General features: G+C 38.9%; 1 protein-coding gene across 4 annotated transcripts; it reads right to left on the minus strand.

Moving 5' to 3' along the window:
* Positions 1-3,296: 3,296 nt before the first annotated feature.
* Positions 3,297-118,156, minus strand: znf516 (zinc finger protein 516). Of its 4 annotated transcripts, none has more exons than XM_067361458.1 (6): positions 117,618-118,156; positions 84,437-86,379; positions 80,797-82,032; positions 78,108-78,212; positions 75,294-75,357; positions 3,297-3,338 (listed from the first exon to the last, which is right to left on the minus strand). In XM_067361458.1, the coding sequence occupies exons 2-6, from the start codon at positions 86,151-86,153 to the stop codon at positions 3,332-3,334; spliced, it is 3,129 nt and encodes a 1,042-aa protein (XP_067217559.1). In that variant the 5' UTR covers positions 86,154-86,379; positions 117,618-118,156; the 3' UTR covers positions 3,297-3,331. The 4 variants fall into 4 exon arrangements, with proteins under 4 accessions (XP_067217559.1, XP_067217557.1, XP_067217558.1 ...); XM_067361459.1 differs by lacking the exon at positions 3,297-3,338 and adding an exon at positions 73,914-74,053; XM_067361456.1 differs by lacking the exons at positions 3,297-3,338; positions 75,294-75,357 and adding an exon at positions 69,963-74,053.
* Between the last annotated feature and the right edge of the window lie 26,023 nt (positions 118,157-144,179).

A 144,179-nucleotide genomic window follows, 5' to 3' on the forward strand; every position in this document is an offset into this window, starting at 1 on the left:
AGCACTCTACACAAAAGTGCGCATTAGCATTTGAAATTGAAAACAGTCTTCTGAGTTTAATATTTTAACTATATAAGTCCACTGCATTCCAAATGACATAAATGTTGACTTTGTAGAGCAGTAAGGTAAATACCTGCGGTTGAGACCGCGCACTGCATGTGTAAGCGCGTCTTTCACAAGCCATCCTGTGCAATGAAGCCCGCGAATGTCTTTTGTAATTCGCTTCAACCTTCAGAACTTTATGAAAGATTATTTTGCGGAAGGTATGTGTGTGAGGAATTGGAAGCAAGCTGAATACGGGTGTTTCTAAAGCACACTCAGCCTCATCGCGCATCTGGTTAAAACTATAAGCTCAGAATCGATTCAGAATCGTTGGATAGAGAATCGCGATGTATCTTTTTTTTTTTTCTCTCCCACCCCTAGTGCTGTCAGTCACGGAAAAACCGCTTAACTGTTAAAAGGACAAGATAATACATCAGACATTTAAACAGAATTTTTATTATGAACATATGATTGACCTGAAGGAAAATGCTTATTCTGAATGCAGGTAATAAACTTGCACACTCGATCTCTTTCTCATAATACTCTTGTACATAATACAGTAAGCTTCAATGAACAATATCAATTGAGAACAAACAGATTATGTTGCTAAGAGTGTTTGCTAAGGGTGTTGTGTAGTGATACACAGAACCGTTGGGTGAAGCGGTCATGGCCATGTTTTATCATGAATAAAACACAGCGATTGACCAATCAGAGTCAAGGACAGGAACTAACCGTTTTATAATGTGTGATTGTGCACATTTTCTTATATGTTCACTACTTTTATGATGCTTTTTGTTTTTTGTTTTTTTTTTCCATTTTGGTGCTTGATATTTCACCATCCACTTTCATTGGAACGGCCATTTAGACATTCTGCAAAATTTCTCCTTTTTTTGCTCCACACACACACAAAAAAAAGTCCTACAGGTTTGGAATGACACAAAGGTGTGTAAATAATGACAGAATTTAATTTTTTGAGTGAACTATCCCTTTAAGGTTTCTGAAGATTTAATGTGATGTTTTGTAAGAGTTAGAAAGTCTGAAAGAAAGTAGTATAGATGTTGTTTGTGTGGTTTTTTACGTGGAATAATGTGTGATTGTGCACATTTTCTTACAGGTTCACACAAACGCACCAGGAGGGATCTGAAGCCCACGCGACACAGACACCTCAACCGAATGTAAAACAAACACACTCGATTTCACTCTTCAAAAAGATGTTCTCCACCTTCAAAGCCTTACGACGAAAGCGGAGCGGAACGCTCCAAAACACAGGCAACAAACAACTCGTTTATACATTCTCCTAATTCCTCTCAGACGGGCCTCAATGTCTTTCTTCCGCAACAGACTGTTGGGGATCACGGCTTCAATGTTGCGGTTTTAAGACTCCTCCGTCTCCCCTCCCCGCTCCTCCGCTATCTCTGTGATAAACGCCGGAGCAAATTCAAAGCCAAACAAACACGGATTCAAAGAAAGATTTTCGTGGCAACTTAAGGAAAGCGTGCGTTCCTGACAACGTGTCGCCGGGGAGTTTGTTCAGTCGGTGCTCGCTCAGATAGACCCTGGCTGCTCATCCTGAGCAGGGAAGTGCATTTGCTTGATTATCATTAAAAAAAAGAGAGATGATGTCTTCAGAAGTCAGCAGGGATATTTATCAGACTCGCAGTTGGAGACATGATGGCGTGTCTCTTCTAATAGAACAGCCTCAAGGCTCTGGGCCTGTGTGTGCAGGTTATGATCCCATGAGAAGTGAATAAGTAAAGCGCTGACTGATCACATGTATTTACTTCATGCTTGCCTTTTGTCCTGTAATGAATATCAATGAATGAAAAGGCAAATGTGGATGAATAACGTAGATGGCGTACTTATTCAAATGCATATTACTGCAGCTTAAAGTACTGTAGACTATGTGACACAACAGATAAGTCTTTTAACATCTACCATTATAAACCAGGGCCGTAACCACCATAGACATTGAGGGGGACAATAAATAGAAATGGCCAAATTGCCCCCCCCCCCCCCCCAATATTTGATATTATTGATGCTGCTCTGCTGTACTCCATTACGCTCTGTTTGTTGTTAGGATGATAAAAAAAAGATTTCAGAGTTCATCACTTTCAGAATGAGTGAGCTGGCCAATCAAATCAAAGAAGGCGGGGCTTAATGTTTACAGAAGACGAGTGTGAATTCCACGCTTTCATTTTAGCAGTGAAAGAGTACGTGGCGAGTAAATAGCTAAACATTTAATATTTGACAACTGTTTTATAAAATACTGTATATTCAGCGACCGTTAGCCTAATATAAATATATATAAAAATATATATTATTTTCAAATACATTGATTACTTAATAACTACAATAGACCTGGAAGTTATTATTTTTTATTAGTTATTCCTTAAATCCCTTTTAATATTTTTTTCCTTGTGAATTATTTTTACAAAAAATATTTGCTTTTGAATTCTGCAATTTTGAATAACGTGTACCAATAAATAGGGTTCTTTTCTGGATGATGATGGTCGTGGCTGACATCAACTTACCCAGTGTGTATACCGTGGTATTTTTCTTTAACATAGTAAAGGGTTTGTTTGGGGCTAAATTTAAGATCGCACTTTTGTGAACGAGAAATGAATTTATAATGATGTAATCAAACTTAGCAAGATTTACAACGATTCCCTTTTTATTACGATGTGCGTTCTCTTGCAGACCAGACTGTGAAAGCGCCATAAATCACTCTATTTTTATAGGTGTATATATATTTATTTTATTTCCACAACATACTTTTACTGCTGCTTGCTCAAACTTCATACAAAACAAAAGGAAAAACAACATGACCTGTTATCAGTTTTTATTCAAAATCCCATACCTGTCTGAAAGCAAATGTTCAGACAAGAAAGAGAAGCTCACAAAGACAGAGAGGAGGGAGCGCCGCAGGAAAGTTCCACATGCAATCTTTTTTGTTTGTTTGCGAGTGTAAACGCAGTTGTGATGAAATATTGATGCTCCCTTCCAAACTGTCTTGTAAGTCGTCTCCGTTCTTTCAGGCTTTCCATCTGTAGCACCTGAGGAAGAGGACGGGAACGGCGGGCTGTCAGGAGAGATGAGCTCAAGCTCTCTGCGGCAGGCTGTCAAATGCGACACATCCTCTTCAAGAGCAGACACAAGAGCAAACTTCCGCTACTCCTCTATCGTTGTCTCTTTCTCTATCTGTGTCGCTGTTCCTCAATCTCTATCTTTCTTTCTCTCTTTGTTTTTTCTCCCCTAATCACATTGCAGGACAGTAGGTAAGACTTGTGTTTCATGACCTATGGAAACAGAAGCATCCATCATTTGTAGGTAATCAACATTTTTGAAGGAAGTGACTCACCAAAAACAGCAATATGCATATATAGCGATATGAATACAGATTCAAATATCAATTAATTACAAACAGACATGGAACAGAAACGAAAAAAGACAGTGTTCACATACTTCAGCTCTCCTGACATCTCTCTATTTTCTTTGTTTGTGCTCTCCGCTATATTACTGCAGACTATCATTTGCAAAGTGTTGTTTGGCATTTGTGTTTTCTCTATTGGCTTTGCATGCTTGGCTAGCTGCGCTCGAACCTCTCAGCAGAAGAGACCTAGGCCTTTTTTAATAAGGTCCCTCATGAGAAATCTTCCTCATCTGAGCAGGAGCATGTCTAGAGGGCAGTTAAAGAAGAGAAATAGAAGAGGTAACAAATAAAAAGATGAGGAGATATAGACAGAAAAGAGGAGAGACTGATGAGGGAAGGGGAAGAACGTGATGCGTGATTGAGTTTGTGCATTCTGCCTCTCTTAGAGGTGAGAGCTGCTCTATCAGGGGACAGGAAAAGGCATTCAGAGTGTGACATGTTTGTCACGGTGGGCGACATTGGCATCTGTCACGCAACCTTTGGCAACGCTTGCAATAACCCTCTCCGTTCCAGAGAGTATGAGACAAAAAGAGACTGAAAACGAGAGAGGTGTGTCCTAGTTGGAGTGCACAAGCTTGAGGGCTGCAGTGCTCACAGCAACCTGTCCTGTCTGAATAAATCCAAGGATAAAGGCCTGAAGTTTTAAAATTAATAAAAGATAAAAAAAAAAAAAACATAAGAGTAAAAAGAGATTCCCTTGTTTTTGCATTAGCAATTCTATGGTACTCACATTTGGCATTTTGTCTTTCTGAATAGGACAAAAGAATCAAAATGATCTTCCCTTCCGAATTCATGGAAATGGAGAGGGGGAGGAGGGCTCCTGTCAGGAGGGAGGCATGGAGCGCTGGTCAGTATATCAGGGAGTTTTAATTAACAGCTCAGTGATGAGGATTGAAACAGCCCTCATGCCGTTTACCACTCTACGGGACCGGATCAAACCAAACTGTAGCGCAGAGGGGTTGGTCTGGTGAGTCTGATTATTGTGTTCAGGAAGTACCATTATGTAACTGAATATATTGGATATTTATCATAAGACATTGTCAAGGTCTGTTAGTATCCATATATCATTATTATGATGATTATTATTATTACTCACAATCCGTATAAACAACTACAACTATAGTGTAACCATTAATAAGTAATGATATTTATAAATCTTATTATTAAAAATCAGTATAAAAACAACTAAAACTTCAACTATAGTGTAACCATAAATAAGTAATGATTTTAACAAATATTATAACTCTTAATCGGTATAAACATCTAAAACTACAACTATAGTGTAACCATTAATATGTAAGATTAATAAATATTATTCAAAAACAGTATAAAAACAAATAAAACTACAACTATAGTGTAACCATTAAGTAATGATATCTATAAATCTTATTATTCAAAATTAGTATAAAAACAAATAAAACTACAACTATAGCGTAACCATAAATAAATAATGATTTTAATAAATATTATAACTCATAATCAGTGTAAACAACTAAAACTACTACTATAGGGTAACAATTAATAAGTAATAATATTAATAAATATTATTACTATGACTCTAGTTGTAGTTTTAGTTGTTTATATTTTTGTTGTTGTTCACAAAAATCAAACTATAAATAACTAAAACTACAAGTAATGTAACCATAAATAAACAATTATATCAATATGACTAGTTGTAGTTTTATTGTAACTAAGAAATTATGATATTAATATTAATAATATCACTGTAGTTGTAATTTAATTTGTTTAAATTGTTATTATTATTTAAAAGTATAAACCCCTAAAACTACAACTTGTGTAACCATAAATAAGGATATTACTATTAATAAATATAATAAGACGACTTTAGTCATAGTTTTATTGGTTTATATTATTATTAGTAGTAGTAGTAGCAGTAGTGGTAGTAGTAGTAGTAATAATATTATTATTAATAATAATAATAACAATCATAATCATAATATAAACAATTACTACTACAATTAGTGTAACCAGACATAATAATATTAATATTAAAAAATATGAATAATATGACTAGTTGTAGTTTTATTATTATTATTATTATTTTGTTGTTGTTGTTCTTGTTGTTATAAAGGAAAGATAAAAATGTAAAATTAATTTTAAGTCTCATACCAGACTGATCAAGAAGATTGAAGCATGTTTGTTCTAAATCTTCCTTGAAGTATTAGTAATTCACATTGTAGTACACTGTTCTGTGTCCAGTCATCCTAAATGGTTTAAAAAGTAAATAACGCCACCTCCCTTGACATCTCTCTCTCTCTCTCTCTCTCTCTCTCTCTCTCTCTCCCTCTCTCTATCTCTCTATCTCACTCTCTGATGAACAGCTCCACTCAGCCATCTATAAAAGACTGGCACTGAAATCAGGGGCATTTGCATACGGTAATTATTCTGCGAATCAGGCTACCTTTATTACTACCACAGAAATCTACTGTCAGCAGACACACATACATCATTGCACCGGGGACATACAATACGTGTATATCTACATTACTGCACAGTGCACAAGAGAAGGATGGAGGAGACACATACTTGCAGTACATTATATTGTAAAACACCTGTTTTTTTTTTTTTTTTATTGGGATATTTGTAGTGCCCTTGGAATTATTGAATTCCTAAGTACAATCTTCAAATAGCTAGTTAGCTGTCATTAAGAAGATGTTTTCTTATCCAGAGCTGTACTTGTGTGTTTGCTGTACACTTATTAAGCAATACGATTCGAGAGGCTGTGCTATGTTGTAAATACAGTCGATGCAAATGGCCTGCAACCCATTCAGCCATTAAATATATTCACAGCCGGGTGTCGTATTGCTTTTATAAAATTTTTACTAGAATTTAAAAATAATAAGGACACAAATTTGATTACAAATTTGAATTCTTTACATAATTTACACCAGTGTAATGATGTAGTACACATGCATTCAAACTCACAACAGTGCAATTTTGTGGATTGTTCATTGTGCATATATCACACACATACACATGTATACAAAAGGATGTAGTTTGCAGACATTGTCACTAATGGTGTTTGCTGTGTGTGCCCTGGAGACGGTCTGATCATTTACTGACAACATCATTATCCTGAGCTTATTGATCCCGTCATACTGCTGGGAACAATAGCACACACACACACTCTCTCTCTCTCTCACACACACACACACACACACACACACACACACACACACACACACACACACACACACACACACACACACACACACACACACACACACACACACACACACACACACACACACACACACACACACACACACACACACACACAGTTAAGCCTTGCTTTAATTAATAATTAAAGTGACACTTTTCATTTCAGAAATGGTCAGTAAACATCTTGCTCATGTTTTTATTGTCGTCAGTGTTAAACACAATCATTACAGACAGTCGAACCAAGACACAATATTGTATATATGTTCTGCTGTGACTTTGTCAGATATTGTGAGATCTGTCAATATCAGGGAAAGTCTGATTGGCTGCACTGTTGTGTGACCATCAAATCATTGGCCTGCGGTGACTATACATTCAAGCTTCATGCAATGAAACCGTTTGTCAGGAAACATCATTTGGACAAAGCCGTTTCATAGATTTTTTTGTCATGTCGGTGTCATTTGAGGATTCAATAATAATTTAATATAATGAAAGTTCAATTTACGTAAGGCATAATGTACAGTCATTCGGTTATTATTACAAAACACACCCAGACAGGGTGATTAGAGCCATGCAATACTCCCTGAGATGTTATTATTGTGGCAGATGAGTTAAGGCATTGAATAGAAAAAAAGTGTTAAAAGTCAATATATTGTTGCTACCCTAAGACTCCCCAAAAAAGTTGTGTCTGATTTGGCAAGGTGTGTTGTCTGTAGCTCAGGGGGATTCAATTAAATAATTTTTTTATATAACAAATTTTACAAAATTAAAACATTACTTGTAGTTCTAATGGTTAACATGCAACAATTATAACATTTTGAAGTTAATCTATTACTCTCTTAAAGGAATAGTTCACCCAAAAATGAAAATTCTGTCAAGTAGTTCCAAACCTGTTTGAATTTCTTTCTTCTGCTGAACACAGGAAGGAAGATATTTTATATTTTATATTAATTTTATATTATATTAATATTATTTGGAAGAATGTCAGTAACAAAACAGATCTGGCCCCCTATTGATTACCATAGTATTTATTTTTCCTACTATGGTAGTAAATGGGGGGCAAGATCTGTTTGACATTCTTTCAAATATCTTCCTTTGTGTTTATCAGAACAAAGAAATTCATACAGGTTTGGAACTACTTGAAGGTGAATATATAATGACAGATTTTTTTATTTTTGGGTGAACGATCCCTTTAAGACGAGCCCCTGTTTGATTTTCAACATGTAAAGGAGGAACACAATTCACTCATCACCATGCATAGTATTGCCTCACTGGACTTATTATGGGATTGTGTTACTTTATAGTCTGCCCTGAGTCCTATATTGCCTCAGCGTTGACGCTTGAAACCTGCGCTCATGGGACTCCAGTCTTACTATTAATACACACTGGAGAGTTTTACTAACATTCATTTACTTTCTCTCTCTGTCTCTGTCTCATTCTATCTATTCCACGTAGACTAGTGTCTCTCCTTTTTTTCTCTCTCTTGCTACTATGAATATATTCTATTATATATCTGCTTCGTCTGCTATCACTGTAACACATTTTTAGTAATTTTATTGTTAAGGTAATGTAAAAAAAAACCTGTTAATTTGTTAACTGTAAATCTATTTTATATTTAGCAAGAAAATAATAAGTGAATACATATGCGAACTTGTAAATTGTTAGGCACCAAATTAAATGTGATGCATAACACTTTTCTTGGTTATGTTTATTACTTCAGTTATCAGTTATTATCGGGGTAGGTAAGATTTTTTTTTTTTAATGCTTTTGAAAAAAGTCTCTCACGCTCACCAATGTACAGGTCCAGTAAAAACTGCAATATTGTGAAATATTTTTACAATTTAAAAGAACTGTTTTCTATTTCCATTTGATTTAAAATGTAATTTTTTTCTGCGATTGCAAAGCTGAATTTTCAGCATCATTACTCCAGTCTTCAGTGTCACATGATCCTTCAGAAATCATTCTAAATGGCTGATTTGGTACTCAAGAAGCATTTATTATAATCAATGTTGAAAACAGTTGTGCTGCTTAATATTTTAGTGGAAACCGTGGAAACTTTGATGAATAAAAAGTTCAAAAGAACAGCATTTATTTGAAATATAAATCTTTTAGATAGAAAGTTAGAAACACTGTAGTTACTGAAGTATTTACTGTCACTTTTAAATGAATTTAAAGCACACTTGCTGAATATAAGTATTAATGTCTTACTTTTGAACGGTAGTGTACATTTTTACATTTAGTAATTGCATGATTTGTATCATTTTATTAACACAATGCTGTCCAAATGTTTATTAAAGGAAAGGCCAGTTTTGATCAACTTAAATTCATAATGCTGCCTTTTAGTGTGCCTTTTAATGACTGAAACATTGTTGTCATATGTGTGTGTGTGTATATATATATATATATATATATATATATATATATATATATATATATATATATATATTTTTTTTTTTTTTTTATTATTATTTTTTTTTACTGTAAATTTAACAGGATTTTTAGTATACTCTCTCTTCTTCCTCTCTCTTCTCTCTCTGAATCATGTTTTTTTTTCCATCTGTGCTCTTGTTCATTTGCACTCTCTTGTTCATGCTCTCTCTATCCTCTTTTCTTGCACTCTGTTTGTTCTTGGATCTCTCTCTCGTTCTTTTTCTCTCTCTTCTAAATGGGAGAGAGGAGAGCTCATGGCCTATATAGAAATCCCAGTGGGAGTGTATGAATTGCGGATCCTCTCTGAGTAGCTGTTTTGTCATGTTTTATATCATTCAACTAATAAAAGGCAACTCCGTTTACTAACGACTCGGAGTCCCATAAGAGCATTGTTCTAAATGTACTGCAAACACAGTTGTTTGCTTCAGAACATGTTCTCTCTTTTTCTTTCTCCCGATTTCCCCTTCTTTGCACAATTTGCAGTCACGCTCTCTTTCTCTGTCTCGCTCTCTGATTTTCTCTCTCTTTAAAGTGCAATACTGAGATAAAGTGTAATTGAAGAGTACTGAGCTACCATCCTGCCAGATGAGGAGATTTGACTCTGGAGAAAGAGATCTTAAGAAACATGCTCGCTTTTGCAGTGGAATTATCTTGTCCTTTTGTATGTACAACTGTTGTGTGAGTTTTGTGTCATTTCCTGATTGGCCGGCCTTTCAGTCCTCCAGGGCATGGTCAAGATCTGCTTTCTGAAATGGGCTATGATGTTGTTTGCCCTACGGACTACATTCATATGACGTGTCTGGTTATTTGCGAAGCAACAAACCGAAGTGAAACCTTTTCTGAAAGACGTTAAACAATATTCAGTCATTCCCAGAGGAAAATTGTTTTGCTCTTTCATGGCTGAGGAGATGTAATGGAGTTCTCAGTTATGTTTCCTTTAAGCTTCCACTTTGTTTCAGATGTTTCTATGCATTTTAATATACGTACACTACTATTCAAATGTCTGGGGGTGATTTTGTTGGAAGAAATTAATACTTTTATTAAGCAAGGATGCATTAAAGGGTTAGTTCACCCAAAAATGAAAATTCTGTCATTAATTACTCACCCTCATGGCGTTCCACACCCGTAAGACCAAATTATACACACAAAGATATTTTTGATAAAATCCGATGGCCAAGTGAGGAATGCATTGCCAGCAAGGTTATTTCCTTTTTCAATGCCAAGAAAGCTGCTAAAAACATTTAAAACATATTTTAAATAGTTCAAGATTCAGAATTTTCATTTTTGGGTGAACTAACTCTTTAAATTGTTCAAAAATGACAGTAAAGGCATTTATAATGTTACAAAGGAATTCTATTTCAAATAAATGCTGTTCTTTTAAACATATTCATCAACAAATCCTGAAAAAAATCATAGTTTTCACAAAATTATTAAAGAGCACAATTGTTTTCAACATTGATAACAGAAGTGTTTCTTGAGCAACAATTCAGATTGATTTCAGAACGATCACGTGACACTGAAGACTAGAGTTATTTTTTGCACTTACGCCTCTTAAAAATATATATATTCTATGTTGTCTTTGCTGTGGATATCCTGTGCAGGTTTTTGGAGTCTATGAGATTTCATTGCAGTTTATGAGAAACTATTGAGAGATTGTGAGAAAAGGAGTGTGATTTTGTTGATCTGGTCTGTCTCAGCAAATCGGCATTGAATTGTGTGAACTAACACCTCTGTCCTCCTCAGAATTCAAAGGAATTTACTTAAGGACACACAGAGATAGACAAAAAGCAAGAGATCAGAGGAGAAAGAGGGAGAGTTTAGATGCAACCCGATCAATACGTCAGTCAAAGGCAGCTTTGATTGATTCTTGTGTGTGTGTGTGCACTAAAGTGTGAGGGAATGCATACAAGAACACAAAAACAAGACAGAATTTCTCAGAACCTCAAGTGCCCTCCTAATCCAATTAACCCAAAACCGACTTAGCAGAGAAAATCTCACATGACTATTAGACGAAGAGTCTCGACAAACGCTTTCCACACCTGTCCCCGTTTCCATTTGAACCAGGTGTGGGATAAAGTCAGTGCTTCTCTGTCCAAGTGACCCTGAGCCTCCCTCCTGTCTCAGCAGCGGTTTTAAAGAGAGCTCCGAGAGCTTTATTGCTAAGTGGGCCTAGGCACACTAAAGTGGCTGGTGACTGTGTTTAACAGGACCATTAAGAACAGACAGACCGATCAATACTTTGAGGGAACAGGAGAGAAAGGAGATGTGTAGTTAGTGCATGACTGTCTTGAGGTGTCGGCAAATCTTAAACACACCGATCCTTCTCTCATCCTATTATTCTTTAATATACCTGACTCTGCTACAATTAAACCGAACCCTTGCAGGGCATAATGCGCACCGACCGTAAAACTGAACGTGTCAACATTTCTTTACGATTGATTTGCAATCAGACATATCTTATATCACCTTATAAATGCAGACAATTCCTCCCTAATTAGGTTTAGTGTGCTTTAGTGATTAAACAATCTGAGGTGAGTTGGATTCATCGCCTAGCTGTTTGCTTCTTAGTTTTTATGTGTCTGTGCATTTAACTCTATTTATTAAATAAAACCATTGATCAATTCATGCATATATAGCTAAAATCAAATATGGTGACACATCAATAGCATCAACGCTTGTGTTATAATGTCATGGTGTTAATTCACGTGACATGCAAGAACCAATGAGGTTTGATGTTGCTGGCGTGCCATATTTGATTTGGGCTCTGTATAGGTACATGAGCTGATCAGTGATTTGATTTGAGAGTGAAATGACCACTTACACTTTAATATGTATTGATTACTTTTATGCTAAATTTATTTTTGGACAATTTGGAACTTGGACTTTTATATGGACATGCTCAAATTGTGTTCCACAGAAGAAAGAAAGTCAATATCAATTGGAACAATATGAGGGTGAGCAAATGATGACAGATTTTTAGGTGAATTGTTCCTTTAAAGAATCTTAAAAAACTCCTTTTTGAAGGTCTAAAATAAGGAAAAGAGAAAAATCTGGGTTGGTAACTAAAGGATTGTTGGTTTGAACCGCAGAAGCGACAATTTGTGAGAGGCCACCATTGTGCCCTTGAGCAAAGTACTTAACCCCAACTTGCTCCATAGAGACCGTCCTCATCTTAAAAAATTATGTAATTTGCTTTTAGATAAAAACATAAAACAAATATAGAAATTGATGTAATATTTTTTTTACCACTACAGGTACAGATGACTTTACATCATGATACTGATCCTTGAAGTCCGTGGAGTAATGGAGGTCACCAGAGAGCTGCTGAGTAACTGTGCTGAAGTACGAATTACAGATCCTGGATCTACGGAAATGGTGCTAATGTTGGAGTGGGGTATCATTCTAGTTTTGTTTTACATTTTATTTTAAGAAGATACTTTCTTTGTTTGGTAAAGACATCAGCCTTTTTGAGACCTGCAAGACCCCAAGAAAGTGCGGTTTTCTGTTCTCACATTTCTTATTCAAACAGGATGTTTACATATTTACCCCTGGTTTCACAGACATGGCTTAAGCTAGTCCTAGACTAAAATACATGTTTGAGCTGTTTTACCTCAAAGTAACTTGCACTGACATATCTTAAAATATGTCAGTGCCACTGTTTTGTCTCAAGATGCGCACCAGTAATGTTTTTTTCTTGTGAATGTTTATAAAAGCTACTTATATGCCCTAATTGAACCTGATCCAGGCTTAGGCTAAGCTCTGTCTGTGAAACCGGGCCTTAAAGTCACAATAAAATTGAAGTAGTGACATATCTTTGCTTCCCTATCGTGCACATCTGAGTGAAATGGATTATAAGAAAACAAATGTAGGACGACTGTCATAACTGTGAGTTAGGATATTTTGATTAAAAACGACCAACTCAAAACTAAATTTAAAAAATGAAACATGTACGCTTGAATAATTTAAAGTGAGATAAATAACATACATTTAGAAAGTCAAAAAAAGTGAATTTCCATTTCATCCCAACTTTGAGAGCCAATAGCCTTAGCTTTACATCACAGCCATGAACATTATCTGCCATTTGCTATTGCTAATCATAAAGTAAAAATAAACATTTTGGATAAACCCATCAGATGTGTTTCAGTACAATTTTCCCAGAAGGGAAATACTAAAAAACTTAAATCAGTATGTCTTCTAATCTGAATGATTAGACTAAATAAGATTTTGTAGGGAGATTTTATGCAGAGCTGTTTTTTTACTGCCTTTTCTTCAGTGGAAACATAAGAAACTCTCTACATAGTGTTTTAGATGCTACAGACTTCACCGGCACTACAGTGAGCGTTTGAGTGTGTGCGAAGGAGACCAGGGAAGTGCGAGCCTGCCTGTTTGACTGTTTACGTGGAGCTGATATATTTATTTCTATCTCTCTCGCTTCCTCAGAGGGTGGTGTATGAAGCTGTGTTTGCCTGCGGCAGATCCCCCTGGCAGTCTCTGAGAGCTGCCATCTTCTTCTGCCAGCCCTCCATTAGGCCTGTAAGGTGTGTCAGTCAGCGCTCGTACACAGGGGCTTATGGGAAGACTGCGGGGAAGTGAGGAGTGAACGGTAACTTGTAGCACGCACACACACACTACTCACCCACACATGCCAGCGTGTGTCAAATTAGGACAAGCAGGGGACAATTAAAGTCTCTGTCTCTTACACACACTCTCACACAAACACATATACACAAAGTTGGCTGTGGATGCAGTTGTCTCAGACCTCTTGTCTTCTCGTCTCTTCCTCCAGGTGATTATATGTACTGACTACTGCAACTCTACAGTAACACAGTGTCCTAACCAGGCACGATCAGCCGCGGTTCTAGACTGTTTACAGTGGGTGGCCGCAGTGAAGTTTGCGTGATGTGTCATGATATGTCGACTATAAAACTAGGTCTATAAAATATTTCGCTGAAAGCATATGACAACAATAAAGTGTAGTGTAGATGCTCATAGGCAGAATATGCATTCTGCAGTTTTTTTAAATGAAAAAAGCAACTTATATTGTAGTCTAGGCATACATTTTAGCAGCTTGTAAGTTCTCTGGTAAGAGTGCTATTTTAGAATTGTATTATTTATACAATAACATTTTTTTTATTACAGTATTTACTAATATTTTTTAATTATTTTTAAATACAAGATCATTTTAATTTTATGTTTTATTAATTTTGTTACATACTGTACTTTTGTCATTTTTATTAGTTTTTTTGTTTCTTTTTAGCTTAAATTTTTAGTTTAGTTTTAGTTTCAGTAATTTAGGTACTTCAACTAAATTTTATTTTTATTTCAGCTAATTGTGCATTCAAAAAAAAGTTACACATAGGTGCAAAATGGACAAAAATGTCCATGCCAAAATACTGTCATAGAATATTTTTTTCCACTTTCACTGATGTCAATTTTTTAACCAGCATCTGTTCTTTCCATAGATACCAAACATTCATTAATTTTAAGAACTTTAACCCTTTAAATGCTGGATTGTTTACATAATGCCATAGGTGTTTTTTTTTTTATGAAAAAATTAAAAATAGTAGTTTATTTTCATAAACTAAATGCTAACCAGAATTTTTTTTTCTTTGTTTATTAGATTCTTGGGTGGGTCAATGAAGAACAATAACATTAATTTTGAGGCATTTATATTTTTTATGCACTTAGGTCCATGATGGACAAAAATGTCCATGCCAAAAAACTGTCATAGAAATATTATATATTCATATTTTTTTCCACTTTCACTGATGTCAATTTTTTAACCAGCATCTGTTCTTTCCATAGATACCAAACATTCATTCATTTTCAGAATTGTAACGCTTTACAAATCGGTTTCTTTACATCTTCGGCTTCTAATGCACCTGTATGCTCACTGTCAGTGGGCAACACTAGCTTCAGAGCTTCCTCTGCTGAGTAACGTCTCTTCAAACAATGAAATGATCAACCCCTCAAGCCCCACATATTTATAGGTTTGGCTGTGAGGACACCTGTGTGAACTCAAACTTTGTATAAAATCCAGACTAAAAAATTAGCATTTTCTTGTGGTGAAAACTAAAACAATGTGTTTAGGGGCTTCTGAACTTCTACTTCAAATTCAAGCGTACCTTTTATCTCTGTACAAAAACAATAACAAGAGAAAAAGTGTAATCAAGGGTTAAGATGTGTGTTTGGGTGAAAAAGAAAAACCTCAAAGCTCAATAACCTTCATTGACTTTTTTCACATGGTCCTACACCTGACCCTATGACCCTGCCAGGATTTTTTTCCCAATTGACTCTATAATATGCATAAGTAGAAAACACAAAAAAGCGAGTATTTCTTTTATATGCCAAATTTGAAAATATGGCACAATCTAGTAAAAAATGGTAAAAATGTAACATTTGAAGCCTTGCCGATAGAATGAATGCCTATTTGCAAATATTGTATTATTTTATAGTCAAATGGTCCTTGGTTAAAAAATTGCAGTTTTAATGGGTTTCAATGTGGACATTTTTGTCCTTAAGGTCCTGAGTGTGAGTATTTTTTGTATGGAGGGTAAAATTGATTTTTTTGAAGGAAATTAGGGTAAAATATTAAAATTCCAATAAAAATAAACACCTGAGCCAAAATTCATGTAGTTGGCATTAACAAAGGCACACTTATAACAAAAAACAAAACTGAAATGGACAAAAAGGTCCATAAGGATGCACAAGGGTTAAGTTAAGTTTTTCACATAATTGTTATATTTTATTTCCCCGTATTTCAATGAGCGAAAACATTTTTTAAAGATTTTTTTTAACTTAAAAATAACAATGCTGTCTATGACTTTGGTGTTGCTAGCTCCATGCTCTAGAGTAGTGCTAAATAATAAGAGTAATAAACTCTGCAGTTATAGAGCCAGCATTTGAAGTGAACTGCACAACTTCACCTGAGTTTGAGAACAATAACATTATTCAGCCAAATTCTGCCAAAGTCTGCTTACTCTACTTAAAAACACTTGCCGCCTTACAGACAGGGAAAAAGAGACAGAACGCTGCCTCAGAAAAGTGGCTTACACCTGTGAGTTTGCTGAAAAGAAAAATCTCTGTGTCATCTCTCAGCAAGATATGTGCAGTTCAGCTGATCATATTAGCTTGACAAAAAACAAGCAATGCTTTTGTTGAAGTTCGTTTTAAAGGTCTTATACTGTACCAAGTGGCCTACACTTCTTTTTATTAATTAAATGACTTTCTTTCTTTAATAGAACTCAAAAGAAGATGTTTAGTGGAATGTTTGTGCTGCTCTTTTCAATACAGTGACCGAATGGTGACCTTTCAAGCTCCGAAAAGGTAAAAACAAACACCATAAAAGTAGTCCATATGACTTGGTAAACGATAGTATTGCGTGGGAGTTAACAAACTAAAATTTAAAAGTGCTGCATCTCATATAAATGTTTCAAATGTTTTTACACCCACATAAATGTATTTAGATTTATAAAATGGTTAGTTCCTGTCCTTGATTCTGATTGGTCAATAGCTGTGTTTTATTCACGGTTCTGTGTATCACTACACAACATCCTTAGCAACCACTCTAAACAGTTTGTTCTCTATTTATATTGTTCATTGAAGTATTAGGATTGTGAGAAAGAGATCGAGTGAGCGAGTTTATTACCTGCATTCAGATTTAGCATTTTCCTTCAGGTCAGTCCTATGTTCATAATAAAAATCCGCTGCAATATCTTGTCCTTTTAACAGTTAAGGGGTTTTCCCGTGACTAACAGCACTAGTCAAAGTATTTGTCAGTTGCGTCTTTTTCCATGTTCACAACAATTCAGTCTTTTCAATGTAAAAGTCTTAACTTCTGTTGCTGTTCACAGTGAGGGACTTTTTTTTCCGGCGGAAGGAAGGCTTTTAGTGATTTTACTTCATGAAAGTTTACTTCATTGATACATATTTTTTGGCTTTAATATTTGTATTGTGTGGTAACCATTTTATAAAAGCAATAAGTTACTTGAGGCTAGTGCTTTATCGTGAATAAGTCACGGCTAAAGGGGGTTTAGGCACTTTGCATCATGCCTAACAACACCCTTCAGCTGTGACTTATTCACCATACAGCACAGCCTCTCGTACCTTATTGCTTACATATGCACTACTGTTCAAATATTTGGTGTCAATAAGATTTTTTTGATGGAAGAAATTTATACCTTTATTCAGCAAGATTGCATTAAATTGATTAAAAGTGACAGTAAGGACATACAAAATGTTATAAAAGAATAAAATACTGTTCTTTTGTGCTTTTTATTAATCAAAGAACCCTCAAAAATGTTGTATCACGGTTTCCACAAAAGCATTACGCAGTACAAATGTTTTCAGCGGTAATAAGATAGTAATAAGAAATGTTTCTTGAGCACCAAATCAGCATATTATTAGAATAATTTCTGAAGGATCATGTGACACTGAAAACTGGTGTAATGACTGCTGGAAATTCAGCTTTGCCAACACTGTAATACAGTAATACATGTTTACTGTATTTTTGATAAATAATTGCAGCCTTTGTGAGCATAAGAGATTTCTTTCAAAAACATAACTGACACCCAAGATTTTGAACAAAAGTGTAGATATATAAATAAAAAATATAAAGTTACCTTTGAATATTGAGAAGTGCAAATGGGAGCAAGTCTTCCACCTTATATTTCAATCTGTTCCTCACACAAGTCATACAGGTTTGGAATGGCATGAAGGTGGGTAAATAATGACAGTATTTTCTTTTTTTGTGTAAGCTATTCTTTTAAAACTGTGGACACAAGCAGTAAAACTTAAAACTCCAACTATTTTGATTAGTTTTTCCCCCTGAAGTATGTGTGGGTGGTCTAAGTGTGTGCAGTACTTGTTTGCCATTACTATTTGAGAGCCAGTACATCAGGAGTCAAGCATAACAATACATACACGTTTCAAATCAAAAACTTTTGTATCCTCTTCACACATTTATAGCATTTCCACAGTCTCAACACTCAAACTCATGACAGATCTCACTCTGTCTCCATCTGTGTCTCTCTCAGTCTCTTTTTCTCCCCTTCCCTGCGGAGGAGGCCTGCCACATCTCTCTTCTCTCTTGTTCTTCACTGTTGTTCATGGATGTGGGGGCAGTACAGTATCAGATAACTTTATCCTGGGCCAGTGCCAGTATTTTGCGCATGCAAACGCGCACACATACACACCAGCTGTGTGGGTGACTCGGCTCCCAGGCAACGGCAGGAGGTCAGGTAGTCCTTTGCATTGCATGCTGGGAGTGTAGGAGTGTGGGGGTGTGTGACAAGTTATTTCAGCTTTTGTTTAAAAACATGTGCAACAGTTTTGCTAAATGTCCAAAACAAGTCGCGCAGGAGTAGCTGTGGACTGTCGTCAAGTTGAGCGCTTCAACTTTGTGTTGAGGCTCCTAACTGAAAGTTCTTTTTGTGTTGTCTTTTCACCAGGATGAAGAAAAGACAAGATGAAAGAGTGATTCTTGTCCAAGTGCATTCAGTTTGAATCGCCTACTCTGTCAGATGGCCTGAGTCCTTCATGAAGTCTGTAATAATCCATCACGCAGGACTATCAAGGTGATATATGACTTCCATTTCATTCACATGAGGTTCATATGGTGTCGTCAGCTTTGCTTTTAATTATCGAAACCTCGCCTGATCCCGCTGTTCACATCTCCCTAAATATTGATTGTCTGTGGAGCACAGCTAAATCAGTCAGCGCATTCAAAGCATTGATTGTGGGTGGTAAAAAAAATAGGACAAAAAAGGAAAAATTTGAAAGAATTGTTTCCATTACCATGACAACCATTCTCTACGAAAATTTCTTTGGCTCTCAGGTCAGATTTGGACGTCTTGTGGGGAACAGGTTGATTTCGCTCAGCCTTGCCCAAAGCGATGTCACATCTTTAAATGCAAGGATGCTGTAGCTTGATTTTAATTTCATTATATTTATAAAGAGCCTTTCATCTTTCATATGTGGCCTTAGCGACACATCTGCTTAAAAAAAAAAAAAAAAACACTTTTTTTTTTTTTTAAATTATGCTTTTAGCTTTTATGACCTTCTGTTAATGGAGAGACTACATGGAATGTTTGTCACACCACAGGACAATTAAAGTGCACTTTTAGGGGCACAAATTTGAATAAAAAAATTTGAATAACCGTCAACATGGAATTAAAAATTATTATTACACTTTATATAAAAGGGGACCTGTTGTGCCCCTTTTACAAGATGTAATATAAGTCTCTGTGTCCCCAGAATGTGTCTGTGAAGTTTAAGCTGAAAATACCCCACAGATAATTTATTACAGCTTGTCAAATTTGCCCCTATTTGGGTGTGAGCAAAAACACGCTGTTTTTGTGTGTCCCTTTAAATACAAATGAGCTGCTGCTCCCAGTCCCCTTTCCAGAAGAGGGCAGAGCTTTAACAGCTTGCGCTTCGGATGCTCAACAACAACAAAGCTGGAGAATCTCACGCAGCCAAAATGACGATTGTCAGTAGGGCAGGACGATTAATTAAAGTAATCGAAACCGAAATTTACAACTTTTAGATTTTTCTACTTTTGAAGTAACTATTTACAACCCACAGCTGCACAATTAATAGAGAGAAGGTATGACTAATTCACACACGCAATCGCTCTCATTACGTTCTGATACTGTGCTAATTTATATTTATCTGATTTACAATGAGCAAAAATCTGTAAGAAATGTTACAAACCATAGATAAAATAACTGCTGAAAGTGAGCTGATATGTCAGAGCACTTTTTCAGTAGGAAACAATATCCCACCTTTAATAGTCAAGCATATTTGCAGTACAAACCTTGTAAGTGAACTATGAGGAAAAAAAAAAAAAAAAAAAACAGAAACAAAATAATCGTTCATTAATCATAATCGAGGTAAAATGCTCAATTAATCGAGGTTTTGATTTTAGGCCATAATCGTCCAGCCCTAATTGTCAGTAATGGTGTTCAGCCTTACATTGTTTAAACCGGAGTCGGACATTGATGGAGAGACTCAGGAAGAAGTTACAACTTATAGAATGCAACCGGACACTTCTGAATGGTTAGTGGATACATTTATGTAGTTGCTGTGAAGTTCAACTCATTGACTAGCTTGTGCCGTCATGTTAATCTTTTGTGCAAATCCAGCATTGAATTGACCCTCTTTTTTGAAGCAGTCTGGTGTAAAATGATGGCATGGCAATAACTACAACAGCTCTTCCTCTTCTCTAAAGCAGCCCAACATGGCCTTGCCCCTTTGTTGTGTGTTCCCAGTGGTAGGGCTTATGTAAATTTTAGGGTTTGTGATGTCACCTACCTGGGAAGAAGCTCGTTGTAGTCCCTACCAGCCATTTGTTGTAGTCCTTAAAGGGGTGGTTACATGCGATTTCAGTTTTTTAACTTTAGTTAGTGTGTAATGTTGCTGCTGGAGCATAAACAGTATCTGCAAAGTTACAGCGCTGAAAATTCAATGCAAACGGAGATATTGTCTTTTAAAATTATGGCAGTTTAATGCCTACAAAAACGGCCGGTTTGGACTACAACGAGCTTCTTCCCGGGTTGGTGACATCATAAACCCTTGCTATTAACATAAACACACCCCCAGGAACACGCAACAAAGTGGGTGAGGCCATGTGGCACAGTATAATGGGAGCGGAAGAGCTGTTTACACCGAACGCGAGCTGCGCGACGCGACGCATCAAAAGATATAGAACCCATTATTATCTGTGATATTTTCTACACTGGATGCGGTGCTGAAGACAGCTTCCTGAATCTACACGAGTTTAATGCTGAATTTGCACAAAGGCTATTACTGAAAGATGAAGCAGTTCCTACTGCTGTTTATTGGCTTCAAACTGTAAGTACGTTTTATTGTTTGTACATGTCTTTTAAATGTATAGTTCTGTAGCTATTTTTGGTTGCATCAAGGACATATACAAAGAGCAACTCGTTTTTGCAAGCCAGTTAGCTAAGTTCTAGTGCAACAAACACCAACAAACGTCTATGTTCATAGACAAACAGTTGTTCATGCTATAAATTAAACGCTACCTTTACAAAAATGCGACTACTCAGTCATGTATTCGGCTACAGTAAAGTTTTAATCAGGATAAAACTGTATATTGAAAGCTAACAAACAGCAGTGACAGCATATCTAAACACTTTGACACAAATAATAAATGAAATACCATTCATAAACGTCCTTTAAAAGCCGCGATTGGAGAGGTTCTGCTTTTTCCTCTTCATCTGGGTCTAATTTGGTTCAATTTGATACAGCAATATAGACGCCATTATTTCCATTTCCTCTGAAGCGCTAACTACGAATGGTAAGGGGCGTGGCGTTTCCGGACGCTTCAGCGATTCATGATACACTGGGCCAGCTTCCAACCTGCTAACCAATCTGAGAACATTGCGTATTTCGGAGGGAGTGGATTCATAGAAGCAGGAAGTCAAACGAGCCGTTCATATGACATTGGAAACAGAGGTGTAGAATAAAGCTAAAATATATGAAAAATACAGCGTTTTCAAAAAAACTAAGCATTAAGACATGTTAAACTGTGTCCCAAAAACAGAATCAAGCCTAGAAAAAAAACACTGAACCACCCCTTTAAAAAAAAATTTCTGTAAAAGAAAATATCTCCCTTTGCATTGATCTTTGAACATTGTAACTTTGCAGATGTTGTTTATTCTCAAACAGCAACATTACACACATTAACTAAAGTTAAAAAAGTGAAATCATAATCAAGGACCCCTTTAAAAAAAGCATGTTTGTCTTCATAGTCATTCATCAAAATGTCCTTTTTAGATGATTTCACCTGTCATGCAGACTATTAAGTAATGTGACTAATGCCACTTTTTAGAAAAAGCTTAATGTTCCCTTTCAGTCAGTCACGTTCGACGTACGTCAGTAGTGACCGACGAATTGGGATATCGCTTAGAGAGCCCTATCATCTTCGTGTAAACTAAAACAAGCCAATGGAATTGGCGTGCGATATTTGCATAATGCGCACCGCCCCCAACAGGTGTATATAAATAGGAAGCAGATGCAATCGCACTCTGTCTTTCGCTTCGGAGCCATTCACTGGTGTCCTGTTTTAGAAGACTCCTTTCTTCGTTTGTTTTATTCTAAAACATTGCCTCAGAAGAGGATTTACAGCGAGCTTTCAGTGCTGGTGAAAGGGCACGTTCAGCGAGGGCGCGAGTCTCCGAGGAGCTGAGCTATAAGCTCGAAAACTGCTGTTTTCACAGCAACACAAAGAGTGTGTGCGTGTGTAGCGATTTGGGCCGGTTCCTCGGTGTGTCAGGGAGTGGTGTACCTGACACATCGCGTCGCTCCCTGGGTGCTTCAGCACGAGTGAGTTGACTTCCCCTTCTAAAAGAGCTTTACAGACGAACCCTGACAGTATGTCATTTCGTCTGTGCGTTAATGGGTGCGGTCGTTCCCTGGTCCCTGCTGATGGGCACAATCGTTGCATCTCGTGTTTGGGCATTCTGCACGCTGAAGCAGCTTTTGTGGATGGTTCATGTTCCCATTGCGGGAACATGACTATCGCGATGCTGAGGTCGAGACTCTCCTTCCTGAAGTCTCAGGAAGCGGGGGTCCCCTCTCCTATGCTGCGTACGACCGTTTTTTCCGGCCCCGGGAACCGGAATGACGGTACGGCGCTGTATAGGAAGGGTGACCGGAGGATTACGGTCAGGGCTTCCCCGCCGAGCGGAAACGCTCCTCGGGCCCCTGCCGCCTCATCAGCACCGCAACCCATCGTGCCACCGTTGGTTTCCGCTGGGCCCTCTACGGACTGTCCAGCCGTTACCTTTGGTGTGCTGGCGGCGGATCGGATGTCGATCGCTGCATCGGAAGGTGAGCCTGAGTCCTCGGGGGAGGATTCGGACGCGCTGCCGCCCGGGACGGTAGCGTTGCCCGAGTCGGATCCCGAGCTCACGGCTGTGCTCTCCCGGGCCGCCTTGTGCGTCGGGCTTGAGTGGAACCCTCCACCCTGTCCCGGCCCATCTCGGTTGGACGATTGGTACTTGGCGGGGGGTCGCGCTGGTCAAATCCAGCGTCCCGCCCCAATGCCTTTCTTCCCGGAAGTACACGATGAGGTGACCAGGTCTTGGCAAGCTCCGCATGGGGCTCGTACAGGGCCTGGTCACTCGTCCGCCTTCACCTCCCTGGACGGCAGGCTAGCCAGGGGGTACGCGAAGATCCCGTCAGTCGAGCGGTCTGTTGCGACGCAGTTGTGTCCAACGGCCGCTGGCTGGCGCGGTGAGCCGCGTCTCCCGTCCCAGGCCTGTGAATTCTCAGCCGGTCTGACTGAGAAAGCTTACAGTGCCTGTGGGCAGGCTGCCTCTGCCCTGCACGCGATGGCCCTTTTGCAAGTCTATCAGGCAAAAGCGCTGTCGCAGATGCCCCAGGAAGGTCCTGACCAACAGCTGCTTGGGGAGCTGCGCGCTGCCACTGACCTTGCCCTCCGGGCAACGAAGGTGACAGCGCGTTCTGTTGGCCAGGCGATGTCTACTTTGGTAGCCCAGCAACGCCACCTCTGGCTGACCTTGGCAGACATGAGGGAGACCGACAAACATCGGTTCCTGGATTCCCCCGTGTCTCCGGTCGGCCTTTTCGGCGACGCGGCGGAGAACTGTGCCCAACAGTCCTCCGCTGCACAGAAGCAGGCTGAGGCTATCAGACATGTCATGTCACGGCGGTCCGCTGCTGCCTCCACCCAGCCGCCCGTGGCTCAGCCTCAGCCCGCTCGTCGCCGAGGGCGCCCGCCTGCGTCTTCCTCCGCCCCTGCTAAGTTGGCAAAGCAGCAGCCTACACCAGCCAAACAGCAGGGTGCCGGGCGCGGACGTGAAAACTCGGCCCTGAGACGGGCGACCTGGAGCGGAAGGTTCCTGCCCTTTGGGAGAGTATTCCATCTGCTCTCCCACCCCCGGAGGAGGGCCGGGGGGGATTTTGTGGCGGCTGTCCATCTACCGCCGCTGGCTCTCCGGAGTCCAGCGGTACCCACTTTGCCACAAAAAGAGCGGTTTCCTCAAACTCCAGGTCACAACAAGGGGTGTCTGCCAGTGTGCCAGGCTCCGCCTCGCTGCTGTCAGCTCCCTCCCCATTCGCCAGCAGGTGGCAGTGTGTTGGTGCAGACCGCGTCCCGTGCGCCGTCTCCCATGCACACTGCTGCCTCGCAGAGTCCGACCCCACTCCGGGCCGCCCTCAAGCCGTCCGAGTCGGGTCCCTCTCTGCCTTGCTGCCCCACCCCCGGTGCGTCTGTGGTGCCTTTGGTCCCGCTGGCTCAGTGTCTGGAAGCGTGGAGCACGCTCCCCAGCCTGTCCAGTTGGCTCATTCGTACTATCAGACTCAGCTATGCGATTCAGTTCGCCCGGCGTCCCCCGGTCTTCAGGGCTGTCCACTTCACTCCGGTGTCGTTGGACAGTGCTCCTGTTCTCCGGGTGGAGATTGCTGTCCTCCTGGCGAAGGGTACAATCAAGCCGGTCCCTCCAGCCGATATGAAGTCGGGGTTTTACAGCCCCTACTTCATTGTACCGTAAAAGGGCGGTGGGCTACGGCCAATCCTGGACCGTCCCCAGGATTGGTTTGCAGCAATAGACCTGAAGGACGCATACTTTCATGTCTCGATTCTGCCTCGACGCAGACCCTTCCTAGGTCGGTCTGCGTTCGAGGGTCGGGCATGTCAGTACAAAGTCCTACCCGACATGGTTGTAGCTCCCAACCGGTTGGGTCTTCAGGTCAACTGGGACAAGAGCAAACTCGCCCCCGGGTAGAGGATCTCTTGTTTCGGTCTCGAGCTAGACTCGGTCGCACGGACTGCGCGTCTCACCGAGGTGCGCGTCCAGTCTGTGTTGAACTGCCTGAGCTCGCTCAAGTGCAGGACAGCGGCTCCACTGAAAGATTTTCAGAGGCTCCTGGGGCATATGGCATCTGCAGCCGCGGTAACGCCGCTCGGATTGCTTCATATGAGACCGCTTCAACACTGGCTCCGCGGCCGGGTCCCGAGATGGGCGTGGCAGTGCGGCACGCTCCGTGTCCCCGTGACACCGAGCTGCCGTCGCACCCTTGTCCGGTGGTTGGACCCTTCGTTCCTGTGGGCCGGAGTACCCCTCGAACGAGTGTCCAGGCACGCTGTGGTCTCCACAGATGTCTCTGCCACGGGATGGGGGGCCACGTACAACGGGCATGCAGTGACAGGTCTTTGGACGGGGCCTCAGCTGCATTGGCATACCAATTGCCTCGAGTTGCTAGCGGTTCGTCTTGCGCTGGCCCGCTTCAAGGAGCTGTTGTCAGGCAAGCACGTTCTAGTCCGCTCACTAAGCATTGCGGCCGTTGCGTACACCTACCGTCAAGGTGGTCTACGCTTCCGTCGCATGTTGCAACTCGCCCGCCATCTCTTGTTGTGGAGTCAGAAGGATCTGAGGTCCCTTCGGGCCACTCGTGTCTCAGGTGTGCTCAACCGTGCAGCCGACGAGCTGTCACGGCAGCATCTACTTGCGGGCGAGTGGCGGCTCCACCCCCAGGCGGTCCAGCTGATTTGGCAGCGATTCGGCGAGGCCCAGGTAGTCCTGCTCGCCTCCCCGGAAACTGCCCTCCGCCAGTGGTTTTATTCCCTGACCGGCGGCACGCTCGGCACGGATGCCCTGGCACACAGCTGGCCCCCGGGTCTGCGCAAACATGCGCTTCCCCCAGTGAGCCTTCTCGCACTATTCATGTGCAAGGTCAGGGAGGACGGGAGCAGGTTCTGTTAGTGGCTCCGTACTGGCCCACTCGGACCTGATTCTCAGACCTCATTCTCCTCGTGACAGCACCTCCCTGGCCGATTCCTCTGAGGAAGGACACCCTGACTCAGAGACGGGGCACCCTGTGGCACCCGCCTCCCGATCTGTGGAACCTCCACGTGTGGTCCCTGGACGGGATGCGGAGGTTCTGAGTGATCTCCCGCAAGCGGTCGTAGACACCATCACTTCCGCTAGAGCTCCTTCTACTAGGAATCTCTACGCGCTGAAGTGGAACCTGTTCGTCGAATGGTGCGCCTCTCGCCGAGAGGACCCCCGGTCATGTTCGGTCGGATCCGTGCTTTCCTTTCTGCAAGATGGGTTGGAGCGAAGGCTGTCTCCCTCCACCCTCAAGGTGTATGTTGCCGCCATTGCCGCACATCACCATGCAGTTGAGGGTAAGTCCCTGGGGAAACACGATCTGATCGTCAGATTCCTGAGGGGGGCCAGGAGACTGAATCCTCCTCGCCCTTCCTCCGTACCCTCTTGGGATTTGACCCTGGTTCTCACAGCTCTCCGGGGTCATCCCTTCGAACCTTTGCAATCAGTCGACCTGAAACTAATGTCTCTCTTAAGACGGTTCTTCTGGTTGCATTGGCTTCCCTGAAGAGGGTAGGGGATCTGCATGCATTTTCGGTCGACGAAACGTGCCTAGAATTCGGGCCCGGTGCTTCTCACGTCATCCTGAGACCCCGGCCTGGATACGTGCCCAAGGTTCCTACCACTCCCTTCAGAGATCAGGTAGTGAACCTGCAAGCGCTGCCCTCGGAGGAGGCAGACCCAGCCCTAGCTTTGCTCTGTCCCATCCGCGCTCTGCGCGTTTACGTGGACAGAACGCGAAGCTTTAGGACCTCAAATCAGCTCTTCATCTGTTACGGAGGCCAGCAGAAGGGAAAGGCTGTCTCCAAGCAGAGGATGGCCTACTGGATAGTGGATGCCATCGCCTTGGCGTACGAATCCCAGGGCGTGCCTTGCCCGCTCGGGTTGAGAGCCCACTCCACCAGAGGGGTGGCCTCTTCCTGGGCGCTGGCTCATGGCGCCTCGCTGACAGATATCTGTAGAGCTGCGGGCTGGGCGACACCTAACACGTTCGCTAGGTTTTATAGCCTACGTGTAGAGCCGGTATCCTCGCGTGTACTCGCATCCACTAGTCGGTAGACGTGTTGTACCCACTCTAAGTGTCGGCTTGCAATGCCATTCCCGCCACTGGCCGGATACGTGCATACTTTCACTCCAGTCGTGTTCCCCGCTTGGCGAACCCTGTCGAGTTCCTCCGCCTCCCCCTTCGGCTCGGACATTGCGGAGTGTCTGATGCCAGGCCTACATCCGTCGCTGACGCTGTCTGTTGGCTGGGGCCCATATGTCGTGACCCCTCTACGTGAGCGGTCCCATATGTGTATTTTCCACGGTTTAAAACTCCCTACGGGCCGAGTCCGTGTCTTTCCCTTAGCAGAGCCAGCTCTGCTGTCACCTGTCAGATGAGTCTCCCCCTAACCAGGTGGAGCCATCCCAGGGACTCCATATGCGTACTGCCCCCCCGAGCCAGTCCATGTGTGTATTCCCACGTAAACTCCTCCCCCATTGGGTAGGTAGTGGTTTCCGCAGCGTCCCTTACGGGTTCGCTTCCCCAGTGTGTCTAGTTTACTTAGTGGGTAGTGGTTAGACAGCAGTAGACTCTCTCGGTGTAAGCTCGCCCCCTTCACCGCCAGCCGGTGCCATGGGCGGCTGAGCTTGTGCTGGGCACTGGAAGGGGTTTCGTAACTGTGGCGCTTTAGTTGGGATCCCAATTCGTCGGTCACTACTGACGTACGTCGAACGTGACCGACTGAAAGGGGAACGTCTCGGTTACGTATGTAACCCTCGTTCCCTGAAGGAGGGAACGGAGACGTACGTCCCGTCGCCACAGTTTCTGTACCCTCGCTGTAGTGCGGACACCAGTTGTCTCCTCAGCGAAAAACAGAGTGCGATTGCATCTGCTTCCTATTTATATACACCTGTCGGGGGCGGTGCGCATTATGCAAATATCGCACGCCAATTCCATTGGCTTGTTTTAGTTTACACGAAGATGATAGGGCTCTCTAAGCGATATCCCAATTCGTCGGTCACTACTGACGTACGTCTCCGTTCCCTCCTTCAGGGAACGAGGGTTACATACGTAACCGAGACGTTTCAGATCCTATAGATGCTCTCGATAGTGAACTTGACCACCAACTATTATGTCCTGATCGGAAACTTTCCTCAAAAAAGGCTATGGACACAATCCACTGCAAGCTTGGATTCAGGTCTTCATGTCTAAATATGTCACATTACAGAAGTAAAATGGTTTGCAAATGTCTTTTGTTGTGAAGGGGGCAAAGGACGATTTAAAAGTATTACAACTAATAAATTATTACTAACACCCCCCACCACCTTCAGCAACTATTGTCTGTATTGAAGTACAGAATCATGAAGTTTAAATAAAATGTGGTTATTTTAATATATCAGCACTCCTACTTTGTTAATAAAAAAAGTTTAAAAACAAGCAGCATTTTCATAAATGAAGAAGAAATAGTACAAATATATGTCCTATATGTGGGACCTTTGAATAAGACCTTTAAGCCAAATAGGCTAAAAACTTTTTTTCTCCTTCATAAATATAATAATATATTTATATATATATATATATATATATATATATATATATATATATATATATATATTTGTTGTTAGAGCATTTCTTATCTGAAATGGCAGCTAGATGCTTAAAAAACCACTTCAGCTTACAGTAATGGCAACTGTAGCAGAGCTCAGTACAGCTGATTTTAAGTCCATAATATGGTCACTTGAGGCGTTGCTTCCTCAGCGCTTCTAGCGTCTGTCTGAGGGTTGCCATGGCAACCAGGGCCCAAGAATACCTCTAACTGCTCCTGACTGCCACCTGTTGGCTGGGCCAAACACCTTCGTTTACTAGATTAATCATTGTGTGTTTAACAAAGGGAGCACAGTGTTACAGCAGCGGCTGTAGTTCAAGAGCGAGACAGTTCTACAAAGTGGCCATTGTTAGAGGAGCCGCAGTTGGTTCAAGCATCCAAAAAAATAACAGATGGATTCAACTCTTTGAGCCTTGGGCAACGAACACGTCCTATTAAGTTCTGTCCCTCTATCACAAACACACACACATACACACACACACACACACACAAAAAGCCTGCAGCTGTCCTACTCTCCCAAACTCCATGTGTTGCTCTGGATTCATATACTCGTTCTCTCTCTCTTTAGGCCTTCTGGATATGTCTCTCTCTTCACTGAGGGACTGGAAGTAGCATGAAAGGAGAAGCTGTCTTGTGGTTCTTGATGGCTGTACACTAATTGCTGACCCTAACAGGTCCAATTAGAAGCTACACGCGCCCCGCGCGGGCCCAGGGGACTACACATCCCGGCATGCCGAGCACTGACACTCTCAGAGTGACAAGAACAAGACAGCAACCAGACGTTCCCTCTTTCTTCTTTTTCCCACCATGCTTTTCTCCATAGTAAGTAACGGGCTAATTTGTGAGGGCTGAGAGGCACATCCAAGTGACTTTTTATGGGCCACAGATACAGATGCATTTGCAGATGGAGTTTTTGGCACTTTATTATAAATAGAGATTATGAAATTTGTAAGTATCAATAGTTAAAAGTAAAATTGTCATATAGGATTCTATCTAAGGCCTGGGACACACTAGACGATTTTCAAATCTTAACCGATTTTAAAACAATGTGAGACCACAGTTTCAACCGATTTTTTTTTTTTTTTTTTGGTCGGAGGCAGCCCGATCAAGAGTGTAAATCAAACATATTTGATATTTACAATTTGGGATTGGGGAGGCTCTGACTCAATTAGGAGCAGTAAAATAATCATAATATCATCACACAATTGAGAATTTTTTTGGACAAAAAGTCAGTTTAACAAGCATTTAATTGGGCTTGAATCGAAACCTCCCCAGTTCGTTGGGGGATGCAAATCAGGCCAAATATAAATGTAAATATCGGGTTTAAAATTATAATATAATATAATATAATATATAACAAAAAATATCCTGCCACCCTATAATGTATTTGATATATTATGATTTTATATAGCATTATTCAAGTGTTTGTGCGGAGTGTGAAAACCGAATAGTAGCGCAATTACTACATGACAGCTATGGAGGAGCTGGTGTGATCACTTAAATTACTCCGACGCACTTAAATTACTCTGTCATTTTTGGTCATACTGATAAGAGTAGGCTAATACATCTTTTGAATCTGTGAAGAGTCTATTTTTATTTTTATATTTATTTTAATTTTAAAATGGGGTGCGCATTCTGCCCTCTCGCTCAGTGAAGTTGAGCGCGGCGAAAAAATAAACCGAAACAACTCCATGTAAACTTGCCTCACGGACATGAAAAATATATCTATAGAAAGCGAAATGTCTACTAAAAATCTTTAGTCAAGGGCAGCCCTAATATTTAGACACTTAATGGCAACGAAAATGATATAATATATAAAAATGTTGTAGATTTATAGTTTACTTGCAATTAAGTGCCTATATAAATATTAAATAATGTAATGTATTTATAATATATTATATTTAAGTACATAACATTGTTATTTATGTATTACTACTATTATGTAAATTTAACACTTGAGTTTTTTTTTCCATTATTGTAGCAGCCCGGTACCTTGTTAACACAACTTTTCCGGACTTATAAAACCTGTGCACGCTCACTCCAACCAATCACATTCAAGCTTGTCAGTTTGAGAAAGTGCTTTCTTTTTTGTGTGAAATATGCATCAGACAGTCCGTGCATATACTGGGGGTGGGCTGCAGGCATGACGCTGATACTAGTTTGATGGAGTCGTGCTGATGGACCTTCCCTGGTCCCGTCTATCTGTGATGCTGATCTAGCGGTCTCCAGCAGCCCCATATGGATCCTATTATGTCTCGGCTCTGTCAGAGAGGAATTACAGGGCATCAGGCATGAGAACATGATGACCGTATCAAAACGTTGTCATGTCCTCTCTGCAGAGCTCTGATGTGGTACGCACACATGCTCTGACATTGCCCCAGATTGCGGCATGGTCGCTGTCCACACGATTCGCAAGCAAATCAATAGCATTATGTCTCGTAACCCTTACAATCTTTACATCACAAACAAGTCCCCAGGGTCGGAAAATAAACAGCTGCAGTGGGAATGAAAAGCGGCCTAAAATTGGTTAAAGGAATTGTATTTGTTTGTCGAAGATAGATACAGAAACCATTTGTGTTCTGAACTAAAATCTGAAATCTGTAACTCTTTTATATCGGATTTTTTAAATTTGTACATCCATATCTCGCTTTTCATTCTTCACTTGAGCTCTAAGGCTCTTGAAAAATTCATTCAAAGAACATTGTTTGTTGATTGATTCTCAGTATGGAATATTAATCCCAAATCGTATAGATATTTTATTAGATGTGAGTATTTAATAGTTTAATCTTGAAATAACATAACTGATTGAGCTGTTGAAGCTCATGCGGTATTACATTATGTATAGATATTAAATCACGCCGGCTATGTATTTTCCTCAGCAGTTAGAAGGAAAGACGGCGATGTTAGCGCACAAAAGAGGAAGAGTTGAGAGATCAGCCCCATTTTCTGCCATTTACAAACACCTTGTTTAGTTTCCCGTGTTTACCGAACGCCTGCACGTTGATTCTCCTGACATTGACGCATTGCCCTGGAAAAAAAGAAAAGAAGCGGAATAGATAAATAACACAACAGCGACACTGCTCCGTAATCCCTTTTGTTTCGCTGGATTTGTTCTTCTCATACGCTAAAGCAAACAATCCCCCGTAAAAAAACTTGGCTTGGAACTTTCCCCCCCTCGACAAGCCCCCTCCCTTTACGCCCGTGTGTGAGAGAAAAAGATATTTAGTGACTTTGATATGTAAAGCTACAAAATCTTACCTGAGGCTACACAATCATCTCTCTTCCACAATCCAGTCAAATCAGGAGAGAGAGCGAGAACAAAAGAGATAGGATAGGACACCGAAGAGCAATGCAAATCTCGCTTTCTGATGAGAACAACAAAGAAGGGGGGAAAAAAGGAGTGAAAGGATGGATGAGGAGATTAAAGGGAAGACAAAACCCACAATTGGCCGGCGCTGGATTCGAAACGCCGCTCTCTCTCGCAGAAACCCAGTCCGTCATTTCGAGATGTAGATTTCCATTAGGAACACGTTATTAAATGCAAAGGGTTAAAGGCGAGGGCTGTGAGGTGAAAGTGGACAATAGACTAAATGCTACATGCGCTCAGGGCAACACATCAGACTAATTTAACAGAGCATGCCTCCGTGATGCAGAGGTCAGATCTGGAGAGTTGCACGTCCTGAAGCCCACAATGCTTTTTTTAATGAAACAGGCAATGGAAAGAATGCCCAGCCATTTAAAACGCCTGACCCCAGACTTTAACACAGCACTTGTAAATTAGCCACACAGACAGCCTTAGCCGAAAGGTCACGAGCGTGTTTTTCTGCTCCTCTTTCTTTGACATAATCTAAAACGGAGGGTCTGAAATTAGCTTTAACCTCCCGAATGACACGTTTATTTACATAACCGCTATGGACAGAGGGAACGGCTCCACGCTAGATCAAAATCAACACATTGTTTTTGCCACGTCGCGAGCAGTCGCCCAGTGACCATCTCCGAGTGGCCCGGGGATATTTGTTGTCAAGACGAGAGCTCAGCAAAGGGCTTCAAATAATCTAATCTGGTGCATCTAAGTGTGTTCTGTCCTAACGCGCCTCTGACCCCATTCTGTTCTCGCGGATCCTGGCAGTGGGGGCCGAGGGGGGCTCATGTGCGGCGCGCTAATCCGCCGAGTCAATAGCGGCAGCGAGCGCTCGCGAATAAACCGGTGCCGCGGTGGTGGCACTATCGCGACTTGGCTTGACTCTAATGCCAATGTCTCCTCAGGGGAAGGACTTTATTTCAGCGTCGTTAAGGGAGGGTTTCGGAAAAACATTAGCGTCAAAGCGCGTGAGCTTTTATGGAACAGCACAGAGGAAGAGTGCGAGGAGAAAACCTGTCACAGCAGTTCTAGTCTCTGCGATCGCATGAGGGCGACCTGCAGTTTTAACTCTGTCACGGCAAGAGTCTGGAGGTTTCTTGCTTCGCTCTGCCTTTTGATAGCACATTTGAAATGCAAGAATAAACGTGTCGGCTTGGCACACAATCTGTGTCCACTGGGCCTTTGTGAGATGACCTTTGGCTGGTGAATGTCGGACTGAGTTTTTTAAGTGTTATACGCATTAATTTGAGTGATTATTCATATTAGTGCGTGTGCACAAGGCTTTGACTGTTGTTTTTTTTTTTTCTGTTTCCTTGAGGATGCCAAAGACCTTTATGCTAGACATCATGTACCTTTTTTTGAGGGAGCACCAGTGACAGTCTTGGTTCACTGAATTGTAGGCCTATAAGAAATTCTTGTGGTACCCTTATAATGTTTTAAATTAATTAATTTTTAATTGAAAAGTTAATGTTTTAAAATTAAGCTTTACTGGTTAACAAATCAAATTGGTTGAGAGTTAAACAAAAAAAAAAATCATATAGACCATATATATGTTATGAATATATATGAATCACTATAGTTCATTAATGTAAGTAAAGATAGCTAAATAAAGTAAACTGTGACATATTATACTCAAAAAGTCTTCATACAGTGGACTACCAGTAAAATTGATAAAAAATTTGGAACCAAGAATTATTCAGACACTTTGACCTGACCATGTTTTGCTTAAGTGTTATCCGACATAATTAAGATTATTTTTCTCTGACACAGTTTATCTCTGAGATCTTGTCATATTTTATTACCATTTTTTTAAACTATAGTGAATAAACTGTATTAATGAATAAAACGTTCAAGGTGTCCAAATACATTTCGGTTCGGCGGTATGTGTGTGTGTGTGTATATATATATATCTATATTTATATATATATATATATATATATATATATATATATATATATATATATATATATATATATATATATATATATATATATATATAATCAGTAAGTACACCTCCTTTGAAAAGTACAATATCTCAATGAACACAAAAACAATTTCCAAAATGCTGACAAGACTAAGTTTAATATAACATCTGTTTAACTTATAACATGAAAGTAAGGTTAATAATATAACTTAGATTACACATTTTTCAGTTTTACTCATATTAGGGTGATGCAAAAATGAGTACACACCACAACAAGAACTACTACATCTAGTACTTTGTATGGCCTCCATGATTTTTAATGACAGCACCAAGTCTTCTAGGCATGGAATGAACAAGTTGGCAACATTTTGCAACATCTATCTTTTTCCATTCTTCAAGAATGACCTCTTTTAGAGACTGGATGCTGGATGGATAGTGATGCTCAACTTGTCTCTTCAGAATTCCCCATAGGTATTCGATTGGGTTCAGATCAGGAGTCACTGAATCACTTTCACCCTGTTCTTCTTCAGAAATCCAACAGTGGCCTTAGATGTGTATTTAGGATCATTGTCATGTTGGAAAAGTGCATGACGACCAAGGGCACGGAGTGATGGTAGCATCTTCTCTTTCAATATAGAGCAGTACATCTGTGAATTCATGATGCCATCAATCAAATGCAGCTCCCAGACACCAGCAGCACTCATGCAGCCCCACATAAGGACACTGCCAACACCATGTTTCACTGTAGGCACCATGCATTTTTCTTTGTATTCCTCACTTTTGCGACACCATACATTTTTGAAGCCATCAGTTCCAAAAACATTTATCTTGATCTCCTTACTCCAGAGTATAAAGTCCAAGTAGTCTTTATCTTTGTCAGCATGGGCCCTGGCAAACTCTAGGTGGGCTTTTTTGTGCTCGGGCTTTAGGAGAGGCTTCTTTTGTGGACAGCACCCATGCATGCCATTCCCCTGCAGTGTACACCGTATTGTGCCACGGCAAATAGTCACCCCAATTTGGGTTTCTACTTCTTTAGATAACTGCAGTGAACTTGGATGCTGATTGTAACGAGGTTAGTAGATATGGGAAGAAGGAGGCGGGAACCGGCGAACATTCAACGTAACTTTAATTAAAAAATAAACAAACAACAAAACGAAAGTAATGCCGGCAGACCCTCGCGGACGTCTGCCGGCCACACAAACATAAAATAAAGTCCAGGCCTGGTCCTCTCTCGTCCTCCACGGTCGTCGCTCCTCCTTTTATGCACCCGGAGCTCCTCCGTGAGACTCAAGGCCGGTGCGCCTCCCAGGTGATGCTTGTTATCACTTGCGTCACCGGCCTCGCGCCGTTCCCTCACGGCTCTCGCCCGCCCTGGTCGCCACACTGATTTTTCTTCAACCCTTCTCATCAGAAGACGCTCCTGTCGAGTTGTTAACTTCCGTGGACGACCTGGACGTCTTTGTGAGATGGTTGCAGTTCCATCTTTTTAAAATTTTTGTATCACTTTTGCTACAGTATTCTGACTGATAAGTAAAGCTTTGCTGATCTTCTTGTTGCCTTCACCTTTCTGGTGTAAAGAAATTATTTTCTTTCTTAGGTCTTGTGACATTTTTCTTCCATGTGGTGCCATTGCTGACAGCATGAAATGGGAAGAGGTTTTTAACACACTTTTATAGTCAACTGTCTGCTGGACACCTGTGTAATGAATAATTAGACTCACCTGTGGTTGAATTCTTGTTAAATTAGACATTTGTAGTCTAAAATTTAGATTTGCTCCAGAGACTTTCAGTGGGATGTACTCATTTTTGCATCACCCTAATTTGAGTAAAACTGACAATTTTGTTCTCTAAGTTATATTATTAACTTTACTTTCATGTTATAAGTTGTTATAAATGTTATAAACAGATGTTATATAAAACTTAGTCTTGTCAACATTTTGGAAATTGTTTTCGTGTTTATTGAGATTTTGTTTAAAATGTTACTTTTAAAAGGGGATAGTGCTCAATTACACTGAGCATTATATATATATATATATATATATATATATATATATATATATATATATATATATATATATATATATATATATATATATATATATATATATATATATATATATATATATATATATATATATATATATATATATATATATATATATATATATATATATATATATATATATATATATATATATATATATATAAAATAAAACACACACAGACACACATATATAAATATTATATATAATTTATTAGATATTCAAGATCCACTTGGCTCACTAATTTAAGGGGGCACATGACACAGTTCAGTGGGTAGACTGTGTGTGCGTTTTTTCATACATGCAAAATGCTCGTGTGTTCAAGTGATTGATTAGATGAGTGAGTAATGTGTGTGTGAGTGTGTGTTTAACAGTTAACGCAGCAGGGAGTGGACAGAAGGGCCAAGTGTGACAGGTGGACAGGCATGATAAGGAGAGAGCAGTGCAAACCAGCGCTCAGCAGAAGCAGAGCCCAGGAGAATATCCAGCCAAAAGCAGCTAATAGCTGATACTCATCAGAGATAGAGCCACTGAAGATTTCCTGTCTCTGTGGAATAGTCTGTTCATTCAGCTCCAGCCCAAATTCTCCTCCCTAAACATGTACTGTATTTTATACAGTCGTGACAACATGTTGTTGATCAAGTTTTATACAAAAGGACAATTAAAGTTGGGACTGATGGAACATGCCATGGTTAGTATAGTTTACAGCTTACACTATAACCCAGGTTAAATTGTATGTTGTTTTTTTTTGCAAATTTTTTTTGTTAAATTATGATATTCACATGTTCAGTATGAACGTTATGGTCTTTGTGACTGCTCATAAGAGGAAAAAAACATCACAAATGAAATCTCTTTAATTTCACTTTTTGTTCGTCCTAGATAAGAATGAAATCAGATGGAGACTAAATTGAGATTTTCTGTTTACGCCAAAGAAAACATTAATCTTGCACATTCTCTCTCACTTTCAGAAGAGATTGCAACAATATCTCGAACTGTTGATAGACATGATCAGTATAGTTTTAGCTTTTTCTGTGATCTGCCCATGTCTTTTCATTTTTATTTATTATTTTTCTCTTAGACAAGAATGAGATTATATTAGAGCAATAATTGGGCCTTTCTGCTTCTCAGATTTCTACAGATTTCACACCAGTGTCTTCTTGAGTTTCAGAGATGATCTCAGCAACTGTTGTAACTGCAAGAACCTAACATGGTCAGTAAAATTTTTTGCTTTCTCTGTGATCCAGAATTTTTTCTTTTTTTGTACATTTGTTTTTCACATATATAAACTTGATCATATTTGTGGCTGCTCATTTCTTTAATATCTAAACTGAAGTCTTTATCCTAGACAAGAATGAGTGTAAATAAGAAAGGAAATTGTACCTTTCTGCTTCTCAGCTTTTACAGATTTCAGGTTCAGAACAGATCTCCGTAATGTCATTTGGTAAAAGTTCAAAGGTGAGTGATTTCAATATGAACAAACATTTCTCATTAATTTCAGAACAAATGATCTGCGCTATGCCATTTACAAAAATGTTTATAGATCTATACTTTTACTGCGTGTCATCATTTGACTCATTTGTTTCTATTTTTATTGCTTAAAGGACGAGAGCGACCCTCTAAACGTGTCTTTACACCGCTGAGCCCACACTTGTAATTTTTGTAATGTTCCAGGTCCCATGAATTCAAGCGACGGCCCTCTCTGTGAGACACATACATGTACCTAAGAGATTTTCAGGTATGGAAAGATGATTTTGATTGATATGTATTTACTTAGGCATCAAACGTATTGAATGAAGGTTCAGATCGGAGCTTGTTTGTGTCGAGCCGAATGATGTTTACGGTACAGTATCGTTCGAGCTTAGTGATTTATCACAAACGTGGCAAACAGTGAGTCAGTCAGCAGTGTGGGTGGCAATGTGTCACCAACACACAGCGCCATCTGCTAGGAGTTTGTTCAACAAAGATCGATTGTGCTTCGAGACGCTCCCTCTCTCTGTCGGTTTCTCTCCTGTGTTCGTTCTCTCACCTCCTCTCCTCTCCTTTCCTCTACTCCGCACAGAGGAGGACGTGCGATGCCAAAATAAGAACGAGATGTTGGAAGGCACTGAAGAGGAAAAATGATCGGTTTGTCCTCTCGTTGGGAGCGGTCCAAATCTGTAGCTTCATCTGAAAAGTTTGTTTTAGCAGTTGGTCATTGCTTATGAAGCCAATAAAACTGTACAAATGCACCTATAACGCCAGCTCACGGCAGCCCCTAGGGGTCAGACATGGTAAGTCGACATGTGACTCTCAAAAAGCGCTGTTTAACATACAGAAAATATATCATGTTGCCCTGCAAAAGGGTCAAGTACAAATGGTTAGATCTCAGGAGACTAAGCTTCACTCTAAGCGCTTCCTGCAGAAATCAAGATCTACGATACGTGTCAGCCATTATGTGAGACGTACGAGGTAAAATTGCTAATGTAAAATTGGTAATGTGATTAGAACGGTCCCTGGCAGGCGAGGCCGGGGCAGCGGTAAACAAGCCACCGCTCCTTATGTGTAAGTGAAGATGGTGGAGGAGACACAGACTCGACATGAATAACTTCAACCCGGCCTGTTTGCCCCAGAGCTAGAGGTCAGGACCCGTTTGGAAACAGCGTGTTATGGCGTTTGGACATACTTGTGCGGGTGCTGGACCAGTCTTCTGCGTTTTATGCCCTTTAGCTTCTTACATGCCAGTTAAAGTCACCGAGGACAGCAGCCGACATCTCCTTTTGCGCTAAGACAGGGGATCCGTTTGTTGACAGAGCCGTCCATACATACGCCAGATTGGGATCTGTGGCCTTGGTAAAGCCAAGGGTCCTACCCCCATCAGACTCGCAGCGGTGACCCTCGTTTTGGTGTTTACGCCCAGGCAGGTGTGCCCATGATTGCGGGGTGCGTGAACTGGCATCCGTCAGGGCATCCGTTCCCTTAGCGTGAATGTAAAAGAGCCTACAGTCTGTGGGTGAGGCCCTTGTCTGTTTACCTGCCAAAGGAGGGCAGAGAGAGGGCTATAAGCACAGAAGGCCTCCTTTGACCTGGTGTTCCTGATGGCCCCCAGGGTCAAGGTCCCTCTTTTAGCTCTCTAAAAGGACTATGGGTATGTTTTTATACTTGTTTTATGTTATTTATACAGTCTATTGCCAAATGTAGCATTTGATTGCACGGATACCAGTCGTGAATGAGTCTTGCGTACCGGCAGCTCTCATTAATTGTTGGTTCTCTCTTTTGTCTTTGTTTGAAATGAAGAGGTTTCAGAGAAGCAACAGCAGTTAGAGTTAAAGAAGTGTGTTGCTGGACTGAAACTTTTTTGTTGTTGCAGATTCTCTATTTTAGATTTCAATTGATTTCATTCACTATTTCCAAGCCAAAAAACATCTTATCTTGAAAGCCATGTTTGAGTCATAAATATTTTAAGAATTGGGCCCTAAATTTGAGGGGGAAAAAGTGAAAAATATTTAGATGGAGGTTGTATTGGGGCCTTAATCAGCTTTGACCTTTGTCTATTTGTGATCAAAATGTGAGAGATGTCCTTATGGAAGTTGAATACGTAAGTTGAATAGGGAAGGCGTATAACATACAGCGTAAGCTTTTTGAAGAATACAGAAGGCGGAATGGCAGAACCACTTGCAAGGCGATCATTTGTGTTTCTAAAGCATATACAGTTGTATTTTTTTTAGAAAATGAACGATTGTTTTGCTAGATAAGACCCTTATTCCTCGCCTGGTATCATTTAAAGCCCTTTGAAACTGCACTGAAACTGTAATTTTGACCTTCAACGGTGGAGTCCATTGAGGTCCTGGAATGTTTTCATCAAAAAACTTAATTTCTTTTCAACTGAAGAAAAAAGGACATGGACATCTTGGATGACATGGGGGTGAGTAAATTATCAGGAAAATTTTATTTGAAAGTGGACTAATCCTTTAACAGTATAACAATATTTTGCTAATTTTGAGGCACACAATGCTGACTACCTAGGAGAATCTTGTATGTATCAGGATAGGTACTATGTCATATAGCTAACAATATTAGTTTTTTTATGTGTGTGTGTGTACAGATACCAATTTTTAAAATACATTAATACTTTAATTCAGCAAAAATGCATTAAAGGCACAATATGTAATTTTTGCCACTAGAGGTCACTTATTCAAAACAAAGCGTAGCTTGATGATGCCTCGAATGAGCATGGAACCATGGGAGTTGTCGTCTCCACCTCCACAACCGATGGAAAGCAATCAGACAGACTCGGGCAGAAATCATGTTAATGGATGAGCTAATGTATTAAAGTTTTATTAACGGTACTGTGGTATGAAGGGCAGGCCGAGAACCACGAGAGTCCAGCGGAGATTTTATGCTTATGCTGCAATAGGCTGCTTCCCCTCTTTTTGTTGCATATGTGAGGTAAAGCAGCATTGTTTTACATGGTTAAAACAATCATACTAAATAAATGAGTGTGTTAAAAGTTATAACGTTACTCTGTTCATTCGCTTGGTGGCTGGTATAAGCGACTTGTTGCACTTTGCAATAATCCAGATTGGTATTAGAATGTCATTTTAATAAAAACTGGATGACCTGTGTTGCTAAATGACATACAGTTACTTATATATACAGTTAAATACAGACATACAGTTAAAAATATATTGTATGATGGAAAAAGCTCTTTCTGATTATGCTATGTTAGCCACTTGACAAAATAGTGTCTCTGAGGCATGGTAAAAATAATGGTAAATCAAGAAAAAAAATTATTCAAACAATAAGACTAACTGTGTTGAGCTATATAACTATTAATATTTTTCTGTCGATAAATATATCCAAACAGTTGCTCACCTGTCTAATAAAACACATAATATATTAAAGCATCTTTGGTGTTTCCATGGTTTTATATGAAAGTATAACTGGAAATCAAGGGTAACACGGGTATGACATCATTGACAACGAAATGACACGGTCCATGTCCTTGTTAAAATAGCTGATTTCTCTGGATTTAAACATTGTTTGAAACATTTGGGATGATGTAAGTACAATATATATGTCAATAAAATATATAACATTGTTCTAGTGGTTTATGGATATTTTAATGTAAAAGTCGTACATATTGTGCCTTTAAATTGATCAAAAATGTCAGACAATTATAATTAATTATATTTCATATAAATGTAATTTTGAAATTTCTAAAATATATATGGTTTCCACAAAAATATCAGTTTTCAACATTGATGATAATATGAAATGTTTCTTGAGCACCAAATCAGCATTTAGAATGGTTGCTGAAGGATCATGTGACACTGAAGACTGGAGTAAATTCAGCGTTGCCATCAAAGGAATAAATTACATTTTAAACTACATTCAAATAGAAAACGGTTATTTCAAATTGTAATAATATTTCACAATGTTATTGTTTTTATGATACTTTCTGATCAAATAAATGCACCCTCTGTGATCCAAAAATATTGCCAATCCTACATTTTTGAACGGTAGTGCGCATAATGTGTAAGGGGGCAAGGGGCAACAACACCTAATTTTTTGCACTTCAAACACTGTCTGATACCCCACCCTCACTGCTGACAATGATGGGAATTTGATTTGTAAATTTACAAAAGAAAGTGTAATAGCCTGCATATTGTAGTCATTAGAACTGTTTTTCTGGTTATTTCCTCAGGGACGAAATGGAAAGATAGAGAGGGAACGAGAAAAATAAATGCAAATTATGAATCCGTTTACAAAACACGGGTAAGAGCATCTTTCTTTTTTTCTAACACCCAAAACCTCACAACTTCCTGCCTGTCCTTGGGGAAACGGCCACACTTCTCCAGTCCGCCTATGAACAAACATCTGCCGTGAAACACGGAAGCGTTCCCCTGATGATTTGTTTCCAACAGATCCCCTCATCCCATGTGCTGTTTAATCACGTGTTAAAACTGGCGACAATGGAGCAAGTCCCGGCAATCTGAAAATTAGACAAAAAGTCGGGGAACAAATTTACAGATTTTTAATGAAGTTTTTTTTTCTTCTTCTTCTCCTCCATCTTGATGTGTCTCGCTCTCTCCTGATGTGCTCTCAGCAGTGCCTCGGTTCCTCCTCCGTTAATTCAGTTCCTAAACACCTGCTTTTGCACCTTTGATAATTATGGCTGGAACGTTTGTTAATCCGCTCTAATAGTGCTCAAGCTGAGTCCGTTTGCAGCTAATAATTACGGCAGTCGGCATGGGGTTTGGCTCGTCTCTGGTGTAGCCTGTGTGATACAATACCGATCACAGCTCTAGCTAGCTAACATCTCGACTGGGATAACTCAACATCACGTCCCTGCCTCTTCCTACAGCTGTCTCTTAAAACTCAGCGTTCTCTAAATGCAATATTCATCCCTCTTTTGGGACATTTATTTTGGAGATATTAGTGCAAGCTTGACCTTAAAAAGAGATGAATTAATAGGATGGAAATATATCAGGAAAAATAAACGAATTCTTGAAGCCCTGAAGGAAGAGCAAACAAATCATTGGCACAGATCTCACCTTTGGGAGTTGTCATACTTTGCGTTTTTTTCTTCTTCTTCTTCTTCTTCCACTCTCTCTCTTCTTCCTCCCTGTGAAAAGTTAGCTAGCGCTTGCATATCATCATTAGTGTGGCTGCTGCTCCTTCAGAGATCAAATGCTGTTTTCTCAGCACTAGCAGAAAGTCTGTTGGTTTTAAACTCCAGAGGGTTTGCCCCGAGGCTTTAAAAACATAGGCATGTCAATCTGTGCATGTCGAAAGCACTCTCACAGGCTGCTAGATAAAAAACGGCGATCATTTAAATGGTAAATAGTCTAAATGTTTGGCGTTTGAAGAGTGGAGAAATGCCAAAATAGATGCTGCTATGGTTCATAGGGAAGCAACGAGGGGCAAAGAGGCTTCTGCCTACCGTTTCATATGCTATGGCTAATCGTGCGTGTATCGGAGTGTCTGATCGTTAGCATTGAATTAAAAGGAGAGTTCTAAGGCCGGGCTTCTAGTCTCAGATCTTTCTGTATTGACACGTTGCAGCGGTACAGACAAGAAAAAGCATGCAGCAAAACACATTAAAGAGGAGATTCTAGAGTAATTCTATACTGGCTGCAAATGCTTTAATATCGGGGGGAAAAAAATCCTGAGGTGCAATCAGTGAGTGTAGACTAGAGCAACAATGAAAAAGAGAGAAAAGGGATGTGTGATCTTCGTGTTTGTTGTACAGTGAAATAAAGAATCTCAAAGTACAGACAGAATCTTGAATGTATGTACAACTCGACAGAATAACATTCTGGTACTCTATTGATAAATGGTAAATAAACTTTGTCATAAAGTGATGAAGGCAGATTTGCTTTTAAAATTCCATATAAAATAATCATTTTAATGGTTAGCCTTGGTTAAAGTGAAAATAAAGTGAAAGTTGAACATGACACCAAAGTGAAATTTTGGTAGTGCAGGATAAAAGTCAAAATAGGAATGTTGTTTTGCAGTCCTGTTCCCCATGTATATACTATGTACTTATTATAGTAATTACAATAACTGGGTTTTAACTAGGTACTAACCCTGAACCTACCCCTAAACCTTACCTTAACCAATGTAGTTACCTTATATTACCCAGTACTTTCTTAGGTAAGTACACTGTAAGTACATGAAAGTGCATGTACTGTAAAATAAAATGCAACCGGAATGTTTTATTATGAGAGTGTTACTAAAATGGTTTAAATTTTATATCTTGCTGAATATGGTGATTTGTTTAAGTGTCTACCCAAACATATGAAAATGCTTTAATACTAATACTTTAACCCCTTTTTTTTAACGGGTGATTCTCCGGAGGTTTGACATTTAGCAGCTTCATGTCAAACATTCTTGCTCATTGTGACAACTAATCTATGCCACTCCTATACCATACATGCATCAAAGTAACTGGAGCAACTTTTCTCTATTTACAGATATTACGAGACCCGCACGGACGAGTGATGTAGATACACTATCTCCAGTGAAAACTATCCCAACAGGTATAAAATACAAACACTTATAATAGGCTTACCATAGTGAATTAGAGTAAGACAAAAACACATTTTGAGTATTGATGATGTATTGACTTCTATTGAATTATTTAAATTTTTTTATTCATTTTGAACAAAAAAGTTACATAGTGTACCTTTAAGTAGGTATGTACGTAGCAATATTAGGACGTGCTACACAAACACACACAAATAAACACACACACACACACATATATATGTAAGGAATAATTGACGACAGGCTGTTGAATTCTTAGAAAATAATGAACACCCGAGGTGGTAATGTGGCCACAATGCGAAGCGGAGTGCATTATTTTCTAAGAATTCAACGGGCTGGAGTCAATTATTCCACTTATACTACAGTTACCACACCTCAAGACACTGTTCTGATGTTGTATTTCAAGACATTTGTCAGGTTTTTGTGCCTCCGTTGCTAATTCCAAAACGTCATTTCAGAACTAGTAACAGAGGCTTAAGACTTGATAGCAGAGCCAGTTGAGAGAGAGAGAATAAGCATATGTGAATTAGCCTACCTGAGTCTGTGCGTCTCTCATGGCAGCAGTGTCTATATCAACTATATCTCCCACAAGAACCACACAGATATTACCTCGCTGGTGAGAAAGGTCATATAGCTTTTAAGTTGCTAAACTATTTTACTGATTAATTCATCAGAGCAGCGCTGACAAAATGTTTCTGTGCGAGTGTGTGTCCGTACTATACAGTACGTGTGTACGTTTGAAAGAGAGTGAGAGAGCTGGAGAGAGTATGCCCTTTCAGGACACAATAAAATGTATTTTGTGGCAAAAACCATGACAATAATTTGTCGTTTTCATCCTATTGTTTACTATATTTATTTGCTTGGTCAGTGTCATTGTGGGTTTTGTTTCTTTTGCTGCTGTAGGACCTATTGAAATAATCATTTGGCGAAGTGATATGGAACTGCAATGCGGTCAAGACCTGCCTAGAACTACTTCAGTCGTGTGTTTCCCTGAAAATAATTGCACACCTTAGATTCGGGTGTTCAACAGCCCCGTGGTATAAATATATATATGTAATTATGACTTTTCATTTTTGTTAAAATGAGGGTCAATGCAGTAAAAAAGAAGTATGTGCTTTTACGGCTGTTTAAAAATACATGAGAAAAAGAAGTAAAGGCCCGAGACGCAGCACCGTGGCTGTGGTACGACTCCGGCCTGCTGTCCTCCGTGTGTCCTCTCCCAGCGCCCTTAGAGTCACGCATCACTCATCGTGTCACAGTGAACTCCAGATGCTCTCACCCAGGAGAACCATCCCACCCCTCTCATCCCTCTTCATTCCCTCCAACAATTTAGTAATGAAATATTGATTTTTAGTTAGATTCATATTGATGCTATTAGCTTTGCATTGATAAATCACAGCTCTGTGCCCGTCGGTGGCAGAGCAAGTGTTTGCGGTGCAGTGCCGGGGAGATTACAATCAAGCCATTGATGTGTTAATTTGATGGATATCTTTGATTTCTGTGTCGTTTTTCCCCTCCCTTTTTTTTTCTACGCTGTCCTCTATTTCCACGAACCGAGTTTCATAACAATGCTTTAGCACAAATCACACACAGCTGGATTTATGAGACTCACTGTCCATTGGAGTGCCTGCAGCCTTCTACACACTCTCTTGCTCTGTCTCTTAGTGTGTGTTTGTGGGAAGGTGATATCATACTCTTCGCCTCAAATCACCCACGCAGCATTTGAGTGTCAGCCTGCACACATCCCAATTAAAGCCTTGAGAGAAAAAGAGGTGAAGCTAAAACTCAAAGCCCTTTTAGTCTCCACCCACAGAATGTTTCTATAAACACAGCTGAGCAATAGATGATCATCAACATTTCATGTAACATGATTAAATACACAATATTTTAATTAAAGCCAGTCTCCACAGATGTATTTCTTCTAAAACAAATAAGTGGGGTGACTGTTGCTTAACATATGCACAGTTAGTAAGATGCTTTGGTCAAAAAGCACCTGTTAAATGATAATCTGTAATTAAATTACATCTTTATAAACAAAACATTATTATAAAACTGATATTTTTCTTTATTCTTATTGGATTAGTTGTTAAACCGCTATAAAATGCAGATAAATGCATAACTGCGACCACAGATTACACTGTTTAAACGACTTCATTTAGCTAATGCAAGCAGCCACAGATACAAAAAAAAATTAAAATTACTTCAAAATCCTTAACAACAACAACAACAACAAAAACATCCCCCAAATGTTGTCCCAGCTAGTCAAACACATTTCTTAAACACATTTCTTATAGTTTGCTGTTTTATGTGCAAAAAAGTATTCATTGTGTAGCTTTGCTTCAAAGTAATGTATAATAAGTGTCATATAAAATGACATATATAAGAGTAGGATAGACTAAAATGTACTTATTAATTGAAGACTTTATGAACAAGAAATCTGTAATTGCCTTGAGGATTTTTTGTGCATTTAGTGATCATACAAAGTTTTTCTTACAATTTATCAATTATTTTTGAGAACTCAGTTTAAATTTTCTCAACAAGTCCTTTTTTTTAAATGCATAAAGTTGCATTGTTTGTCTAAAGTACTATATTAGTTGGCGGAATAAATATTTATTATTATTTATTATTTTTATAATTGTTAAAGGATTAGTTCGTTTTGAAATGAAAATTACCCCAAGCTTTACTCACCCTCAAGCCATCCTAGGTGTATATGACTTTCTTCTTTCTGATGAACACAATATGAGAAATATTAATTAATATCCTGACGCATCCACGCTTTATAATATTAGTGGGCAGAATCAATGAGTATGAGCTGAAGAAAGTGCTTTCATCCACATCCATCCATCATAAACATATTCCACACGGCTCCGGGGGGTTAATAAAGGCCTTCTCAAGTCATGTGTTTGTGAAAGAAAAATATCCATATTTAACAAGTTATGAAGTAAAATATCTAACTTCCGCCAGACCGCCTTCCATATTCATGTTTCGAAGAAAGTGTAAACTCGCGTCACGTCAGTTAAGCTTTTTCCACAAGTTGAAACACTTCAATTCAGCTCATACTCGTTGATCCCACTCACTGTCATTATAAAGCTTGGATTCGTCAGGATATGTATTAATATTTCTCTGATTGTGTTCATCAGAAAGAAGAAAGTCATATACACCTTGGATGGCATGAGGATGAGTAAAGCTTGGGGTAATTTTCATTTGAAAGTGAATTAACCCTTCAAGGGAGGTTTAAGCACTTACCTGTGGTAAAATTATTGTAATATGTTCTTTTATTGCTTATTGCTTTAATAACACATTATAAGAAAAAAAATAAAACTACATTTATCCAGTATCAGATCCTGTAGGTCCTACCTTTAAAACAACACAACCGGTTCTCACCAAATAACACATAAAACATTTCTAGTAGCCAATGCAAAAATGACTTTTCCTTCCTCATTTCCACAATAACATTCAGTTTGAACTGAGTTTAATTGGAAATTATGATGTCTGCACACAACGAAAGTTCCCTCATAAGTGTATGTAAAATGTATAGAGGGTAAATAAATGTAGGTTGTAAAATGTAATGTTTGTCTGTTTGTCCTCCCCTTTGACCCATACAGGCAAGAGGAAGTTCACAGTCTCCAAGGCACCAGATTACTCCATTGATCCGAACCCAAAATGGCTCCATGTCTGGCATTTTCAGAGGCCGTTTCCAAGTCAATGTCATCCTATCGGCCCCATACTAAAAGAGACAAATACGACTGGAATAAGGTATCTGCCTCATTATGAGGCACCACAGATCAGAGCTAAAATAGTTTAGACTGATTCACTGACCAACAGAATAGCGCCAGAGTTTCAGTTCAATAAAGCTCAGCCTTGCATACTGTCTTTCTGAGTGAAGTTGCAACATACTACTACCATAACTTGTGTAGTTTTGTTTGTAGAAAGCTCTGGAAATACAGCTTCATTTATGTTTTTATATTCATAGTGATTTATTCTTAGCCTACTTCTAGTGAAAAGATACATTGATTGATGTTTTTGGATTTTAGCATTAATTGGAGTTGTTAAAGGTACAATTTGTGATATTTTTTCCGCTAGAGGTCGCTAGAAGCCTATTCAAAACAAAGGCGTAGTTTGATGACGTAAAGTTTTAGAGTGGAAACTTGGGACATGTGGTCTCCATTTCAACGGACGGTGCAAAAGAATAGGGATTGGAGTCTGGAAGAACTCATGTTCGTGGATGCGATTATTAACGTTACTGTAGTATGAAGTAGTGCAGGACCGAGTGTTGCGGGAGCTGAACGAGGAGCTGGAGCGATTGATCAACACACGCCTCATGAGCAGCGGGACTTTTATTATGACACAGTCGCCGGCGCCGCTTCCGCTTTTCCGGTCATGAGTTTACGGGAGCTGTCCTTGTCGACAGAACCAGCGGCAGATGGTAAACAGTAATTATGTTCCATAAATAATTAACACAATCCACCATAAAACGTGCAAGAAGTAAATAAGGAACTGCTAGTGGTTTGCTGGACGCTAGACTCTACTTCCGCATTTGTCCACGGCACTGTTGTCATGTGGTTTCTACGTCAGTAAAGGCGGTAACAAAGGTAACTGTGTCATTGACAGGCGACTGCACTGCCCCGTGTCACTGTTTAGAATGGGAATTTTCTCATGATTTACAAGTAGTTGAAAACATTAGAGATATTGTTAGTAATCAGCTGGACAAAATATATAACACTAGCCTAGTGGTTTTTGGATATTTTACTGCAAAAATTTTACAAATTGTACCTTTAACACCTGCAATGTATTTATACAGTATGTTTGAAATGCTACCATAGAAAAGTGCTTTAGCAGGGCCATAACTGAAGCCTTCTCTCACAGGTAAAGATGGAGTGGTTGCCTTGCTGTTGTGCTGGTATCAGACATGGGCTCTTCATCAGATGACTAATGGAGTTGTGCAGCTAACCAGGAGGCCCAAGGCTGTTTGTTAGCTCCTAACAAGGTGAACCAGCTCCTATGGAACAGCACACTAGCGCTGAAGGATTTATTATAGATCTGCGTGTCCGCAGGCCATGAACGTTAGCGCCAGTCTCATTGTAGTGGGTCCACCACACTAGCAGAGGGCTTAGATCATTATTGCCTCATTGTTTTGATACAATTTTGGAGAGTGGATGATGGATGGATGGATAATCGGATGAGTAAAGGAGTTTCGGTAGCCTAGCACATGAGGGTAAAGGATTGACTTCAGAAATACATGGGGAAGATAGGGAAAAGTGAGTTTTGAACATATTTGGAGAAGGAATTTAAAAAAAGTTTGCACTCTTTACATAAATCAATATTTAGGTAGTTGACATTGTTGGATTGTTGACAGAATTTGTGATGTAACATGATTATATATTACTTTTTTATATACAGTACTGGCCAAAAGCGATATCTGGAGGGTATTTTTTATATATTTATTAAACCATCAAAAAATGAGGAAAATATTTTACATATTTTAAATATCCGTTAAGAACAAAACACTAAACTGGGTTAAGGTATTTTTCTGACAGAATTATTTATAATTATTTATATATAAATATATATATATATATATATATATTAGGGGTGTAACGGTACACGTATTTGTACCGAACCGTTTCGGTACAGGGCTTTCTGTACGGTGTACGTGTGTACCGAAGCATTACATTGCAACCAATATTCACCACCAATAACCGCAATAAGCTCTGCGTTTTGTTACTTTCGATAAGAAACAAAGTATCATCCTTCAAATTCTGTCCACGAAATCATGAAGTTTAAACAGAAAATGCCATTTTGACGTACTTTGATGTGGGGTGACAGATCACTGTACAGGCGCCTCAGTTCAACCGGCAGCGCGAGCGCGGAGGGCAAGTGAATGTGTTCATCTCTTCCTCCTTAATACTAGTTACAGAATAAACATGAAAGAACATCTGAAGGTATGTTGCAAGATTCAGTACAACTTACTGAAACGGTCATATCTCATGTAATCGCTCATTCAGTGTTTCAACGGTGGAAAGACATCAATGAAAGCTTCCGTATTCAACAATATGTCATGATGCATTTACCTCAGAAAAGCCATTCAGTGTTCACAGCTTGTTAGTTCGCTATAGAGAAATGAACTCTTTCGCTTAATATATGCACTGTATTAGCCAATATATTCATTATTTTACTTAATCTTTTAGATCCTGATTAGGCTATCTATTAGAAATGATTATATTTCAACAACTAATTGGAGTAAAAACTTTTAGAAGTTAATGCAAAAACTGCCTTAGGTGCAGCTTACAGGTTTGCATACAATTTGTTATTTGAGTGTTGATTATTTTATCTAAAAATAAAAAGCAATTGAATTTAGGCTAATAGTTTGGGCTTCTTTCAAGTTAGGGCTCCCTACATAGTTTATAGCATTAGCAGAGATCATTTTTTTTATCCTTAAGAAACTTTTAGTTTTAATTTAATTTAATATATTTAAAGACAAAAACACAATTTGTTCAGTAAACCTCTGTTTAATAATAAAAAAAAGCAATTTTATGTTTAGTTTTCTCTCCACCTGCTGTACCGAAAACTGTACCGAACCGTGACTTCAAAACCGAGGTACGTACCGAACCGTGAGTTTTGTGTACCGTTACACCCCTAAAATATATATATATATATATATATATATATATATATATATATATATATATATATATATAAATATATATATTATTTATATATATGTGTGTGTGTGTATATATGTATGTGTGTGTGTATATATATATTTATACACATATATATACACACACACATATATTTGTTGTTGTTGTTATTATTATTTATTAATAATTTAAAAAAAATTAAATACACTTTGTAATCCAAAAACTTGATTTTAAAAAAACTTTTACTTATACTTTTAGAGATTTAAAAAAAATAATTAAAAAAAAATGCACAAGAGTGCATGTAAACCAGTGCAAATTTTCCCAGAGAAAACTCCTAACCATTCTGCCCTTTTGTCCCTCAGTCAATACAATCAGCCGGTGTCATCCAGCGGTCAGTCTCCATTCAGGAGGGGCAGGTTTGTGCGAGGTAGCGGGGGCTTTAAGCGACGCTAATCACCGCGCTCGCTGTCAATCGCCTGCCAATATTAGCCGCCCCGTCCCCATCTGTCAGAAGCGGGCCTGATGGCTCCCTCGTTAGCGCCGATCACCTGCCCTCAGCTGGAGCGGCTGTGCTAACATCCATCACTCACCCGTGCCCATTTTTCCGCCGCCGCTGTCTAATGGCCTTCGTTCAATTGTCTCCTTTAGCTCGGGTGCTACAAAGTTAGTAGAGCGCAGGGGTGATGGGTTGGGGGGGGAATGTAGAGGGAGGGGTGCGACAGAAGCAGCTCAAACATTTCAGGCACGCTGCGGTGGTGTAATGAGCCATGGCAGCTGGATATACCTGTGCATGCTTTGATAAAGGTGAGCTGACACACCAGGGCCAGATAGGCACTTTGGTGTCGCAGACATATGTCTATCTATCACCGCAGAGTGCTGGAGGGGAGAGAGAGAAACGGGGAAGAGCAACGTGAGCGGGAAAAAGCCAATAGGGAGGAAATGGTGTGAGAACAGCTGCTAGTATTTTGTAGTCATCAGTACGTACAAGCAGCGGTCTCCAAATTGGACATTCATGGCTAGAAGGCTCCTGATCTCAGTTTCCCCTCTAACAATCCTCTGAAAGCAGAGCGAGATGATAAACTGCAAAGAGCCTCTCCAAGCTATTCCTCTTGTGTGGCCCTCTGCGTCTCTCGACCCCTGTATTCTTCGCTGTTTCTTTCCTTTTGTCCGAAAAAGGAAAGGAGGGAAGCAAACATTTAGGTGTGCAGTGTAGCATGCTGGACTGATGCAATACATTCTCTTTGTGGGACCGTAGTGGTAAAGCCGCTGGACTGTGGCTCTGCTCACCAGCCGTGAGATGATTAATTCAAACTTAACACCAGAGAAGACACTAATATTCATCACCTCTGCTGCATTCCTTTCCAACGCCAGCCTACAGCTCTCCTAATTCATCAGCGCAGACTACACCCCAGCAAAGCTGCACAACAACAGTGTATGCTGATAGAAAACAATGCAGGAGAAATCGGCGTACGTTTTGATTTTTACTAGGGGGGCTCACGCGATTGTGAAAATTTGGCCAGCGTTTAATTGTCGTACAAAAATTGTCTGTTATGTGTAAGCTTAATACACACACCGGAAGTAATCATTTAGTCACACTGGAAACATTAATAAAATGTATATATTATATACAAGGCTTCACATTAACACCCGCCAACTCACCAAATGCGGGTGGATTTCAGAAGTGGTGTGTAACGCAGTCACTCCTACTAGCCACTTTGGGTTGGGGTTGAATTTATATAATGTATACATTTTTCAATTGTAGTCTTTTAAAAAAGGCATCTGAAATAATGAAATAAACTAAGTGCAATGTAGTGTTGTCAAAAAAATATTGATTTTTCAATACATATCAAGATTGAAATATCTGAAATGCTTCCAATACTCATTTTCCGCATAATAGATAAACGATACCAGCTGCGCTTTCTTGCTCTTTCATCTCTTTGACAGCGAGTTTAAACACACAAACCCACCTCCCCTCATTTCATTTGCTTCAGGTGAATATTGTTGGTGTTTACAGGGCTTGAATTTCGGCGTGGGATTGTGCCTAATTTTACTCATTCCCGCAGAATTTGTGCTCACACCTTTATGTGCGTGCACATAAAGCCACCTCTCAGTAATAAATTGGGTTACACTTTATTTTAAGGTGTCTTTGTTACACTGTAATTATACATTTAAGTACTGAGTAATATTAAGCAACTACATATACTTACTATAGGGTTAGGATTAGGGTTTGGTTTGGTTTAGGGTTAGTTGCATGTAATTATGCATAATTTATAGCTATTACTATAGTAACTACATGTAACATATGTAACAATGACACTGTAAAATAAAGTGTTACCATAAATTGAGTTATTTTTCACTGCTTATTGCACTTACATGGTCAAATAAACACAAAATAATGTCAAAATGCCGGCCTTGTTATATTTTAAGTGAGCATAAACAGTTTAGAAAGAAAATGCATGTGTAACAGTTTAATGGATCCGTGTGTCAGGTCTTAAAGTGACAGCAGCCTAATATACCTGCTGCCAAATTATGAGATAATATTAAAAATATCTATATGGCAGTTTTTCCTATGGTATCGATTCTATTAAGTTGCCCTAACTACTATGTACTTACATCAAAAAATAAGTACAATGTACTTATTGGGTTCATATTGAATTGCAAAACACTTTTGCTGCTATTGAGGTGGGATACAGGTAAGGTTAGGGAAAGCTTTGGTGGTATGGGTAGGTTTAAGGGTTGGGGTAAGGGTCAAGGGATGGGTCAATAGTGTAATTATAAATGTAATAACAGAAATTAATTACAGATGTGATTACATACATGTGTTTTTAAAATATAAGTACAATGCAAAAACATGTATGTACACAATAAGTGCATTGTATCAAATGATTAATTGAAATGTAAGTACATAGTAGTTAAGGCCACTTAATATAAAGTGTGACCGCTTTTTTTTGTTTGCTGACCTGAATATTAAAGTAATATTTATGTTTTACATTTAGCCATTTCACAGTAAGTAATCAAATCATTTTTAAACAGATCAATTAAAATAAATGTATATAGTAATAAAGATAAATTATTCTATTGAAAGTGATGTTTACATTTTTAATCAATATTATGCATAAATGAGTAAATAAATAATTTATCTCTGTTCTAATATATTAACTTTCACACATTTTAAGTCAGTCCGGTTAGACCTTTGAGTCGTCATTGTGCTTTAAGGAAGAGTTGCCAATAATACTTTTTCTTCAAATCTTCAGATCTTTTGCTTTTTTTTGTGACATCCAAAGATATTTGGAGATATGTGAACGTAAAAAAAAAAAGTGAATCTGGAGCTGTTTACATTGACGTGTATAAAATGTGGGTCTAATTTTATGTTTGCTTAAAAAATCCCATATTTTGGATGGCAATATACAATTCGAATACAAAGGTCACAGTTATCTAAAATAATCACAATGTAAATAATCACTTCAGGCCTAATGCGATTTCATATTGTAGTCCGGCCCCTTTTCTTTATTTCCATATATGATGGTATGCTGAAACGAGTGGCCCTGTGCTTTTTGCTCTTTTGAAAATAAATCCCATTAGTCTATGCGACATCATACACTATTGTGTATCTCTTTTGTTTCATGCCATTCAGATGCCTAGCTCAAATGAGATATAGATCATCTGAATCGCGATTGTTGAATGGAAGGATTGTTAGCATGTAAATTCATCTCTTAAATTAGCACCTTTCATTGTGTAATCAAGTTCTGCTGTATGCTGGAAAATAAGACTTTAAGGTTCTGAATCCTGCGTTGCTATAGAAATCTTTTTTTTTTGCAGTACAATCCCTCTCCTCATCAGACGGAGAAAATACCTCACTTTGTTCTGTTGTGCTTTGCATTGTTGTTAGCCTTCCATTCAAACAAAGGAGACATTTTATGGTGCAAACGATCTATTCAGTGTTGCCTCCTCTCATAACTCCTCTCAGAAACAGCCTTTTATGCAAGAGAAACACCCTCATATGTTAAACAGACAAAAACCAAATCCCTTCTTCCAAGAGGGGAAAAAAGAAACGTGCATTTTGCCGAGAGCTATTTTTCTCGTTTTGTCACAGGGGAGCGAGGGTTTACACGTGCCTCAACATGGCGGCCTTGACCGTGTATGAAGTAGAACAAAAGTGCTGACTTCATCTCCACTTTCCTTTTCTCTCAGTAGCCAGACAATCTCATCAGCACTGCTTCTCTTCAGCATCTGTTTCGGTTATGATGGCCACCTGTCCTGTTGTCCCTCGAGACTAGGAGATAGGACAGACAATTCACACATGTAGAATGCCAAAATATGGTGTTGGTGTTCACACCAAAATCTTTTGCTTTTTTCTTCTCAAGACATGTATATTCACCTATGGTCTGCAGGCAGGGTGTTTTATTGTTCACAATATGCCTCGTTCACTTTTCACCCTTCATTTTAAGTGTTTATGTATTATATGGTGCATATCATGACTGAACGAGGCTCTTTTCTTTCTCTCGCAAACTGAGGAAAGTGAATCACATCTTTAGAATAATTTCAGGGTTTGATTTATTTATTTTTTTCAGATTTGAAATACTATACTTCAGTTGCAGACAGTAAATATAATGGGATCCAAAAGTCTGAGACCACATTGAAAATCCAGCATTAAAATAATAATTTTAAATGTGTCATTTTTTTTTTTTTTTTTTTTTTTTTTGCCATTACTGTCACCAAATGAAATAGGAAAAATAATGACATTTTCAGACAGGTTTCCTGAACGCTCCCTTCTGTCTTCCATTGGGTGGACAAACAGATGGCCTCGCCCCCAATTCACATCATTGGTTATGCTAATGTTGCTGTGATGGATTGGAGTGATTCTCAAACAAACAGTAGGTTGAGCCATTGTGTTTTTCAAATAATCAAAACATTACCTGGAAATTTAAAATTTGGAAATTGTTAGTATTTTATAAACCACAAAAAAATCTTATCTTGTGTTATTCTATTATTATGAGAGAAGTCTCTTTTTTTAAGTTTTAAAGCATTTTCACTAGTGGTCTCAGACTCTTGGACCCCACAGTACATCCATCTATTTGTGTTTGAATGTCTGTCTTCAAAAGCACATCTTGAGTGTGGTAAAATGTCTAAATCAAAATGTTCCTAGAGAGGAAATAAATTCCTGTCTGTCAGATTTCTCCCTTCCACATGGTTTGTTTAGTAATTTGTTTTAAGTTGGCAATCTTGACAAGCTCAAGAAGGTGAAAATGGCAAACTATGTGGGACCAGCTGAAATATTTCAAAACGAATCTCATACATTCCCTAAGTACATTTGAAATATTTCTTCTTGTTTTAGACCTATTGACATTTTCCAGCACTGGTAATTAAAAAATCATCAGATAATGACCCAGCAGTACAATGCTCTTCTTATTTATTCAGAATAAATGAATAAACACATTTATTATTAAATAGAGAAAGATACTCTCCATGACCTTTTTACAGTTTGAATGCAAATTATCATAAATATTAGTGCTGATGACTGACTTTTACCTCTGGAATACTTGATTCTGATTGGTCGATCGCAGCATTCTAGTCGTGTGTTTTGTATAATGATAGTTTAACTGTATATTTGAATTTGGGCCAGGCAACCAATTTCTTTCCTATAATTCGCACATAACAAAAAATGGTAATACTTTATAATAAGGTTTGTTAACATGAGTTAAATACATATTAGTTAACATGAACTAACAATTTATATTTCGGTTACACTTTATGGTAACACTTTATTTTAGTGTCATTGTTACATATTTTACATGTACTTACCATAGTAATAACAGTAAATTATGCATAATTACATGCAACTATATAACTATATCCTACCCTAACTCTATAGTAAGTTCATGTTGTTAGTTAATATTACTCAGTATTTAATTTTATAATTACACTGTAACAGTGACACCTTAAAATATAGTGTAACCCAATTTATATGAAGATGTCTTTGTTACACTGTAATTATACATTTAAGTACTGAGTAATATTAAGTAACTACGTGTACTTACTATAGGGCATCTAATTATGCATAATTTACTGTTATTACTATAGTAACTTCATGTAACATATGTAACAATGACACTAAAATAAAGTGATACCAATATTTCTATAGCATTTATCAATCTTATCTTCTTTCACTCTCAACATATAGTAACACATTTTAAAGTTCAAAACATTAGTTAATGCACTGTAAACTAACATGAATATGAACATTTTTATTATGTAACAAGTACTGTAAAAATATATCACTCATTGTTAGTTCATGTTATTCATAATGAGACCTTATTGTAAAGTGTTACTAAAAGTCCTTTTATTGATTGATTTTGTAATAATATTAGTCGTTATTGCAAAATAAGCCTCTCCATGGTCGTTTTAGCCCAAAGTTTCACTTGATAGCCTTGCATTTCACAACACAATTTAAATCCAGTAAATGAAACAATTATCTATTATTTCTTTAACTAGTTTTGTTAGTCTATCATAGCAAGGGCTCGTACACCTGCTTTTCTCCATTGTTACAGATGGGTCGTGCGCTATCATTCGGCACAATAGCTGCCTTTTAACTCACAGAAATAGCTTGGGAGTGACACATTAACACAGGTGTTCCTCTCACAGCTAAGTGCTCCACGAGGTGAAAGGACTTTAAGTACCTGTTGATAGGTGACAGGGAGGGACATGTTAATAAATACTGTTAGGCTGCGGAGAGGGGCCTGGTGTAATCGTGTGCAGTAAGTCAGATTGCTGTCTGGCTCTCCAGCAACAGTAAAGAGTTAATGACACGCTGTGCCAACCGCACGCCTCCTCTGCCTCGCCTCTCTATTGTAAAGGCCCTGCGCTACACAAAGCTGAGAAGAGGGATGAGCGGAGAGAGGCGGCGTGCCTGCCGATGAACAGGAAATGAAACAAAGAGAGAGAGGATGGCCTGATAGCAGTGATTATTACCCAAAATATCATATAAAGATGGCAGCGAGCGTGAGGGGGAGGACTAGCGTGCCGCCCACTTAGCCTCGCATAATGAAAACGTGCAAGGTGCGAACGCGGGCCAGAATCGTGCTTGTGAACGTGTGTGTGTGTGTGCGTGAAAGAGAGCGAGGGGGTGGGTGGGTGCGCTGAGGGATAAATGCTAGGAATGTAAGCGTATTTTTTCGTGAATCCGGCAGAATATCAAGGTTACTAGAATTCATTTGTCCTTTTGCCATTCTTCGAGTTTACCCTGGAGAGATGGACCGCGGTTCCACCTTTTAAAAAGGTAGTTAATCTGGAACTGAAACGTACACCGTCTCGACGTGCCCTTGTAATATGTTGCTCGAATGAAGGAGCCGATCAATCTGCTTTTGATTCATTGACATATTTCTCAGATTAACTCTCCACTGCCATTAGAGTCCCCGAAACAGTAGTGAAACGTGTTTACGACGTGTAGGGATAGGTAGCGTTTCCTGTTTATGGTGATATTACCATGCATTAACAGCTCTCGCTCTTCCAAACAAATGAAATCCACAGTAAGCTGACTTTAAATCGATAGTTTTCATCTGAAGCCTGCAGAAGTTGGACCGAGCTGAAACAACAGTCAATGAGCAGGGTGAATAAATCTTAGGATTACATGTCGGACGTGCGCGTTCTGTGACCTTACTAAAGCTGAAGTAAATGCGAGGTCTGCTATGGGGTCTGTTACATGTAACAAATAATTTTGGTTCCGATTGGACGAGTCGCACCTGTGACTCTGTGCCGCGCATTCTATATTAATGTGCCAAGTTGCTATGTTGCTTGGCAACCGTGAAGAGCCAATAGTTAATGAACTTGGCGAAATAATCATCATTATTTAAATTATTATTCATAATTTTAACTACGTATATTGCTGTTTTTTTCTTTGTATTATTAACTTTACAGTTTGGTCACTCAGTATTGATGAAATTTGATGAATTTTTGATTGAAATGCCATTATTGACATCATATTTAATTCATATTGAATCATTCAGGCTGATTTGTTTACCAGTTTGGTTGATTCATTGGGGAAAAACTGTCTCAGAAGAGTGATTTACTCACAAGTAAAACATTTCTGCAAGTTTTACACTCAATAGATCTAGCCAGTTAAATATTTTAGAGCATAATTAGAAGAAAAAAAAAAAAGAAAAAAAAAAAAATTATATATTTACTATGGATTTTTATACAGGCCTGTAAAAAGACAGTTGTTGATAATTTCCTGGCCTTTCCAGGTTTTCCATTAGTCATTTGTGATTATAGGAAAATATTTTTTTTGTAATGAATCATATATGAAGCGATTTAGTCGATTTGTTGAAAAGAGCCACCTCAGAATAATAATTCATTCTATTGCTTCTAGTCATGAAATAAAAATGAAAAACTTTTAACTAGAAAACTGTATATTAACTATAGAAATTTCCATGACTTTTCCAGGCCTGGAAAGCATAATTTCATAAAATTTACCTGACTTGTTCAGGTGTTCCATGACTGCAAGTTTGGGAATGACTGACAAAAAAGTTCCCTGGCTTCAATTTTAACTGTGACATTTCAAAAATTGAAACCTGAAAACGTCCATTTTAGCGTGAGCGTGAACTCCTTCTTTTACCTGCCGTCTGACCTCCTTGTATAAGGTGTTCTATTATCTTTTAAAACGATGGGCAGATTCTATTTCCTGTCCATCAATCAGCCACTTAAAATGTACTATGCTTGAGATTATGATGAGCAAATTACACATACAAGAGCTCTCAGCTTCAAAATGGTTATGAGAGTCGTTAAGAGTGTAATTAACCTTGTGTTAAGTGGCATTTACTAATGATTAATGTGCAGTATTATAAAGGCAGATTGTTTCCTAAAATGAATACCTCGAACATAGCCAGTTTAAGGCTAATTGATCCAGACATCAATAACCCAATGTGGGATCAATTACAGCGCCTATTATCAGAGCGACAGCAGAACGGGCCAGCTTTTAGTTGACACAAATGGCTTACTTACTTAGTGATATAAATTTATTGTGCCATATTTGCTGACAATACATTGCAGGACGTGTAGGTTTTGTTGTGAATTGAACTTTGCATCTGGAGAGTTTGCAATGTACCAAATACAGGAATTTCAGTGTCTTCAAGAGCCATCAAGTTGAATCTTGATGAGAAGGGGCTTTTGAGGACTTTGTCTCTCTCCTTGTTCTTTGTCCGCTCCGCTGACCCGCTGTTAAGCTCTGTATTTGTGTAGCTTCTGCTATGTGTTAGGCCTCTGCCCCTCTTTCCCTTTCTTTCTCTCATCCTCTCTGTCTCCCCCTTTTGCTCGCTCTAGTTTTATATGAGTCCATGCGTGTGTGTTTGTGTGCGTGTGAGGCCCTGGCCTCTCAGTCTGCCTTTCAGAGAGCGAGATGCCTGTCATTCTAATCAGCCGGCTGCCCATCTCTTCCACCACCAGCTGGCTGAGTCAACAAGAGAGAGGGCGAGTGTCTGAGTTGACTGGGCTGCCAAAGAACATATGCCCCTGTAACGGTATCTACTCCCCGAGCCCTGAGCGCTGGAACTCGCGGTCTTCTCTAGCTGGCAGGGCCGTCTATGATCCGTGTCTGTTAAACCCATGTCTGACTGACACTGCCAGTGAGCTGGGTCCTGACACGCTGACGCTGAGCCGATCTGACACGCCGGAGCTCGTGCTGGATTCCTCCGTTCGCCGTTGCGGAGAAATGTGGGTAGATGGGGAAATGGGGACGTGGCGAGCATGAGACCGCGAGATTTCAGGCAAATAAGAGGGATGAGATAGCAGTGGATGGGTAAAATGACATGGGAAAAAAAGCACCTTTAGGAGTGACGATAAACTGTTATCGCTATCCGACCATTGAATAATCAGCTAATTTCACGCAGTGCAATAAATGGAAACTGTAAAGGGATATTAAAAAAAAAAAACCCTGAAAACTGCACAGCGATTGCTGACCTCTCTGAAAAGAAATTTCTGGAGGCAGTGTTGTCTGAAACTACCTCCAGCTCTCAGAAAGAAGCCGCTCCAGGGCCTCTGCTTACCGTAGCGCGCCATCTGCTGGCTGCCTTAGTAACTGACTCGTTTGATGGAATGTCATGTCACTCATTACAAAAATAATATCCAGTGAAATGTTTCAATACAGGTTTACTTATTATAGATTAATTTGATCCCCTATGTGTAGAAAAACTTTAGCTGTATATTGTCGCCAGTTCCAGTATAAGCACTTAATGAGGAGGCTACCTTAAATTATAAAGTTTTGCGGTAGGCTAATAAGCAAATGTTTCTTTGACAGATTTTCTATTTATAGGCTACATTTCTTATCCCTTAACTCAGAACCTACCGGGAATGAGAAAAAATGTTTTAAGAAGTTAGACCGTCATGTTTGTTTTATAAACTTCAGCTTTGCAATTTAATGTACGTCATTTAGGGAGCATTTAATCCGCTGAAGACAAGCGTGTAAAAACTCTAGTGCAATGATGGTCGTTATATAGCCGTAGGTTCAGTTCACCTTCATAAAGTCACTCTTGGCTCATTAAAGGTTCTCCCATTAACAATAATCCTTCAGCATTTGGCTTAAGGTATTTGGGCAAAGGAGAAGCACGCAAATGCTCCGCTTTGTCGACTTTACGGCAACACTGGAATACATTAAACTCCTGCGCCCTTCTCCATAACTGTTTCCCGCTGTGAGTAATTAGCATTTCTGGGGTAAAAGATTCCAGCATGATTGTCAAGTGTATTACAAAAGACTCAAATTACTCAGTTTTTTTCTTTTTCCTTTTTTTGCGACCATTTATCTAAGGAGTGACAAAGTCTGCTTCTGTTCCTTGTAAAAGAGAAGGGGGGTGGGAATAAGTCTAGGACACATTGCCATGTTGAGAGAATGCATATGAGAAAAAGCACACGACAACCCTAAAATTAATGAAATTTTACACACCTTTGAATAAATAATCGTTTGAGGTAATATAATACTAAATTAAAACATACAATTATTTTATATAAATGGTAATGTTGAAGTATAAAATGCAAAACTTAATGGTGATCCGTGGCATTTTTTAAAAGTGAAAAATCAAAACATTATGTTTGTTTAAGAGCCCTGACATAGCAACACTGACCCAATGGCTTGGGTTTGGGGGGCGGGACTATCGGTTTGTTGACCAATGACTGACAGGGGTGGGGGTGTTCTGGAAACAAGTTTGAAAACAGTGTTTTGCAGTTCCATTTGGTACCACTAGTGGTGGACAACTTGCTTTTAAGACAGTCACCATGGCATGAACATACTTGGTTTTGTTGCCAGAGGCCATTCATCATTTGTCTACTAAACATCTAGTTAAATACATCAGCACTTCTACTTATGCTATTGTTAACATCACAGTTTGTTTAGAGCGCTTTCCTCCTTCTTCTAGCTCATTACCAGCTCAGTGCATGGGAAGAGACCTAATCAGAAATTCCACTCCACTTGGTCTGCGAGAGTCGAGTCTTCCTATCACAGTTGCCAATACTGCGGGCTGTGCCTATAAAGAAGTCCCTAAAGAAAATTACACAAGAGTTTAAACCTTCAGGCTAATAGCATTGGCACAGACACTTTGCCAATATACATTTATCACCTTCAGCTCTGGCTGGGCCAAAGGTAGTGGGCCAGAGTCATGTCCTTCTTAGATGTGTCTGGTTGGAAGATTGGACTGTCCGTCATCATTGGCTCTGCCCATTTCCCATGAGTGTACAGAAGGTTGAAGAGTTGTTTGTGTTGAAGGCGAAGTGATTGAACCATTGTCCTTACACCGCTCTGACTTTGAGAACATCAGTTCTAGGGCATTGTTAGAGATCTTTGCGCCACCAGCTTAGAGACCACCGTTGACAGAAGAGGACAAGAGAGTTATAAATGGTAGATGAGAATGTTTATAACCGCGCGAGTCCATTCATCTTAACTTCTACTGGTCTAGATGAACAAATGACACATGGATCCGTTGGGCACACTAGAAGAGCTGTAGAATTAGCTCTTTTGACTAATCCCATGCTAGTCGCTTTAGTCGAACACTGGACGGTTTGTGCCTGACTGATATCCCGGGCCCTGTATTACAGGATTTACTTTAAACTGCTTCTTTAAAATGTTCTGTTTCTCTTTGCTGTTTTGTCCTTTTGTCACAGAATAGACTATACTGGTGCTGTTGCTATACTTCTGAAGGATTTCTGCCAAAAGCGTAGCATTAGTTTAAGCTGTAGGATCCAGCTACATACATCAACTGTTAAGTATCAGTAAAAAAGAAAAAAAAAGAAAAAGAAAATTAATGGGGAAGGGGGATGTATGAAATGTCCTTAATGTTAATGCTAATCACTTTTTGCCTATTAAGCACAAATTAGTGAGGGCGATGTTAAATGTCACTGGATGTCCTGGGAACCATTTGCACTTTTGAGAGTGCAGACCTACTGAATAGCTTCTGATTAGCATACTTTAGATATGGTTTAATTCTCTCCTCTGCTGATATGAGTCACGAATCACACGGAGCCATAAAGCTTTGACAATGATGCTAAAAGACAAAGGCTGCTGGCTGTCAGAAAATATGCAGGACAGGTTAATATGTAAGATTGGGGTTGTTCTTCTTTAAGGTATATGTGCCTGACTCTAGTTTAAGTGTGTTAGGGAAAACAAAGTGATTTATACGTTCAGCTTTAGAAGTAGAGTAGGGCAGTTTAGAATGGGTTGTTACTGCTGATAATGGAGGGGGAAAGTACTGTGGCAATATGGTGGTACAGCAGTCAGACAATGATATATCCCATGGTACTGAATGATTATCATTAGTGATGCATTCATATTCTGGCTGATATTCTGTCTATACATATATGAGTCAATGATGTGACGCTTAAATTTTCTGTCCGATCGCATTTTTTTTCAGTTAAAATTTGGTTTAAATGTATAAGATACTATGTAGTACCTCTCCTGTGCATGTACTCACTTTAACTTTTCAAAAAACATTAGTTATTTGTAATTTTCTGTTATTTAAAGTCTCAGACTGTCATGAAGTGACCGTCTGGCCATAACTGTTTTAGAATAATTTCAAAGACATTTCCAAATTTATTCAAATTCATTTTCTGCACTAACATGTTTTGTAATCCTGTACAAAATTGCAAAGCATTCCTATTTATATTTCCATCATAATATACAAACAAACGTTATACAATCATGTCCATTTTATGAAATATCATGTGGTGCGACCATAAAAAAAACTACAACTTTGCGTGACATTACACCATATGACATTTTTTAAGGCTATTTTATCTAGAATCTAGATAAAAAAAAATACTAAAATCACTTAATGTAAAATTTTAATATGAATTTATGTGTACACAACATTCTTAATGTTTGAACAAGTGCAATAGATAGTTATTTTTTGTATTTTAAAAGTCACCTGTCGAAAACCCCTTTACGTCATTGTACTGTATGTATATTATATGTATATCGTTTTATATTTTTTCAATAATTATTTATGGCCGATAACTGATAAATGGCTAAAATTAAAATTCCATACTGTTTTATCAAAATCAATCACTAAATATAAAATAAATATAAAAATTGTTTTTAGGCCTTACAACATTATATAAAAATGGGTATTCATTTTTTGATTTTCTTAAAGATTACAATCAGAAGTGTAATTAAATTATTAGTGTTTTTAAATATTAACTTTAATTTAGTATTAGATGCTTTCAAAGATAATTTAAAGATAAAAATATAGTATGCACACAGTAAAATATCACCAAAAACTATTAAAAAAAATCTCTAATATTATTTAGCAATAATTGATTTGGTCATCACTGATAACCATTATGATGTCTTCAAGATAAGTTAAAGAATATGATGGTTACTACCATGGTATATGTCCAAAAAAAAATTTTGCAAGATAAAATAAAAAAAAAAAGTTAATCAGACTTTTATTTAAAATGTCATTCTTTTTGTCGTTTTAGCCAGCAAGTTTAATGTTTAGAGAATTTCAATCGATCCATAACAGAGCCTCGACATCAAGAGACTTCGTTTTCTTGGCCGCCAGCCTCCTGCATTTGACAATGGCGACGCGAGGCGAGCAGAAGAGAGTGTCTGCGTCCCTGATGACTAGCGTTCGCTCTCTCAGCTGTTTGGCTGTAAATAATCGTTGATATGCATAAACAGCTCTCTCCATTCATTACTGTCAGCATAGTGAGGGGCCTGCAGGCAGAGGTCGTCCGCCAGGGGTCCGCTCTCCGCTCTCAACCCCGCGGTACCCGTCACTCCAACCTGCTCCGCCGGTGCCCTAAACCCTCCATTAGCAAGGCTCCGGGTCGCGACCTCGCTGTGGCATTTGCAATTCCAGATCGTTTGATTAGCAGCGTATTTACATATTTCCCGCCGTAGACACTGTTGGGGTGTCGGAAACACTTGAAGTGTTGTAATTTTCTCTGGCCTTTTTGTCGCGTGGCGATCGGGGCCCACGCACACACAAATATGCACATGCACTTCTTTTCTACTCACCTCCGATGACAGTGACAGCGTCCTTCGCTTTCCTGCGACAACTCTTCAGTTCTGCTCTGACCCTCAGAGAAGTGCCCAGTGAAGTGGATCACAGTTCTGTCTGAATTCCCCAAAGATGGTGGCCTCTTGCCTTTTAAATCTAGTCTGATTAAAGGCATTGAGTTTTTAATACATGAATCAGATTTTACCAATGACTGCTCTTCATTCTGCGACTGAGAAGGGACTTTAACTGTACCGGTCAAAGCAGTTCATTTAATCCAGCTGCAGTTTAATTTCTTGATAAGAAAGAAAGATCACAAATGAGATCTTTTTAAAGAATTTTCTTGCTCAAACAGGAGGTTTGGGCAGACCTTATTGCTTGTTGCCTTTTTCCTTTTTATGAAAAAGTATAAGAACTCCATTAGTCTCCCAAGTTATGAACAAGAGAAGTAAATCTGTTACTGTAGTAGGAAACTGCATGTTCCAGTTTACAGTATACTGTAAAAAAAATAATACAGCAATTGGGTTGTTTGAACTCAGCGGTTATGTTTGCCCAACCTGCTGGTTAGTTTTATTTAACTCAACTATTGTTTAAAAATGACTGAATTGTAGGGCTGTAATGATTCCTCGATGTAAATTCGAATACTCGATTTTAAAAAAATCCTTGATTTCAATTGGCCCTTATTGAGAAACCGGTAAAATACCGGAAGTAGCGCTTTCCACGGACGAGAATCCATGAAACGCGTTATTAGACCGTTTTCTAAGGCTGCACGATATTAAACCCGTTTAAAAATCATAATAAAGCTTAATGCTATTGTGAATTTACAAAGGCTGTGAATTAATTAAATTAATGTATGTGCTGCAGGTTTAATATATATTAAGGTGACCAGATTTCTGAAATGGAAACAGGGGAGTGGGATTTGAGTGGTCAAAATATCACCGAAATCTCATTTGTTATTCTCTATTAATTAAAAAATGGGGACAATACTTTTTATTTTTTTTTATTATTGGGGGTTCCACTTTTTACATTAATAATCATTATGATTTAACTTTATTATTAAGGTTTGTGATCTGGTTTTAATACAGTTCTCAAAAAAAAAAAAAAAACAGTAGGCCTAATTACAAAAAAACTATTAAACTATTTTGAAGAATCACATTACAATATAAAACAACATAAATATGAGATAAATAAAATGACAATTAACAAATATTTTTAACATTTTTTATTGAATGTTTATATGCCTACTGTAGCCTACTGAAATTACAACTTTTTAAACTTTTAACTATTTTTAACTACTATTTTGCATTTTGGACTGATTTTAAGCACCATGTTGCAAGTGTATTATTATTTTATTCATATTTGAGTGTACCTTCACCACGTGGTATAATTAAGATGTGTTTGGAAATCGCTGTGTTGTGACTGGGGACATTTAAATTTGTCCAAAACAATCCCGAATCCTGTTGAGGCCCTGTTATAAAACACATAACCGTGTTACTACCTTGAAAGCTGAAAATGATTACGATGTTTCTTTTAAAAACTGATGATAATGGCGCTCTGCTCTCACTTTCTTTATGAAGTAGCGGCGCATGCGCGACCAAATGTAGTGTGGCTGCATGGCTCCCTCTGTTGGTGAAAATAATCACTAAACGATTGCTCTGATAACCAGCAGGCGGCTGTATGCTGGTCGGACTTTTTTGCAAAGTATTTGGGGGTCATTTTGAACCAGCTATAAAACGGGGGACAGCGCACCAAAAACTGGGACTGTCCCCGGAAAACGAGGACGTCTGGTCACCCTAAAGGCTGGAACACACCAAGTTTTTGTTCGTAGGTCGATTAAGTTTTCTCAGTGTGTTCCACACCGTCAGCTGACGTTGGTCCTCGGCGCCTTTTTTTGGCCGATTCGAAATGATGAATCGCTGTCGGAGCTCGTCGGGCCATCTAATCATTCTGATTGGCTGTTCAGCTACTGCCACCTGCTGGTTCGGAAAGGCATTTCACCTCACGCAGGCACAGAACTGATGTGCTACTTGGCCGTTGGCTGTCTAGCGTCGGTTTGGTGTGTCAGGGCAACTTAGGACACATACGCTGCCGACGTGAGCCAGTCCATCGCCGTCGGCTTGGTGTGTTCCGTCCTTAATATATATGCGCTGTAATTATTTACATAAACCTACATGTAGGTTATCTACGTGCGTCTCAGAGCGGCTCCATTCACAGTAAATGCAGCTTTACGTGAACTGTTATCACTGTTATCAGTGGTGGGTCTCAAACTCCATCTCTTTATCTCTGCAAATGTGCGACATTTAATCAGATTTGTAAAGTAAGTCATCCATAAACCTTAGCAAACGCAGGAGAATACATTTTACAGTATGCTTCTACTTAGTGCAATATGTTAACTGCTCTTAGTTCACGATTTCAAAATCAAAGTTTAAGCCCTCTTTTAAGTCCACATCTTGTTCAAGAAATTACAGTGGTTGCATCATTTCTGTCTTAAAGAAATGGCCAAATATTAAATATTAATTGGACATTTGAAATAAATATTGTAAGCCAATATTAAACAAGGATTAGAAAGTGTAAAAACAATTGTCAGGCCACTGGCGCCCTCTGCAGGCATTTGTTATAATACATAAAGAACATTAGTTGTACAATTCAATACATTATGTATTTTGAGAGTTTTGTTCAGTAAAACCATACGATTAATTGATTTTGATACTTTGAATCAATTAGTATTGTGTTACTGCTATATATTTATTTTAAGCCATATGTGTAAGTGAATGTGTTTTGTTGTGTAAGCACCTTTATAATGATCGCGTTAGTAGTTGAGCTATATGCGCGACGATTACCGCTATGTTTGTTTACGCCGCAGTCAGGAGAATAGATCTGTCGTGAATTCATCCGGGGGGGAGGGGGTGCAATACTATTTCATGCATTCTGACTTATGTACACTGTTGAAGAGTTGGATTCTCATGCTAAACATGGCCAAAGTTTCAAAACACGAGTTGGACATATGATGGAGTATTTCTGTGCCAAATGACTACTTTCGGTTTCGGTACAGGTTTCAGAGAGACTTTTTTCTAGTATGGCCCTTTATCACGTAATCAAGGGCAGAATTCCTTGTATAGGCACTTACCCCTGATAAGCGTGCACACACACATCACCCAGAACAAGAGCAAGAGCACGCCCATCAACGCGTTTCGTTCGGTATACGAAAGCCGAGAGATTGTTCAACAATGGCTGTGTCCCAATTCAGGCGCTTTTGTTCCTTTTGTATTTATAATGATGTCGCAGCTAGGATGTGATCTCTACACAGAAGCTGTGCGCGCTCGTGACTCTTTAGCTCTGCCCACAGCACTGACGGCAGACACGCCTCTAGGATCTCTGCTTTTTCCAGAAAGACTCGGTTTAGCGTATCTATCTTTTATAAATATGACAAAACTAAAGACTTTTCGGAGATATGAAGGATGCATTGTTACCCCTTACGTACTCAAGATTAACATGAGATTGGCAGAAACTGTGTGTGTTACCCCCCCCCTTAACGCTTCTCATTTACTTTGAATGGGTGATGTCATGCGTTGCCAAACTGAATTGTGGTTTCCGTTGCGTCGTTTCACTCGCATTGCTAACAGCAGAAGTTGAAGATTTCTAAACTTTTCAAGCTCCAATGCAGGCGTCAACCATCAGATCACAATCATTTTACCTGTTTCAACACCTGCACAGGTTTAACTGTGAGCTTGAACAGCGCCCCACAGAGGTTTGTTTTTGGTCAGAGGTCTATTGTGTGGCTAGTAGATCAGACAGACTCCTGCAGTTGTTTAGCAATGTAATCCCAAGTCATTTGTCAGAGCACAAAGCAGCAGCAGTAGCTATGCATGCACAAGAGGAGATCAATGCAATTAGCAACCATTTCAATGCAAAGGACTTCAATACTAATGTAAGTGAACACACATGACAGAGAGAGGTCAGAGAGAAAAAGAGGGAGAGAAAGAGATATGTCTGTTTGAGTAAAATGCAATTTAGAGCATATAATTTGGCTAATGTGTGCATTTTAGATGTTTAACACTTAAACAAATAGTAAAGATTTATCCTTACTGTAGATTACAGTATTTGCATGCTGCAGTGCAGTATCTTGAATGACAGTGTGCATAAATGGACTTTTTATCTGCTGTCTAGAGCAGTGTCTCCCCAGCCACATAAATATATTCAGAACAACCACTCGATTGCAATTGGGATTTTGCTTTTTACACAACTCCTCTATAAACAAAAATTAATATCGAATTATAGTGTCCCATCCCTCTAGGGCAGTGGTTCTCAAACCTGTCCTGGGGACCCCTTACTGCTGCACATTTTGTATGTCTCCCTCATCAGACACACCCAATTCAGCTCTTGCAGTTTCTACTAATTAGTTGATGAGTTGAATCAGGTGTGTTCGATGAGGGAAACATGCAAAATGTGCAGTGGTGAGGGGTCCCCAGGACAGGTTTGAGAACCACTGCTCTAGGGATTCTTTCCAGGGACTTGAATATTTTGAATCTGGTTGCTAAAAAAGTATTTGTTCAGTTATTCCAATTCATAAAAAAAAAAAAAAAAAAAAACAGATTAGGCACTACATTTCGATAAGAACAGTACTGTAGATACTTGTGTCCTGTACAGGATCTCAGCAGATCTAGTAGGTCATCCAGGTACTTTATCCATACTATTTTATGAATACTATGAATTTGGACATACTTCTCTTTTCACAAACTTTTCATCTACTATATAGTAGGGAAGTAGTCATATTTAGACAGGGCAAGTCATTCAAAGCAGAAGATGAAATTCATGGAGAAAACATTGTGGTGTTTCTTAGAAGATCTGTAGATATAGAGTGTTTAAGCAACATAAAATAATTTGAGAGAAAAACGCTTATCACGTTATAGAAAAAGACTAATACGTTTCAATAACGTCCTTACACCATTTTAATTTTGGTCATTCATTTTTGCAAATATCTGCCCATTTGTCTTTTTGTAAACACGTGGCATTACGCATTACATACAGTACATGCTTCCTCTTCTTCAATTGGTCAGCAAAATTGTCCCTCTCCTTCAGTTGGTTAGTCTTAAAACATTGATTTGTGAATGTTATTTCACAACTTTAACTCAAATGCTATTGGCTCTTACTACAGTCAGTGTTTAACACCAGCAGAACAGCCATACACTTCAAATGGTTAAGACTTTAGTAAATGAAAAATGAGTCATAAAAAAAAAAAAAAGTCCAAATAGTCTACAAATGAAATGTCAGTGTCCTGATTGCTTCATGCCCCTGATTGAGAAGCATTGGTCTCTATCAGTGGTTCCCAAACTTGTCCTGAAGGACCTCCAGCACTGCACATTTTGTATTTCTCAGACACATATCACAGTCGAAGCTGCTTTAAAGGGTTAGTTCACCCAAAAATTAAATTTCTGTCAAGTTCTCACCCTCATGTCATCCTAAACCCATAAGACCTTCGTTCATCTTCGGAACACAAGTTAAGATATTTTTGATGAAATCTGAGGGTTTCTGATCCACACATAGGCAGCAACGTCATTGCACCTTTTGAGGTCCAGAAAGGTAGTAAAGACATCATTAAAATAATCAACGCAACAACAGTTCAAATTGTCTTACTGGTTTGGGACAACATGAGGGTGGGTACCTAATGACAGAAATTAAGGCAAGCCTCCAAGGTTAGCAAAAAATAGGGTAATGCTGCGTACGCAGGGAAGGAGACTAGAGCCTGTTTTTTTTAATGGATGTCAATGGAGGAGAGGCATCACTACGCTAAATAAACTGCTTTTTTGGGAAAACGGCTTATCATTTAACAAATCAACAGCCTTTCAGCTACTCTTCCAACATGTTTGAGCTTAAACATTTGGATTGATCTATTTTTAGAGTTTACACCGAAAAAATTATTGTTTCATTTCTATGGTATCCGCAAACAGTGATTGACTGTCGCACAACTCTGAACGTAATGCAATGACGTCAGTGCTGTAATGTGATTGGTTATCAAGGCACACATGATCCAAGTTGTGCTTTCTCCAAAGGTAGAGCCACTGACCCTTGTATCTCCCAATAATCAGACCATGGCTGTGTTCGAAATCGACCCCTATACCCTTAAATAGGGCACTATTTGAGGGGGCCGCCATTTGTAGTGGTGTCTAAAACCATAGTGGAGTGCAATCATTCAATCCCATAATGCACCGCAGTAACGAAAGGTACAACTGATGTACACTCAACGGCTAGAGAACACCCATAATGCATTGTGAGTGTTGCGCTGAATGAATTGTCGGTCTCGCCATAAGGTGCTGCCCACAGCTGAATCATCCATCCATCCATTTCCAAATCACTGGTCCAATGTGGGTACATACATACAGGTATAAATTCCTTTTCAATTGATTATTAAATTGATTAATTAAGGTGTATACATAGTTTCCATGACAGAGTTCAAGATAAATTTTTCATTACTACTGGAGCTGCCAGTTAGCTAAACGCTAAATGATTTTTAAACAGCAAGCACAAGCTATGCAAAAAAAAGCAGCAGCATTCCTGTGCACTCAGTGTCCGAATTCGCTCAATCGTTTTCATTCACTCCCTCAAGTGAACTATATTACTGGACTAATGTAGGGAATAGTGAATTAGGGTATGGGGGCGATTTCGGACACAGCCCATCTCTGTTGCAGTCTCTACTAATAAGCTGATGAGTTGAATCAGGTGTGTTTGATGAGGGAGAAATATAAAATGTGCAGTGCTGGGGGTAAGCAATTCCAGGACAGGTTTGGGAACCATTGGTCTAGATTAATATTAACACCATTTAATATTTAACACCATTTAGACCAAAGATAAGGGTAAAGTTTAATTTAAGCGGTTCAAAACTTCAACAGTTGACAATGTATGATGGAGATGATGTGATGATGACAGCTGACAGGTTTTGTATACTTCATTGAACAAAATATATGTGGAGGGAAAAAAAGAGAAAACTTTTAACCACACAAAATACATTCCATACATTCAACTACTACTTCTATTCAAACCACAAAATTAATAGTGTTACATAAAGTAAAACAATCCAATTGCAAATAAATTCATAACATGCTATTTAGTTTTCTTAGGTCTTCTGCTCTAGTACTCGGGGGTTTTAATTTAGTAAAAAGCTAACAGGAAAGGCTATTTGTTGTTGTTTTTTTTTTGTGTGTCCTAGGACAAATTTTTTAAAGATTCCATGATTTACTGTTAGTAAATTACAATTAAGCAGTCACATTTCATCCTATGCAATTTACAAGACATCAATTGCAGGAACATGAAGTCCCTATTGCCTTGCTCAAGGGCATTGGTGATAGAACTGTTCTCAGTAACTCTCAGTTCCTGGGTCACTGCCGCTGCTTAGAACCTGCAACATGTTATAGTTTGACTGCTGAGTATCAACACAAATTCACACGGGAGGTTCTTCTAAAACAAAATTTGTAATGTAGGATCAGTTTTCTTGGCTTAGTTTCCAACATAAGGACTTCGGCAATATAAATGCTCTAGATAAATGCTCTTGTACATATCTAAATGCAATTAAACGTACACAACTGTGCAGGACTGTATCTGTAAATACCTAATTACCATATACAACATCCATAGAAATATATGGACAAGAATTTCTTTGCTTTTAAGTTTTCAAACTCTAAAAAATATGGCATTCTAAAGCTTTATACGTAGCATTATAAAACGCACTAAAATCCCCCAATCTAGTCTTGCACTAAATCACTAGTTTCTCTATGATGTAATAATTTAAATGATTATACAGACAACTTGAAACTCTTCATGTTAAGATTAAAATAGATCCTTCATCGAAAACTTCAGCATTTTAACATGGCTTTAAGACCTGATGTGCCATTGAATTAACAGTTTTCTTTCTCTTTTTTGAGATAGAATTATTCAGAATCCACTGAGGCAAACATATTTGATGGAAAAAAGGAGAAACACAAGCGCAGACAAATAATATTCCTGACTTTGTTGGACCAATCAGATGACACTAACGCAAAATATGGCATGTGTCTTTACCTTAAACTCTTCAGAAAGATGGTTTATGAATGACACTCAACACAATTGGAAACCCATGTAACAATACAGCTGCGCTTACATAAATACTTTAAATCCCAGGTATAACACAATACAAAAGTGTTGAGGGCATATTTTGATGATAGTGCCAAGTGTTTGTCCAACCAGTGACAAAACACACACACACATCTATATTATATATGCCTATAATCAGCAAAACTCAAATCTAAGTACTGAATTTCACTGCATGTCTCCTTCTCGTGCAATTATGCACTGTTGTGAATGAATGCAGGCTTTGGAATTTCATCTAACTCAAGTCCTGAGAAATAGAATGTGGAAAACACAATCGCACACGCACACACAAACTACACTCGTTGTGGACTAAGGCTATTTCGTTAAACCACTAGTCATTCAGGGAACTCTGAGGCAGCATTTCAAGTTTAGGGGATCAGCTGAAGTCCTTGGGTTTGAGAACGCAGCTCACTGTCATACTCCATCAGCTTTGACCTTGTGTTGCCAAGGCTTTAGCCCTCAAGTGTTTTGCAAGTTCTGGATAAAGGAGGTGTAAACATGTTGCAAACATGTCGCTGGTCTGTTCTGCGTAGTTTCGTTTTAATCTAGAGCATTGTGTCGGGTGAAAATATAAAGGTAACACTTCCCATCAAACTAAACTAAAAACACGAACAAATCCAATGCCGTACATTACACAAAGTCTTCCTTGAATGGCGTATTTTTGCATCAAACAGTTTTTGATGGCCTTTTTTTTTATAGATTTCTGTCTTCATTTAAGCTGGTCGTGAGGAGTTCAGTGTTCAGTGAGAGCCGGAGGGGTCCGTGGGTTCATTGGTAGGGGCTTGGCGGAGTCTCCTGTCCGGGTACTGTGCGTTGTCGAAGGCTAGACGGTGCACGGTCTGGACATGAGTCTTCAGGTTACCTTTCTGCGAGGCGCTGTAAGGACAGTATCGGCACTGGAAAGGTCGCTCACCTGAAACGGACACACAAAAAACAAGATGAGGTCAGAGCCTGGACCTGAAGGTGAGAGCGGAGCCGAGGTTGGAACCAAAGAGGAGAGAAAGGTGACGTGGCGGTGATGTCGAAGGGCTGGCTTTGAGAGCGCTGCCTTCCCTTTTCAAGAGGAAAGAACAGAGGCAGGTTGGGAAGGTGGGGGGAGGGGCCGTGGCATGATTGATGGGCTGATGACATGCCATATGGAGACGGTTGACTGTTCCCCCCGAGGGGACGTCAGCCTTTTGTTTTCTGTTTCTGTCAGCTGTTCGTACAAACACACAAACTCACAGACACAGGAATCTCTGCCTGCCTGCCTTCCCCTGAGCAATAAGACGTCACACCGATGGTAGATGTCGAAAGTCTGGGCATATCAAGTTTTGCGAGGAGAGGCGAACTTGACAACCACACACAGACCTAGTTTCTCCTTCTGCCCATGTCTGTTTGGGGCTCAACACTGGAATAATTGTCAGAGTCCCAGTTTCAGCGTTTAATTAGACTGATGTACAACGTTGTCCTCGTGCAATCGCATAAAAATATCCCCCCACACCTGAGCAAAACAAATGAGTCTGCCATTCAATTTCTCCGTATTATTATTTTTGAAAAATGAATGAATTATCCACTAGGAAATAATTGTCATTCCGAGGGGCTGAAAAAGGGGTATTATCATAAATCATGCCTCATAAAAAAATGAAGACAGACACAATTAATCAGGACTATCTGAGGCTGGGTTGCGCTGGCTGCCTGATAAGGTCTGCGGCACAGTAAGAGCTCATCCAGGGGCACCGTGGGTCCCTAGAGGAGTAGAAAGTGAAACCCCGATCCAAAACAGAACTCACCAAATTACATTAAAGGTTATTGTCAGAACATCACCAAGAGTGCGGCACAAATTTAATTTGACCTTTACTCTCGGCCTGCTTTTGCCATTTGTAATATGCAACACATGCAAAGGGGGTAATTCATTAAGGGTGGGCCTCCCCGCTGCAGCAAAGCACATCTCCGACTGTTAAGGTAGATGCGGGATGTGATCCATTTGATCCCCTAACATCTTTTATTTCTAGAATTTTCTGCATGGTAACAACGATGGCAGGTTACAACTGCACATCACAGAATGAAGAAATGTGAAGAAATGATTGACAGGACAGAAACTTAAAAAAAAAAAAAAAAAACACAAGATACACACAAATAATGCAAACAACCGAACGAAAAGTGAAACATACTTGTTTGGGGGCTTCTGTAGAGGATGGAATCCAGTTCCCATGAGTCCATTGGACTCAAACATCACTGTGGGAGCAAGGTGGCCGGATTAAAAGAAGGAAATCAAATGTAAAAGTTGCAAAAATTGGAACTTCTTCCATTTTAATGTTACCCAGCAGGGTGTAAACATAATTCTTGAAGCTTTTAAATCAATACAAAATCAAAATGTACTCTATTTACTATCTAATCATATGTTCCTTGCTAAAATAGTCTTCTATCTGGAATATAGAGACTAGAGTTGTGAAAAGTACCGACTTCAGTACCACGTCGGTACTTAAATTTAAAAAATGTGGCGGCGTTGAGCAGATTCGTAATCGCCTCTAATTGGCCATTGTGTTGACGCGCTTATCGAATATGTCTGTGATTGGCTTCAACAATCAAACGCTTCAAAATCATTTTAAATGGTCATCAATGACGTTCTTCACTGAACGCTTACACAGATACATGCGGGAGTGTTTGAAAGCAGGTCTATCGCGGGCCAGTCCGCTGATAGATGGCTGCTTTCAAAGCGCTTTCAAATTCAAACACTTCCGTGTGCTTTCAAACTGTCTCATGCATTGATCATTGTAGCCAATCACAGACATATCCGATGAGCGTGTCAACACAATGGCCAATCAGAGTGTTTACAAATCCGCTCAACAGCGCTCACATTTTAAAAATTTCAGTACCGATTGGTACTGAAGTCGGTACTTTTGACAACTCTAATAGTAACCACTTTTCACGGCCCAATCAATTGATAAAAATAAAATATATATTTTTATCTCACTAAATAAAAGTTTTACTGGCACATTAAGTTACAGAAGAAAAATTGTTTGCTAATGCCATTTCATGATGACTTAAATGATGTTTCTGCTTTTCCTGGTCACATTCGAAGCAAGTATTGGGCATCCTCAAAGCAGGAATCCATTTTAAACGCACAAAGGTGCAAACCAAGAATCCACCCTCTCATCGAGCATTAGCCGTAAAGGCCTTGAATTAGTATCACCAGTTAGCGTGGCCGCGGCAGACAGTGAACTGAAACTACCAATTTAAAGTGACACACAGAGTTAGTGTGCATGCTAATGGAGGCCGGGGGCCCCTGCCCCGCTTCATTTGGAAGCTCACACTGAAGAGAGCAATCACTGATGACGTAGATTTAAAGTCTATGTACATACAAAGAGAGCACTCCGTAAAATGTAGCATTTGGCCTCTGTCACTGGGGATCAGTCTGGCTAGTATGCACAACCTTCACACACTCTTCCAAACAAAACATAGAAAGAAAAAAAAAAAACTCGGTCCTCTCATGAGCCGAGCAGCTAAATGTACACCCCTGTTAAAAAGAGTGAAGGGAACCCTATTCATTTGGACTACTGTGAATGGTACATGACCTCTTTGTATTATTAAAAAGCTGCTACGGTGCATGCTAATGATGTGCAATAGCGCTTTTCCCCTAGAAAACTGGAGGTAAATGTACTAAATACTTATAGTATAGGTGATTTCAGTTTGTAGAACGTAAATTGATACAAAATCACAATGGCAATCAATCATATCAAGACCCCAGTTGTTTAATATTCAAAATGTTAATAGAAAATGGCGCACAACTTCATTATAGATTTGTTATGGTGAATGAAAGTTTGTTGTTGAACATAAATGATGGATATAATCTTATCTGTGATGAAATGAAAAAGAACCCCTGATTGAGTAGGTGGGGTGGGTGTGTGTGTGTGTGCGTGTGAGTGTGTGTTGACAAGAAGACAAGGGCAAACTGTCACATTTTCTCAGTGAGCATTTGACGCATATCATACTGGACTGGTGACTGTTCAGCTTATTAGCATGCACAATTACAGCTCCATAAGTGACATCTGATTAATAATGTATACAATTTTCACAGGTCAGAGTCATACGCAAATATGTTTGCGGCGGAAAGAAAGAAAGACTCTCGTCCAAGGACAGAGAGAGATTGCTCGTTATACATACACACACACTTACACATAAACTCATACATGCACATTTAAATATATATGAAATTTTATGCTAATATATGGGAATCATTTAGCAGCTTCTCTCTTATCCAACTTGACTATATACATTTTTGGTATATTTATAAATTATTTCACACATTGGTAACACTTTACAATAAGGTTCATTAGTTAAACATTAGTTAATGTATTAACTAACATGAACTAACCATGCAAAATACATTTGTTACTGTATTTACTAATCTTCATTAATGTTAGTTAATGAAAATACAGTTGTTCATTGTTTGTTAGCATGTTAGTTCACAGTGCATACACTAATGATAACAAGATTTTAATAATGTATTGGTAAATGCTGAACTTAACATTAACAATTAAGATGAATAAATGTAAGTGTAAGTGCAGTTCATTATTAGTTCAAGTTAACTAATGAACCTTATTGTAAAGTGTGACCCACATTTTGTTTATAATATTTCCTATAAGAATAAAATAAAAATGTATTAAAAATAATAAAAAACACTGATATAATGTAAAAGCTGGTTGGATAAAGTATGTTATATTATTAAAAATATTTATATTTACAATGATATATAAAACGAAATGACAGCTTAAAAATGATATAATGTGACATTAAAAGCAGTGTTTCATAACATTTAATATATCATAACGATAACATATAATGATAAAATGTGACAAAAATAGCATTTTTAATAGGAAAAGGTATTTTGTGACTGTGGACGCTACTAAAAAATGTAGTTAAGTTAGTAGTTAGTTGCTTTCCAACGCTGATGTGTATGTTCGTTTTTAGTGTGTGTATCTCACCTGTGTGTGATCTCATGTGTGTGCGGTAATGGCTGGGCTGGTTGAAGCTCTTCCTGCACACCGGACACACATACTCCCCCTGCTGAGACCCTGACCTCGCCAACCCTACAGTTCACACACACAAACAGAGAAAGAGAAATGAAAATTAATAGGAAAAACATGTAGCCGAACTTACACAGAACAGATAGAGAGGTTAGGAGACGGAGAGAGAGAGCATCATTAGTATGTTTTATGTGTCATTATGGGAGGCTACCTTCAGGGCTTGGATGGGGAGCTGTCATGCCGCATCACGAGAGCATCTCTGACAGCCTGACATGAACATAGGCCCATGTGACCGCATAAATTACTGTGAATTAAAAGCCTTGCCCTGTGATGTGCCCCCATCTGCGCTACCATGTCACATGTCAGGTGTGCTGCTTTCCCCTTCCTCCCTCTCTCCTTGTCTCCTTCCCTCTCGCTCTCACTGCTCTTTTCCTGCCCGTCGCTCTAGCTATGTCAGGCCTCGTCCGCGCGAGGGGAATCGCTTGGACACGTGCGTGTCGGTGAAGGACTCGCTGAAGTAACAGGAACGGATGTGGAACCTGAAGCAACCGGCATTCGTTTCCCCTCAGGGCGCTTTAAGCGCGTGAGCTGAAATTCTGTCCCTTTGGCTCCTGTCCGTCACCTGGCACTGGTGGTCCTACCTGCTCCGACCCCTCGGGCCCCGCTTTGTCGTAGCGTCGAGCCGTGACTGAGAGCATTGGTGGCAGTGGTAAGCAAGGCTACGTTTAGTAAACATGAGTCCGCGAGTTATTACCATACAGGAGCGACGCAACAGGAAAAGCAGCGGACAGCACAAACAAAAGGAAAGTCTAATATTGGAAAGGTCACTTTATTGTATGTGACTCAAAGGGCTAAAGAGAGCGCTGATGATATCAGGCCAGACAGTTGACAGAAATTTCCGCTGTCTTTCCGCAGAACTACACTCACTGAAACCGGCCAACTGGACCACCGCCTGGCAAAATGTCCTCAAATGAAGTGGAATGGAAAAAAAGCATTTGAAAATATTTTTCAAAGCAGCTGGTGGCTTAATTTGACTCCTCTTGCTCTTTCGCTCATTCACTCGTTGAGTTGGCTACTTTGCATATTTGTGGCGTCGAGGCGCTATAGCCCCTCGGAGAGCACCCGGCACGCCGTTACAAGCGTGATGTTTAAGGCTCGCGATGCCTCTCAGCGATAGCTGTCTGAAATGTTTTTACACACTTTCGTAGGTTACACGATGATGAAGAGATTACTCAATAGTTCCATTAACCTTTGCGTATGGGCATGCTGGCACAACGGCGTGTGGGGTGCTACGTGCCATTTTAGCCCTCACCGTTCTCATTTGTCATTTCAGCTCAGGAATAAATGTAGTTAATGTGCTTTTGCTGAATAATTTAGATACTGTGACCTGACAACCATTTTTCAGCATGTCAGTCTTTACTTGTTTTTCAATGGTCCTGTGAAGTTAGTGTTATTGGAGAAATTCTGACCCTTAAAAATTTTCTCTGAATAACTTTGTCTAAATAAATGAAAAATAAAACACTACATTTTAGTTTATCGTAATGCTACAGGTGAATGTAGGCATCACATCATTATAATGTACAATATAAAAAATGGATTTTCATTTGCAAAAAGAATCCAATAAAAGTGTTATTATATCATTAGTGTTATTGAAGATTAACACAGATGAGCATCAGATGATGGCAAAGGTAATTTAAATGCAAATTTGGGAAATGAACATGCATAAACAAACATCCAATATTGACAGATACAAATAAATAATAATAAAAAAATGAATACACATACCAATGTATTATATCTCTAGATCCAGGCCTTCTAAAATAGCAAACATATGATACTACAAGCTTTGTCAATGGATAATATAACAAATAGTAAACAACTGCTTTACATTTTACTTGCAAATTTTGAACAAATGTGTCTTATCAAGTTTGCGTACATCTTGTGTTTTATTATTCAATTGTATTATGTATATATTGACATTATAGGCCTGCTCTCCAGACATCAATATTGGTCACTAAAAAAAACTACTAGTTTCTTAGGTCAATAGTTTTTACCTTCAACTATTCTGTAAATGATTAAATGTGCATCCACAACTTTAGTTACATGTGAAGGTTTTCTTAATCGGTTCTTGACTGAGGTGTGCAAATGTAGGATTTGGCTTAATAAATGTACATCTTGCCCTGTTTTTGATCATTTAAGAGTCATAATCACAAATGGTACAGGAGAATATGGAAGTCCAGTGTGCACTAACCCATTGCAAAGCTAATTGAAAAGATTCCTTAATACCAGTTTAGAAATCAAGTTTCAGAAGAAGAAAAATAGGCTCAAAATACATCATAGAAGGACTACAGTATTTGGACACACACATCCCTATTCATATGTTCAATGTATCAACATTGTGCTGATGTGTCATTACATTAGATCATAAAATCAGACCAAATTGCATGTTGAAAAAAGATTATTATTATTAGTAGTAGTAGTATTAGTAATAGTAGTAGTATGTTTTTGTGAACTTTTTGAGGGCTACTTAAATGTCCAAATACTTTTTAGGGCCACTGTACAATAAATGTAAGCTTATTGGAATAAAATGAACAGTTTAAACAGCGTCCTATGATATACTTCCAAACACCCCTAAACAGCCTCTTACCTGCTTGCTCTGCAATGGCATTGCTGAAGCCCCAGTGGTGGTAGAGGGCAGCTAAATCGTGAGGACTGCAGTTCTTCAAGAAACTCAGGATGTCCGTCACAGCTTCTGGACCGTCAGCCTTTGACTGTCTCTTGGACTGGGAGTGAGAGGATGGGCCACTCGAGCTAAGTCTGCTCCAGGGGTCATACCCAGCCACGGACGGTGTATCCTGAGCTTGAGAATCAGACCTGCCGGGGGTCTGGGGAGCATGGGCTTTGGAGCTCCTCTGATCTGAGAGGTTGTGTTTGCTAGAGAGCATAAAATGAAGTCCTTCTTGAGGTAGCAGACTATTCTCCATCACTCTGCTTCCCGTCTTTGGGGTTCCAGTCTTCTGAGGATTTGCCGTGGGCTGTGATGAGCTGTTTTGATGGACGTCTGCTTTGTGTTTACTGCTTGCCAACTCATCCATCCTGGACTTGCTGGTCTTGTGTTTGGACGAGTGAGATGGTGCCCCTGGTGCTGTGGCCGCGTGCCAGTTCTTGCTTTGCGAAGAGCTGGACTCTACGCTACTTGTCTGAGGTTTTGATTTCTTTGTCCCTCCAGGGCTGCAGTCAGGTGGACTCGTTCGGGAAGTTCTCATCTGTGGCAGAGAGGGGCAGTCCTTACCCTCCAGAAATGGAGGTGGCCCAGTGCGCCTCTTGAAATCGAGAAGCGATTTTGGCCCCTTGAGGCCATTTCTTGGGGCCCACTTAGGCACCAACGTAGTGCTGTCAACTTTGTGTGCAATTCGTTGGTGGATCCAGAGAACTTCTGGATACAGTGTTGCATAAGAGCAATAAGGACACTGGTGTCTAACCAAACTGTTCAATAATGTAGAAGAAACTCCTTCTTTTTCGTTATCCACCTCCATGGAGAGATTAAGCAGATTAGCATCCACTTTATCTGTGGAGCTACTTTCTTCCAAACCCTTGCTCTTTTCATCCTCCGTCTTTGAAGCGGTGTCGCTCAGTGCTGCCCTCTCCAGGTGAGTTGAGGTGGTGTAGGGCCAGTAGGGCTGCTGCAGAAGGGCATTTCTCAGCCTTGGGAAGCCCGTGTGGCTCGTTTGGTGAGTTTGGCTTTGGCTGAGTGAGCTGGTTAAGGCATCACTCCTCTGGCCCCAGTCCCTGATCGCCAAATGATGTGTTTGGACGTGGGCAGCGATGGCCGAGGGCTCCGAGGTGCAAAAGTCACAGTGCTCACAGGTGTATGGCTTTTTATCTGTCATGAAAACAACATACAGGGATTTGTTACTATAGAACAAGAGCAAAAAGTCTCTGAAAATATAAAAGTTAGCAATCATAATAACAGTGAATGTAGATACTAGCAATCAAAACAGTTTTAGAGTTTTACCACAAGATGGCACCACATAACCATGCCAATTTACTTCATTACAATGTACTAATCCTGTACAAAAGTTTTGGATCATGTTTATATACAGTATACATACACACACACACACACACACACACACACACACACACACACACACAAAAAAAAAAAACTTAATGGTGGTAGCACAATCACAGTTTGTTTAACAGTAGTACAATGGAGCAACAGACTACTGGGCCTGGGAACTTTGCCTGGGTCTACCTCTTCTCATCTGTCAGCAAGATGTTTGTTTACATTTAACATATCTGCAATCTCTCAGTAGCTCTCTCTCTTCTATTCTCTCTCTCTCTCAAGCCATCTGGATTGCATTTGGTGGCTTACACTAGCTGCTGTGCAGCCTTCAGTCCACCCTCTCTGAGGTTACTTTTGAGCCAATTCGGAGAGGGGGGTCCTCTGAGATAAACCTTACACGAATGTAATGGCCATATCTGCTTCCCTAAATTCTTTCAGCCTTAGAAAAGCTACACGAGGAGCTATTATATTCTAAGAATAATTTGGTATGATTATGAATCTTTAAGGAGATAAATTGTGTGCAAAAGCATTCTACAGTCTTCACACCTTTATAAAAAATATCAGTAGTGAGTGGACATCTGTTTCAACTCTTACACAATGAAAACTCTGTTCTGGAACATTCCATCTATGTTAATCCCTAAGAGGGCATCTTTTGTTTAAGGCAATTTATTTTTCTTAACCTTGTGGTATCACGGGGCCAATCTCTCAGATCTATAATCTAGTCCTTTATAGACGATTAATACAACACCCCATGATTTCACTAAGTATGACAGGAATTATCAATCATCAGAACAGATTCAGTGCTCTATGGGGCATTGGCTTTGTTGAGATACCTGCCATCTGCAAGTATTTTCCAGTGATTTTAGTGTTGTGTTTTAACTGAAGGTCTGCACTTAGATGGGGAAAGTGGAAAAAATGCACACAAATCTTTAGAGCTTGTCTTCCTGAGACAGGAAGTCCAGAAATAGCATCATTCAAAGAGGGCTGGACAGCTTCAGCTACAAGCTCAAAGGACAGAAAACAGATGTAAAGGGGTATGAACAAGTGATACACAAGTGAGACTAAAACATATCTCACCCAAACCTATGAGACCTATAGTCCTTTGAGTGTCTACCTGTCTTGAGGTCCTTCACAACAAAATCAAGCTTTGAGGTTATTTTTTTCTTTTAGCTTTGATGCAAAAGAGTAAAATAAACTATAGGTACTACAAATGGAAATGTAGTTTTATACTTAAGGGGAATTTTGTGCATAAAGCTTCAAATATCTTAATTCTTAAATTGAAAGCAAAGAACATGCTCTCTTTAATTAAATAAAGTGAAAAATTGCCATAATGACAGCCCTGTTTGGAATCAAAAATGTATTGAAGATTTAAACTGGGCACAAAAGCACAAAAAGTACAATACATCTGAGCATGTAAAGATGTGCAGTAGTATTTGTCCACAAGGTGTCTCTGTCCTCCTTCAGAAGCTGTATTTCATACAGTATCTGTTAAACCAGCCATTCTCATATCCTATTCCTGGAAATCTGCCTTTGGTACCTAGTCTAAAATACCTTTCAGTTATTTGTTGGTTGATTCACTAGTTTAAATATGTTTCATTAGAACCTTGTATGAAGGTGGATCCACAAGAGTAGGATCACTTTAAAGGCTCTTGAATGTAATTTATCAAATGACTACAGCAGATAAACCTGCTTCATAAATGTTATTGTAATGCATCACTTAATCATCCCAGTGTCATTTCTGATCAGGTACCTGTTGTGAAGTTTACACATTCTTTGCAGCACTGTCACACTTTTAGTGTAGCTATTTCAGCATGAGTAAAATTCATTACAACTGTAAATTAGTCAAACACACTTGAAACAACTAAACAAGGTCTTTAGGTTCACTTAAAAAATATGCTGTAGGCAATATTGAACAGGGATAGAAAAGGAAATTTCTAAAATGAAGTTGAATTAATAGTAGCAATACTGAAGGCCCATAGTGTACAATACACATGCAGTAAATGGGTAACCTGTAAACAGATTCAAGTGATGAAAAGCAAAAACTATTTGAGCATCTGCTCAGCATTGCATTGTGCATGTTTAGTAGGCAGGTAGGCAGAATGGAGGTTATGATATGCATTCAAGTGATGCTTGAAGTTTATAACTATGTTCAAACTAAGAACACATTTCTGAGATTACTCTTCAATTTTGTACTGGCTTTAAATTTCGAAACGAGAATTACCTGTGTCCCCAAAGAATCCTGTCCGCCTTTGATCCCTGAAGTGTCCTGCTGATTCCCCTGCTTTAGATGGGCTGGACGCTGCTTTACGGAACAGTCCATTTCCACCAATGGTTTCACCCAAGCCACCATGTCTGATGAGCATGTGGATCACCATCTGTTGCTGTGTGCGGAAGCCCTTTCCGCACTCCAAGCACTCTGAGGTTTTCTGGGAATTCTTACGGCTAGGGCGAGAAGTAGGCCGGTACTCTGAGTCACTCAGATTCTCTGGACTTCGCTCACCTGTCAAGACCTGGCTGTTCCTTTCTCCATTGCTGTGCTGATCTGTGTTGGAGCCTTGGGTTCCTGCCCCTCTCCGTTTCTTGGTTGGGATACTCACAGTGGAATCGAGTGATTTCTTCCGCTTGTCCTGTCTTGTCAAGACATACTCGCCCTTTTCCCTGTCATATGCTACATCTGCATCGGCTAACCTCTCTTCCCATCCCAGGCTCTTCTCAGATACCTCCACCAGTTTGCCTCTGGTGGCCAGTTGCCAAGCCTGGTAGCTACTTACTGGATCGAGCTCTGGGATTCTTTTCCCTAGAATTCCCTCAATGGGGTTCTCTTCCTTTCCTGCTGGTTTCAAGTTTAGGCATTCCAAGAAGCTTGTCTTGGTGGCAGATGCAAAGTCCTTATCACTGCAGAACGTATTACTAGGAGGCTGCTCAACATTTCTGTGGACCTGCTCGTGCAGTTGCAGGCTCTGGCGGTCATGGAAGAAGTTACCACACTTGGCACAGAGTTCATACAGACACACTTCATTCACCAAGTTGGACTCATCCTGCGCCACCTCGTTAACAGTAGCTGGAAGGTAAGAGTCACTCTTTGGTTTTACCTTGGTGTTGTGAGTCTTCATGTGGCTACGTAGGAACCAGGGCTCACGGAAACGGCGTCCACAGATCCGGCACCCATGATCCAGACTGTTCTGATGCTTCTTCATGTGAGCTTTCAGAAACCAAGCTTGGGTAAACACCTGGTCACATTGTTCACATGGGAACTCGCCTTTACCAAGTTCACCGTCAGCTTCCTCGCTGGTAGAGACTTCTTTGGTGATAGATTCCTCCTCAATAGGATGTACCTTCTCAATGTGAGCCTGCAGTTGGTCCTCCTGCAAGGTCTCATAAGGGCACAGTTCACATTGGAAGACCTTGTGAAGCTCCTGCATATGCTGTTCAAGCTCTGCCTGACTTGACACTCTTTTCCTGCACAGAGAACACTGCAATGACTGTTTGCCATTTTCACCAGAGATTCTTTCCTTCTTACCACCTTTCTTTCTCATTTTGGTTGCCTCTTCACCACTCACAACCTTGTTGCAGGCTGAGGTACTCTCAGTCGGACTGGAGCAACCACCTTGATCTTCTGGCACCCCTCCTTCTTTTTCCCCTTCCTCATCCACATCTTCCTCCTCGGCGCCAGTGCTCTGGCTGAGGCCATCCAGTTTGTGACTGCGAATGTGGGCCTTTAAGCTACCCTTCTGGGCTGAGCGGTGATCACAGTGAGGACACTTGTATGGTTTCTCCCCAGTGTGCTTTCTCATGTGCTGGGACAAAGAGCTGAGAAAAGGAAAACTTCTTCCACAGAGTTCACAAGTGTGACCCCGGCTCTTCTTGCCATCGGGGTTGTCCTGTCCACCCTTGGAGAAGGTCTCTTGCTCTGCAACTTCCGGCCTTCCCACCTCCATCTCAAGGCTTGAATATTCCACTATACTGCTATCTGTTGTCCAATTTATTAGATCCTATTAAGTCTGTCTCGCCTGTAGTCATTCGGTCTGGGTAAAAGTTCTCTTTGTCAGACGTGTCATTGTTGGAAATTCTGTGTTGACAGTGTTGCTTTTGTCTGGAATATGTCTGGAGTTTTTTCTCCTATGAATCATCTTAACAGCTGAAGGCTTGCTTCATTTTGGTCACCTGAGAGGAAATGGAGACACAACAGAAGCAAATTTGAGAACAAGACTTGCAAATGAGTAAATAAAGGTTATTCATTAATCCATTAGTCCATGGCAACGAACAAGCAGTTACTATGACAGACTCTTCCTTTTTTTTTTTTTTAATAAAATTACAGATTTTTTGTAAAAAAATGTTTGAAAAATTACTTAATGATTCTTGATATGAATCAAGTGCTGTTATGTATCAAGTGCTAGGTCTTAAAACTGTAGAGATTCTAAACTGTTACATGGAAAAACTTAGACCCAGTGTTTGAGACCCCCAGCTAACAGAGTCTTTTTATATGTCATCTGACAGTCTTTTGTTCAGTTAAATCTATTCGTTTAAGGCAGGATCCATACTGCATAGCTGAAAACAGAGGACATAGTACATTGGGTTTTATGCTCTGCACCATTTAAAAGTGAGTGGGAGAGGGACAAAGAGATAGAGAGAGAAAGACTGCTGATGTTCTCATTTAGGAGTCAGAGGGAACGGCACGTCTTTAAGTAATGCATAAACACACTAACTTACCCAAAATGCTCTTTGATTATTCTAACAAGACAATAAACACAGATACAGTAAATATACTGCTCAATATTCCACCAAGCATGGTATTAATTGTTGTAAATCCACAAAAGCTTACACACCCAAGTCAAGAATCAGGATTTCCTGCCATTCTGATTTGTGTTCTGTCCAATCTAAACATAGCAAACTTTTCTTTTTCTTTTTTTTTTTTTTGTTTGCTTTATTCAAAAATGGTTATGCTGACTGACAAAATGTTTATTGTAATACCCAACCTGACATATCCATTTATCTATACTACACTACAGTGAAGACTGGGTGAGGTTATAACATGGGGTACTGTACCTAATCTCAGTAATATCAGGGTTTTGAGTTAAAAGTCCAATTATACAAATGTGTGGAAATGCTCTTACAATATATTTTGAATTTAAATGTTACAAATTTATGATTTATTAATATTAATAATATCTACAGACAAAACAAAACAATGGTTTGATCGTTTTTTTTTTTTAATAATTGTTTATTTTCATACTTATATTATTAATCATAATTATTATTTGTTACAGTTTAAATTTAGTTCCTATTATTCCTATAATAGGCTGTTCAATGGCAGGTTCTCATTTCCCCACTATTAAGGTCAATGTGTATTCAGTAAACTATCTTTTTTCCTGGGCAATAACTGTGGAAATGTTCTATAGTTTTTTTTTTTGTTTTTTTTGTAGCCAAGACTTTAAGGTTTGGGTGAGAACTTGTCTCCCCTATAATTGAGTCTGTCTGTGTGCATTTGTGCGAGTCTTTGACTGAAGGACAACAGTCTCAGTTAGTCTCCTCTCATAATCAGTATGAACAGTGGTTGTCTGCTCACAGACCTAAATTTGTTGTGTGTACGTGTGTGTGCGTGTGCATCTGCTCAGGCGTAAAGAGACTATTCAGTGTTGGGCAAGAGAGGGGCCAGTTGGGATGAACCCTGAGGGCCGGTCCTCTCTCTCAACAATCAATAATCCATTATATACCAACTACATTTCACCACTGGCCCAGCATCCCCCTCACACAAACACACACATTCTAACGCACAAAAAGCACTCCTCTCTCCACAGTTCATCTTTTACGGTAAGTTAACTTGCTGGGCTATAAAATGCCAGGTAAGAAATTTAAAGAAGAGACACTTAGGAAATTGGAAGTTTTCCTAGAGGTCCCATCATCCATTTATCTCAACTTATATCCAATGTTTACCTACTTATCTAGTTTATTTTATTTGATTATTTGATTTTGTATGTTGGGAAGCGTGTAAACTGTGTAGCCATTATGACAATGGAATGGATGAGGTGCTTAACCGCGTAATAACGGAACTGAACATGCTGAGCTGGTAATGAATAGTGTTTTGCTGTTTGGCAAACCAATGAGCTGAGCATTAAATCGCCGTAACTATGATACCAAGAGGTTTGGGAGATGTGTAAGGACACAAACACACACATACATATACACACGTCAGCAGTGGGGTTATTATTGAAACATGGCTGTTCTCAGAGGGCTTACCTCAGCTCTGCTGACCTACTTATCCCCAGACAGTTCATCTCATCTTGTAGTTCCATCAATGCAGGATCAGTGCATTTTTCAAATTGAGCGGTGTGTGTGTGTGTCCGTGTGCGTGTGTGCACTCAAATCCTAAACCAAATTGTGCATTTTGTCCAAATGCATAGAGACAGTTATCAAACCACTAACATGCATCAACAATAACAAGAGAAGATAGAAGAGCTCGACTGTCTTTTGTTCTTATTGTGATGTGACGGACAGCAGATTAATCATTTGTTTTTCCTTAAGACTACAACCAGTGAGATTTTGAATGCATAATCTGTCTTAAAACAAGCGTAATGAAACAAAACAAAGTTTAAGTATTTGATTTCCACTTAATGTGCAGAAGGTTTTTTGTGTTTTAAAGAACAAATCACAGTTATCACTGATGAAGCTCACTTTTTATCATTTTTGCAAAACTCCTATAGGAGCATATTGCCTCCATGGGTTTCCTATCTTACTAACAATTTGGTAGTTCTCAAATCCCCCCAAACTACAATCTCATTGTGCCTCTCGCACCAGAACTGTCACAATAGCTCATGTCTATACCTCCTCTGAGCAGCGGGGAGTCCAGCACAACCATTGTTGGATGTAGGGGTCCATCCTACGCTAGAGGCCTGTCTGAAGCATGTCTGGTTGGGGAAGACAAAGGGAAGTCCCTCCCGGTCCCCTTTCGAAGTAGAACCTGCCTGGTACCATCAACTGCTGATTACAGCTGCAATAAAAAGGGGGCCCTGGTGCATGTTTGCGATTGTGAGCATGATAGCAGGTGCTGAGGCTAACATTGTCATGTTAAATTACGGAAAATATTCTGGTGTCTAGGACAGAAGTAGTTGCCCCAGGTTTGAAACCAAGAAATGAGAGGAGCCAAGAAAAAATGGGCTTAGTTGGACATGCTACACAAAATGTCAAGTCCAGCAAAGTTAAAGTCTGTGTAATGAGGAATGCGAGTACAGATGTGGTCATATGATAAAAACCGAACAGAGAACGAGCACAAACGTTTCTATTCAGCTGAAATGTAAAGCTTAGTGATACAACTTGCACAGGGTGAAGGGCTCCTTTGTTCTGCAGTGTTTCTGAAATGGAGACACAATGAACACTACTTAACTGTAGCCTGACCACGTTACATAGGCATAAAACAAGATTTACAACTTAAGTTCTTCAAAAATACGCTTCCCCTATAGTTGCTGACAGTGGTTATGATTGGGTGTTTATGATTCTAGCAGTTTCCACAGTTAGGATACAGCCACCGTTCATTTCAGATTCCTGAGGAACCTTCCTCTGACCCGTCTGTGGCTGTTAGCCCTGCCTCAACCCTTAGCTGTCATTCTTAATACACATTTGCAGTTACATCCTCTGTATAATGTAAGAATCTTCAACATAGTTTGTTGATTTACTCATCTTAAAAGAACAGATCACTTAATCATTTAGTCACTCTCACTTACTAATCGCTGTTTCAGCTCTGTATGTCATTATTTTCAGCATAGAGTAAAAAATTAATACTTTTATTCAGCAAGGATGCATTAAAATTATCAAAAAAGTTACAGTTAAGACATTTGTAATGTTAGAAAAGATTTCTATTTCAAATAAATGCTTTTTTTTACCTTCTATCCATCAAAAAACGTGAATGTCACGGTTTCCGCAAAAATATTAAGCAACACTGTTTTCAACATTAATAATAAGAAGAAATGTTTCTTAAGGCGCATGATAGAATGGTTTCTGAAAGATCATGTGACACTGAAGACTGGAATAATGACTGCTGAAAATTTGGGCCATAATAATCTTTAATGAAAATCATCAACAACGAATGTCATTATCAATTTGTCGCGTCTGCCCACCGTGCATGGAAAACTTCCACCAGTCGCGTCAATTTTTACGGCACTGAATAACGCATTTCTATGGACAAAATGCATCTAAAAATAGTGGCGGAAACAGAGTATGCTGCTGCAGGAAAGGTACTTTATCCAAGCTGCCCAAAACATGAGAATTCTTTATTTTAGGCTTCAAGCTAAAGCGTTAGCGTAATGTTTAACATGGCTTGCCCTTTCAGGCGCTTTGACAGCATGTGCTGTTTAAAGGTGCCATCGAACATTTTTTTACAAGATGTAATTTAAGTCTAAGGTGTCCCCTGAATGTGTCTGTGAAGTTTCAGCTCAAAATACCCCACAGATTTTTTTAACTGCCTATTTTGGGGCATAGTTAAAAATGCACCGATTCAGACTGCGGCCCCTTTAATTCCTCACGCTCCCCGCCCCCGGAGCTTGTGCTTGCCTTAAACAGCATAAACAAAGTTCACACAGCTAATATAACCCTCAAAATGGATCTTTAAAAAGTGTTCATCATGCATGCTGTATGCATACATCGGATCATGTGAGTATAGTATTTATTTGGATGTTTACATTTGATTCTGAATGAGTTTGATAGTGCTCCATGGTTAAAGCTAACATTACACACTGTTGGAGAGATTTATAAAGAATGAAGTTGTGTTTATAAATTATACAGACTGCAAGTGTTTAAAAATGAAAATAGCCACGGCTCTCGTCTCCGTGAATAGAGTAATAAACGATGGTAACTTTAACCAAATTTAACAGTACATTAGCAACATGCTAACAAAACATTTAGAAAGACAATTTACAAATATTACTAAAAATATCATGATATCATGGATCATGTCAGTTATTATTGCCCCATCTGCCATTTTTCACTATTGTCCTTGCTTGCTTACCTAGTCTGATGATTCAGCTGTGCACAGATCTAGACGTTAATACTGGCTGCCCTTGTCTAATGCCTTGAACATGGGCTGGCATATGCAAATATTGGGGGCGTACATATTAATGATCCCGACTGTTACGTAACAGTCGGTGTTATGTTGAGATTCACCTTTTTTTCAGAGGTCTTTTAAACAAATGAGATTTATATAAGAAGGAGGAAACAATGGTGTTTGAGACTCACTGTATGTCATTTCCATGTACTGAACTCTTGTTATTCAACTTTGCCAAGGTAAATTCAATTTTCCATTCGATGGCACCTTTAATGTGTAATGTTTCCTCAGAGCAAAACTTTTCACTTTCATATTCTTATCTGTAAGTGTTCCAGATCCACATGATTATTTCAATTTTGCATGAAGGCTCGCCCTGACAGTCTGCGTTAAACTTCACACTTTACTGAAGGAGGCAAGGAGCGCCACGCACATATGCGCTTCAAATAGATGGTGCACATTAGAAATGGAGACAATTAATATTCAACGCAAAAATATTAATTTTGCTGAAATATCTGTTGCTGGATGTTAAATTTAGGTTTAAAAGTCAACATGTAATTCAAGTATTTTATACTTGAGGGATAACAAATTGACCGTTCCCAAAGACCCGCCCATTTTAGTTACTGTTGCTACGTCCGACAAGCAATGCCAATCTCTCTCCACACATCATGTTCTCATGCAGTGAAAAATACATTGTGGAGCAAAGAGGACACTGACAACGCGTCAACAGAGAGAGCAGGTTACTTTTGATATGAAACAAAGTCTCGGATTTCAAATTTTGTAAAAGAAATATAAACAATAAATACCATTTTGTGGCTCTTTAATGTGTCATGACAGATTGCTGTAGCGCCTCAGTTCAAGCGGCTCGTGAACCGATCTTCTCTTTCTACTAGTTCATTTATAGCATTCATTTATAGGCGTTATGACTGGTTAGATTGCCTGTCAATCAAAGTCCTGGCGAAGGGTCAATTGAATATAAATTTAAGATGTTTCTTACTTTTACAGAATAAAGAAATTACAGTAACGGGTTACTGTGTCCACTCCAGAGCGAATGTGTGTTCCTGCAGAACATTCCTCTTATCTGTTAACACTGAGTTTGTGTTTTTCTTTATTAACTTTATTATAACCTTCATTTTTAATGTAGGGATTTAAACTGTCCTTTTGCTTTATAGCTCTTTTGCATGTAGCATAGATATAGAAATACTCACTTTATAGGCTATGTTTTCATAGCGTTCAGTTTGAAGGACAGCATTGGGCAGGATGTGGAATAGTTTTTGTCCCAAAAAAAGAAAAAAAGGAAACTGGGCTTTTTATCCGATTATTCAATTAATCGAAGAAATAATCAACCAACTAATCGATTATCAAAATGATGATTAGTTGCAGCCCTACTGAAATTCAGCTCTGCTATCACAGGAACAAATTACATTTTAAAATGTATTTTCAAATAGAAAACCATTAATTTTAAAAAAAGTATTTCACTGTATTTTAAAAAATATTTCACTTTATATTTACTGTATTTTTGATCAAATAAATTCCTTGGTGAGCATGAAACACAAAAAAATCTTGTCAACAACAAACTTTTGAACTGTAGTCTATATAAATATATATATATATATATATATATATATATATATATATATATATATATATATAGTCTGTGGAAAATGACTTTAATTCAGGTCTATTCTCACACAAAACTGTTGTATGGCTTCGGAAAACTTGAAATATCGTGCATGGAATATTTTAGGGTGTTATCTGTCCTCCTTGGAGCTGATCATTATAAATACACAATTGCCATTGTGTAGTGATTCTTTAAACTTAAAATTACTTTTCACTTAAATATATCTAATAAATTTAGATGTTGCCACATTAAGCATATTGCAGCAAATATGTTTAGCAAAAATCTATCCTTATTAGTACTATACTTCTGTGAGATTCTACTGCTAAAGTAATTAAATCATAACTAAATGATCAATGATTGATTAGCAGCCATATGCTTGAGGAAAGTCTTCAAAAATAATGTTGCATCTTTATGACTGCATTTACAAGCAAGAACCACTGTTTACACTTCACCGACACACAAGCAACAACATATGTGCCCGTAAAAACAAGCATAGGCGTAAAAACACAAACAAAGACGGCCAGCTTTCAGTGGAAAGAAACAGCAGCACATATACAGGCCCATATCTGAGAGACACAGCCCTGAGCGAGAGCTCCATTCTTCCCCTCCTCTCTTTTCTCTGGCTGATGAATGGCTATGGCGAATCAACTGTCTGCTCGCTTATTCAACCTGACGGCTAGTCCAGCTCAGCACAAACGCCCCATGCTCTGGACATTACTCCTCTGCTCTGAGCCAGTGTTTGTGGAAGAGAAAAAGAGAAAAAAGTGCATGTGTGTATATCCTCATGTGAAAGACAGAGCTAAACCAGTCCATCACACATATGGTTTTTCTAACACACCCCAGTTTGAACCATACAGCGTGAGCCAAACAGTGTGTGTGCTAGTATGTGTGTGCCCTGTGCACATATGTTAATTGTTGCATCCCTGCCAAACAAACATGTTGCATGTCAGTGTGTGTGTTTGATAAATCCTAAAATACCAAACACCACGAGAGGCCGAGCAGGAGGAGCTGTAGGTTTTGAAACAACATCACAAACCAATACTACAGTACAATGTGTGTGTTATTGACATGTGATGCTCATCTGCTAATAAGATTACACCGCCGCAGTGACTTCTTCACAAAGCAGTAGTTTTTCAAGCTCAGCCAGAATTCATAGCTAATGAATGGAATGATAATGGCCTCAGATCACTGTCATCAGTATTATCAGACGCTGTTTCCCCAGTAGAGATTACAGATGCGCAAGTGCTCCGTGACCTCCCAGTGCCGTCACTACAGAACGCCACTCCCTAAAGCCAGAACACGGTTACACAAGCAATAAGCGAGGGATTATTTTCCTGTCGGTGTGCATGATGTCTGACTAAAGAACCTGGAAATCCTGAGTTATGATATCAATGAAAAGTTGCTACTGTATAACGGTACATACCTTTTGTTCAACAGAAATGCTATTCTTAATCTATATTAATATTTCTCGTTTTCATTTGCAAGTTTTCTCACTTGTTTAACGTTAAGTTTAAATCTCAACAAATCTTGCAACAACAGAAAAAAATGTTGATAAACCAAAATATCTTATCAAAAAATCCTAAAGGGATGCTAAAAGGATCAATTATGGAAGCTTGTTTCCGCCACTAAATAAAAAAAATTAAAAAGGTAATCGTGACTTTTTGTCTCAGAATTGCAAGATTTAAACTCGCAAAAGACCCTTTTCACATTTCCAGAAGTCATCATAGTTTGGTAAAATTCCATTGCGGTGAATAAGAGAATACATTAAATATATCTTTTGCGTTCCCATTTGCTCAAATAGCAAAATAAAAACCCAACAACAGTGTTTTCACAACTTTCAAAATGATGAAAAAATAGAGAGAGATTGATAATGGCAGTCAGAAGAGAGAAAGATGTCAACTTTATAAACTTTACTTATAAAGTCAGAATTGTGTGATATAAAGTCAGAAATATGAGTTATAAAGTCAGAATTGCCTGTTATAAAGTCAGAATTTCGAGATATAAACTCGCAATTGTATCTTATAAAGTCAGAATTGCAAGATATGACTTTTTTCTCAGAATTGTTTATATCTAATTCTGACTTTATAACATGCAATTGTGAGTTTATAACTCGCAATTTTGAATTTATATCATGCAATTTTGACATTATATCACGCAGTTCTGACTTTGTAGCTCACATTTCTGACTTTATATCATGTAATTCTGACTTTATGACTTTGTAACTTGCAATTCTGACTTTATATCATGCAATTCTGACGTTATAACTCGCAATTCTGACCACACGCAATTCTGACTTTTTAACTCACAATTTTGACTTTATATCATGCAATTCTGACGTTATAACTCGCAATTCTGACTGTAACTCGCAATTCTTAAATTATATAATGCAATTCTGACTTTAAAACTCGCAATTCTGACATTGTAACTCACAATTCTGACTTTATATCATGCAATTCTGACGTTATAACTCGCAATTCTGACTGTTACTCGCAATTCTGAATTTATATAATGCAATTCTGACTTTAAAACTCGCAATTCTGACATTGTAACTCACAATTCTGACTTTATATCACGCAATTCTGACTATATCACAATTCTGACTTTATATCATGCAATTCTGACGTTATAACTCGCAATTCTGACCACACGCAATTCTGACTTTGTAACTTGCAATTCTGACTTTTTATCATGCAATTCTGACGTTATAACTCGCAATTCTGACTTTATATCATGTAATTCTGACTTTATGACTTTGTAACTTGCAATTCTGACTTTATATCATGCAATTCTGACGTTATAACTCGCAATTCTGACCCAACGCAATTCTGACTTTTTAACTCACAATTTTGACTTTATATCATGCAATTCTGACGTTATAACTTGCAATTCTGACTGTTACTCGCAATTCTGAAATTATATAATGCAATTCTGACTTTAAAACTCGCAATTCTGACATTGTAACTCACAATTCTGACTTTATATCACGCAATTCTGACTATATCACAATTCTGACTTTATATCATGCAATTCTGACGTTATAACTCGCAATTCTGACCACACGCAATTCTGACTTTGTAACTTGCAATTCTGACTTTTTATCATGCAATTCTGACGTTATAACTCGCAATTCTGACCACACGCAATTCTGACTTTGTAACTTGCAATTCTGACTTTTTATCATGCAATTCTGACGTTATAACTCGCAATTCTGACCACACGCAATTCTGACTTTGTAACTTGCAATTCTGACTTTTTATCATGCAATTCTGACGTTATAACTCGCAATTCTGACCACACGCAATTCTGACTTTGTAACTCACAATTCTGACTTTATATCATGCAATTCTGACGTTATAACTCGCAATTCTGACTGTAACTCGCAATTCTGACTTTAAAACTCGCAATTCTGACATTGTAACTCACAATTCTGACTTTATATCATGCAATTCTGACGTTATAACTCGCAATTCTGACCACATGCAATTCTGACTTTGTAACTTGCAATTCTGACTTTTATCATGCAATTCTGACGTTATAACTCGCAATTCTGACCGCACGCAATTCTGACTTTGTAACTTGCAATTCTGACTTTTTATCATGCAATTCTGACGTTATAACTCGCAATTCTGACCGCACGCAATTCTGACTTTGTAACTCACAATTCTGACTTTATATCATGCAATTCTGACTTTATAACTCGCAATTCTGACCACACGCAATTCTGACTTTGTAACTTGCAATTCTGACTTTATATCATGCAATTCTGACGTTATAACTCGCAATTCTGACCACACGCAATTCTGACTTTGTAACTTGCAATTCTGACTTTTATCATGCAATTCTGACGTTATAACTCGCAATTCTGACCGCACGCAATTCTGACTTTGTAACTTGCAATTCTGACTTTTTATCATGCAATTCTGACGTTATAACTCGCAATTCTGACCGCACGCAATTCTGACTTTGTAACTCACAATTCTGACTTTATATCATGCAATTCTGACTTTGTAACTTGCAATTCTGACTTTTTATCATGCAATTCTGACGTTATAACTCGCAATTCTGACCGCACGCAATTCTGACTTTGTAACTCACAATTCTGACTTTATATCATGCAATTCTGACTTTATAACTCGCAATTCTGACCACACGCAATTCTGACTTTGTAACTCACAATTCTGACTTTATATCATGCAATTCTGACGTTATAACTCGCAATTCTGACCACACGCAATTCTGACTTTGTAACTTGCAATTCTGACTTTTATCATGCAATTCTGACGTTATAACTCGCAATTCTGACCGCACGCAATTCTGACTTTGTAACTTGCAATTCTGACTTTTATCATGCAATTCTGACGTTATAACTCGCAATTCTGACCGCACGCAATTCTGACTTTGTAACTTGCAATTCTGACTTTTTATCATGCAATTCTGACGTTATAACTCGCAATTCTGACCGCACGCAATTCTGACTTTATATCATGCAATTCTGACTTTGTAACTTGCAATTCTGACTTTTTATCATGCAATTCTGACGTTATAACTCGCAATTCTGACCGCACGCAATTCTGACTTTGTAACTCACAATTCTGACTTTATATCATGCAATTCTGACTTTATAACTCGCAATTCTGACCACACGCAATTCTGACTTTGTAACTCACAATTCTGACTTTATATCATGCAATTCTGACGTTATAACTCGCAATTCTGACCACACGCAATTCTGACTTTGTAACTTGCAATTCTGACTTTATATCATGCAATTCTGACGTTATAACTCGCAATTCTGACCACACGCAATTCTGACTTTGTAACTTGCAATTCTGACTTTTATCATGCAATTCTGACGTTATAACTCGCAATTCTGACCGCACGCAATTCTGACTTTGTAACTTGCAATTCTGACTTTTATCATGCAATTCTGACGTTATAACTCGCAATTCTGACCGCACGCAATTCTGACTTTGTAACTTGCAATTCTGACTTTTTATCATGCAATTCTGACGTTATAACTCGCAATTCTGACCGCACGCAATTCTGACTTTGTAACTCACAATTCTGACTTTATATCATGCAATTCTGACTTTATAACTCGCAATTCTGACCACACGCAATTCTGACTTTGTAACTCACAATTCTGACTTTATATCATGCAATTCTGACGTTATAACTCGCAATTCTGACCACACGCAATTCTGACTTTGTAACTTGCAATTCTGACTTTATATCATGCAATTCTGACTTTATATCATGCAATTCTGACTTTATAACTCACAGTTCTGACCATACGCAATTCTGACTTTGTAACTTGCAATTCTGACTTTATAACTCACAGTTCTGACCATACGCAATTCTGACTTTGTAACTTGCAATTCTGACTTTATATCATGCAATTCTGACTTTATAACTCGCAATTCTGACTTTATATCATGCAATTTTGACTTTATAACTCCCAATTGTGAGTTTATATCTCGCAATTCTGAGAAAAAAAGGTGTCTTTTTTCCCTCTCAACTGGATATTATAACATGCAATTGTGAGTTTTTATCTCACAATTCTGACATTATAACTCGCAATTACGACTTTATATCACACAATTCTGACATTATATTATGCAATTATGAGTTTGTAACTAGCAATTATGACTTTATATCACACAATTGTGACTTTAGTCAGATATAAACTCACAATTAAAACTATAATTATAATTATAATTCATTGCTCTATATAAAAATTCGTAATTACCTTTTGATTTTTTATTTCATGGCAGAAACAAGCTTCCATAATCAATTAAGAATCAAATCAAATAATAAATCACATTTATTTTCCAAAAGGTAAAGTTATTCAGATTACCTCACATTTTAGTTATATTATTTAATTCGATGATTCCTCTTCTTAATTTCATTAGGATTCCATCAGCATTCCTTTACTTAAAAAAAAAAATAAAATTCTTTAAAGGAACAATTCTGACCCTTATGTCGTTCCAAACCTTTGTGACTCTCTTTCATACGTGGAACACCAATGTAAACGTTTAGCAGAATGGTCATGATGTCGTTTGGCTGTTCAGGTAGCTATTTTTATTGGCAAACAAGACAAAGATACTTAAGAATAGGATGTCTTTTTTAGTAGAGTGCCTTATAAAGTGATACTTAAGACAAACAGCTAGCGGTCATATGATCACCATAACATTACAGTGTACATTATTCATGCAGATCTGTGAAAGTGGCGAATTGTCTTAAGTAAATTTGTTTGGAATAATCGATAAATGACTCTACGTGTGTCCACAGGTGAATTTGTATGTTTTTGGGTGCAAGCCAAAGCATGCAAGTGTGCATGTATTTCTGTGTGTGTGTATGTGAGACAGCAGTGATAGAGAGATGAGAGAGGGACACCAGCAATAATGCTTATGTAATATCTGGCCGAGCCTCTGCAGCACTCCTGATGGCAGTATGACATAACACCTATGCGGCCACACAACTCGTCTAAGAAACACACACATACACACTCAAGCAGACAAATAAGTTTCATCTGCTCTTGACCAGATTAACAACTTGTTGCTTACTGATTTGCATGTAAACTATTATGATTTGATAGTTGCAAACTGCAATAAAATTCACAGGAAAGCAATAAAATCACACATATATAAAAATAACGACTTTATTTAACAGTTTGAACTGTCAAATGCAGTTGACCTGGTGAACGCAGTGCAGGCTTCTGTGTATACATCTGAACAACAGCTCAATAATGGCCAAAGCTGTACACGGGAGTACTACGACGCATGCGTGTGATGCTGACGCAGGTGTTCGGACGTAAACACGGAAGCGCTGCACTGCATTTATTATGTCAACTGCGTATGACAACAGTTAAAGTAGTTATTTTTGTTTTGTTTTTGCACACAAAATGTATTCTCGTCACTTTATAACATTAAGGTTGAACCACTGTAGTCATGTAGTCTATTTTAACAGACTATAGATAACAGACTAATTTTTACTACCTTTCTGGACCTCAAAATGTGCAATGTCATTGCTGCCTATGTGTGGTTCACATACCCTCGGATTTCATCAAAAATATTTTAATTTGTGAACGACGGTCCATACATGACGAAATATGAGCTATATTCCACATCTTCTGTCACGCCGTAGCTTTGTGAGGGTAACAGGCTGAAATTTAGAAGAAGAGATGTCTGATTTGTGAACAAAATCAGATTGAATCAGTTTCATTGAATCAGTTGATTTAGTTCACATAACTGGTCTTAATGATTTGTTTATGAATCAAACAAATCTGGTTCTTGAGGTCGACTTACTGACTCAATGTTACTATTGTGTAGCTTTAGAAAGTCTAATTGTATGGTTCTTTTGTGTCCTTTTTTTAAGCTTGACACCCTCACCCCTTATTCACTTTCAGTATATAAAAAAGCCAGGATATTCTCTGAGAATTTTAATTCAGTTTCAGTTTTACTTATTAAGTTTACATTAAGTTAAAATGTTGATGAGAAATGTTTTAGTTAACTATAATACCCTTGATTTACACTTTGTTTGTTATCACAGTTGTCTTGTGACTGTAGAAGTGATATTGTGACAGTAAGTGGCTTGCAGATACACTAGTGTGGTTGGCGTGGTCTAGCTGAACTATAATCTGAAAGCATTAACTTGCTCTCTAAAAAAAGCTCTCTGAACAGGGATTAGATTATCATGGTAAGGCCAGCTCAGACTCTCTTTCTCTGTCTCTCTTTTTGTCTCTCACTCCCCTTCTTTTTTGCAAACACTTTCTCAACAAATGAAGATAAAACAGAATAAATGTGGCACAGGAACAGGAAAGGTTGCAAAAGTGGGCCATTCTTTGATTTTTAACTCAAATATTTGCAAACCATATCAATGTTTTATCTTTGCGTTGAGCATATGTTATGGCACAGAACAAACTAAAACTCTACATTAGGTTTGTGGCCTGGGGGCGAGCGACTGCTGATTGGAGGGGTTGCAGAAGCCACCGGGGGCAACTTAGGGGTTAAGTGCCTGGCTTTGGGTTGCCAGATCCGTATGACCCATATTTGGCAGAGCAAAATAAATAAATATTCTTAAAGGTATAGTTTACCCAAAAATGAAAATTCTCTCATCATTTACTCATGTAACGCATCCAAACTGCTAAAAACAAGCTAAAGTTACAGCATTTGATCAATTATTGCGTTATATGAACTGTTCAGCTCATCCCTACACTGCCTGTATGCTTTATTGCCCTTGATGGCAGCCCAAGTGGGACATTCTTCCTCAGAACCGCCTGGCCTCCGTAAGTATATCTGCGCCCTTGGCGAGAGACGTGATCACGATCGCTCGGTTAGAGAGTGCAGGGCAGCCAGATGTCTTTCTCATGGCCTTCAAAGTATTGTCTCTCCAACTGTTTATTTATTAATGTTGAGTTCACACTGTGATAACTCTCTCACCCTGCAAATACTGTTTATTATACCAGAACCGTGAAAAGTGGCACGTTTTTAACTCTTTCCCCCGTCAGCATTTATTTTTAAGTTTCCAGCAACGACCATCATTTTTGATCATTTTCACAAAACTTTTGTGACCAATATGTTGTTGAATAAATGTCTGAACATGCAAAATATCAAAAGAACGGAACCTCTAATATTAAAAAAAAACACAGCTTCCTAGCTTCATGCATTATTTTTTTTTTTATTTTCATCAACGAATGTGGGTACATAAAATAAAAAAGCAGAAATTTTATCAAAAAGCTAAAAAAAAAATGCATGTTTTTTTTTAAATTACGATGAATATAAACAATGCTTTTATCGCATGTTTCTGCTTCTTCGCCTGTGTTTTGATCTAGAGATTCTGTAGTCTTTCAGAAGATGTGTAATAGCGCCCCCTGCCATATAACTGTGAAAACACGGAAAGCCGGAAAATTCCGTCAATCACAGGGAAAGAGTTAAAGACTTTTATATATATATATATATATTCTGAATGGTGCTTGCCTGTGCATGGAATAAAAGCCACCACGATGCTGTTTTAATTTTGTAGGTCGTTGCCAGGGCATTGCTATGAGGTGGCTAAAGGTTCCTGAGGTGTTGCTAGGTGGTTGCTATGGTGTTCTTTGTGGTTACTTGCTTACCCATCCAAGTTAAAAGAACCCTCCCCCAAGTCTTTGACATTCTGCTCTCATATGACTATGAACGCTCTTTCTATTAGGTGCTTAGAAAAGCAATAGCACATGATTTGAGGTATTATTCGTGTCTGTAGCTGAAAAAAGTTTAATACTTTGGGTGAGGGGTTTGTTAAAATTCCCATGTATGAGTAATAATAATAATAGAGATACTGATGCTTACATTAGCAAGGAAAATACCTGGGGCAGATCTTGAAATTGTTGACCTTAGATTTGTCCTATAAAGTGCATTAAATCCTACACTCTAAAAAATGCTGGGTTAAAAACAACCCAAGTTGGGTTGAAAATGGACAAACCCAGCGATTGGGTTGTTTTAACCCAACTGTTGGGTTAAACGTTTGCCCAACCTGCTGGGTAGTTTTATTTAACCCAACTATTGTTTAAAAATGACTATATGGCTGACTTAAAATGAATCTAAAATGAAATCAAAATGTTCATTTATTAAACATATTAATAAATTTTAATTTTCAAGATATTTTGGGTTCATTTTAAGTAAGCAATACTGTAATTTTTATACAATAGTTGAGTTACTGTAAGTAAAACTACCCAGCAGGTTGGGCAAACATTTAACCCAACTGCTGGGTTTGTCCATTTTCAACCCAACTTGGGTTGTTTTTAACCCAGCATTTTTTAGAGTGTATTATCTTATCCCTCTGATGCATGATGTCTATTACAGTAAACAAGCATTTCAGCCAATGGCCAAAAAGCCATTTTTAAACATTCAGGGTGTGATCTTACATCCAAACTACCATGGGTGACCCCATAATTCTATATGACAATCATAGTGTTATTATTATTATTATTATTATTATTATTATTATTAATAACAACACAAATTCAATATGGGAAAGTAGTGCACCAAGTACCGATGGAATATTTAACATGATCATCCTAATGCAATGGACAGATATGCAACTCTCTCAGAATATTAACAAAATTAAAAAATAAATAAAATCAAATATATAAAAACTTATTTTTAATTAAGATATATGTGGTTTGGAAATAAAAAATAACCATAATGAAAGTATTTTTTTTTTTTTTTTTTACTTTATTAATTCATGCATCAAGAGGTTTAATACAGTAAAGAATATGAATTTATGCTTTAAGGTCATTGTCACAGTCTCTGAACAAGCTCAAGTTTCTTAAAACGGCTGGTTTCTCTCACTCTGGTTAGTTCAGAGAAGGACAGGTAATCTAACACCATGAAAGCCATCTCAATCGCTCTCTTTCCCTCCCTCTTCTCTGTTCTTCTTTTTCGTGTTCCTGTTCTGGTAAGAGAAGATCTGTCTCTTTTTTAATGAAACTGCCCCGTCACACCCATCTCCCATCTGGTATGTGTGCATATATGTGTGTGCTAGATGGTGGGAGGGGGAGGCTGGTGTGCTTATGTGTACGAGCATACATATAACCAGGGGAATAAGTACATGTGTGTGAGTGTGTGTTGTCATTTCAGCAGGAAGCCTTTACTCTGATGAGAGGTCTCACTTCCTGTTTATAGAGCAACCACTGGAGCAAAACAATAGCTGGAATTTTGATGGATCGGCAAAGAGGACGCCCAACTCGCGCCCTCCAGAAAAAAAAGCTTCAGTTTGTCACTATTGCTGACAATACACCAACACAATCTATTCTCATACCAAAAATTATTAATTAAAACTATTTATTTCCTTATTTTGGAGTGAATCCTCTGGACATTTCTTACAATTTTAGTGAGATTCATCCATTTACTTGGTTGTTTACTACAGCTCAATGACAACAATAGCCTCTCGTGTTATTGTATAAAGGGCTGTTTTGGCTCAAGCCTGATCAAAATGGTGGTGTCGAGCATTCCCCTCGCTGAGGGATATGTCATGTCGGGCTCTCTGGGATTTGAGGTCAGTCCAGCTGGACGTCTGGTGCCAAAATGAGGTGGATTACACCCTTTAATCCCAGTTACCCCAAGGAAGTGAACTAAAGCTTCCAGCGTCCTTCTCCAAACCACAGACTTCATTCAGCTGATGAACCTCTTTAAACAGGCTTGGTGAAGTGTGACACAACAGGGCTACTATCACTTGTCACGATACAAAAAAAAAAAAAAAAAAAAACAGATGTAAAAGAGTTTTGCCCTCGGGGGACCAGCGGCACCGACTGCCGAGATGAATTATATATTTACACTGTATCATGTGACGAGTGTTAAGACTTAGAAGCCTTGTCAGGAAAATACATGTAGAATACTTCTGTCAATTCCTTAGAATTGTCAAAATGAGGATGTAAAAAGTTTGGTGACAATTTTACAATAAGGTTGTAAATGCAAACATCAGTTAATGCTTAAGGTTATTATTATTATTTTTTTTTATTATTTAGGCTACTACTGTTAGCTAATGCATTAACTAAAAGTATAAACTTAAAAGTCATACATTTATTACGTAGAATACTATACAAAATAAATGCTGTTCGTAAACCAAAGTTTTGTCTTACACTGACATCAGAGTTTTCTGTAAATTTATGTATCTCCCTACAAACAAAAGGGCTGCCTAGTCAACTATATTGATATATTGATTTCAGATATAACACTGCAATAGCGAGACTTTTAAAAAAAAAAAAAAAAAAAAAAAAAAAAAGGAGTTTACTGAAGATCCTGGAAGTAAAAGTATGCACTTGCACAAGAAACTCAGAAACAGACTTCAACATCTTGAGAAATTTGAACAGAAGGGATGCACTGTATTGGATATGAGAGGTTTGGCACTGAATGCTAGCTTTATTTTTCTCAATAAGTGAATTCCCTCGAGCTTGAGCTATTAATAATCTCTGAGCTCTTTCTCAGAGGAACAGCTGTTGGGGAAGCTGAAATTTGCAAATATTCCCAACCTAGGCTCATTGGAAAAACATGCCTCTAACCACATTTTTGCAAAAACTCCAAAAATGTACCTTTACATATAATTCATTGCATTTTCCAGGTGAAATGAAAACTAGTGACAGTAAAACACTGATAACTTTTATTTCTGTTCACACAAATTGTATTTACTGAGGCAAATTAACGATTAATGAAGACCTATTTTTTGCATAATTAATACATTTTGACATTTGCATCACATAACCAGCTCTATATGTATGGCTTTACTGACATAGTAAACTTGCTCAGTACCTCACCTGGCACTGCGCTGCACGTGCAATGTGGAGCATTTGGGTAAAAGTGAAAGACATAAGTCCTGATAAAAGAGCTCAAATACTTGTAGAAGCAAGCTAAAATGGAATTACTGCCTCAGAATATGCGGTTTTATCTCACGTTTCCTTTTGTTAACACTATCGGTTAGTTTTATGGTAGGATTTAGTGTTGGTGGAAAGTTTTCAAATGCAATTAACCTTTTACTTCCATTCACCAGGCGTTTCATTTTCAAATTTCCACGATATCTACAACTTCCAAAGTAAAATGTTGTCAGATTCATATTCATATGTTTTGGATTACACATTTTAGTGTCACACAATGGTTAATTAAGTTCGAAAGAAATTTGCAAGAAGCCACGTAACATCATGATGCAGAAATGTCACCAGAGGCCTGTTTTTCCACTGAACCTAGGAGGAATATTTCAGATCGTTTTTCCACTTTAAAACCAAAAATCTTTGGCCACCCTTATGACCAATACTCTCCCTTCCCATTTACACAATCATTATCCTTTCAAAATAATAAATCAATTTTTAAAGCAACGATCAATAAAAGCAGCATCAAATATTTAGATGCATTAAATACAAAGTACACAAATGAAGATATAACGTGCAGTGCTTTTCGACATGTTGTTTTACAGACAAACTAGACTCTGAATAATTTACAGCAGCAAGGCCTTGACATCCACAGGATCCAATTAGTTGAAATCCACATGCAATCAGTCCACAGGAAAAAGGCACAACAGGGACATCTCCAGAGAGATGAGACACTATTAGCAAGTTTCTAAAATACAGAGGAGTGCATTGCATAAAGAGAAAAGCAAACACACTGCTGCTTTAACAAAACATGGAATCTTTGAAATCAGATCAGTGGACAAAGAATGTGATACTCGTATACAAATAACTCAGACACTCAAACAAACCTCTGATAAGACTGAGTAACAGCTGTGCTTTAAATAGCAACAGCTATAGTGTTAGATATTTTGTTTGATATAGTGTATGATTGTGCAGTATAACATTTTGTATAGCACTATAGTGTATTATGATCTGCTAAGACATTTGCTTTTGGTTTTGTAAAATGTATTTTTTAAGTAATCAGTTTAAGTAAAATAAATAAAAGCATCTGGTTGTGAAAGGCAAAACCCGGACCAGCTGAATGTTTGTCCTTCCCAAAGTTTAAAAACAACTTTCCACAAATCATGTGAAGAACTATTCAGAATGGTTTCCTTCAAAACAAAGATTGTAACTATGAATTTGTTTCTTCTGCTGAAAACAAAAGAAGATCATTTGAAGAATGTTGTTTTTGTTCCACAAAGGAATAAAAATCCATACAAGTTTAGTTCAACACAAGTAATTAAATGATGACAGCTTTCATTCTTGGGTCAACTATTGTTTAAAAGTCATTAACACATAAACTGTATCACTAATCTAAACATGAAGTTGGTTATGGTGGTTACAGCCATCACTAACAGTGGCACATGAGAGTAAACTACTAAAACAAAACTAACAAGGCAAGTCTAGATAGCAGAATCTGTCCTAGACAGTTTACAAAGAGATCCTATACCAGAAAGTACTAATGTGAAACTAAAATTCCTTGTGACTTTATCAGTCAGATTGGGTGGTTTGCATTACAAGCTCAAGAGAAAAAGAGCTGTTTCAGTTCTGTCTAAAGGCCAGAACACACCAAGCCGACGCCGACGAACTAGTGGCGACGAAAGCAGACTGCGGGGTTGGCTCACGTCGGCAGCGTCTGTGTCCAAAGTTGCCCTGACACACCAAACCGACGCTAAACAGCCCACGGCCAAGTAGCACGTCAGTTCTGCGCCTGCGTGAGATGAAATGCCTTTCCGAACAGCAGACGGCAGTAGCTGAACAGCCAATCAGAATGATCATATGGCCCGACGGCCCGACGAGCTCCAACGCCGATTCAACATTTCGAATCGGCCGAAAAAAAGCCGACGAGGACCAACTTCAGCCGACGGTGCAGAAACACACTGAGAAAACTTAGTTGGCCGACGAAGAAAAACTGCCCGACGGCCGACCGTCGGCTTGGTGTGTTCCTGCCTTAAGGGTGGAGTTGCCACAACTGTTTGTGTGGTTTCCAGCCAATAGCAACAATGACTTGTTTCTATAATCTCAAATGGAACATTTGTTAGACATTGTGTGATTATGCACTACTGAATAAAGTACCATAAAGGGTTCTAGTCAGGTTTGGTCTAGTGTGGCATTGTTATGGCTTGATGTTATGTGGTTTGGAGAGTATTATGTTCTAAATGTATAACATGATCTGGTTTAACCAGGTTTGGTTTGCTATCTAATTTGGCCTTTCATGGTATCATATGATCGGTCTTTGCTGCAGTACCATCTTTCAGCATTGCTATGGTCTGGAAAGGTCTGGTCTTAGTTTGATGGTTGTTTATGCTGCAATGAGGTAAAGATACAATTAAAGGGTTAGTTCACCCAAAAATGAAAATTCTGTCAGTAATTACTCACCCTCATGTTGTTCCACACCCGTAAGACCTTTGTTCATCTTCGGAACACAAATTAAGATATTTTTGATAAAATCCGATAGCTCAGTCAGGCCTCCATTGACGCAAGATAATTAACACTTCAGGATGCCCAGAAAGCTACTAAAGATGTATTTAAAACAGTTCATGTGACTTCAGTGGTTCAACCTTAATGTTATGAAGCGGCGAGAATACATTTTGTGTGCCAAAAAAACAAAATAACGACTTTATTCAACAATATCTAATGATGGGCGATTTCAAAACATTGCTTCGTGAAGCTTTTGGTGCGTTCAAGTCATGTCGGAAAGATCGTATTTACGAGCAGAACTGACATGAATGCCACCACAATGTCGTAAATACCAGTGGGAAGCTCGTAATTTTCTTTAAGCTCCGATCTGTACGAGTTGGGGGCGTGTCAGTCAGAAACATGGCGAAATACCACAATATTACAGGTATTTAGCAGTGAATTGTCAGGCTTTTCTATTTACAACAAAGTAAGCTGATTCCCAGCAAAAAATACAATAGCATCACAGTATAAAAATGTAATATGCAACAATAAAGTTTACAACAGCTTCATAAATTAATTAAAAAACATAAAAAAGCAACATACAACTAATGTACATTATTTGCTCTACATTTTCTAGAAGCAGAAGTGTTGTAATTTTGTGTAATTAATTTAGAGAAGGCACACCGCCATCATACTCCGACGAAAGTGACTTGAACACACCTACCGTCGTACACACGATTTCCCACCTCGTAAATACGAACTTCCCAGGAAGACTTGAACGCACCATTTGAAGCTTTAGGAATCTTTTGTTTCGAATCAGTGGTTGGGAACATCTATCAAACTGCCAAAGTCATGTGATTGTAGGCTTCGTTACATCATAAATGTTTAGAAATTTCAATGGTTCTCCAGTGGAGGGCGTGACTTTGGCATTGTTTTGAAATCGCCCATTACTAAATATTGTAGAATAAAGTCTATATTTTGTTCTTTTGGCGCATAAAAAGTATTCTCGCCGCTTCAGTCACAGTCACATGAACTGTTTAGTAGCTTTCTGGGCATCTGAAAGTGTTAATTATCTTGCGTCAATGGAGGCCTCACTAAGCCATCTTAATTTTAATAAAAATATCTTAATTTGTGTTCCGAAGATGAACGAATGTCTTATGGGTGTGAAACAACATGAGGGTGAGTAATTAATGACAGAATTTTCTTTTGGGGGAACTAATCCTTTAAATGGGACAGTTTACGCAAAAATGAGAATTACACTAATTGCACAAAACTTAGGAGTTGGTATGATTTTTCAATGTTTCTGAAAGAAGTTTCTTATGCTCACCAAGGCTGTATTTCTTGGAGCAAAGATCGGGTAAAAGCAGCAATATTGTGAAATAGTATTACAAGTTTCATATTTAAATATATTTTAAAATGTAGTTTTTCCTGTGATGGAAAAGCTGAATTGTCAGCATACTCCTGTCTTCAGTGTCACGTGATCCTTTATAAATCGTTCTTTCTTATTGTTACCAATGTTGAAAACAGAATTCAGAGAAATAACAAGTTTAAAAGAACAACATTTATTTTAAAATAGAAATATTTTGTAGTAATGTAAATGTTTACTGTCAATTTGGATCAATTTAATGCATCCTTGCTCAATAATTCTTTCTTTCAAAAAATAAATAAATAAATCTTATTGACTCAGGACTTTCTCTCTCCTGAATAACCGGGATGGTCTTTTCCATATGATGAAAGTGAATGGGAATCAGAGCTGTCAAAGTCTTAAAACAATGAAAAAAGCACCATAAAACTATACAGACAATAATTTTCAAACAACAAATTAAATTTCTGTTTGTTTCTGACACAAAGCTACTGTATGGCTTAGAAGCCTTGGAATATACAGAGTTTATAAGTTCTTTTTTTGTTTTGTTTTTGTTGGAGCTTTACAGCTGCAGTGCCCATTCACTTTCATTATATGGTGGAACAACATGAGATGTGTGCATAAATAAGATTTTTGGGTAAACTATCCCCTTAAAAAGGCAAAAGACCATGGCAATGGTACAGAACAAGTCTACTAACTCAATGCTGGACACGATGGCAGTGAGGTCATGGTCAAAAACAGGGATGTGTGCAGTATACAGTACCAACCTGTTCCTGTTGGAACGTTGAACAGGAAGATACACACTGCCATCACTTGTTGTGCTCTCTTGTGCCAAAGCTGTGCCCTGCTTAGCTCTCTCTGTCTCTCTCTCTGCCCACTGATGCCAGCTCACTCATGTGCCAAGCCCTCCACTAGACACTGGGCATTATGCACGCCCAACACAGCTGATACACACACAAATCCTGGATACAATCATTCCAAAACAGTTTTTTATCATCAAAACACATTTGTATTTACTACAAGTAATGAACAGTCATGACACCACCAGCCTGTTTTTCCACTATACTGGGTGATGCTGATTAGTCAGCACTACTGAATTAAAAGACAAGGTATCTGCCATCACTTGAATAGATTCTGGTTCAGTCAAGAGAGATAGCATCCCTTTGTGTACATATAAAACAAAACATGGGCAGATTAAGACACGTATTTCTGCCTTAACACTCCGGAAAAACAAGTACAGCAGTTGGTTTACCTTACTATACTGGTTGAGGCTGTATTTACTACCATATAGTAGATCAAAACACAATTACAAAACAGTATTACTTTAATATGAAGTGGAATTAATTTTTGTAATAAATAAATGAATAGACAAAATAATGTATTTTTAAGAATTATTTATTTATTTAATACACCAAAATGACATTACATATTGTTTATACTACATGAAAAATTGAACACATGTATTGCGTTATATATCAAAATATCATATGTGTAGCAGAGTAACCACAGTTGTAGATCATCACATTAACAATGGACGTGATCCACCAAGACAATTAGAACATATCTAAATAATTATTTAGTGAAATGTTTGCTTGAAATGTGTTTTCTTTGAAATAAATGGCAATTGGTTTGATATTTTGTTATGTAATGCAATGACACTGACATACATTTTTTTTGTTTTTTGGAGCAACTGTATGTATCTAACGCTGTATTTACTGACTATTTAGTGCCTAATCAAAAACAAACAAAACCACAAATAGGTATATAATCAAATAAATATCAACCAATTTAGGAAGACATCTGTTCACTCTTAACCTGGACGTCTTAACTTAGCAAATTAAATTCTTCATGCGGAGTCTCTCCTCCCCCTCAGCTGCACTTAATCCCAGTGATTAAATCATTTTTCTTCAGTCCTAATTTTGCCTGTTACAGGGCTCTGATGGAGGATGGGCGTGCTCTCTATTGATTGGTGGGTTGAGCAGATTACCCTAATAGCGGGATTACCGCCCACATGTTGACCACGCGTGTTGGAGCTGCTCGGCCGTGGTGCCAGCTCCCCATCAGATGGCCCGGGGGAGCAGTGAAGACACACCACTCAATGAGAGCGTGTGTCTGTTCATCTGTCTGCAGGGGTGCGCATTAACAAGTATTTGGCGTCATTAAGTTCTTTTATTTGCAAACTCATTAGTCATCTCATCTGTGTTGTCAGTTAAGATGTAGTCAAGTTCACTAATGCTATAATAATTATCAAGTATAGCTTAGGCTATACTAAGGCTAGCACAGCTTGCTTGGAACATGACGGGTCCTATGTCAACCTGTGTAAATGTTAGTTAAAGGGTTAGTTCACCCAAAAATGAAAAATCTGTCACTGAGTACTCACCCTCATGTCATTCCAAACCCGTAAGACTTTCAGAATGCAAATTAAGGTATTTTTAATTAAATATGAGAGATCAAACTTTGACACTTCAAAAAGTTCATAAAGAGATCGTAAAACGAATCCATATGAATTGTCCAAATTTTCTGAAGAGCCTAAATTCAAACTGTTCATCATATAAAGAAATCGTGTCTCTTCAGAAAATTTTGGACTGAACAGCTCAATTCATATGGATTAGTTTAGCGATGTCTTTATGAACTTTTTGAAGTGTCAAAGTTTCAGTTGCGTAGCTGTCAACAGAGGGACAGAAAGCTCTCAGATTTCATCAAAAAGAGCTTGATTTGTGTTCCAAAGATGAACGAAAGTCTTACGGAAATAACATGAGGGTGAGTAATTAATGACAGAATTTTCATTTTTGGGTGAACTAACCCTTTAATCTAGCAATAGACTTAGCGCTCATGGACCGTTGGCTAAACAGCTGATGCGTAAGGCAAACAAAATGAGAAACATTTTGTTAGTTTCAAAGTCATCATATGACTTAAGTTGAATTCTACAGGATTTCCAGGTACATGTGTCACGTCGTAACATTTAATGGGGGCTCGTCCGGGATCACCTGTAAATGTTGCATTCTCTTAATGTCCCTAGGCAAATTGAAAAGTTTTTGGGTCGCAACAGTCCACCTGGAAACAATGCCTTTGTGACGCCAAACCACCTCATAGAAGAAGAAAGTCGCTGTGTTTGACCACTTATCAGTATCAGCTAAATGCTGGATTTTCAGAAGTATATGAAGTTCACCTGGCACAATGTTCTTAAATGAAGAATAATTTATTAGATGCATACCGGTCTGTTATCGTAGGGAAGTCAACTTTACATTTTCATGCCCCAATCATGCTGCAGAACAAAACGAACTGTGATTGGTTGGGCGGTCCTTGGTCAATGAAAGCTGCGATGGAGTCCAGACCTTCTGCCGTCAGTCTAAATGTCTGACTATGCGAGACTACTACAAATGTAACCTGAAAATGTGCTTCATCTGGTACAGTAACATCTAAATAATCTGTTTTTATTGAAGTGGAAAATGTGATTTAATATAATTGAATCAAATTGACTACATTGTGTTACGCCAATAAAAGTCGTTTAAATGCAGAAATACCCAGCTCTGACAGGGTCAGAACTTTGACTAGAAAGAGTAATTTATAGCAGAATGTCCAAGCTGCTTCTTTCCATACCACGAAAGGGAATGGTGACCATCTTGTGCATAGTTTTTAGTGAAAAACAACTTAAATTTCAGTCATTTCCTCATGCAAAGCTACCGTTTGTTTAAATGACTTTAAATATATTGCACAACTCATGTAAGACTATTCTTAAAATGCTTTTCTAGTACTTTTTTTGTCCACTTGGGAGCTTGACAGCCTCAGTCCTTATTCACGTCGAATGTATGGAAAAGAGCAGCTCAGACATTCTGCCAAACATCAACTGTGTTCTACAGGTTATACGGGTTTTAAATGACATGATGATGAGTAAAAGATGACAAAATGTTATTTTTTGTGTAAATGATCCCATTAAGGAAACGATTGAGCATTTTCATTTAACTCGCTCGCCGTAATTCAAACCAAAGGTGAATTAAGACCACAATTTATGGATATTTCCTTTCAGAATTATTGCTCCTGAGGGCAAATGTCTCTCAAACTCGGTGTGCGTGTGTCTTCGAAGCCATTTTCCTGATTATGATTCTATTAGACTGAATGTACAACATTCAGCTGTTTATCAAACAGACAGTTATTCAAATTAATCCACAACAGGTAAAACTGCACTTCAGTTGATGACATATGCATGACCCAATCCTCCAACCGTCTCTCTCATGTATCTGTTTCTGTACGTGGGTGTGTGTATGTGTGTGCGTATGTGTGTGTTTATGTTTAATTTAATCAGCAATGAGAGGCAATGATGTAGCAATGAAACATTTAACAGCTTTGTGACATACTATAATACACATTACGCATACTGTAGCAATAATATCAGCTCATTAAATCTATTTCCCTACTTTGAAATAATCAACAGAACGCATCATAAAACATTACTGCATACACTTCACCAAAAGGATCTAACATTTGCGGCGCTCGTTATTATGTCTTCTGAATCCAACTGACACTAATGGCTAAGCAGCCTCATATTGCTTCAGTATAACAAAGGCATTAAAATATTAAAGTTGCAAATGTAAGCTTTTCTCATGTGTCCAGATGGGGGAACTAGAAGCTTATTCAGGCCATGGAAAAAGAATTCCAGTAATCTACTGCTGATCCTTCACAATGCCACCCTTGTGCCTTTTGTTTTAGCCTCCCTATACTGCCTGTACTCAAAGCCACTGATAATGTTAATGGTCCCTTCCTCCAGCTAGCGGATCTTGAGCTATTAGGGGTTGCGAGAGGACTGGAAATGCTTGTTAAGTCATAGTAGAATGTCGAGGGGACGTACAGGGTCAACTTTGCAAGGTCACCACAAGTTCAAGCCATAAACCTCAAACAGAAAATAGTCTGGTGACAAAGGGAAATGTCAAATTAGGAACGTTATTTAATCCTCTGGATATATGCGGAAGATGTACATGTTGCACATTCTAGACCAATAGGTATTTGACCAATGTTCAAATATTTCAAATATCTTGGTCTTTTATTGTCATTATATAAACAGCTTGGGCTCCATTTCAAATCAAAAGCACAATTCGGCCATCACTGTTTTTAACTTATTTCAGTTTTTTTTTCTTTCAACTGCTCATTCCATTCTCATTCAGAGAAAAAGATCTTGAAATCCAATAATCTTTCGACATTTAAATGGTTGAACCCAAGCCCTCAGGACCTTTTCAGAAGAAAAACAAATCCACAAAAAAAATGCACTCAACATCTTATCACTTTTCCTTACATCTCGGTTGGGATTTCATAGGCTGCTTAGGTCTCTTCACAACTCGAACAAGCAGTACAACACCCACTCGCTCACTCCCGAATGAACATGCTGGAGTTTGTTTGATTTGCACTGTCAAAAGGTGTGTAGTGCGTGAACTGAAGCCATGTAAACAACTTGCTTCATTGAGGCTGAGCACAGTAACCAGCTGCACATAAAAGGGAAGTGACTTTAGCAAAGGCCCATGCAAATAACTCCCACCGCTGCTGCAAGGTAAGGCTTTTGTCTGTCGGCAGAGAACACAAGAATAACTCTAGTGTCTCTAGTGTCATCTGCATCTTTTTAATCCAAGGCCACCTCTTGCAAACCAAAAAAATTAGCTAACACAATAAAATATGCAGTTGTTACTTTGAGGAGTTAATTATTTTCACTAACTTTTTTTTTTTTTTTTTTTTAAGAAAAGGCAGTTTGTTCCTTATGTTTAAACTACATGTGCACATGGTGAAATGTTGGGATCAATTTAGATGAAACACCATTTTAGGTCACCTGACAAAACATCATTCCATTGTATGTAAACCAGCAAAAAGGAACACAAAAGAACCCTCAAAAGTATCCCGTTCAACGTCATGCTGGTCAGAAAAAGACCCCTCATTACAAAGCAAAGGGGTATTAACTAGTATGCTGACGCCATCCCCGCAGCAGCCCCCCAGCAGCCCTTATGCCAGCAAATTCACCTAATAATACAACAAGAGAGCCCAGCACATGCCTGTTGGGTGATTTACCACAAAACCTCCCTCAAGTTATTTGACTGTTACATGAACTTTCAGCTTCACACAAGCAGATGTTCCTTGGCACCATGACAGCCATGATAATGATAATGCACACACATATCACCCTACTCCCCTTCATTCAGCTCATTATCATTATCAAACAACACCAAAACCAGTTTAACAGTTTGTATCCAAACTACTAAATAAGTAGCCTTCCTTATATGTAAATGAGCATGCAAACTTAAACATCTAGTTACAATAAATAAATAAAAAAACACTTAAGGGTTTTCTCAAGTTTAGAGGCTGTTGAAACTGGCTATAGGTGTTTACTAATCAAAGTATGCTGCATAATCACATACTGTATAATTAAAACATGCTATAATTACTATGCATGCTAATTAGTTTGATTAAGTTTTATAACTGTAAAATGTCTTACCATATGTTTTTATTTATTAAGTGTCCTCATGAAAAATCAGTCATGCACGTTCTTTAGGAAGCACGAACATCCTCTACTGCTTTTCAAACGCTTCATTCACATAGCCTATTCCTTATCCCCGTATAGTGAAGATCCCAATTCAACAGGACCGTTATCCAAAAATTCCCTGTAAATCGCAGTCCGTCGTCCTCCAAAGGCTTTGAGCCTTGATAATGGTAAGCTAAATGCGAACTGACAAGCATCCGACAAGCTTTCAGGGAGAGGGGAGGAAAAAAAACTGAACAAAACAAAAAAGTAAAGCACCAAAGCCCCGCCCAAGACTGTAATAGCTCTGAAAGTAACATTGGGTTTAGATTTAAGACCATACGAAGCCAATGGTCGCTATTGTGTATTGTACCAAAAAAAAAAAAAAAACATCTAATAATAGATCATGTTTAAAGTAATCATGTCGAAAAAAAATCAATAGAATGATGGAAGATAGCTGGAACCTAATTTAATGCTGGGCATTACATGGTAGCCTATGTTTTTTCCATCTAAAATAATTGGTTTTCAGTAATGTATCATGTTTTCCTCTGTATCAACAGGTTTATTATTTAAATGCGCGGCTGTTTTCCTGAGCTTGGCTCGGTTTTGGGTTCATAGTTAATATAATAACGATTAGAGCAGAATTAATATGTATAGCCTACGCGATATAAAGTGCATAGTGACTGTTGTTAAATTAACAAGAGAGTGAATAAAGCATAAAGGTCGTTATATCTGCGTTGTAGATCTAAAAGTTATAAACAAACACGTTCAAGTAAATACATTTGTCGTCAAAGTCGCCTAAAGTTAAAATATATGACACACGAAACTTTGACATGCCAACTCAAAAACATTTCTGAATGATCACAGATGAAGAGTTGGGAACCGGTTCTTATGAACAGCTTCCATTTAACAAATACCGATCTGAATCTGAACACTGCTGCTCTGAATGTGTTAACTGTCGTTTACACAAACATCGCTAGTACTGTAGGCCTACAGCGAAACATACAGCAGCCAGCAGTCCGTTTCCAGAATGATTCTCTTATGAACCGATTCTTTATAATGAATCATAAACATTCAACGCAACTACTGTAGCCATAATGACTCTATCATGCGCCGGTTCGTTCTAACAAAAACATACAACAAAACCGGTGTAGTACGATTCCCGAATGAATGACTCTTACGAGTCTGTTATTGAATCAAAAATGTACAGAGCGACCAGTACGATTCCTAAACAAATGGCTCTTATGAGTCGGTTCTTTTTAGTGAATCAAAAGCACTTTAATCTGACTCATTTTACTAAAACCACAAATAGCCTGCATTCTGTTGTGATTATAAAATTTTATGTAAATAAATAAAATAATCAAATGTTTTATTAGTTTTATAGCTATTTTATGTAGCCTAACATATAAAGCCAATTAAGCTACACGATTGGCTATGCCACCTCTAAAAAGTCTGTGAAAACTCATTAAACTTTGCCAGAAATGTATTTAATTAATTTCTGATTTGTTATAGACTAGACTACATGCTATGTAAAAATCTCGTCAATCTCACCAGCAACAGACTGCTGTACACATATAAGCCTACAATGAGAATTTCTTACTTTAAAAAATGTCTTTCTCAAAAGTAGATTCGTTAGAGGAATTATGGAATGATCCGAATCGGAATTATTAAATTCCTTCCGGTTTCAGTACAGATGGTTAAAGCTCTTCAGAAGAGAAACTTCCTAAAAATAGCGCATGGACAAACAGAATGGGTTATGGCAGAGGTTATAACCTATGTGAGTGCGACACGATAGGCTTTATGTAGGCTAGCTACTGCTATTAACAGTAAATAAAGGACTAATTCAATGTACGACTATCATTTAAAGTGAGTTGCCAATAGATTGATCTCTAATCTTAATCTCAGTTCCACCAGCAGCGCTGAAACAATGCCTATTCACATCACGACAGCAAGTCCCAGCGAAATCTCTCCGTCCAATCTCCCTTCAAAGTAGCGAACTAACATTAACACGAACGATTAAGCGATGCTACAGTTTATGATGAAATCTTTCTCAGAATTCGATTCGAAACTTACCTCGTTACATATAAATGACGTAATGAAGTTGTGGGGCAACGGCACAAACGCAAGGTGACACTCCGAGATGATGACAAACTGAGTGGCATCCGCACTCCGCAGTTTCCAAATGACTTCAGCGTTGAAATCGCAAATCAAAGCAATCAAATCGTCTAGGTTCGTAGATCGAGGAAACAATGTGATGACATCGAACGACGTTGATCCAGGTCGAGACGGATCGACAGCGAAGTGCCCCGTGTGTTTGGTGCGACACCTGGAGAGGCAATGGTTCCGTACCTCCCTCTTTCATTGACTATTGTTTATTCAGCATAAAGTTATGTGATGCAGAAGTCTGGTGTTGAGAAGACTTGTAGTGGTAATGGTACACAGTCTCGGTCTACTGGCACATAAAGTGATAATGACTGACATTTTTTGATTATTGAAATGATTTGGGAAAAGATAAAACACACATAGGCTATATATATATCTAGGCTTTAAATGGGTCAAGGACGTGAAGATCATTTTTTATTTATTTTGTCTGGATCTATTGGGTTATTCAACGAGACATTTCAATATACAATAAATAAATAAATAATTAAAAAAATGATTAAAAATATTTTAAGGCAAAATATATATGTGGTGTGACTAGAGAAAGTAAAAAAAAGTCTAAAAACAAATGATTATTATGAATTATTCTGTTGTGTAGGCCTAATATATCTGAATGTCCACCAATATCTGAAATATATCTAATGTCCACCCCCACCCAAAAAAAAAAAAAAAAAAAAAAAAAAAATATATATATATATATATATATATATATATATATATATATATATATAGCTATGGAAAAAATTAAGAGACCACTCCAAGTTCAATTATCAATGTTAAGTGGTCTCTTCGTTAAGTGGTATTCTTCTTCTCTTCAAGTAACGCAAGTTACTTTTTCATATTTATTGACTGACAGCTCTCCTTTCCTCATGTTGAGAGAAATAAAGTGCAGTGGTGTTGTGTGCGCTGTGTAAACATGATGGTTATTGTAGTTCATGTGAACATGCATTTACTCATTTCACTTGCACAAAAACATTCAGTATTCTTCAAAATGATAAAACTGTGAAATGTAATCTCAGAATTTTACGCAAAGCTGTAATAATTAACTATATTAAATTACAAAAATATACTTTATGTATTAAATTTCACTTTATTAAGCAAAGTCTTTTCTGCTGACCTTCAATGATCCAATTCAAACATACTAACAAGCAAAAACTGTACAGGTGTAAATATGCATTTCATTCAGCCTGAGGAATATTCATTTCACTTATTTGCCAAAAATAGAACTTTTTTTGATGTTATTAAACAACAAACAAGCAAGGTCGGCCCAGTGTAATTTTGTAATACGTTATAATGTAACGCATTATACTTTTATAAAAAGTAATTAATGCAATCCTCACTTATATAAATGAACTATAGTGTCCTGCACTCACTAGTAAAAATCTATCTATCTATCTATCTATCTATCTATCTATCTATCTATCTATCTATCTATCTATCTATCTATCTATCTATCTATCTATCTATCTATCTATCTATCTATCTATCTATCTATCTATCTATCTATCTATCTATCTATCTATCTACAGTATCTTTCTATCTATCTATCTATCTATCTATCTATCTATCTATCTATCTATCTATCTATCTATCTATCTATCTACAGTATCTTTCTATCTATCTATCTATCTATCTATCTATCTATCTATCCATATATATATATATATATATATATATATATATATATATATATACAAAGTTTTGGCATGAAACTCTAATGGGCATCATTACTCATCCTGCTAATAATCACATCATTATCTATAGGTCTCAGATGATTTGTTCCTGTTGTATTAGTAGCCAATGAGCTTGCGTGCTTAATCTTTAAATACATGAGTTAGCATTTGCTTAGCAGCGCAGCGTGCTTCAGAAACCCTTCCCCAGCTCCACCTGTATAGATCTGCTACGGGGTATTCATGTACGCTATAATGTACAGCAACAGCAATAAAGCAGCAGCAGCGTAGCAGATCTATTCCGCCAAGACCAAACATATCTACATTGTCATACCTATTACCATGCCAAACACTCCGAGAGTTGTCATGACATTGACAGAAATATATATATATATGTGTGTGTGTGTGTTCAAGGTGTAAGTAAAGAAAATAATTTTGTTTCTTGACATTTTTGGAGCTATTATGTTTTGCAAAAAACTTGCAGAAAATTATTGCATAACTTGTATTTAAAACTACAGACATCCTTCTTTGTCATTGAGTGACAGAATTTATCTTAAAATTTGAAAGTGGCACATGATATGCACACATGCAGGCTTTTATTACTATATTTATTACTATATTACTATATTTTATTTAGGAATTGCATGTAATGGTATGTATTTTTTAATAATTTATTGATTTAGCAACTAGTCCTTTACTTGAATTAACTGATTTATTTGTTCTTTTCATAGAGCAGCTCCTTTAAATTCTTTTTTTTTTTTTAATTCACCACACTTGCCCTTTAAAAAACAGTGTGATTTAAAGTCAGTAGTCAAACCTAATCACTATTGTATAATTTCAGCTCTTCGTTACATAACTTTCAGGCCCGCCATGCAGAAGTGGATAATGCAGTAGCTGTTTGGCTGGAGCTGTTGCAGGACACCTATGTGAAGAGTGGTCATTAGTGGCTCTCACCAGAGGCTGTGACAGCTGTCGCTTGTGGCTGCCGCTGGGCCCCAGTGCCTCCCCCTCGCCTGCTCACAATGCTCCAGTATGAACAGTAGGTCTGAAAAGACATGCAACCTGACTCCCTCATCTCCACTTACCCATCTCATATTTAATCCCAGACTCACCCTGTCATTAACCATCAGCCACATTACCGCAGGCCCACAGCTTTGATCATTAATCAACGCATTCGCGCAATTATCGAACGGCACAGATGCTCGCCTAACAAGGCCTGTTTTGCTAACTTTTATTTTTTTCTATCATATTTTGTATTATAATACATCATTTATTCTGTTTAATTGTCTTGCGAGTATGCTTGACGATTAGTGTGGTACAATTAGGCCTGGTTTGTGGTATCGGGACTGCCATCCTTTTAAGGGTTTGTTTTTGAGATGGAAGTCCATGAGCGAGAGTCTATGGATTTTTTGGTTGTGGGGGAAGGGCAATTCTGAACTCTTTCACCCCACAATTCCTCTCAGGCACACACAAAACCTCACACACTGGAGTCTGGACACAAGGGGGAAAGGATAAGTATAAATTATCACATGTGAAATACAAATGAAACATTCGGTTTTATAACAGGAGCACGAAAAGGGGGGTTACAAATGAGTCTGAGTATATGTGTCAATTTAAACATTTGTTTCCAGCTAACAAAAATATGTTTCTAATAATGTTTTGCTAATGTTACCATTAAGTTATTTCTGAATGTTCTGTGAAATGGATGTTTTGTAAATGTTTTATGTCTTGGTTCTGCAAATGTTAAGGGAACATTTAATTTTATTATTTTGCAAAGATCGGAATGTTACTTTTGAATGTTCTCTGAACATTCTGAAACAAATAACATTTAGATAAATGTCCAACTAAAATGTTTAAAAAAAAAACATGGCCTGGACAATGTATAAATAATGTTTTATATTAACGTGTTAAAAACCAGATACCTTTGAGCAAACGTTCTATTGACCTATTTGTTCATAACTTTAATAGAACCTTGCCAGAATGTTAGCTAAATGTCTGAGAACGTCTGGGTTGTTGTTTCAAAGATTTACATTAAATGTTTAAAATCATTTACATTTAGTCCGCAACCTATTCAGTTTTATCCCCAGTGTATTTGCATTGCAGACACACTTTGCCCTCACAAAGAACACTTGTTTCTTCTCCTTTTTTTCTTGAGGTGTTTGCATTCTGCTCCAGAAACTGTTTGCATTCTGCTCTGCACTACAGATCCTTATGCTTCGAAGTTATTAAACATATGATCTGAAAGCAGCAACCTGTTGTTTTCCACAGCAGTGCGGAGCAGAACAACTTTGAGAGTTAGTTTAAAGAGAAAGAAGTGGGGGAGGATGCATGTGAATATTCTTCCAGCAGGTCAGAGTTCATGGGCTCCATCAAGAAGTGTAGAATGCTTTTCCTGTTCACCTCCAACTGTGCAGTTTATAGAGACAACAGAATAACACGCTCAATCAGCTCATTTATAACTTTGTGCACTTGTGGTGAGCCGTTTCATCAGGTAAAAAAATTGATGCAATCTTTTAGCGCTGTAGTATAAGACAGGAAGAATCTACTTTAAATCTGAGACGTATAGTGGCCCGTCAATGACATCAGTTACTCTACTCGGAATATGATGAAATGTTTTGTGTAGAATGTTGCAGGAAAAGGAAGTCTAAAAATAGGTCAACCCAGCATATGCAGTTTGATTTCTCATTGGTTAAAACATTGCAAACCTGAATGTTATATACTTAACCCCTCTGCTTTAATCCCTTGTTTTCTGATTTGCGGTGTCAGGCCTGTTGCTTTGACAACAGCAGAATGTGGTGAATATTTCATGACGAGGGGAGGGGGAGGGGTGGCCCACCAAACTTTGACCTGGGGACTAATCTATTCAGACAAAAAGAGGCAGACAGGAGTTGAATTCTGAGACAATTAAGGTGCACTGTGGTCAACTCTTTGTGAGTTCTCTCGTTTAAGTGTTATGTTTACAAATCGCTCCTGCTGCTTTTTCAGCTTTAAAACATTGTTTAGCTGGGTTTTCTGTAGACTTGCCTTCTTAGTTAATCTCTTTTGTCTTAGACTTGGGATTCACTTCAGCCCTTCCATCAGTAAACAGTGTTAATGAATAAGAAATAAAATATTTGAAGTGCTTTAGAAAGAAATTGTGTTTTAGAACATTAAAAATCTGTCTAAATGATTTTATATAGATTTTGTTTTTTAAAAAATATGTTGTGAGAGTTCAAAATGTATTTAAATATATACCTATAACAAATCAATATTTATTAATTTATTTATTTTCTAATGTGATACAGGGTTGCCAAATGCCATATTGTCTTTCTTTTATTTATTTTGTTATTAGAGGTTTTTTTTTTTTTTTTTTTTTGTAAAAATTATTTGGAAAAATATTCTATTGATAGACCATAATGGGTACCACAAAATGTTATAAGATTTTTAATCTAAAGAGATTTTCTGTGCACTTCCCCCTGGAGCACCTTAAGGTTAAGGGTCTTGCTCAAGGGCATTGAGCGAGAAGATGATCTCAGTAACTCTCCAGGGCCCCTCCTAGTTTGCAATTGAACCTGCAGCCTTTGTGTTCATAGCCTGGATCCTTGACTTCACCATGCTGGTTAAAAATTCTAGGCTTGTTCAAAGACTGACACTCCTGAACAGAACTTGGAGATGCTGCAGAAACTCTTCTGTCGTCCATTACTGCGCAAATCGCATTTATTTCGCCTCTCATCATCCATCAAAGCATAGGTGCTTTCATCTGGCAGTGTCTCTTTGTACCTGTAATTAGTTTTGGGACAGGAGATCGACTCTATTAAAACAGCATAAAAAGAGAATAAAGAGGTTTGCGTTTTCTTGTCATGGATGCTCAGGAGCTCTGCCTAATAATGGCTGATAGATTCGCTCTGTCAGGCTGTAGAGAAAATGCTAGTCTGGCATGTTTATGACATTACCTCAGAGTAGGACCAGGGCTGGAGTCAGCCACTCATGGTCGAAAGGGGTTTATTATTATGTGTCCTGAAGTCACATATGGCTTTGTGGCTAAAACTACACAACAGCTATTATCCAGGTAACAAAAATATATTCTAAGAACATTTTGCTAACTTTCAAGTTATGAAAACATTATTTCTGAATGTTCTCTGAACATCCATAATGTCCATTTTTTTATAATGTTTTAAAAACACTTTTTTTTGTTGTTATGCGAAGGTTAAGGGAACATTCCACTTGATCATTTTGCAAACATTATGGGGACGTTACTTTTGATTGTTCTCTGAATGCTCATCTAAAAATGAAACGCTTCAGAAAAAATACCATGAATAATGTAGAAATACATTGTTTGTGCTAAATGAAGTTCATGATGCAAGTATAGGAGGAGGTTGTTCAAGCATCTGGCAACATCCAGCTGGAATTCTTGTCACACTCTGCACAGCGCCAAAGCTTCTCTTCCGAAGACGAAATTGTCATCTCTCCCCACTCTCTTTCTCTGGTTCCTGATTCCGGACAAGGATCTTCTTTGACATCCTCATCTCCGGAGTCTGTGATGGTAAAAAGAGGGTGCCTGGTTAGTTGTCTTACTATCTCTCCAAAGTGTCATTCAAGGAGTCCTAACTCCCCTCCTCAGAAAGGCTTCTAGCTAAGAAAGTTTTTCCCCACCCTGTCATCTCCAGCCTTCCCAACGAATGAATTTGGCAAGCCATTATATACCTCCTATTGCAAAATGGATGGTAAATGGTCTGCGTCACGCACTAGCAGCTGCTAACATCCTGCTTTCTCAGAGAGCCAGCAGAGTACAGATGTTTAATCTGTATGTTTCATCAGTTCCATAAATCAACCATCTGAGAAGACAGGCAAAGAATCTGCCAAATCTCACTTCAGGCATTCAAACCAAAACAGGGACTACATCTCCCTTCCAAGACACAACTTCTGATCTCACTGTACTTCAACATCAGACAGCTGATGCCAACGCCCTTCCACCTCAGGTTTCCATTACTTCGCAGTCTAATGATCCATTCCTTCCCTTCCTTCTTTTTCTCAAAGCCTTTCGCCACCTGCTCTCACTAATGCTATTCCTTCTTCGTCCTTTCATCAAAATATTGCTCGTTTAAATATTCAACAGTTTCCTCAGGTCAACTCATGCCCTCTCCCTTACCCTTTTCCTTGGGCTAACCAAACGATGCTTCCCACTGCCATGCCCAATGATCTCTCCTTATACCTGCCTTCACTTTCTGTTGAATTTCCCTCTACTTCATCTGTAGATCCAAGGAGTATTTCCATTTCAAGAGTAGATCCAAGTGTGAGGCTGCCTCCGCAAGGACTATCTGCCTCGACATTTCTACCTTGTAACATCTCAATTCCTGGCTCTCTCTTTTTTCCTAAATATTTAATCTATGGAGTAGACACTAGCGTGACGCTGTCGTTGCCTCTCCGGGAATTTCTATTCCTCCTAATCCTAAAACTTTCTCTGTCATTTGGGGGTAGTCTTTTTTCTATTTCTATATTCTAAGCTAAATGCACAGCCGAGTGTCCCAGTGGAGCCCGGGACTTAGAATTACACAATAGTCTCTTCCTAGGATGCAGAAGCTAGAGCTGCAGATCTGTAGACCACCAGACTTCAAAATGTCTTAATTCGACTACATCTGTCAAATCCACAACCTATGTCCCACAGTGCCAGAGCAGAAGCACTTCGAATGTGAAAAGAAGAACTTTTCATTCCAACACCATTCAACAAGTGTGCAATGACTTAAACAATTTTGGTTGCTCTAGACATTGAGCCTCATAATGGATTTATCATCACCCAAGTATAAATAGCTGAATTCAGATTGATGATTTCTGTATAAACAACATGGCAAGTTACAGCAAGTTTTGCCAATCCACCCAAAATTCTGGCATATCTTTGGAATTCAATGGAGAGTGAAATATTATTTTGCAGTCCATCAAACATTCAGCTGTAAGAGCAGCCCCAAAATATATTTCCATCTCCCCCTCCACATGCTCTCTTTCCAGTGCATCTCGCTATGATTTTAAGAGCTTTTTCAGAATTAGCAGTTCCCATTTCTGAGGGAAAAAAACTTGGTCCCATGCACAAAATTGAATTCTTGGGAGTCTACTTGGATCCTCTCGAATTTCAAACATCTCTTCCCAAGAAGAAAATCAATAAGATAATTACAGTAATATCCAACCTACTAACCTCTAACCAGGGCGCAAAGTGGGACCTTGTCTCTCTGCTTGGTCACATAAACTTTGCCATGCGTATCACTCTGGGGTATTCCTCTAGGGTGCTCTTTCATTTCCCGTCTCCTTTTGCTTACATCCTCATTCCCAGTTCTTGCTGATCCAGTAAACATTAATGCCTCGTGCCGTGCAGATCTTCATTTGTAGACTACATTTCTCAACCATTGGTATGGAATCTCTATCTTTTACAAGGACTGCCTTTCTCGCTCTGGTGACATGCACCTGTTCACTGATGCAGCCCCATCCTTAGGATTCAGAGGATTTTAATTGATTTCATTGAAAAACAGTTCTCCTGTCATTTGTTTTTCATCGAGCCGCTACAACAGCAGCACAGAAAGGCCTTCAGGAACAGCAAATTAAGTCTCTGTAAATGGTTGTCTCGTACTTTCCACTCTTACATTCGCCTAAATCCCCAACACATGGTTGTTTTACTCTATTTTCACGAGTTCACACTTACAAATAATTCGATAGAATAAAAGAGTTTGTGTATTTGGCATGCTGTCCGGGGGAGGGCTCCGAGCTCGGAATGTGGCCCAAACCCAGAATACTCCCCCATATGCCTGGCTGGGATAGGAACTAGCCGAGTGTGAGGAGTAGGGGTGGCAGAGGGATGCAGAAACTGTCAAGGAACGAAAGTGAGTTGGCTATATACTGTATATAGGCCTTCAGTTGTCATGATTGGGTAGAGCATTTGAATGTAAATGAAACATCATTTGTCTTAGACCCTTGTGTGTATTTGTGGGTTTGGGGACCCTGGATGTGGTTTCTCTTGAGCATAGCTCAAGTGAGGTGCCTGTTCAGTTCGTTGGGCGATCTAGCTTCATGTGTAGTACTCTATCATGGACTGGACTGCCTGACGTGACAGGAGCCATCTTATCTATCAAACCGGGTCTTCTCGAACCATCTTTTCAAGGGATTTCCCAGCCCGCCCCCTTCGTCGCATCTGGAGGCACAGGTAAACTGGGTATGGGGTAATCCTGTGCAAAACTACATGCGTCATTGCTTTCATCAGGGCAAGACCTGCTCCTCTATCGTTGTGGCAGTCAGCATGAAATTCTTGTTTGCCCATCCTAATAAAGATGTCCAGGTCTTCCCTTCAAAGTGCAACAGGGTTCTCAGTATTTGCATCGCCGTGTGCTTGGCCTCCGCTATTATTTGGTGCGTTGGCATTGCATTCAGCATAAAAGGGTGTGGGGGATCCTTTCAATGTACATGGGAGATGCTCCATGTGAGTCGCTTAGCACTTTAGTGTACTGCTATTGACTGCTTCCACGCTGGTGTGTTGAACTCTCCGCCCAGTTTAAGCTCATAAACTATTCAAACCCGATCGCTCACACTGCCACAACGGTAATTCACACACATCTCCTTCTATCTAATCTGCATTCTCTGGCAGTGGTGATCTCGTCTCGTTATTTAAACCACCAGCACCTGGCTATTTATGCTGTGGCTAATGTCTTTTGCGCGAGGCTGTCTTCGCGTAGGTCTTTTGCCTAGTTTATGTTTTTCGACACGTCAAACCTCTTTTCCTATACCTTTTTGCCCTTTGATTATATAAATAGGCGAACTTGTGAAGTTCCTGACGCAAGTTCAGGAGGAGCTTGTTCAACTAGTCATGTCTTTAGTGTCTTACCATACCTTCTTCCAATGATGTCACTCAAGCATCCCACCTCCCCTTCTCCACCTGATGCATCGCTCTATGTATTCTCAAGTGTCATTCTCAATTTAAGAGCAAACTTTAACCATGGACAGCGCATCAAATCTGTTTTCCTATACTTTTTTTGCCCTATGATTATATGATCAAGTGAAATTGTGATAAAAAAATGTGAACGATTTATAAATAACGTTTTTGTGCTAGTGTTTTGAGAACATTATTAAAGACCACATACAAATGTAAATAAAAGAACGTTCTATTAACATTACTGGAAGAAAGCTTGTTTATAACTTTTAGAGAACCTTACCAGTCAAAGTTCTGAGTTTTGTTAGTATTTGAGTTGTGTTAGCTGATAGTGATAGACTAGGCAGAGAGTGTCAAATGCAACCTCGCAGGTGACTGACAGTGGAGAGCAGATGCTTAACTGTTTTAACCTGGCGGTTAGAATTTAAGAATATGTCCCTCATAGCCATATGACAAAAACACAAAATTACAGTACTTGTGTGTGACGTCATGTTCCTGTATGTGCGCAGCCATTCTCGCCTTTGAGAAATTACAGTATCGGGGTTCTTAGTTTTCATTCAGAAACCTCATTTCTAATGCATTCATAATACACTACATTGGCCTAATAACCAGCAAATCTAATCTCTTTTAGACATGGACGTGTGAGAAGGAGGGAGAATCCAGGATGAATGAAAAAAGGAAGGGAGGGCTGGGAGAGAGAGAGAGAGAGAGAGGGATAGCAGGGGTGCAGGCAGATGGTCGGGCTGGTGTGGAGTCTTGCTTCGGTGGAAATCCCTGAGTGCTTAACCCCTCCTCCACTAGGGAGAGATGTGTCATGACAACAGTTCTCCCCCCTCCCTGCGACAGATCCTCACTGCTATCACCAATCCAGGTCCCCAGAGGAGAAGAAACAGCTCTGTCAGTCTGCCACTGCAATACTATTCACATCTGCCTTTTGTGCAGGTTCAGGTTCAAGGAGTAGATAGATAGATAGATAGATAGATAGATAGATAGATAGATAGATAGATAGATAGATAGATAGATAGATAGATAGATAGATAGATAGATAGATAGATAGATAGATAGATAGATAGATAGATTGATTGATTGATTGATTGATTGATTGATTGATTGATTGATTGAAGATCAATAATTGAGTCAAAATGGATGCTTAGGATATTGACCTGAATATTGTAACAAATCTGTGCTTGTCTCTTCTTCTCTTGTCACTTCTCTTGTTTTACTCTTAGAGCCCTCTACTGGCTCACCACAGTCACAACACCCACTTTATGAACCATAAATACAGTCACTGCAACAGGTTTAAGATATTACAGTGGTTCTCAGCCATTTGATTTCAAGGCCTCCGGCATTGTCCAAGACAATATTCAAAGGATTCATATATAAAAAGTTGATTTGTGTAAAATAATTTATACAACAATAATAATTCAATTTTATAATTCCAGAAGTTTCAAGAACTGAACTTTCCAGTAGTTAACGAGTTTGTTTGCCCAAATAATCTTTAGAGTAGCTAATTTGGCTTGCTGTCCACTGAGGAGGGGCTCGATGAAGCAGCTTCAACTCCCACCCAGTGAATAAATATAGGATATGATTATGTAGGGCAAGGTACCTGAGATGAAGATGGAGTTTGGGGAGGTGGAGGGATGCTGGAACAGCTGAGACTGAAAAGAGGTAAGCAGCTGCTTATATACTCTGGCTGTTGATTGGAAGATTAGATGGGCTCGCTCCTCCCTAAATTACATTTAGGAACTTCACTTTGTGGGGGATTTTTATAGATTTTTAAAAAAAAATAATTATAAATGGTAATTTCTACCTGATAAAATATTTTACAGCTTGACATAACTGGAAAAATGTATATTCGTTATAGAAATTTCCATGACTAGAAATCACATTTTTAAAATTCCCTAATTTATTCAAGTTTTCCAAGACTGTGGGAAAGAACTTAAAGAGTATGTCAGTTTACATCTTGATCTGTAGCTATTTTACCTTGTTTTAACCTCCTGGGTCCCCCTGTCCTCATACGAGGACTTTTCAGAGATATCAAATATTTGGAGGTTTCACCAAGACAACAAATTCTCCTTGGTTTTTAAAAATGAATGATCAAACTTAGCACTCTTATGGAAATATGGTAATATTGTAATTATCATTCAAATCTGACTAATTTTCGAATTGTTTGTTATAAATCAACATCTCAGGAAAATGTTATGTTTTTTTTTTGTTTTTTTTTACATGATTATATGATCAAGCGAAATCGTGATTAAAAAATGTGAACAATTTATAAATATCGCTTTTGTGCTAGCATTTTGAGAACATTATTAAAGACCAGATACAAATGTAAACGTATTAAAGACTCTGAATGAACATTAACATTACTGGAAGAATGCTTGTTTATAACTTTTAGAGAACCTTACCAGTCAAAGTTCTGAGTTCTGTTAGTATTTGAGTTGTGTTAGCTGATAGTGATAGACTAGGCAGAGAGTGTCAAATGCAACCTCGCAGGTGACTGACAGTGGAGAGCAGATGCTTAACTGTTTTAACCTGGCGGTTAGAATTTAAGAATATGTCCCTCACATGACAAAAACACAAAATTACATACTTGTGTGTGACGTCATGCACCTGTATTTGCGCAGCCATTCTCGCCTTTGAGAAATAACAGTATCGGGGTTCTTAGTTTTCATTCTGAAACCTTATTTCTAATGCATTCATAATACACTACATTGGCCTAATAACCAGCAAATCTGATCTCTTTTAGATATGGATGTTTCACCAAGACAACAACTTCTCCTTGGTTTTTAAAAATGAATGATCAAACTTAGCACTCTTATGGAAATATGATAATATTGTAATTATCATTTAAATCTGAATAATTTTTCTAATTGTTTGTTATAAATCAACATCTCAGGAAAATGTTATGGGGTTTTTTAATCAAAATATGTCTTTCTGTTACAAACCAGGGCATTGATTTCATACATGACCTCAGTTGAGGACACTTAGATCATGTTTATCAGGCATTTTAGGAGACACAATAAGTGAATAGGGAAAGAAATTACATATCAATATGACATATTAGATATTATTATTATAATTTTGCCAACTATTACTCCTATTATTACAGTTCTTTTTTCATTACATGTTGTTCCAAGAACACGAAAATTATAGTTATGCAAATTAGATACAGTATAGATACATTGCATTAGGAAAACTCATGTATGGTCATTTTACCCACATATTGCATAAAGTAAAATGGTCAGTTCATTCCGTTACATCTTTCATAACATAGTTGAGAATCATCTTTAACCCTGTAAAACCCAAATATAGAAAAAAAAGAGCAAAACATTTTTTGACCTCTCAGATATTGTTTTAGGAGGCCTCTGATGTAGAAAGTAAAGATTTTTCAAATTTTTTACTTTTTAGTAAGTTTTTAGAGAAATGTTGTAATATTGCAATGTTAGGCCTAGATAGGAGCAGAATTTCTGTATTTGTACTCACTTTGTCTGAACAGATATACAGAGCATTTAAGCTTACATTTGCAGGGTTTATTGCTTACATAGTCTCATAACAGTATATATCATGAGTAATAATCACACAACAATCATATTTTTTATGAATAAGCATTTATTAATAAAAATATCGAAAAAAAAATTGTATTTATAAAACTTTTTCTTCTAGCACTTTCAATTTGGTTTGAATGAAGTCTGTGATTACAGTGAATTACAGTGATAGTACCTAAGATCTTTTCATTTGAGAAGCACAGGCAAACATTGCACTTGCTACAGTGTATTTGTGTATCCATTATTGCAGTGTCTACAGCATCCTCTCTTCTTTACTGGGAAATGTGCAATCATGTTGTTGCGTACATCCAGTGGGGGGTTTTCCGATGACATCTTGGCGTTCTGAAATGGAAAAAGTAAAAAAATTAATGAGTGAATAATACAAATGGGTTTTATATTGTAGTAGATAAACTGAAAGAATACAGGGTGGTAGACCACGTGTCGAGGCTAGAGATCTAAGTATATTATCCATCAAAGTATTATAATTTCAATGCAAATGCTAATCAAAATTCCACTACTGCATTCAAACAATACTGTCTGGCTGGCCTATTATTCTCTCTACTTATCATACTAAAGGAACACGTGCATCCCTCCAGAGCACTTACAGGTTCATGTTCAAGACCATTCACACCTGTCCCTGAACAATGCAAAAGGCACCCCCCCCCCCCAAAATCATTCAGAGCTCGTAATGCTATAAACTGCTACTTGGCCAACACTCAAAAAAAAAGTTAAAAAATAAATAAACTAGATACAGGGAGTTTCACTGCTCTGGATGATGGAGTTTTAAATCCCACATACAGTTTATTCCTGTGTTTAATTATGGTCTAAACTAAACTAAGTACAAATTTAACAGAAAAGCACATTTTGAACTTAGTTACAATGAATCTAACAGTTTAAATTTCAATTTGTGACCATGTGAGAAGTGCAGTGTCCTTATGTAACATGTAGGAGCACAGGCTATTTTGACTACCATGCTGGCCCAACATTGTAGAATTACAACATGGACTTAACAAGCTCTAAATCAAATTTGATTAATGTTTTCCAAAATTACTAAATATATCTGTGTTCTAAACATTGTAATAAACACAAAAAAAAAGTGTGTGAGGAAATTTACTTACTTGAATCTTGACAAATCCAGTCATGTAAAAAAAGGAGATGAGCTTGATGCAAAGTCTGCAGGTAGAGTAACTTCATGGCCAGACGACTGGATCTATAAACACTTATTCTATCCAATAGCATTTTGAGGACAAACAATAGAACCCATTAGCTATGTAAATGTAGTCTTGAGAGAAAAAAAATAAAATTTGCAATTTTTTGATTTTTTTTTTTATTTTAAATTGTTGAAAGTGATGTTGTAATTCTGCAACAGTGGACTTTACAGGGTTAAACAAAGTTTGATTAAAAAAAATCCTGAAACCTAAAAATGTATTGGTGAATGAAAAAAAGAATCCCATTGTTTTTGTAATTGAAAACCCTAGAATTTTTTAATGTAATTTCATATAATTTTATCTTTTTAGCAACTGAGTCCTGGTGTCCACTTACGAGGACATAGCATAACATATGAATAAAACATAATTTTTCAAAAAAAAAAAAAAAAAAAAAAAAAAAAAAAAATATATATATATATATATTTTTTTTTTTTTCTCTAAACAATGTAATGACATGAAAAAATCTACTACATTCAAAATGTACTAAATTTAAAAAAAAAAACCTAAATGTACATGAAGAATAAAGCTACATTTCAGAAAATAAAAAAATAAAAATGCTGGAATGTAAAATGAATAAATGAACGAACTAATGAATGAATGAATGAATATTGGATACTTGTGGCTAATTAAAAAAAAAAAAAATCCAATATCAAGTAAATGTACAGAATTATAGGCTATAGCGAAATAATTAGCACCGTATGTAAACTTCACTGTTACACCAAAGGAGGGCAGTGTTTCACGTTTTATAATAATACGATCTAACTGTTGCCATGTGCAACAGAGCACAGAGAATAATGGATTTACGTGAGCATTCATCCGTACAGGGATATATATATTCCAGAAACAGATCAAACATTTTCTCTTCAAAGAAACCAGTGACACAACATCTTCTTTTACTGGTATCTACGTGACACATCCTCGGGTATATAATTAAAAGTCCATTTGTGAACCCGCAGGTCTCAAGAGCATGTTTGAAGTCATGAAATATTATGTGATTGTGTGTGTGAAAGGAAATGGCCACATTATCTGTACCGGGAGTGTTGACTGTGGTGCAGTCATTTAATCAATGCTGAGTGTTCTTGGGTTTTGTTAAATGTTTGGATGATTGCTTTCATGTTGATAAGTTTTCATAAATAGACATGTAGTAGCAGTAGCCTACTCTTCTTGTAAAAAGCCTGGTCTGTGTGTCGGTGAGCTTCAGTCGGTCTTTGCAAAAAATTCATTGCTTCTTTCGTGTTTGTAGGCCCAGATCAAAAAGAGTCCACTGAGACGCCATCAAGAGAGACCTACAAGCTGCTGCACACATATTTTTATGAGAGAAAGAAACATCTTTGGTGAGGTGTGAATTCCCAACTTCAATCAGTATTTTTTTTTTTTTTTTTTTTGTGCAGTTTGGACATTTATGTTCTGAGAATGTTACAGACATTCTATTTTTGGTTGTGGGAATGGTGACTTCAAATGTTCAAAAAAAAAAAAAACATGAAAATGTCCAGTTTGCTTTATGTTAGCATGTTATTTTAAAGTTAACATTATGTTCCTGCAATGTACTTTTTAACCTGTGTTCCTTTCACCAGCAATAATAATAATAATAAAAGTCTTCAGGCAAATATATCTGATATTTGACACATAAATGATGCGTTTTGAAACCATTTAAAGACATTTTCAGTGACCTTTCAAGAGAGCTATTTTAAGGGCATTTAAAGAAAAAGTGTCTGTCCACCACATTAACTGACTAGGCAGAACACACCACGCAAAGGTCATGGCAATTCTTTTGCTAACATTCACTCCTAAATAAATGATTTTCTGTCTCTCTTATTCTTACATCTCAGTGTTTTAAATTTTAAAGCAAATGGGCAGTTGACATGACACGCAATTTCTTAAAAGAAAAAGCCCAATCATTATTTTTGTTATATTTTTATCCTTTTATGCACTCACACATACACACATTGCTGAGTATTGGATTTTGCCTTGTCTCTGTGTTCCTTGCCTCGCCTTACCTGTGTTTTGACTCTGGACCGTTTTCCTTCCTTGTTTGATGAACGTTTGCTGCCTGTCTTGACCTTTAGTGTTTGGATTAGTCTTTTTTCCTAGCCTTCCTGTAACTGTTTGCTGGTGTTTGACCCAACTGTAATTCGATTATATTACGTTTTTAAAATACTTGTAATCAGATAGTTACTTTTTTATTAATTACATGATTACATGTTATGCTCACAATGGCAATAAATTATTCATAATTCACATCACATGCAATGCAGGGATTCCTCAACGTTTTGTCAGCTGAACCTCTTTGATCTAATATGTTTACTTGAAGTACACCCTGCGATTTTAAGTTAATATGTAAGGTTAATAATAAAATCAAGTTATCGATGATAATAATAATAAAAATACAATTTAAGTTTACAGTTCTTTTATGTCATTTAATAGTAATATAAATAATTTTATTTTAATTGTTTTTATTTTAAAATTATTTATTTTAAATTATGATTTAATTAATAGCTTTTCAATAAACTCGCGAACCCCTGTAGTTCCATCATGAATTGCAGTCTGGGAATCCCTAACTAATGTAATATTTAATTCACTTCATGTTGTTGATAAATGACCACTTCAGTTAGGTTTATTCTTAGTTTCATTTTCATACACTTTTCGTTTTTCATCAGTCACATGTGTTCCTTTGTTTGAGTTTCCCGCCACTCATCAGTTTCCATGGACACTAATCATCTTCACAGCTGTTTGTCCTTTAGTTAATCACCGTGGGCCTTATAAAGCGTGCATACGCAACGATTAGAGTGTGTGTACGCTTAAATCCATGCCAACGCTCATATTTATAAAAACGGTCTTTGACGTGGAAAAGTGCTTAGCGTCACGTCAGGGTCTGAGCAGACGTACACACTTTACTGTAGGTTTTTTTAAATCTAAGATAATCTTGCAGCTCGCCATTCTAAATGAAAGGATTTGGACAATGACTGGTGATCTTTTATATGTAAATGACATTAAACCCAGAGAACTGAAACCATTCAGCTGCGCGCAAGTTCAAGATCATTTACAATTTATAGATTTCACATCTGAAACAGACAGAACTGACAGAAGTTCAGACCAAATATGGATTATGCAGCTGTATTTTCTGCTGTGGCTTGTAAGAGCACAGATTTATTTGTTTTTTACGGAACATTTTTGTCATCTTGCCGTCACCTGCCCCTACGACAACAAGACCCTCAAATTGCTGTCCTGACTACCACCACCCTGTAGACCTCCCAGACACCTCAGGACTTGACTGGGAACCATCATCAGGTGTCTGGAGAGTGTCTGTCCCTGATCCAGGGGTGTGAGCTCGTGACATCAATGGACGAATGAGTAGTAAGTATGAAGATCAAGGACTGGCTGATTAACCTCAGTGAGAAATTAGCATGGACTGTGTAATATTTACCATTATTCTGTCAAATTCTGTTGCTGCCATCACTGCGAAGCTCAGTCAGTGCTACAGCCCTGCCACTGCCGGATGTTTACAACCATCTCCGTGGAAGCCCTGCTTTGACGTTGAGTCACAGGTCATGTTACCACCAGCAGCGTCTGTGCAAGAGGATCCTGCTGCTCCACTGGCCTCGGATCTCTTTGCTCCATCTCAACCTGTCGGCCCTCAGACTTGGGGCTTCAGCAGGTTCCCTCGTCCTGCTGGCTCCCTCTTGGTCAGTCGTCACACCATTTCCACAACGAACTTGCCATCCGTTGCACTCCGTCCCTCCACCCCTACGGCTGCAACGGGTTTCTCCTTCCCCTCTGCGTCGCCTCTGTCCTCATTCATACTGGCTCTGGCATACCCTCGGGTACTCTGGCTCCACCTCTGACGTTCATTGCTGCAGCATCGCCGAGATCTCCAGAGCCAGTGATGTCGCTCAAGTTCATCAGCTCTCCGCCTGCGCCCAGGATTCATCACCTTTGTCAGTCGTCACCAGGATGTCGTTAGCCACCACAACACCTTGGCTGCTCCCTGAGATTTCTCCCAAGGGGTACCCCACGGTGGTGTAGTCTAGTGATACGCAGGTATATGTTGCATACCCACTAGAAAAGGCCAAGGATTTGCATATACCCGCTTTAAAAAGCACAAGGATACGGATTTGGCGCTCTATAATGTGCCATGACAGATTTTAATGCCTCTGTTCTGGAGAAGTGGCAGCCTGACACGCACATGTACTGATCCTCTCCTCTGCTTTAATTCCAGTTACAGCGCAAAATAAACATGAATGAACAACTAAAGGTATGTTAAAAGATACAGATCAACTTACCTAAATCCATATCATGTCTTGTGTAATCGCGCTCAATCATGGTTTCATAGGCGGAAAGACGTTAATAAAAACACTGGTAAACAAACATAACGTCACATTTATCTCAGAACAAACATATTCATCATGACCATAAACTCGTTAGCCAGCTAGAAAAATTAACCCTAGAGAGGACCATTTAGCTCAATATATTCACCATATTACATAGCCTATTAATAATATTTTTTAATGTTCTTTAAAATATAATGCATGTTTGAATAAATCTATCAAGTTGAAAGCCAATTTAAATGTTTATATTTAAAAAAAAAATTATTTGAGTAGAAATAATTTTAAAGTTAGTTCTACCAACTTTATTATAAAAATTTCCTTAAGTGTAATTTAAGTTTGTATACAAATAAGTTAATTTTAACCTACAATATTAATGTAGTACCAGCTGATTCCCATGTATATTTTACAGCATTAGTTAAAAAATTTTTTTTCTTGAGAAAATTTGCCATGTACTGTAACAGATATACAGTAGGCCTATATCCAAAATAAGTGATATCGAATCGAATTGCAAGTTTGTGAATCAAAATGCATAACTATGATGAAAAAATGGGAGGAAATTATGCAAAACAGAAAACAAAGTGATACAGGGTGATATTGTGACATACTGATAAGCCTAATCTTTCCATTATTGTTAATAATAGTTGCAACCTGCACTCTTAAATGTGCATTGAAAATTGCCAGCTGATAAAGCTGATTGCCCTGTGAACGTGATCACGGGGGCCGCCTCCTGGAGATTTGCTTAGGGCCACCAATAACGTCTCGGTTACAAAGGTAACCTTCGTTCCCTGAGGCAGGGAATGGAGACGTACGTCAGACAGACTGACGAATAGGAATCTCGCTAGAGAAGCCAATCTACCTTGAGTGTAACTAAAACAAGCCAATGCACATTGGCATGCAATCATATGCAGCAGCTGCTTGCCTTGCAGCGCGGGTATATAATGAGCAGCAGGTGCGTTGCATCTTCAGGTTTTCGCTGGGCAGCAGCATCAGCGGGGTACAGTGACTGTGGCAACGGGATGTACGTCTCCGTTCCCTTCTTCAGGGAACGAGGGTTACCTTTGTAACTGAGACCGTTCCCATTCAGTCGTCACATTCAATGTACGTCGGACAGACCCACGAATAGGAATCCCTACCAAAGCGCCACAGGAGCTGCCCCCTTCCAGTGCTCTGTTGTAAGCCATCTGAACCCCCTTGCCTGAGGATGGTGGGACAGGGCTGGCAGGAAATTCCTTTCTCCCCTTTCGCTATGAAAGGAACGCTCCGGAAGCCACATCCTTCCCCGAAGAGTTATGTGGAGAAGTACATATGGACTAACCTCGTAGGGCTGTACTGCATATGGAAGAACTGGGGTGACTCCAACCCCGACGAAGGGTGGGTTCTCCCAGAGGGAAAGACACTGGCTTCGTTTAGGAGCATCTGTGGAACTAACATATGGGATCCCTGTAGGGTCACACATATGGTACCCAGCCTAAACCCGGTCCTCTAGAATGCAACGGACTGCTTTATAGGGACTCTCTGTAGTAAAGAGCACATGTAAGCGCAGCAAGCCGACACTAAGCCGGGGCCTCTCGGTGCCTCTGACCTGAGGTGAGAACACGGTAGGAGACCGGCTCGACACGAAGGCTATAGAATCTAGTGAACATGTTAGGTGTCACCCAGCCCACAGCTCTACAAATGTCTGTCAGCAAGGCGCCACAAGCCAGCGCCCAGGAGGATGCGACACCTCTCGTGGAGTGAGCATGCAACCTGAGCAGGCAGGGCACACCTTGAGCTTGGTAAGCCAAGGCGATGGCATCCACTATCCAGTGGGCCATCCTCTGCTTGGAGACAGCCTTTCCCTTCTGCTGGCCTCCGTAACAGACAAAGAGCTGGTCTGAGGTCCTGAAGCTTTGGGTTCTATCAATGTACAGTCGCAAAGTGCGAACTGGACAGAGCAAAGCCAGGGCTGGGTCTGCCTCCTGGGTCAGCGCTTGCATGCTCACTACCTGGTCCCTGAAGGGAGTGGTAGGAACCTTTGGCACATTGCCAGGCCAGGGTCTCAGTACCACGTGGCTGTCACCCTGCCTGAACTTTAGGCACGATTCATCGACTGAAAATGCCTGCAGGTCCTCTACCCTCTAGATGGAGGCCAATGCAACCAGCAGCAAAGTCTTCATAGACAGAATCTTTAAGTCTGCTGACTGCAAGGGCTCAAAGGGAGCATTCTGGAGTGCTCTCAGCACCAGAGCAAGGTCCCAAGAGGGTATGGAGGGGGGTCGAGGAGGATTTAACTGTCTCGCCCCACTAAGGAACCTGACGACCAGGTCGTGCTTACCAACGGATTTGCCATCTATGTGGTTGTGGTATGCGGAAATAGCAGCAGCATGCACTTTGAGGGTGGAGGGGGACAGCCTACGCTCCAACCCTTGCTGCAAGAAGGAAAGCATGACTCTGATTGAGCATCTTCGGGGGTCTTCTCAGTGAGAAGAGCACCACTTGATGAACAGGTTCCACTTCAAGGCGTAAGCACGTGTCGTAGACGGTGCACGTGCCGAAGTTATGGTGTTAAGTACCTCGGGGGGTAAGTCACCTAGAACCTCCGCGTCCCGTCCAGGGACCAGACATGGAGTTTCCAGAGGTCTGGACGCAGGTGCCAAAGTGTGTTCCCTCGTACAGGGAGTAAAACAACTCGAGGCAGTTGATGTGCCAATGCAGTTGGGGGCCTGTCCACACCCCCGAAATTGCATGCCCTTTGTACGTGGCACCCCAGCCAGTGGCAGAGGCATCTGTGAACACCACAGCAAGCCGGGACACCTGCTCTAGGGGGACTCCTACCCAAAGAAACAAGGGGTCTGACCACGGGCTGAAGGCTTGGCGGCACTCCGGAGTGATTGCCACCCGGAAAGTGCCGTGTTGCCACACCCATCTCGGGACTCGGCCGTGAAGCCAGTGTTGAAGCAGTCTCATATGAGCAAACCGAGCAGGGTTACTGCCGCTGTGGCCGCCATATGCCCCAGGAGCCCCTGAAAGAGGTTCAGTGGGATCGCTGTCCTGCCTTTGAGCGTATTCAAGCAGTTCAACACCGACTGAACACGTTTCTCTCTGAGGCGTGCTGTCTGTTCGACCAAATCCAACTCCATACCGAGAAACGTGATCCTCTGCACAGGGGAGAGTTTGCTCTTTTCCCAGTTGAGCTGAAGGCCCAACTGGCTGAGGTGACTGAGCACCAGGTCCCTGTGTTCGCACAACTGATCCTGCGACTGAGCTAGAACGAGCCAGTCGTAGAGACAGTTGAGGATGCGAACATCCTGTTCTCTCATGGGAACAAGGGCTCCCACCACGACTTTGGTGAAGACGCGGGAAGACAGGGCCAGCCCAAAGGGTAGGACCTTGTACTGATATGCTCAACCCTCAAACACAAAGCGCAGGAATGGGCTGTGTCGAGGTAGAATCGAAATAAGAAAGTACGCGTCCTTCAGGTCGATCGCTACAACCAATCTCGAGGACGTGTGCACTCGAAAATGCGTTTCTGCGTGAGCTCAGATTCAAAACTCGCAGGTCCAAGATCGGTCGTAACCCACTACTTTCCTTGGGTACAATGAAGTAGGCACTGTAGAACCCTGACCTCATATCGGCTGGAGGAACCGGCTCTATCGTGTCGTTTGCCAGTAGGACCGCGATCTCTGCATGCAAGACATGGGCATCGACAGCCTTCACTGCAGTGAGGTGGACGCCCCTGAACCTTGGGGGATGCCGGGCGAACTGAATCGCATAGCCGAGCCTAATGGTCCGAATGAGCCAGCGAGACAGACTGGGGGGCGCTAACCAGGCTAGCAGAGACCGTACAAGCGGGACCTAAGGGACCGCAGGCATACCCGCAGCAGGGCAGCGAGGTGGAACACAGGGACGCGGCTCGGGAGGCTCTGTCTGCGAGGCGGCCCGAAGCGGGGTCAGAGTGTGCTGTGCAACACTTACCTGGTTCCACGGTCGGGCAGGGGGCGCAGGAGAGGCTTTGCTGCCTTCTCGACTGCACACTGCTGCCCTCTGGCAATGGAAGAGGGGGATGAGAGTGGTGAGGTTCTCCTCCTCCCACTGCTCTCCGAGCCCTCTTCAGACCCAGAGATGGAGGAACTGCTCTTTTTTTTTTTTTTATTTGGGCACGCCAAAGCGGCGGAACAGAAACAAACCCAACAAGCAGGATTTACCACCCGGCCCTTCTCCGGGGGAGGAAGAGCAGCCCCATCCATCTCTGGGTCACCCGTCTCAGGGGTGATTTTTCACTAACCACTTAAACAGCAGCAGAGATGGGAGGCATCATCTTCCTGCAGCGGACACAGTAGAGCAGGCTGGGCCGGAGTCTTCTGCAGGGGACGACGCCCTTGGCAACGAGCAGACTGAGGGCCCAAAAGGAACTCAATGGTTTGTCGGAGGAAGCTCCCCGGTCTGCTTCTAACTGAAGAGAACTGCTGGGCTCAGTCCCCGACAGTGTCACCGAAAAGACCACCTTGTGAGATGGGAAGACCCGTGGCTGTGCTTTTACACACAAGTAGCAGCCGGCCAACAACAGAGGGGACTCAAGCTTCCCGGAGAAAGAAGAGTCACGACCGGCGTGTCGACATGATCATATTATCATACGAAAACATGAACCACCCACAAATATCATTTCAGCACGTGCCCAGACATGTAAAACAGTGATCGTGGCCATCAGTGAGGACAGGAAACGAAACAAAACACACAAATAGAATGTCAACTTTAAAAAGACGCACGCTCTACTTGTGTAAGCTCTTTTAGGGACTTCACTCTTTTAAAGTGCTGAAACACGCAGGGGAATGGCCGCCGCAACACAGATAGGGATTGTGTGCAGCCTGTCGTGTGCTCTCTCTCTCTTTGAAGGTGCTCACTCTTACCAGCCGTAAAAACGGCTTTCAGTGCTCGAAGCGCACCGTACTGGCCATAAGAACAGCCTTCTGACGCTGTCAAAACAGCTATTTGCTCAATAATGGCAAACGAAACAAAAAACAGAAAATAAACAGAGGACTTCAACCCCGCTGCTGTGTTCTTCGCCCGCACTCAAAAAAAAGAGTTCAACCAAAAGCTTGATTCGTCTTCTAGCAGACTCTTGCTTGTAGAGAACAGGAACAACACCATTTGGCTCCGAAGTGAAAAGCTGAAGATGCAACGCACCTGCTGCTCACTATATACCCACGGTGTGAGGCGAGCAGCTGCTGCATATGATTGCATGCCAATGTGCATTGGCTCGTTTTAGTTACACTCAAAGTAGAACAGATGCACCTCTTTAGCGAGATTCCTATTCGTCGGTCTGTCTGACGTACGTTGAACGTGACCGACTGAATGGGAACCTAAACACGCCGCCGTCTCCTCTCCACGGTGCAAGGTTGTGCCTTCCAGGAGGGTGTGTTCTGTCACACTTATTCTGTTCTGTTTATTCTTATTTTCGTTTTAATGGACTTTCAGTTTGTTTTCATCAAGTCAAGTCACCTTTATTTATATAGCGCTTTTTACAATGCAGAAGGTGTCAAAGCAGCTTTACAGTGATAAACTGGCAAATAATTTTGGCTGCACAGCAGCTCAAGAAGAAAATGGTGTCCATGTCTAGCTTGTTTAAATTCCGTATTGATTCATTCCTTTGAAAAAATCAAGAGTTATTAATTGAGTTAATTCATCTATACATCAGCTCTGGAGAAAACAGTGATGTCATCGTCTAGCTCAGTTCAGTTTGCATACAATGGTGTCAATGCAGACAGATTGTTGAATATCAAGTCTCTCTAACTAAGCAGCAAGGAACCCAAACTCTAACAGGTGATAAAATTGAGAAAGAAACCAGGCTCAGTCAGTGTGGCCAGTTCTCTGCCCAACAACGAACAGTGCATGATTAAGATTAAGGCAGCATTACAGGTCATAAATCAGATTGGGATTGCAACAGTCAAAATATTTAATCCAGTTCTATCTAGTTGAAGATCGGATTCATCACGCCGGTATGGAAATGGTTGGTTAGGGATCTGTGCCACTGGCTGTCGTGTCAATGAGGCCTTCACAGGGGATTGTCTAGTTGACACTTCAGGGATGCGTCGTGGTTGTGTCTAGGCGCAGATCCTCCATCTGCTCTGGATACGGTCCGGATCTGACTGACTACAGGGTGTGAACTACGAGGGAGCTAGGGGGAGACATGGGCTCCCCTGAAAACGTGATTTGTGAAATTTTGGGGGGGTCTCAAAAAATATTGACAATATGTTGTTGTTTTGACGTGCAGTTTCAGCTTTGTGTAATGTGATCGTGGATTATTGTGTGTAATATTGCAAAAATATCATTCATTCATGCATGATGGTGATTTAAACCTAATTCACTTCAATAAAGATAACTATACATGCTATTTTTGTCATGAGCATCAAGTTGTGGGGGCGCTGTGGTGCAAATTCCACTTATGTCTAGTACATGTTAACTCAAAGATTCTTAGAAAAAATACAAAGGTTGGAGTTGTGGTCAATTCTGTGTTAAGGTAAGGCATGTTATTCGCAATTATGTGAGGTTGTTATAGGTCTGCGTGAGTCTCGATGTCTTAGGCCTAATTGAACGGAGGAATTATGGTATTCTTCTTTAGCCTGATGAGTAACTTTAACCTTTTTTCATGTGAACTCAGCCTGATACTTTGTTTATAGACTATTTGTGGGTGGCTGTTTGTTGTTTCATCTAACAATTCATGTTGATAATGTATAATAGGATAAATCCTGTATAGTGATTTATCCTATATAGTGCTTGCATAAAGCAAGTAGTGCATACATTTGTAGCTGTTATGTTGTATTTTTGTAAGTCATTGTAAGTCCATTGTAAGTGCACAACCCCCCCGCCCCCTGTTATAAAAAAAAACAAAAAAAAAAACAAGTGGGCTCCCCGAAGTCCACGGTATAGTTCGAACACTAGACTACAGTAAACCTCGGAATAAGCAGAGACTAATATTAGGGTACTTGCCATGTGAACGGATGTGAAAATATAAATTGATAATGTGTTATGTGTATGCCAGGTTAAAGAGATGCGTTTTTAGTCTAGATTTAAACTGACAGAGTGTGTCTGCTTCCCGAACAATGCTAGGAAGATTGTTCCAAAGTTTAGGTTACAAATAGGAGAAGGATCTACCACCTGCGGTTGATTTTGATATTCTAGGTATTATCAACTGGCCAGAATTCTGAGATCGCAATAGACATATCGGACTGTCACATCAGTCATGTGTTCCTTTAATTGAGTTTCCTGCCATTCATCAGTTTCCATGGACACTAATCATCTTCACAGCTGTTTGTCTTTTAGTTAATCATCATGTGTATATTAGTTCCTTGCCATCACTCAGCATTTGTCCGGTCTTGTTTACATTAGCACTTGTTTGTATTCTTGCCTGATTGGGATTGCATTGGAACTTAGCCTGATTTTCTTATTCTTTCTGTCTGAACCTTGCTGAAAATAACAAAGAATTTGTATCAATATGGTACAAGATTTTCATATTCAAATCAATGTGATAACCAAGTTAGGTGAAAAGCAAAATCTAAAAGTAATCTAAAAGTAACCAAAAAGTAGGCAGATTATATTACCTTAAACGTGTAATGGGTTACATTACAGTAACTGACTACAATTTGTAAGTAATCTACCCAGCACTGTCTGTACAGAATATATTAATGTATTAAGATGAAAAATACACTTTAACAAACAATTGCAACATATTGGCATTATGGTGTAGGCTGGAAATGACTGATTGTGAGTTTACAAATTATCTTAAAAGGTCTATGCAATTTTGTCACTAATCATCAAATCTGGAGTAGTGACAAAATCTATTTCTATCTGTGTAATCAAAAT

The sequence above is a fragment of the Chanodichthys erythropterus genome, chromosome 15 (assembly GCF_024489055.1).
Source record: "Chanodichthys erythropterus isolate Z2021 chromosome 15, ASM2448905v1, whole genome shotgun sequence".
NCBI classification, from domain to species: domain Eukaryota; kingdom Metazoa; phylum Chordata; class Actinopteri; order Cypriniformes; family Xenocyprididae; genus Chanodichthys; species Chanodichthys erythropterus.

Excerpts from the sequence above, each read along its gene's own strand:
- znf516 (XM_067361456.1), bottom strand. The coding sequence starts at position 86,153 with ATGGAGGTGGGAAGGCCGGAAGTTGCAGAGCAAGAGACCTTCTCCAAG. Across the intron at positions 82,033-84,436 it reads AGGATTCTTTGGGGACACAG|ATAAAAAGCCATACACCTGT; the intron begins GTAATTCTCGTT and ends TTTTCATGACAG. Across the intron at positions 78,213-80,796 it reads TGCCATTGCAGAGCAAGCAG|GGTTGGCGAGGTCAGGGTCT; the intron begins GTAAGAGGCTGT and ends TGTGAACTGTAG.